Source organism: Sturnira hondurensis, unplaced genomic scaffold (genome assembly GCF_014824575.4).
Source record: "Sturnira hondurensis isolate 20B ecotype Veracruz unplaced genomic scaffold, ASM1482457v3 Scaffold0006413, whole genome shotgun sequence".
Classification (NCBI taxonomy): domain Eukaryota; kingdom Metazoa; phylum Chordata; class Mammalia; order Chiroptera; family Phyllostomidae; genus Sturnira; species Sturnira hondurensis.
This window is the reverse complement of record NW_028079044.1, coordinates 37,889,228-38,033,406: the sequence shown is the minus strand read 5'-3', so window position 1 is coordinate 38,033,406 and position 144,179 is coordinate 37,889,228. Positions and strand designations below refer to the sequence as shown.

The 144,179-nt window shown below is 41.0% G+C and overlaps 1 protein-coding gene across 1 annotated transcript; it reads right to left on the bottom strand.

Moving 5' to 3' along the window:
• Positions 1-68,337: 68,337 nt before the first annotated feature.
• On the bottom strand, positions 68,338-138,169 carry LOC118988778 (U1 small nuclear ribonucleoprotein C-like). Its single transcript, XM_037048738.1, has 2 exons — positions 137,975-138,169; positions 68,338-68,781 (listed from the first exon to the last, which is right to left on the bottom strand). The coding sequence occupies exons 1-2, from the start codon at positions 138,167-138,169 to the stop codon at positions 68,338-68,340; spliced, it is 639 nt and encodes a 212-aa protein (XP_036904633.1).
• Positions 138,170-144,179: the final 6,010 nt, after the last annotated feature.

Genomic DNA, 144,179 nt, shown 5'->3' with positions numbered 1-144,179 from the left:
CGTAACCCAGTCACTTAGTGTTCAAATAGTCACAGAATAACTATTACGGGGCAGGTACTGGGCTAGATACTGAACACAGGCTAGTATGGAAACCGTGTGCTACTTATAAAGTAATGGTTTTCAGACACTAAAAAAGCAACAGCAAACAAAAAGCAAAAAAAAGATTGGGACTTAAAACTAATACATTCTGACATGGGATCCAGTATATGAAATCAGTGAAAATGGAGCCACGGGGATCGCTGGAGAGAGGGTCTGGGGGCCTGCTGTCCGGACCCTGCCCTGGTCCAGTTGTAGCCCCGGGTCATCTTTGTGGAACCCCAGGGTCACCTGGAACAGAGTCTGAAAACCACAGACCCACAGCAATGCTTGGGCCTGCCCGGTTGGTGCCGGCTGACATAGAGCGCTCCCTGGTCTCAGCCCTGTGTGGTGAGTGCTGCCCTGGGGACCCGGCAGATACAGACGATGGGAACGTGTAGTACTCCGCCCCGCCCCCCACTGCTGGATTTGCTATTTCTTTGTTTTTAACACCTCAACAAGGATACCTGTGTTCCATGGAATGTTATTGTTCAAAATCCTGAATGGAGTTCAATTATGCTTCAAGCTGCTTATGGAACTGCCTTTAAAACTCTTTTCTAAGAAACTCTGCCTTTTTATAGTCACACCTTAAATTGGAAACATTTCCTTAGTGCTGGCTATCTGCCCCACCAAATCCAGGCTTGCGTGAGTGTTCTTCAGAAGCAATAAGATTGCATGGGTATCTTCATTTCATTGTTTTAAATGAATATATCATCAAGAGCAATGTCTCTCGTGTTGATTAACAGTTTTACATGTCCATTGCATGTGTAAATTTCATACCAGACCCCTGTGAGCATAAACTTCTCAGGGATTCCTCTCATGTCTTCCTCAGAGCAGACCTAGGTGCTGATTACTGATCAGATCTCTACTGTACTGATTTTTTCTAGGGTACAGAAAAGTCATGTGACCTGCTGCAAGTGACAGGCTGGTGATGGGGTCCCTCAGAATGTGACGGCAGAAGGGGCAATGCCACGGCCTCGCTTTTGTTCACTTTGCATTTGCTGCCATGGTCAAGAACTATACAAACCATGACCACAGCCTTTGGTCCTTCCGTGCACCTAAGTCACCGTCCAAATCAAAACTGAGTCGTATGTAATGGGACAGGTGAGTAGGAGTAAGGATCAAGTTGATGTGTTGTTATTTCCTAGACAAGACGTGCTGATAGGCTTTCCTATAATCATCCCGAAGATCAAGCACCAATGAGATCACCGAATGCATCTGAAATGCCCTGAAGTGTTGAAAAGGTCACCTTCTCAGGGAGGCGTTCCCTGCCTGTGCTATCAGAAATTCCCACCCCTCTCAGCCTGTGGCACTTCAGGTCTCTCTTTCCTAATAGTTTGTTTTCTTCTTAGTACTTAATGCTCACTAACACGCCATATAGTTTACTTTTTGCATCTTCTAGGCTGACTGTGGCCCACAGTAGATGTAAACTCTTCAAGGGCAGGGAGTTTTGTCTGATTGGATCCCCATTATGTCTTTTGCATCTAAAAGTACTCGGCTTCTAGTAGTTTCTCAATAAATGTGTGTTGGAAGGGTCTCCCTGCCCCTGTCGGCACACGCTCACGGGATGGTGAGAGGCAGAGATAAGAATGTGCCGTAGACTGGAGTTAGGGTTCCAGGAGCCAGGTTCCGATTCTGCTTCTGCTCCTGAGGCTGTGTGAGCTCAGTGGGCCACTGGGTCCCCTGGGTCCATTCTCTACAGTGCGAGGTGAACACGATCAATGTCGGATTGCTATGGGAGCAGAGCTATTGAAAACCCTTGCCAACAGTATGTGCTTAATTAATATCAGCTGGATCTGAAGCAAAACTCTTATAAGGGTATTAAAAGCTTCTCTTAGACAACATTGATTTTTAGCTGAAGGATAAAAGCTAAAGGCGGTGTGACATTTTTATTCTCCTGAGGGGGCCCTAAAACATTTTAGCAATTTCCCTCCTGGCAAAAACCAGAATAAAAACCGGCTGCTTGGCACACCCGGCTGCCCCTTTGACTCAAGCCCACGTGGGCCTGGAGGGCTCTGGGGGACCTGAGCTGGTTTCACAGATGCTTGGGCACTGCAGGTGCCCTGTCAGGGCTTCCAGAATCTGCAGAGGCTGGAGAATGCGTAGCCAGATGTCGGGATCCAGGTAAACGCCCGGGACTGAGTAGCTGTGAGAAGCCATTCTTTAGCGAGTGCCAATTAATGCTGCATTTAATAGCAGAATCGTATGCCTCCCGTACGTGCAGCACTAACATTAAAGATGGCAACTGAAGTGCAATCAATCAGAATGCTCACGATGTTCTGGATGGTCCCTAATACCTTGTGCTTTCAAATGAATCTTCTCATTTCACTCCTTTGTACAATGCTGGTGATTAGTTATGACTTCCTGGGAATGATTAAGGAGGATTGTTCTTCGGGGAAGACACTATGAACCAAAAGATGAGAGTGGTGGCAAAAGGAGTCGGAGCTGAAGTGAAGCTGAGAACGTGGTTTCACTGTTCCCCGCGGGAGGTGGGGGTGGGGGGCATCCTCATGAGCCTTCCTCTTGTGATAAGATGAGTAAATCCATTCACCCCATTGGGCTGGATTAATAGAATACATTTGATTTCCTTTGGTCCTAGAGGACTAGATGGCTTTGCACAGATGTCTTTCAGGACTGTTTGTCAATAGCACTTTGAGGAAGGCTGACAGGGAGTAAAGGCAGCAATGGGAGGGCTGACATGATTGAGAACCATGTAAAGAAGTGTCCTCTTTTAAAGAGAGTCCATGAAGCCCTTTCAAACTGAAGTTAACTGTGTGTCCTTCAGATGCCTTTCTATATATAACATGTGATGTAAAATAGAGACGTAAGTTGGGACTGCAGATAAACCAAGATGTTTTTCAGGGATTGTTTGGCCCCGTAGCATTTCTCTTGCAAAGGTTATGCGAAAAAATAGCTGAACACGAAAGACACAGTTCCAGTCCTCCGCAAAAAAGCTGTGGGTGGGGGAGCATCACTCCTTTGTGGGCCTGTGGAGGGTGGAGGAGCTGGTAGAAGGAAAGGACTTTAATAGGAATTGGAAACTAGTTTCCAGCTAGTTTCGACCTAGTCTTGTCACCAGGTAACTTTGGGCACGTTTCTTGAGTGCTTTCAGTTTCAGGTTTGTCTTCTGTAACATAGATCCCTAACCCTTACGTCACAAAGACTTTGCAAAATTCAAATAATGTTCTATCTGTGAAATACACTGAAAAGGTGTAAAATGAGATACACACACAGAGGAGAACACTATTTTTATATGAGCTGGATCCCAATCGTCTCTTGCCTCTTTCTATAACGGTGGTACCATTCGTCTAAGTGAAACCATACACAGGAAGAGAGATAAGACGGGACAGGGACCTGAGCCATGGAAAGTTCTGGGGGGAAAAAAACACTCCACTGGAAAGTGGCCAGGACTGAGCTGACAGCGTCCAAGAAGAGAAGACACAGGGTGAAGAGTGATGTGGTACCACTGACAAGCTCCACAGTGAATTGTTCCTTCATCAAACACCAGTTTATGTCATTTGGAATAGCTCACTTTTGTGGGTAATGAGTTGTCATCTTTTTAAATGGTAAGATTAAACCCCAGCCTCCAAGAACTCACCTTTGTAGAGAAGTAATATAACATGGGGAGGAGATGGTACTGACTGAGTACAATACTATGCACCAGGAACTCGAATGGCAAATATGAGTTTGTTTAGCCTTCAGTAACAGTTCGTCCCCCACCTGAGAGGACCAGCTAATGACGGAAGAGGGAAGTGCACCTTCTGGGAGAGAATGTTGGTTGCCACCGTGGCCCTGGGTACAAGGCCCAAGCTGTGGCATGTGGACAGGGGGCCGGCCACAGGGCAGAGTGGTTTATCCTTACCTGTCCTGCGACCTCCACCCGAAGGTTGCCAGACCATGTCCATGGGCCATGTGTTCACTGGCCAAGCTTGTATGTATCTCTGTAAAACAAAATCTTAGCTATTGTATGACAAGGAACCATTGATAGAAGTAGTTTTTGAATAGATATAAGTGAAGATAAAGTTCACAATACGTAAATATGAGATAAAACTTTTCAAAAGGAAGGGAATAATAAATTCTGGATAGTGATTTCCTCCCATGGGAGAGAAGGGGGAAGAAAATGAGGAGGGGATACTCAGACATAGGTTAATGTCAATATTCCAGTTCTGTAGTTGGGTGTTGAAATTATAGAAATTCATGTATTATCAGAATAAACTGGCAATAAAAGATGAAAGAGAGCCATGCATGAAACAAGGATAACAGCATGCTGTGAACTGAGGATTAGAATTAAAGCAGTTCTGAGCACCTGATTACAAATGAAGAAACAAATAAATAGAACAGCAGTCCATGGAATGAATGAGTGGGTGAATAAATGAATGCACTCTGAACAGCTCTTGTGGCACAGTGGTGTTTTATTCTAGCAGTTGATCTGATGACAAGGATTTTCCCAGTGTAATTTATTAGGGGCAGGTAAAATCTAATTTCTGGAGATACTGGAATAAGGAAAGATGTTGTGATTAAATAATAGAGCAGTTCTAACTATTCTGAAATTCTGTTAGTCAGCATCGAAATGATGGCCAGTCCTTGGCTCACCTTTCAGAGTCCAAGCTGCAGCTGCTGATGGCAATGACTGATGGCAGTGAACCATGCCATCTATAGATGAAGATGTCAGCTGCGTAGTTTGTTTGTTTTTTTTACAATATCCATTTCTTAATGCAATAGGCAGTTCTTTAACTCCTACAAAGACAGACACTGTTCTAAGTCTCATAGAGCTGACATAACCCAGATATTACCTGTAGGATTGTTAGCCTTAGTCTGTAGGAGTTGTCTATAAATAAATAGTTTGTATCTGCTAAGAAGGGAGATGTATAAACCGGGTGAAGGTGTGAGATGAAGTCTGGAGAGGGAAGATGAGCAACAGAGACGAGGGAAGTTTTCAAGGAGAATGTGGGCTGGTGGGCAAGATGAATGAATTTTCTGGGGATTGAATGCAGCTAATCTCATTTTCATGACTTATATGAATGGTTGGGCATTAGTTCCTTCAAATAAGGTTTGTGTTAGGAAGTTGGGAGATATTAGGAAACCAGAAAAATCTGGCCCCTAATTCCCTGATCAAAGAGGCGAATCCTGGCTGTTCAGAAATAATTTCCTTTTACTGTAAATTTGCTCTGATTAGTTTTGACTTCTTTTATCTTTGTGGCTCATTTCCCCACTCCTCTCACCCCTTCTTCCTCCCGTCCCTTTCTTTTCCTTCTGCAGTGTTAAGAACCAAGTCGATTTTGTGTGCGTGTGTGTGTGTGAAACTGAGATTGGTCCATGATTCTTTTGAGATTCTCAAGAAAGTGAATTAACTTTGCATGAATTTTAAAAGGTATTTTCAAGCAAAACTGTGAACTTGGCTGAATTATCTAATTTTAATATTTTGGCACATTATGCAAGAAAATAAAGGTCTCATTTTCATCTACACAGAGTCTCTCTATATAAAATTTTGACTTGTCTGTATATAGACACATATGTGTATAACTATAAATGTGTGTGTAATAACTGAAACGTTTCCTGGCAAGTAGTAGTGTGCATAACATACTATCAGAGCAGCATTGCAATGCCAGCTAATGTTTATTCTTGAACAAATCTGTACAAACGCAGCCAGTTATCTCTTTGCATTAAAACACACACACACACACACACACACACACACACACACACACACACAGATTGAAATGTGTTTCGGATGACCAGAACAATCATGCCTTAGAGAGGCTGGAGCCTGAGGAACAAATATACAAAGAATAGAAATAGTCACTTTAGTTCCATAGTTTACAGTTTGGGACTACCTAGCCAGTTGTAGTTTATTAACTTTGGGAGAAGCTGGGGAGGAGGTTGGCAGGTGTCCCACGGAGCAGCTTTTGTGACTTCTCTGCGAGGGAAGAAACTTCCACTTGCTGTATTGCGCATTTCTATGTTGATTTTACTGAAGCTGTTATTTATCTTATCTTCACAGAATAGTTTCCATTTAAAGAGCAGAGAACTTGAAGGGCTTTATTTCATGATTTAATCTTTCTCCTTTTCTTGTAAATGTCACCTTCTTTAAAAATCACCATAAGTCTACTTCCTTAACCCTTTATGACAAAATTTGTTCTTTAGTCTGGAAGGTTCCCAATGAACTAAGAGTGAGTAGAATCATCAATGATACCAGAAATACCAACTAGAATTCTTCTCCCTCTTCTGAGAAATGGTAATTTTAATTTTGATTTTGAAAATAACATGGATGTTAAAGAATATGTGTAAAAAGAGCAATCAACATGGTACTTCGGTAAGTCTGAAGTAAATTTATCCTCCACGTGGGGAGAAGTCACTGTTTTTCGAGGATTAAGGGGCCATTCACTCAGGGACACCATATGGATATTTGTGATGGTTGGGGATGGGGAGGACTATTCTAGAAACTTGTAAGTTCCTGACTAAGCAAGAGTTAGGAAATTAGCCACCCCCAGAGCCTCCTTGGTTTGGGTCAGTCCTTGCTCAGTCATAGCACCATCTGGTCAGGGGACATGTTGGATGACAGCGGAAGAGAGTTGGAGCAATGGGCACTGGACTGTCCATTGTGGCAAAATGACTAGTTCCACGCCACCTTCCTTGGCCTCGGAACTTATGGGAGGACCTTCTCTTCGTATGGATGAGTTCTTTTTCTGCTTAGACACTGCATGCTGTCCTTTGTTCTAACAACTGACTACATAAAGAAAAACACTTCAGGTGACTGTTTTCCTACACATTATTAGTGCATTAAAAAATTCTCTGAATGATAGGAATCTTGCAGAAGGAAATTACTTTTCTACAGCGTGAAGCCAGTAGATAATGGAGCAGCTTCATTATGGTAAACAAATCCAGGGTCACAGAGAGAACCAGGCAGTTCTTCTATCACTCCGGTATCATAACGCACAAGCCTAGAACTGTGGCGAAGACAGACGCTGATCTGAGCATGAACAAGGCTCACCACAACTTTGAGCTTGCCGGTGCTAGCTTCATTTAGGTTTCAGAGCCAGAGATGAGTTCCAGCCACAGCTGCCTGGCTTTGCTCCTGGAGTCTCGTGGAGTTAAAACAGTTCAGCCACCACTCTCACCAGTGGGCAGATGGCTCAAGACTAAGAAGGAGGTTTGGCAGTGATGAAGTGCGCAGGGAGAGAGTAATGAAAGAGTGGAAGCCCTGGCTGGTGTAGCTCAGTGGATTGAGCACGGGCCTGCGAACCAGAGGATCGCGGTTCGATTCCCAGTCAGGGCACATGCCTGGGTTGTAGTCCAGTTCCCTGCAGGCCAACTCCCAGCAGGGAATGCACAAAAGGCAACCATACATTGATGTTTCTCTCCCTCTCTCCTTCCCCTCTAAAGATAAGTAAATAAATAAAATCTTTAAAAAAAAAAAAGAAAGAGTGGAAAAGCGATCCACGTGGATCAGTGGGAGTGTGGAAAAAAGGTGAGGACAAAGCAGTTGGGAAGGGTCATTCATGCACCCATTCAGCAAGCATTCATGAAGCTCTTTGCAAGGTTTCAGACATGCGTGAGGGCTGGAGTTTAGGGATAAAAGACATGCATCTAGCCCTTTTGGAGATCAGTCTGGTGGCTTTAGTGGTAGGAGCAAGGAAATCACCGACACAGATCGCAGATGACAACATGAGGCTAGGGGTTATGGTGGGCCTTTTTAGGGTGGTATGGGAGATGAAGGTCAGTGGGGGCACAAAAGCTGGTTTCCCAAAGGGGTCATGCCTAAGCTGACTTCGGCTGAAGTCAGATGAAGGATGATAGTGGTTGAGTTGGGAAAAGAAAGAAAACAAAGGAAGGGCGTTTCAGAAGCACCATCATGCAGAAACAGGGAGGGAGAGACAGAGGAGGACACAGAGGGAAGACACTTGGAAGGAGGAATCCGAGGCAAGGGGGGCAGGACAGGTGTGCTGCACTTAGGGAGTTGAATTCCTAATTACAGAGCAAATAAATGCTCATGTGAATTGATTTCTCAAAGAACAAGTAGAGCTTTGGTTGTAAACATTGGCTGCAGGCTGGAATTGCCTAGGAAGGTTTGCAAAGCCCAGATGCCTGGAGCCCTTCACCCTTCCGCCGGCCCAGCGATGCTTATGCAAGTGGCCTTGGCTGCGGGCTGGGAATCAAGGTTTTTAAGCTCTCCCAAGTGATTCTGCCATATTGTCCTGGCTAAGAACAAGAGTGAACTATGTGCCTTATTTTGTCATGAATAAAATGAGGAACATAATATCTAATTCAAGGTTAAGGACAAGAATAATCTGTAGAATACAAAAAGGGTTAGGTGGTATGGAGCAGTTGTTCTCAGCCAGGTATGATTTTGCCCCCAAAGGACAGTCGGCCATGTCTGAAGACATTTTTGACAGTCACAGCTAAAAGGGAGGAGGTGGGCAGAGGCCAGAGATGCTACTGAGCACCCCAGAGTGCGCAGGGCAGCTTGCGTAACACAGAAATAACTGGCCTCTTTGAAACAATTGGCAGAAGAGCCACAGAAGAGAAACCCTCAGGTGGTAGGTAGACGTGAGTCTCTGGAGCTAAATTGCCTGGGTTCAAATCCCAGCTCTACCATGGAACAGCTGTATAACCTTCAGTGAGTTATTACTCAAGTTCTTTGTGCCTCGGTTTTTCTTGTAAGTGAGGTGAAAATATTGCCTCACTCCTGTGGCTTAAAAGGTTCAGTCATGTGAAGAGCGAGTTGTCCCTGGCTGACCCCTTACTCTTTACTTAGGAAAGAAGAAATGACTCACCTGCAAGCCTCAAGCTAAAATTTAAAAATCCCCCTTGCCTGGATCTCTTGTCTGGGTTTGGGGGCTTGAAGTTAGGAACAAGTAGGAATAACAATAGCCGCCATTTGTTGAGAGCTCACTCCATGTCAGGCAATGTATTAAGCATTTTATATACATGGTCTCATTTAGTCTTTACAATAACCCATATGATATAGATACCTACCACAAATGCCACTTTGCAGAAACAAAACTGAGGCGCAAGAAGTTGAAGAACTCGCTCAGGGTCACACAGGAGGTAAAGGAGAGAGGGTCTGTCTGACTGCAAAGACCATGCACTTAACACAATGTTGTACACAAGGCCCAAGAGGTGGTGTGAGGGAAACACTGGACAGGAAGTGATCAGCACAGCAGGTGTTTTGACTCCTTCCTGCCTGGGTTCTGACCTCTGATCTGCTCTAGCTCCACCTGCCTGTACCGGGATCCTGAGTTGGCCAGGTAGCTGCTGCCATGGTATTAATCTTTGCGGGCCGTGGTCTCCAACTGGTTTTTATCACGTACTCCCTCAGTGAAAAAATGTTAATTGAGCAGCCCAACATATAGGTATTTATTTAAATATTATACACTCACTCAACTGGATTGCATTTACATATATTTTTAAACATAAATAAAAGCTAAAACTTTTTAAAGAAGGACAAGATACATTAACATACCAATTTTAATGTTTTTTTTTCATTGCATTTGGAGACCACCCCCAACTCTAGAAGGTTCCAACTGCCTCTGTTCGTCATACCAAGGACTCCTTCCCACTTTATTTTTAACAAAGGCAATGTTACATTTATTTTCAAAGTAATATCAGCTTGGAAACTAAGTGAAAGGGACAAACAATACAAAGCCCAGCCACAGCTAGCTTGGTTGAGGTCACGTTCAAGTCTCCAGTACCCGATTCCTTCTCTCACCTCTGACTCTTTGACAGGTGGGGTGGTGGTGAGAGACAAACACAGGTGGCACACGTCGGGGTCTCATCAGCTGTGCCAGCTGCACCTGCCCGCGACAGCCTTCTTTTTGGATAACACTCGTGTTCTGCCAGTGTTTCGCATTATGTACTTTTCTACTTGTTTTCTTTATTCTTGGTTTGCTGTTAAGATAACCCTTTGAAAGATGACAGTAGAGTTTTGCTAAAACTAGTAGGAAAGGGGATTTTTAACACCATCACTGGCTGGGGTGGAGCAGAAGGTCAAAGACCTCAGCTATGCTAGTAGCTCCAGTCATTTGGGGTCAGGACCCAGGGACCATGGGCAGCACGGGAGCAGACCCACACAGTGGAAACCCGGGTGAGAGAGTGAAGTGAGCTGACGCAGCAATGGGGCTCTGTCTCTCAGGGTTGTGCTACTTTGTCGCAGATCCGGACTCATCCTTATTCATCTATTTGTACTCAGAACTCTCACATACGGGGCCCCAGAGTTCCTGGAAAGCAGCAACAATGCAAGGCTAGAAATTCAGATTTCAAATCTAAGACAGCCGCGTTGTCGTTGTGGGTGTTGTAATTGAAGAAATTCACTTGATAGTGTTTCATTCTTGGGAAGTTAAGAATATATAAACAAAGCTGAGAATCAGAAAACTCTTAAGGCAAATGTTATTAAAATGAGCCGTATGAAGATATTTATGAAATCAGGCAGTGAGAGGAAGCCGAATGATGAGTTCCCTTTGTGTGTAGTCATCTTTTATGTCTGAGGATGAAGAAGCAGATGGTCTTGTTATCAGCTTGCACATTTGTAGAAAAAAAAAGCAAACGGCACAGGTGTAAGAGCTGCGTTCCTTACCACATGGCGCACGTGTAAGAGTCTGGGTCTGGGCTTGCGACTGTAGAGGCTGCTTGTGGGGCCTGACATCTTTCCTCCACTCCAGAGTGCGCCGAACCTTTCTGCAAGAAACCGTCCCATTTCCCTTCACCGTACTCCAAATCTTTTTGTCCAAGAACTTGTTGCTGTTGCTCTTGAAGGGAGCCCTCTAATGGTTCTTTGGATTACTCAGGGCTAATTACAGAAGAATTACTGTCCCCTGGCCCTGTGCAAGGCACCCACTTAGTGAACAACTTTTGATCGTGCACCCATATCAGATACTTTGGGTGCAAGGTGAAGGGGACATGATGTTAGGGATCCCTGCCTCATGGAATTATTGTCACAGCCATGCTGACGGTCTATAAAGGTACCGGGAATCTGCATGGATGCATGGTGCATATCTGTTTTTCTAAAGACTCTAGCTTTCTTTCTTAAGTTTCTAGAATATGGTACCATGTACCTGGGAAAATCTTTGTCTTATCTACAGCTTTGTTGGTGAAGATGAATAAACCTGTACACTTTAACTGGTACCTCTGTACATCTGCAAACTGGTCCGTGATTTTTTATCTATTGTGTGTGAATAATTTCAGAGGAGCCTGTTATAAGAAAGTAGCCCATAATTTGAGTAGTACAACTCAAATTCAGGACTGAGTCGCATGATACCTGAGATTCAGGAATCCCAACTATCTATGAATTCCTCTGGAAGGTGAGCGCCAAGATGGCGGCTCATTAGCCAAATCCAAACTGCTGATGTGTTTTGCTTGACCAATAGTGTGTGCGTCTGGTGGTTTAACTATTTGCAGACAGAATGAATATTCTCTAGTTTCCCACAGCCTTTCTCACTCTTATCTTATTCCTGCTCGATTCACATGTTTACATCACTTGACTGGCCTATGGGTCTTCAACTTTGTCAGCTCTGGCAGATATGGAAAGGGGAAGAAGAGGAACCGGAAAAAGCAGTAGGGATGAACAGAGAGAGTAAAGAGAGGGCTAGAACTGCCCATAGGGGATTACCTGTGCGAAGGACAGAGGCATCGGCGGGGGTGTGGACTAGAGCAGATGTCCACCAGGGACAACATGGGGGCGTGAGCAGGGGAGAGAGGAAGAAGCTAGAAAAGGAAAGTTACTGACATCTGTTGGGGAATACGTCCCAGGCCCTTCAGCCTCATTATCCCATTTAATAAACACAAAAATCCCTTCAAGTAGGTATTCTTACCATTAGGTCAAGGAAAGGCAGACTTGGAGGTTAAGTAATATGCCCAAGATCCTTAGTGTTAACAGAGGAGTGAGGTCTCAAGCCCAGGACTACAGGAGTCCAAAGATGAAACTTTCCCATTTTCCGATTATACTAGTCATCATCACGCTCTTTGTTTGTGTGTTTGCTACAAGTCTGATTCCAGTAAATACTGTAGAGGAAAATGTATGTTATTGCAATTAAATTATTTAGTTTATTGGATCAAGAAGGACCAGGGAGGACTTTGGAAGTACTTGTAGCCACTAAGGATATTTATCCTGCGAGTGTCGAGGAGCTGGCCAAACAGCAGATCCAGGGCATGGTTCTGAGTGGGTGATGCACAAACATACAAAAACACAGGCTTATGCCAGGCTGAAAATTACAGGTAGAATCAACTGCATATTCCTGATTTTTAACCCAAAAGCAAAGTCAAAGATGCAGCATAAAAGGAGAGACGTGGGACTGCCTTTATTGCAGGAATATTTTCTCGGTACAGCTACTGAACAGGTATTGAGGGTGCAAAAATAGTTGTCTGCTGATTCTAACTCAGGTTGCCAGGGAAGGGGAGAGAATGAGAGAGTTAATCATACAGCAAAACATCAATATGAGGGAGAGGGTATCTTTCAAACAAAGCAGGAGAATAATACTTTAAAAAATGAGAACGAATAGGACCCATTAACAAATCAATAGGATGATAAAATTAACGACATCTGAAATCACGAAGATATAGAACTTCCTTTTAATGCATGGTTAACAAGGTGCTGTCATAGAGGGAAAGGTAAATAATTAGGAAATAATAAGAGCCTGTAAAAGTAGCTCTTGATAAAAGGTAGTTAAAAGACCACTTAGGATATTTGGACACATGTACAACAGGGACATGTGTTTCCATTGGGATGTTGGCGACAACAGTAGTTAACAGTTGTTGTTGGTCTCTGAGGACTATTATGAAAATCCATAAGAAGTGCAAAGCGGTAACAAACTCGTTTTACTAGTGGGCTTTAAAGTAGTACAGGAACTGGTGAGATGCCTGTTTTACATCAAGCGTTTCTTCTGATAAGTTAAAGGACTTGAGGAGCCCATTTGTGCTAGGTCATCTGTATGACCCTCCAGATCAACTTTCTACCTTCTTCTCCCAGTCTGTGGCTGGGGAGGGCTGACCTTCTTTATACAAGCTGTATAAAAAAGACCCCTTGCCTTCTGGCTTCTAGTTGAGTTTGGCCAATGGAGGCAGCCCCAGGAGAGAAGAGAGCAGAGTGGAGTGTGGCCAGGGACTCTACACCTACTAAGTTACCACTGTCTTTGTTTCTGTACCGGAGTCCACAGTTCCCATGACAGGGATGAGGAGGGCACTTTCTACAGCTCTGGGTGACTTCACGGCACCACTCCAGGGGTACCAGGAGCTCTTAGCTGTTGATAGCTCCAGTTGGCTTCCCGTTAATTCTCCCTGCCTTTCTGTATCTCCCATTTTTATAAGCAATCTTCAAATTCCCTGTTTGAGGGTTCTCTCTGTTCCTTGACTCAAAATCAGTGACCTTCAACTTTGACCTCTGTACAGTGGGTTTTTGAAGGTCAGGGCTATTCATGGAGCTCTTCTAAGGGCTCACAGAAAGAATGTTAAGTAACTTTTCAAAGTAGGGCAATAAAAGCAGGTAATATTACCCACCAAAAGGAAATATGGAAACTGCCTTGAATGTCAGGAAAAAGAGCCACATTGGTGGTCCTCATAGATAGCCCGCAGAACGGGCGCTCGTAGGAGGAGGCAGCAGGTCTCCAGCGGCAGCAGCTGCCTGTTCCCTCTGCTTCTCCTCCCATGATTAATGGTGCCCCGACAGGTCTGCTGTCTGGCTGTCAAGCCACACCATGGGGCAAGGCTGAAGTTAAGGTTCTAGATGACAAAAAGCAGTAGTTACTGCCAATAGCTCATGCTGCTGCTTGCGAGTTGTGATAAGTCCCTGTGCACACAGAAAATCTTATCTAAAAGTATTTTTTTAATGTAGAGGAATCCCTAGAAAAGATCTTAAAATTACACAATCAGAATCGGGTCCAGACACTGAAGTCAAGTCCTCGTGGAAGCTGCCGTTTGGAGAAGAGTGTTCATTTTCCCCATGGTGTGGGCGACTGTGACTTCCCATTTCCTTCAGCTGCTTTCATTCAGCAAGATTCCAAAATACTCGCCACATACAGTGAGAGGCATCAGCTTTTTGAGGTCCTTTATTTCTGGTAAACAGCGAATGTTGCTTTTAGGGCACATCACAGCATTGCTCAGTGGTCCAGGACTGAGGCCTAGAAATAAAGGTCCCTCCTCCACTATGGTCTGGAGCCATAGCAGGGATCAGAGGCCACATCGTATAAATACTGACCAGCAGCACTGACCCCTCTGTTCAATGATTTTGACCATTAGAGTAAGCCACAGAAATTGGGGCTCCCCCAGCTCCTGTTTCTTCACCCCCGAGAAAGACTTCAATTCTGTCCACTCATGTTACATCACAAGGCAGCCCAGGTTTTGTTTATAAACTGGCCCCATGTTCAATATGCCAAGCTTGGTGCAAAGCGGTGGCCAGGAATCATTAAATACAAAATATCAATTTCCTAAGTTAAAAGACAGCTGTAAAAAGGAAAATCAGTTGTGTTTTGAGTGTGCTGGGTGATGTTGCCTCCCCAGGCAAAGAAATTCAAAGTTTCCAGACTTCCCATCTCTGTGGTTTATTTACTGCAGCGTGTAGGAAGGCTGTTGGAGAACCAAAACATCAGTGTTTTGAGATGGCCCGTCATTCAAGGCCTCCTTAGCTCCCACCATTTTTCACACAACCGGGAGACCAGTGGGCAGACATTGAAACCCTAGGGCTCTTTCCAAAAGAATCACAATAAGCTATATGCTCTGGGGTGCTTGAATCCAATGCCTTCCTCCAAGGAACAGAAGGTAGAGACTACGGAGAGAAAATTTGCAAAGGTTTTTTATGTCTTATAAAGCACAAACTATATGAATGAAAGCATTGGCATTGTGAACCGTACAACTTTTTTTCCCTCCCTCCTGGAGAAACAGGGCATAAAAAGGCAGAGAAATGAGCTGGTTATCAAACAGAAATCATGTTCCATCCAGCATTCCCTCCTCAGAGGGAGTGTTATCTCCATGTTTTTCCAAGTTTTGCAGGCTTGACAAAATACTGCTCAGAATGGACAGTCTGCATGCAGTGACACTCTTGCTATAATCCCCTATTTAGTAGCAAAACAAGAAATCGCTTTTGCATGATTTGGTAGCCTCTGCCATAATATCATGTTACCGAAAAACACAGTCTAGTTTCCTTTTCATAGCCCCAAATTGTCTTGTTTAACAATTTAAGGAGGAATTTAAACTAGGTCTTAACTCAAACTTAAAACAAATATTAACCTAGTTATGATTTAAAGCCAAATAATCTGCCCTCATGCATTTCCCTTGTGGGGAGGTACGGGGCAATTTAAAGAGATTTCACAAAAATAATAAATTCCACCTAAGGGAAACGGAAATCTACAATTCTTTTAAGAGAGATTCACGTTTCCAAGGAACCGAAGGAGGGAGTCTCATGTTGGCGCACTCCGTCAGCTGCATGACCTGACACGCTAGAAGCAACTCAACAGGATGTATTTCGAGTTTTGATGTAATCTGAGAATTTTTTTTTTGTCCTTGAACAATAAGCAAATCAAGTCACGGCTGAATGGATGTATTGCTCTGGTATTTTAATGTATTACAATTTATGGCAGTATTTACTTCAGTCCTCGGCTTGCTGACACTGAAATTATCTTAAACAGGAATTATAACATAAAATTAGATTAGATATACTTCAACAAGTTTATCTCTAACAATAAATACATACAAATTCTGAAATGAAGTACCCTGCAATTTTCAGCCAGTGCTTAAAGTAATTACACATTCTGTGGTGGTAACACATTCCAGTTTTTATTGAGCCGCAAGCTGGTGAGATACCTCTACTGCGCATGTTAATGCTAATTAGCAGATAAAGTGTAAATCTGAGGGAGCCTCAAATTCTGTTGCTTTGCCAGTTTTCTCTTGATTAGAAATTGCAGGCTGAATTTCCTCTCATTCCGACTTGGCCTATTCAAGCATCGCTTGAAATGTCTTTCTTCGGCGTGTTTTAATCCATCAGATCTGTTCATCGTGAAATGCCTCACTGTTTGTTTTCCATTCAGCAGACTCGAACAGTTTCCTCTATAACTGCCTTCCATAATCAATCTTGGGAAACCCTGGACTCCGCAGAACAATAGGTGGGGATGACATGTTTACACTTCGCTCCCTCATCCCTGTCCAAGAGGTGTTTTTGTTTAGCTGCTAATAAAGTGGCATTTTGAAATATGTTCCTGAACCAAGGGGGAGGGGCGTATGCTCTGTAGCAAACTTGTTTCCACGTATGCATCTAGAACCTTGGACTGGAGGGGTGCTCCCAGGGACTCCAGTCACAACGAGCCTTCGGAGGGATGTGAACGTTTGGGAAGCAAGGGACTCCCCACCCTGCCCTCTGGGGTCACCAGGACCCAGAAGGTGTGGTTAGCAACCTCCAGGGTTTCAGACTGTGCAAAGTTTCAGGCACATTCCATGGCCTCTTTGCCCCTCCTTCCTGTGGGCCAACTGTACCTTTGAAGTCAGTGGGAGATCCTGCAAGAGAAGATTTTGCTTGGAGCCTCTGGGCTTAATTTAATTTCAGTTTACCTTCTGGGCCTACAGCAAGTCTCTTTGGGTTTCATAAACTAAGAGGTGCTCAAGTCCCTTTCCCAATCCATTCTTTATTTCCACCAGCCTTTTTTATTTCTACCTTTACATCAATTGCAACTAAAAAGAAGAACAGCAACCACCCGCACCATCTGTGTGTCCTTAGCTCTGTCCTTGATTGTTAAATGCCTCCTAAATTTTTTTTAAAAGCAGACTTAATTCCCTTTCTTTTCCTTGTGTAAAACTACACGGTGGCCACAGCTGGAGCTCCGGGCCTGTGCTCAGAGAATCTGAGGTGGGTCTGTTCAAGACGGTCCGTGCAACTCATGATAGGGAGGCTGGGTGATTTTTTAAAATATAAAATCTATTTTGAATTATTATTATTTTTCAGTTTTTAATTCAATGTATTGGGATCACATGGGTTAATAACATTACATAATTTCAGGTGTACAAGTTTATGGTACATCTGTATACTCTGCTGTGTGCTCACCACCCAAAGTCTAGTCTCCCTGTTACCGTATGTGTGACCCCCTGTACCCCCTCATTCTCCCCAACCGCTCTTGCCGTCTGGTGAGCAAGAGTCTGCCATCTATATCCATGAGTGTGATTTTTGTCTGTTAGCTTGTTCTGTTTATTTGTTGCCTTTTGTTTTACATCCCACATATGAACAAAATCATGCAGTTTTTGTCCTTTTCCACCTGACCTATTTCACTTAGCATGATACTCAAGCTCCGCCTATGTTGTAAATGGCAGTATTTCATTTTTTTAATGGCTGAGTGGTAGGCTATCGTATAATAGGTACCACAATTTTTTTTATCCAGTCGCCAGTTGAAGGACACGTAGGTTGTTTTCGATGTCTTGGCTATTGTGAAGAACACTAATGAATCCATAAGGCAAGAAATAAGCAGTGTTGGTGAGGATGTGGAGAACCCCCACTCACCGCTGGTGGGAGTGTAAACTGGTGTGACCACTGGGGAAAACACTATGGGGCCTCCTCACCAAACCGGGAAAGAGCTGCCATAGGACCCAGCAATCCCCCTTCTGGGCAGCTACCTGAAAATATTTAAAACACTCATTTGCAAAGATACACGAACCCTACTGAGTTCTTGACTAATGTGTCTAAATCACTAGGGCCCCAAAGATGAGCACAAAGCATCATCAGCCAGGAATGAAGAGGAATCAGAAGGCCTTGAAGGAAGTGGTCCAGGAACGTCGAAGTTCATTGGTGCGCGTGGAGGAGCACGGTCACCTCTTCGGCATCTCGACAATAATGGGCATGAGTTACCGAAGTGGCGTGATGGCTCAAGAATTAACTATAAGGTTAAATGTTGACATATTGTAACAATAAAAATTATTTTGTGGCACCATCATCATGTCTGTATCCATCTGTTTGGGTTGCCTTAGCAAGATCCTAGAGACTATGTGGCCGAAACAATAGAAATTTATTTTTCTCACAGTTCTGGAGGTTGGGAAGTTTCGAAATCCAAGTGACTACAGATTCAGTGTCTGGCGAGGTCTCTTTTCTTGGCTTGTAGCTGGCTGCCTTCTTGGTGTGTCCTCATGTCTTAGAAGGAAAGAGAGAAAGAGAGAGAGAAAGAGAGAGAGAGAAAGAGAGAGAGCTTGCTGGCCTTTTATTGTAAGGACACTAATCCTATTGGATTAGGGCCCCAACCTTATGATCTCATTTACCCTTAGTTGCTTCTGTAAAGGCCCTACTCCAAATACAGCCACACTGGGGGCTAGGGTTTCAACAGGAATTCTGGGGGCCTACCAACATTCATTCCAAGACAATCCTATTTCAAAGTGCTGGAGGCACAGAGGAACAGAGATAGAGATGTATATCCCGTGTATAAAAAAATTCATTTTGTGGACATGTGGCACGGTGTATATTTGTTCAGAGTTGTTTTTAGTTTTAGTACATTTTCAAAGAAATAAATAATAGCATTCCTTTGACTTTATGAAAGTTCTAATGTTCATTATAGAAGATTTAGAAAGTGTACCTAGGGAAAAGAAAGAAAAAAAATATCGCCAGAAAAACTCACCACTGAAAGAGAATGCCTGCTGACACTTTGGTGAATATCGTTCTAGAGTTCTCCCGGGCAAGCACACATGTGCAAATACACACACGCTGTATATTCTGTTTTTCCAATATGAATTCATATTGAGTCTGTGTTTTAGAAATCTGCTTTTTCCCTCTACCAATATATCTTGAATATTTTTCCATGTCATTAAATGTTCTTTTATAACATGTGTTTCCATTTCTTTAATGAAAAAGAGAGTGGTTTCTGCTGGAGAATTTCATGGTCAACTTGTTTAAATTTATGGCCAGAACATTTTTAATTGAAAGTGTATCAGAATGACATGCCCAGTCCTGGAGAGGAATGGAACAGCAGGGAGCAACGCAATGTAATCTGAGGACCTGGAAACACACAGAGGACAAATCACCGAACAAATCAATACTAGAAGACGTGGAAAAGTAACAGTGCCCCAGTTTTAAGCAAAATTCATTATGTCTCTCGGAGACATTATTTGCAACAAGCCTGGAACTCCACGAAGTTTGTGTTCACCGATGTGATACGAAGTTAATTTAATAGCCAAGGACCCTGTGATTTACTCAGTTGGCATTTAAAAGAGCTGGTCCTTGGGTGTAACAAACTCGTGAATCTGTTGAATTATGTGAGAAAGTAACAATCAGCCTCTGTTTAAATACTTGTGGGGATTACATGTGTTTTCTTAAAATCAGTTTCATAAAAACACCTGGTAAATTTCCTTTTTGAACAGACTTTGTGCATCTGATGCAAGAATGCTAATTTGGCGAGCAGAGACACATGGAGGCTAAAGATATCATTTGGTTTAGGAAGTATGAGTAAAGAAGTTAAAAATGCAGGAAAATGAAGAAACCAAGGGGAAGGAAGGGCTGCCGGTCTGGTTAGTGCAATCTAGCAGAGATGCCACCAAATGGGATACCCAGTCATGTGTCTGGAATCCTGCACTCATCTGGCGGGGGTCAGATACTTTCAGGACTGTGACAAATAATGCACTCTCACGGGAGAGGAGACTTAGTGGTCAAGAGTCTGAGAACCATGGCATATTAAGAAGAGTTGACGAGCTACGAGCTTTTAGTGGGGAAGAAAAGGAGAACTATTGTTGGTTCTGATTGTTTGGTTTGTGCCTCTAGTGAGGCACACACGTACACTGATCCTGTGTTACAACAGGTGCTCATGGACCATGAAAAGAGAACTTTCCTAATGAGAACTTATGGTGATCCAGCACTGGCTGGATGACTATTCTGGGGTGTTTGAGGTGTGTCTGCATTTGTAGTATGTTACAACAATGGATATTTGATTTGCTTCCAATGTAGGTTTCCAGGGCCTCACCTTCATGCAAATTCGGTACATGTTTTTTGGTAAAAGTGGCTGACAACCAAAGGTTGTGTTCTCCTTGGATAGTGCGGAGTGGGTGCTGGAAGGGAGCCACCCAGACAGGGACTCTGTCTTGAATTTTTCTTCTGGGTATGGCCCCATGACACATCCTACCAATGGAACAAGACTGGAAGGGATGGGGCTCCTTCTTAGGGAAGAACTTCTAAGATCTGGGCTGGGCTTCTTCTATGCCCATCTCGCTGTCTGCCAGCTGGCACAGAACTCTTGGAGGCCTAGGGGATGGTGGGCTATAGATGGAGGGAGCAGGCCCCTTATCACCATATTTTGTAAAACAGCTTTATAATCAGGAAAACCAACTTTGGACTGTTATGTAAAGAATCAGCTTTTAAGGTGTTATGCTGTTAAGATGTGGGGGTTTATTTGTTACAGAAGCTAACCAGGGCTTTCATCTGGGCTGATGCCCGGTGGTCTCCTGTACAAAGACGGGTGAAGGAAACAGATCAGTGCTTCAAATGAAACAACTATTGGGTGAGCCCAGTGAATGTGCATAAACAATCGGGCATGGGAAACTTCCCTTTGTGTGCAACCAGAGGGAGATGAGAAACTTGAAATAATAATAGTTAATATATTAGCTAGCATATGTCAGCGCTACATACAGTAACTTACACTTGATCCTCACAATAACTCTATGAGGTAAGCAATAATTTTCCCATGGTAAAAATGAGGAAATAGAGCTTCAAAAAGGTTAAGTAACATGCCCAAAGTCACACAACAAGTATGTGGCTAGATATGGATTTGAGCGGAGTCTATCTAATGGAACTATTAAATTCTAAGCCTGTGACTTAACCCTTTTCAATCCTGGGGTCACAATAATTCTAAACACAGGACTAGACAGGAAACCTTCCGTTGTGTAATAACATTGGGTGTGTATGCCAGAGTGTATTACCCAGCCTCTTCTGATAACATGAAGTTACTTGCTTCCTTGGTCTTCCTAAAACTTGGCACCTGCTGATCCTCCTGAAGTAGCAAGACATGAAGCTCCAGTCTGAGTTCTGCAGTGCACTTGAGAAGGGACCCATCTGAATTCCCCTCAGTGAGTGCCAAGTGCAGCTCTCAGCCAAAACACTGCCTCTGACAGCTGAGGATCCCACACAGAATCCACAATATTAGGTCCATCTGATGACTCCCTACTATTTATCTTAAATCTGTAAGGGAGACTCTGCTTTTAGAATGGTAGTGAACGACAACTCATTCATGTCCTTAGTGCTGTTCACCTATGATGTGTCTTTGACTTCAGGAACTTAGATGAAAGGAGACATTATCTTTCCTGCATTTAACAGTTTGCAGATTCTCAACTCAGATACAGAGATTGGGTCATTCTGCTGTTTTGTTCCTGGATTGTACCAGCACTGGAAGGAGTCGTGTGAAGTTACTGCTGTACCAAATTGAAATTTTCTGGGTTTGACTTTAGGTGCTGGGGGAGATATAGAAACTGATGTGAGTATATCTATAAGCTTCTCACGCACACTAACATTTGAGAATACATGCTTTAGAGGATTGTAGAAAACCTATGTTTTTTTCTGCTTAAACATACCGACGGTGTGATATTTTCTGAGCCTCTCTCCAATGATTAAGCAAATGCTTCTGTTATATTGACTGTTATGAGAGCTCTCTCCCGAAGCTTCCAGTCTAGTTCTGGAAGCAAAGTCAACATTTACAGTGCAGTGTAGGAAATATTGCTAGGTTTTGCTCTGCTAGATCTAGTGAACTTATTGTACAATGCTGGCTTCCCAGTTAAATTTCCCAGGAAAGAGGTGAGTATTATTTAAGGAACCTTTTGTAGGGTTTCTCAACTCTGGCTGCCTATTGGTGTCACCTGGAGAAAAAAGAAAATCTTGGTGCTCAGGCTGCTTCTTGGACCAATTAAGTCCAAGTCTCTGGACTGGGATATGTGTTTTCCCCCAGATTTTAGTTTCAATTTCAATCTTAGCAAGATGCTTCTCTCCTCCACCTTTCTGAGCATCTGTGCTTTGGGTGTTCACAGGGTGCGTGTTTCCCAGAGACATCCATCATCACTGGGGCAGAGTTTCTATCAGATCTGATAGAAGGCCACGTACTTGGCCTTCCTTCTGTGATTCGAGGTCCAACTCTTTAATTAGGCTTCCCCCACATCCGCTATTGTACCTCATTGTAATTATAACAAGTTGGCACAGCTTGCATTTGAGCCAGCCTTTGAGTGATGTAGGCCTGTTTTCTGACATTTAAATTAGAAAAATAAATTTGCTGAGAGCAGATTGGAGGGGCTACCTCAGAGCCCTTGACCAAATAGTCTATCTTTAGAAACATTATTTGCTATTTGTTTGTATAAAGCATTTCAGGAGGCATTAGGTGCTGGGATGATGAGGGAGGTATAACCCAATTTCACTAGCCACCCACTGGTAAGACGCTCATTTCACTGGGTGAGAGCCCAGCACCGGTTGAAAACTAGATCCGTGAACACTAAGATGGGTGGTTTTCCACTGAAAAGATATTTTTCCATTCTGGGGGTTGTGCTGCAGACCCGAGACACTGATTTACTAATAGGGCCATTTAGCATGTACTAGATTTCTCCTTCGCCCAGGACTTTCTCAAAAACCCAGCTGAGCCTTAGTGACAGCATCTCTGGCTGGGAAACACAGGGCTCTAATGTTCTCCATTGTTTGTGCATTTCTCCAGATGCCCGTGCACTGCGGCCTGGGTGGTCCAAGCGTGCGTTGCAGGCAGCTGCTGAGCTTCCAGCGGCTGCAAGTCTCTGACGCAACCTTCCTGGTGAGGACTGATTGGCCAAGAGCTGGCAACCAGCCATGGGTGTTCTTTTCTTTCTCCCTTTCTCTCTCTCTGTTTCTTTCTTTCTTTCTTCCTCCCTTTCTTTCTTTCCTTTCATTCTTATCTTTCTTTTTTTCTGCAGCATTTGCCCTTTTATGTCTAAGCTGCTACCTTTGCTGAGCCGAATGGAGGCAAAGTGCTTGAGCTATATTTGCAAAATTAAGAAAGGTGTGTGTGAAGAAAGAGGTATCAGGTTTTCCCCTGGGTCTCTAGTGGAAGATGGTGGCAGTTTATTTATTTATTTACTTATTTTGGTCAGCAGTACAGAGTCAGGTATCTCATACTTTTGTGATCTCTTTATTTCTAGTGCGAGAGTCTTAAACATCATTGAATAAAATAATGTAAAGGCTGATAGAGGGAGGCAGGGTGCTACTCACTTTTCCATTCTCCTACAGATGCAAATAGAAATGCAGTAGCTAATATAAGGTGAGCCTCATTTTGATTGCAGAGACCAACCAAAGTTGTTACATCAAGGTTTGCCTTTCCATGTTTCCATTATCTGTTGAGGGTATTTGGGCTTGGCCAAGGGAATGGCTCTTAGTTGAGTGTGATCTACCTTCCAGGCACTTTCCACTGTCTGAATCAGCTATGCCTCATGACAGTCCTATAAGGTGGGCACGCTCTCAGTGTCCTGATTTTACAACAGAGGGAGCTCAATGCCAGGAATGGAACCCTGATTATTGAGACTCCAAGTGAGTGCTTTACCATTGCCATCATCTGTCCCCCTGGCCCAGGCCGATCTTGCAGCGGCTGTTTCAGGAGGCCAAGGCTGTGACCTAGAAGCCATCTTAAACAGAAGGATCGCTTTGAACTAGCAGCACTTAGCAGAAATTGTCTGTCTCATTCACCACAACATTCCCCAAGTGCGGAATGGAGTCTGATGTGTATGTGGAGACAGTAGATGCTCGGGATATATTTTCTAAGTGAGTAAACACTTTCCTTTTCATCTGAACTCTCACAGTAGTGTTCTTGAAACTTGTAAGCTTTGATCTCAATTATGACGTCTTTTTGTTTAGCTTTGTTTTGTTTGGTGTGGAACTCAGAAGCCTTTTCTATACTTTCTGAATTATACTTTGAAGAAAATGAGAGACCCCATTGTCTGGTTCTAACTGGTATAGTGAATGTCAGCAACTTAAGTCCTTTCTGCTAACCTCGAGGAAACCAACCACCAGGTAAAGACTTGTGGAAGGAAAATAAATTTGTGCCTTACCTGTTTCAAAAAGCCTTGTCTTGACATTCACAGCATACTGGTGAAATCCTGGCACCATCATATTCAGTGAGCTCTGCTTAAATGTAAGACTTATTTAAAGAGACAGAGCTTGTAGCAGAGATGCCAGTAGCCTATGTATGGGATGCCAGGTTTGTCAGGATGCAGTACTTTCCTGCTTTGTTTTGTGGAAATGCAGTATATCAAATGTCTCAAGGACTGAGAAACCTGTGACAGCGCTGGGTACCTAAATTGTATCAAATTGCTCTGGCAAAACAGTGCTCACTTGTGCCCAAATAGATTTAGTTAGTGGAAAATGGAAGGTGGAAGAGTAATTCACATTATCAGCCTTTTTAAAAAGAAGTAAAATAATCAATCTCTTTATAGAGTATCTTTTGACTGTTCTCATGAAATATGAAAAGGATGTAATGGTAAAGATACTTTTATAATTCATTAGGACTACTCCATCTAATCTCTTCTTATAAGCTATTCTATTTGGCAAGAATATTTAAGAGATCATATAGAAAGAGTACATTTATAATAATAATAGTAATTACCAAGCCATAGATCTTTTTCTGTACCAGTCATTGACACCAAGAGACTTTACCTGTATTATCTCAGAGATAGGTATCCGCAGTCTACTTCAGTGTGAATTCTGAGGCTCTGGGGTTTAAGATCACACAGCTCTCAAGCAGCGGAAGTGGGTTTGGAGACCAGCTTTGTCTGAGAACCAAGATCATGGCAGGCCCTTATCTGTGGGTGGCGCTACTTCCTGGTGGTATGGTGAGAACTTTTTGGTTACTGTGGTTTCCTTCCTAAAGTATAATTATGCATCTGGTAGATAGGAACTATTCTTATTCTAAGTATTAATTTGTTTGTGTGTTTACTAATTCAATTATTTGGTCTCTGCACACTGAGAGATGCCATCTATTGTGTAATGTCCTCTTCTATTTTGGCAGAGGACAGTCAGATGCAGGAACTCAAATGTCACTTTGTGAATCAGATCTTGGGTGTGACTAGATCCTGGACCAATGAGGCAATGCAGGTGTATATTTAGGGAGGGCAAGCTGTGGCGACCAGAACCCACCATAGAATAAGGATATTCTTATTTTATGGCTTGAGATATGACTTGAGGATGTTCTACAGAAAGGATGCTCTGCTTTCTAAAATTTTTTAAATTATATTTTATTGATTATGTTATTACAGTTGTCCTGATTTTTCACTCCCCCAGGCAATCCCCCCACCATTGCTCATGTCCATGGGTCATGCATATAGGTTCTTTGGCTACTCCATTTCCTATATTGCACTTTAACATCCCCATGACTATTCTGTAACCACCTATTTGTATTCTGTCCTTTTTTTTTTAGGTCTAGTCCAGTTTGGAAACAAATTTCAGTATGAGATGTGGAATAACATGGTGAAGAAGAGTGAGGAGTCTCTTCTGACCTCAAATTGGTAGGTTTCTTTTTTCCCCACACCAAGCAATTCTCTGTGATACTGGATGGGTATCTTACAAATCAATTCAGTTCTGACACTCACTGGAATGAGCACAGACCTGGTGGATGACGACTCTGCCCCATAAAACTGCCCCCACTTGGGATTTATAAATCACAAGTAGTGGTCCCTGGTTGGGCACAACTTCTGTCTGATTTGGCTACAAACTGAAGCTCCCCATTACCCTCCTCTGTGAATTTGATTATTTGCTAGAGTACCCAGGGAAACACTTTTTTACCTTTATCAGTTTATTCTATAATAAAGGATATGATAAAGAATGTCAAAAATTATTAACACACAGTCCTTCCTCTTGAAGTTTACACAAAATGATAAAAGAGACAAATATGTAATCAAACAACTACTGCTTGATATGATGAATGTTATAGGTAACTCAGATGTGGTAACTTTATTTTTATTTTTTAAAAATTTTATTGTTATTTAATTCTTGTTCAAGTACAGTTTTCTGTCTTATATTCCCAGCCCTGCCCCCCAGTGCTCCCCACCTCCCTCCCATTTCCGCCCCCCACCTTAGTTATTGTCCACGTGTCCTTTATACTTGTTCATGTGAGTCCATCCCCTTTTCCCCTGTGATTCTCTCCCCTCTCCCCTCTGGACCCTGTCAGCCTGTTCCATATTTGAGTGTCATTGGTCATATTTTGCTTGCTTGTTTGTTTTGTTGTTTAGATTCCTGTTAACGGTGATATCATATGGTATTTGTCTTTCACCGCCTGGCTTATTTCACTCAGCATAATGCTTTCCAGTTCCCTCCATGATGTTGCAAAGGGTAGGAGCTCCTTCTTCCTTTCTGCAGCATAGAATTCCATTGTGTAAATGTACCAAGGAGGACATACAGAGGATCCAGAGACACATGAAAAGATGCTCGATATTGCTAGCTATCAGAGAGATGCAAATTAAAACCACAATGAGATACCACTTTATACCAGTCAGAATGGCTATCATAAACAAAGAAACAAACAACAAGTGCTGGAGAGTTTGTGGGGAAAAGGGGACCCTAGTTCACTGTTGGTGGGATTGCAGACTGGTACAACCACTATGGAAAACAGTATGGAATTTTCTAAGAAAACTAAAAATGAACATGCCTTTTGACCCAGCAATTCCACTGGTAGGAGTATATCCTAAGAATCCTGAAACACCAATCCAAAAGAACCTATGCACCCCGATGTTCATAGCAGCACAATTTACGATAGCCAAGAGTTGGAAGTAACCTAGATGCCCATTGGTAAATGACTGGATCAAAAAGCTATGGTACATTTACACAATGGAATTCTATGCTGCAGATGTGGTAACTTTAAATAAGCACTAATATTCCAAGCTTCTGAACAAGGCTTGGTCTTCTGGTGAGCAGCCCTCATCTGGGAGCCGTCCAGGAGCCCACCCAGAGTTGCCTCAACAGAACAAAGACACTGCTATCACCCACAAAATTCCAAGGGATTTAGGAGCTCTGCATCAGGACCTGGGGTCAATAATTAAATGTTGGAACAAAAGATTCTCCCAGCATCCCTCTTTACAAGGATTTGAAGAGGTCTCTGACAGGAACTGGGGGATGGCAGAGACCAATATATACATGTACATTTCTTATTGTTTCATACTGGACCAGATTTTTAAAAAATGTCTGTAGCAGACTGAACTTCAACATTCCTTTTCCAGTTCTCTTTCATCCACAACAGCCTCCAGTTCCTACTGTCAGGCTATGTGGCCTCTTATCTGTCTATCCATTCTCAGTGATGTCAGCTATTCGCTCCTTTCTCACACCAGACTTGGCAGCTTATTTTGGGTTGGTAATGACTACCGCTCACGCACAACCAAAAGACTTATGGCACAATTAGAGAAGTTGCTTTAGTGACTTCATTGTCTTTCATAACCTTCTTTACTACTGTAGTGACTTTGCTTTATTCACTTTACTGTTACAAAATGCTTTCTCCCCAAACCCCAATATCCATTCTAGGGTTATTTTATGCATTTTGGGGCTTCTGTTGCATATGACATTAAGTTGACCAGCAGTTAATTTCTCAAAAAGTTATGACTTTGCCCTGACCTGTGTGGCCCAGTTGGTGGGAGTCAGAAAGAAAGGCTGCAGGTTTGATTCCTGGTCAGGGAATGAGCCTGGGTTGCAGGTTCAATGCCTGTTTGGGGAGCATACTGATCAACGTTTTCCTCTCACATTGATATTTCTCCCATCAATTACCAATATTACTCTTCCCCTCTCTTTTTAAAAATAAAATAAATAAAATCTCTTTAACAAATTTTGAAAAAGAGTTATTATGACTTTGCCTCTATAATCTTACATTAAGCACTTATTTTTTCTTCCCCCTTTCTTTTGTCTTGATATAATAGAGATCAGAGAAATTGTAGTCTGTGGTTTTGGGCAATTTTATAATTTTTCTGAACTTATTTATTTCATTCAATATAATGTCACAGTGGGTGGCTATGAGGATTTGACACAACATATAAAAGGCCTCAAAATGTGCCATACAAATGTCATTTGATATTATTATAGCATTTGTACTATATGTTACTTATAGAGTCATTTATAAGAGTTAGGGGATAAACAATTTTATGTTAATCACAAATTCACTGGATCACTCCAAGTTGAAAGATCGGTAGAGCTTTGGGCCACTGGCTTGAAGAGGTCAGAGAGGCTGTTCAGCAAGCTCTTCAGTTAGCTGACTGATCTCTGAAAGGCTGTCCACCAGATTGCAGTTCAAATGAAGAAATCAAGCTCAGAGAAATGGTGAAGAATTTGAACTCACAGAGGAAGCGGAGTAAGAGCCACAAACGTAGGTTCTGTTGGTTCCAAACTGGTGGGCAACATCCTTGGAGAACTGAGCATAGATCTGGCAGTTACGTGGTACTAATTGTGTATCCTGGTTCCAAGATAAATCAACTGATGTTTATTTTCAGTCGTTCCCTACCCATTCATTCCCAGATGGGGATTCACAATGTCCTCCCTGTAAGGCTGTTTCCTTAGACACTAAAACAACGTTCCAGGTATGTTAGCCTTGATGTCCTGGTCCCCCCTTGGGTGCGGTGAACACTTCCTGATTGCGGCCTCATTGGCACAGTCTCTTCCCCAGGAAGAGAACCAGTTCCTGACATAAAATGGGTTACTAAACCCAGACTCCAAGTACCTGAAGAAGATGTAAGCGGGGTAGTGTGCGCTAAAATAGTCAGTCGGAGTGCCAGGGGAGCCTCTGTCCATTGGCCAAGAGGGCAACAGGGGGAGGGTCTTACACTGAGAGCAGGAAAAGCTAGAAAAATAATTGTATCAGGAAAAAAGCTCTCCTCTCCCTCCCCTCTAAAACTGTGGGCTTGAGGAGGAGGATGGCGATGGATGGGAGTCCGCTGTTTCCCCAGGTTCTGCACACCCGAAGAAACCTCTTTCCTTCTGTCTCAGCACCTGCCTCGTGAGTCTGGCTTTTTGGGATGACAGGCAGCTGCACCTTCATTTTTGTTCAACAACAGCAGCACTTTTCTTCTCATATTTGGGGCAGAAAAGTGGTTCCACATAGAATTTGTAAAATTAGCATGCAATAAACATTTGGATCCATCCATCGATATCCGCCCATGCACTGAAAATGTTTCCATAGGTGACTAGGGATTTGAAGCAAGTAGCTTTAGGATTCACAATACAGAAATTCCAATCCCGATTGGCAGTCTCCACTGTTTTAGATAAATACCTAAGAAATAATGCCAATGTGCTTCTCTTCACCGTGAGGCCAACTTGGTAAACTCCGTGAGAGGGAAGGGGGGCTTCATTCAGTAACTTTCTGGGGCTTGGAGCTGTTTCATTAAAGCTGTGTCGTCGTGCTTTTCCCTTGTTGCAGTATTTGTTTGTATCTTGGGGGCAGAGTCTCTTTGCATCAGCCTTAAAAGCTGGTTCTCCGTTACTGGCACGTTTACCTTTTTTAATGATGGCGATGGGTGTTCCTTCACGACAACAGTGCGCCACGGGCTTTAGAATTCTCCTACAAGGTGCACTCGGTACTATGTGTCTTTAACAGGACTGAAGGCAGGAGGCATACGGGGTAAAGGGGGATGGAGTTTTAAAAATCGCGATGGTGATGAATGGCTTCAGGTTTTTAGATGGTTCTATAAGGGTTTGTCTGGGCCAAGTAAAGTTCCAGTCAACTGAACAGGTGGTCCTTTAACGCAGGTACCTCAAACCTATCTTAGAAGGGGCTTTCTTTTTCCTTCACAAATCTTTGTGGAGTATGCGAGTTTGCATAAGGGAGAAACATCTCCATAGAAAACACGTTCGAATGACAAGTTTTCATGGTCTAGACATTCCAGAATTTCATAAGATTTACAAGGCTCCAGTGAAATGCGGTAGAAAAGCTCATAAAACTGCAGTGGCTTGAAATGAAACATTTTCACCAAGTGGAAACCAACCTGCTTTGATTAAAACGCAGTTCGAAGGGGGAGGAAACCAACATGATATCACAGATTTGGTTAAAATGATGCTTTTCCAATATCCTTTGTCACTTTCTTTCATTTCCTTCCATCAGTGAAAAGGGCAGAGATAGAAGCTGCTAATTATTTATTCATTACTGGGATGACCCTGGGACTATTCGTCCTTACTAGCTTTACTGGGAAGGAATATCGCTTCCCTGAAATAGTATCTTTTCAAACACGCACACACATACACAGAAAGGGATTTTCACCAGAAGGAGAAGCATTTGTGTACATCTCCTTCTGGTTTAGGGAAGAGTCAAGTTGCATCCTTTCTCACTGAATTTACTGTGGGCTGTGAATTTGGCAACAGGTGCAGGGAATATGGTTAGTTACAGTTCTTCTCGGTCAAGGCCTTATGAAATCTCTACTGGAGGATGGGTGTGTGTGTGGATGGCGGCCGTAGTGGTGAGGCGTAAAACTTTTACTCTGTATGTCTGCAGCATTCATTGATTTTCTTTATTTTCAATTTTTATTTCAACAGAGGGGGTCATCATGGCTGAGAGGCTGGGCCAAGGAAGGCACCATCAGGAGATGTAGTAGGTTGAGAAGAAAGCCCATTGGACCCTGGGAATTTGTTCCACATGAATAAAAATGTAAAGAAATTATGGTGCACCAGAATGGCAGTTATGGAAGGCACGAGACATAGTTTTTTGGTAAGTTGATTTCTCTCGAATGCTAGCCATGCTACTCCTTCCTGACATTCTGTCCAATCAAGTCAATTCTTCCAAGGTTGCTTCTGAGTTCAGAATCAAAGCACAGAAATATGGGTGGTCTCCCCCATGGTTCTTAAACTTCAGTGTGTCTTAGAATCACACACAGGGCTGTAGAGTGTGGATCAGTGGGCCTCATACCTGGTTTCCGGTGCAGTGGGTTGGACGTGGAACCCAAGAAGCTGCATTTGCACCAAGTTCCCAGGTGGAGCTGATGCTGTAGCCTGGAGGTCCATTTTAGGACTGTTGTTCGTTAGGCATAGTGAGTTGCTTAGATTGTACTACACACTTTTAAAGTATTTGCTACTTTGTCATAGGGTGTAGCTTCCCCACAATCAGGATACTTGCACCCACCAAATGTAATTATTTTTCACCTCAGACAATTCTTGATGATCCCCAACAAACTCTTATGAACACATATTTTTCCTGCATCTGCCATCAAAGATTGCGATATTTGGGATATGCCATGTGCTAGATTGAGATGATTATAGCTTTTTTTTTGGTGATTATTAGATGCCAATGATGCTCTCTTGAGCACATTCCTCGGGGGCTTGGCCTTGGTTGGTAACTGGATTTCCTAGCTAGAGGTTTGGGAATCTGCATTTTCTTATTAGCAAACAGCTTACAGACCATCTCTTCAAAATGCAGTATTTCTCTTGTAGGCAATCTCTTCTGCCCCAGCCTCTCCCAGCGACCTCAGTTCCAAACTGTGGCATTTTTCCTGATCCTGGCCCCCAAATCAAGTAGAGTGTACTCTTGGTAGTTTCTCACCTGCATTTATGACAAGTAATGACCGCTCACATTTATTTAGATCCTATTATATGCCAGAAGTTACTCTTGGCTCCTCGTACAGAGTAACTCGTTCCATCTTCACCAGAACCATATGAGGAATGTATTTTTATTATCCCTACATTACTGATGAGAAAACAAACAGAGGTGACATCGTTTTCCCTGGGTTGCACTGATAACACATCCAGGATTTGAACCCCAGGGTTAGATGTTTGTTTGTCTACTTATTGCTGTTGCTCCCCCAACAGAATTGGTGGGGAGGGGAGCTTTCCCCAAGCATGTTTCTGTTGAGGAGGGTAGGGTCTCTGTGGCCACCACGCAGTGGTTGATTCTGCACAAAGGAACCAGGACAAGAGGCTAAGAAGCCGAGCTGCTCTCCGTTCCCCAGGCTGTGTCCACACTGGCGTGGGCTCTGACATTGGGGGTTTGCCTTCTCCAGCTTCGCACAAAAGCTCTGTACAGGTGAGCGCTGATTAGAAGGAAACTCTGGCTCTGCTCGCCCAGGAGGGAAAAGTGTGGGGAAAGCACTTTGGGTGTCTTTCTGGCCTCCCTTTCTCTGCAGAAGCTGTTTCACAGTGCAGCATTGCTGGTGTCCCCCTGCTCCTGTCGTTGGGGTGGCGATGACAGAGTTAAAGGTGGGCATGCGTATGGGCACTGGAGTTAGAAAGCCAACTGTGGCAAGTATGATAGGTTGGCTTTTCTAGAAGAATAGCCTGAGGCAGAGATTTAAGTGCATGTCGTTTATTGAGAGAGTTCTTCAGGAAAACCCATGGGGAGCAAGGGAAGTGGGATAGAGAAGGCAGGGGGACTTGCTGAGTGAGGAAGGATGTGTCCTCAGGTCAAGTTCACCTGGACAGGAGAAGGCTCCAGAGCATAGAGACCACAGCCGACTTCTGCATGAGACCAGATAGCCATGGGCAACAGCGGTAGGGAGAAGGGATAGAGGGGTGGACTTGTAACTTCCCGGGTGAAGAAGTCACCCAATCACCTAAGAACACCTGTTCAGATAAGGGCATCTATGAAATGTGAAGCAGTCAACACTCCCAGTAGCTTGGGGTCGGGTGGGGGGTGGTGGGGTAGGGGGTATATTGGGAACTTGAGGGCATTGAATGTGGTACTAAGGTCTGTTTTTAATCGTAGCTTTAAAAAAATACAGAAATAAGAAAATACAGAAATAAATATCTGTATTTTCTTCTACTTGAGTCAGTTGGTGACCAAGCTTTACTCTGCATTAATACCAGTTTCAGATACATTATTTATTGAATCACCCTGCATTTATTTAAGCTTTTTATTATAGCACTCTAGGGCTGAGTTTGCCTGGAAGAAGGAAATGAAAATAATAATTTTTTGCTTTGCTTGTTTTTTTCTTTTAATCAGTGAAGGAGGATAGTTGTATATAGTAAGAAAAGAAAACAGGGGGAGTCAAAGGAAACACAGAAATGGTCCTTTGGGCTGTGTGGTTGAGAATGTTCTGGTCACGAAGCTTCCATGAGGCTTTGTAACATATTGGAGAATATCAGGCTTCCGAGGACAGAGACGGGTGTCAGAGGACAGTCTGCCTTCAGTAAGCTGCTTCAGCTTTGGTGAGTTACTTAATCTCTCAGAGATTCATTCTTTTCATTCATAAGATTGTTGAGAAACTCAATAAGATGTGTCTACAGCTTCTCTTACAGTGCCTGGCACACAGCACAGGCAGGAAACATAGAACCGCTCGTTCAACAAAGATGTGTGTCACCTGTGCTCCTGTAGTACATGCTGAACTGTGCACCAGACGCCAGGGCGGTCAGCATGAATACGACACAGTCCTTTGTCCCCAGGAGATTTTTAGTCTAGTGAGGGAAAGAGACCCATGAGTAAATAATTAGGATGAAGTGGGACAAAGGAGGTGTAGCTTTGGAGACCCGATGAGCAAATAATTCCCTTGTCAGGGGACTGGAAAGTATTTGCAGGGGAGAGAAATTTTGAGTTGGATATCACAAGATGGGAACAGGCTTGCTAAAATGTAGAGGAACCTCTGTAAGGCATGGATGGAAAGGTATGCGGTTTTTGAACAGTAAAGGGTCACCAACAAACAAATGTGCAAGGGTTGTCTCAGACTCCGTTTTTGGCCAAGCTGATGTCCATACTTCTTACTATAAACCCATATGCACGTTCCATTTGGTCCTATAAAATTTTGAAGTAAATGATCAAGTATGACACATTATTCCCAGAACCAAACATGATTTCTGTAGGTATCAATGAATCCTCAATGAATAAGGATGAAGATTAGGATGATATTTTATTTATACAGACATTTTGGATGCAGCAGGAGTATGTAAAAAATGGATACAATATATTTTGTTTAATTTGCATTCATCAAAATACAGCAAATGAATTGGAGGCCTAACATTTACACAAATGCAATTTTGAAATTTTTTTGTAAGAGAAGACTTTCTTAAATATATTAAATAGCAATTTCTAATATATCTATGTAAATTGATATTTTTTGTTTGGGGATAATTTAACCTGAGGAGACTATGGCTCTAAGATCTTGTCATTACCAAGGAGGAGCAAATATGTACTGAGCACTTACCATGTACTAGATGCATCATAGTATCATTCAAGCTTCTCAACACCCTTGGTGGCAAAAAGGAGCAATTAGCACTGTTTGCTCACCTGCTACACTCCTCCTTATTAACAAAACTCTGATTTGTGGGGACATGAGGTGAGGTAGACCTCTTTCCTAGCTACAGGGCATGAATGAATCAGCCATACGATGCTCCTTTACCAGTGATTGGTTACCAGGTGGGCAGGTGACTGAGTTCTGAGCAATCTAAAGAGATACCCGCCAGGGGCCTCTGGGCAGGGTTTTCCTCTTGCTGAAAAAGCAAAGCTGCATAAGGAGATGTGCTTTTCACCTTGTTCCAAGCTTTGGACATTTTCATGTGGGGCTGTAATTCTTGGAACTATGGTAAGTATCTTGAGATTATGAGGGAGGAGCCAAGACAGATCAGTCCCTGGACAGTGGAGCTGCAGAATCAGCCATGGAATTGATTAGTCTGGACTGTGTGACATAGTAGAAAAATAAGCCACACTTGTTTACACCATTTGTAGTCAGGCAGTTAGTTACTGCAGCCAAAATCATCTTAGCTAGTTGTGTTTTTGTAGGAACTTCTATTTCTGCATTTTATGCCCATTTTACAGGATAGGTCACTGAAGTACAGGGAGGGCAACTTACACATTTACTCGAGATCTTACAGGTATTGAGCAGAGCTGAAAAAACAGGTCTGTTGAAATATAAAGCCCAGGCTCTGTGAATTGTAATAAACAATTAAATTGAAAAAAGCTATCTTTTCTCTTTCTCATATGTTGGATTCTTTTCATTCATCCCCCCCTCCCACCCCCCGTCCCAACAACAAAGTGTTTAGAAACAGCCTTTGGTCAAGCAACCAGGGTAACATGGTAGCTCAAAACACATGGATAATTGCTTTGTGCTAACTGCTTTCCATGCATTATTTTATTTTGCTCTTGTGAGTGAGGTTGGTTGTTTCAGGCGAGAAAGACAAACTTCAGAAAGGTTAAACAACGTGGCAAAGTCACAGGGTTTACCAATGGCAGAGTCAGGAGACAGACCTATCTGTTTTTGACCACTGTGCTGGACTTAGCATAGCCCTATAACTCCGCTCCACCATAAGCCATTTTGGAAAATCCCGAGAAGAAAAGAAACAGTTCTCTTAGCTTCTTTTCTTCTTTTACAAGGCAACAGCTTTGCCAATAGAAGTTTCTGCAAGGATACATTTTGCTTCTGCCAAGACAAAAAAGAAATTAACTTAATGTGGTACCCAGCTGTTTGCCAATAAATTATAATATTTTAGGATGGAAGAGATTGTGGAAGCCATCTTGTCTGGCGTTTCCTTCCCGGCTTGGCTTCCCACAGCAGAAGTTATTCAACCTTTGGGTAGAAACTGCCAGTGATTGTGCGGCGCTCACTTTGGCACAGATTCCTGTCGATAGAGTTGATAAAAGAACTCTTTATTGATTTTCTTGTAACATCATTTTAGAGATTCTAGTTCTTTCTTCTGCAGAAGTACAAGCTTTGGCAAGAGATCTGGGATGATACCCTTCCGAAATGAAATATTGTAGATCCTTGCTCAGTCCCCGTTTGCTCATTAATAACATACAAAGAGAATCTCTAATACTGTGAAGTCAAAGTAAGTGTTCAAGCTGAGCCCTTATCTCTAGTACAAATTCCCAAGGGGATCTGAGCGCTTTTGTTACCCGCTACCTTCAGAGTAAGGCTTTTGAAGCAGGAGACCTTGTAGGCCATTGGGAAGGAAGTAGTTTGCCTGTCCTGTGTCGGGTACCCTGTGGTGCCAGAGAGAGTGTCCTGTTTGCAGAGTATGCCACAGGCGTGCCCCACAGAGACTGCCTTTAGGAGAGCAGTCACTGGGGAACAGGTATCCACACCTAGTTTGGTATGTAAGTGCTCAGTAGGTGTTAGTTCATTTGACGTTTTTCTAATTACACCGAAAGCCTTTCAAGTTCTTAGAGACAGTGCTCACTCAGTTCAGCTCAGCACACACCCACTGAATGCTCACTGTGTTTGTACGGGTTTCTCAAATCTGCCATAAGCTCCCGCAGGGCAGACACTTTACTGTTTGACTCTTTCGTCCTCTCCGGTAGCCCTCAGCTCACGGTGGATTCCAAAGCGGACAAGCCTTCAAGGTTTGACAGTCATCCCAACCAATTCTGTCATTCCATCACCACACTGAAATTTCTGTTCTACAAAGAGGAAAGCAGAGTTATGTCACCAAGTTACTCTTTGATCCCCAGAATTCTTACTAACCTTTATTGGATGGTGAATGGTTGCAACTTTTACATTTAATAGAAGTTGCACTTGGGGGTGGGGGGTTGAAGGCTTGAATCATGCAAACAGTAATTAAATGGCTCCCTGACAGTCCACATCTCTTGATGAGACCTGTGCCTGCTCAGCCTCTGGTCTAGTTGTTGTTAAAGTTTAGTTTAAAAAAAAAAAAATCTCCCAGGGAACATCTTGCAGATTCCTACACCTCATCCTCCATGGATTCTGGTTCATTTGAAACCTCAGAATTGACATTTTAGAATAGCAGTCCCCAGGTTAAGTCATCATTTTGATAAGCAGGGAGGTAGGGGAAATATAAGAACCTTTAGATTGTCAGCTCAGGTTCAGCAGTGGCCGCCCTCTTGGAGTGAGACACTGGACTCTTATTTTTAACTTGTGAAATACATGGTTTTTACCCTAGTGCTTGTCCTTGTCATAAAATCACACATCTCGGGAACTGGGGACTTGGTGCTAAATCCCAGTTCACTGGGGCTGTATGGCTGGCAGAGTGTATGTTCTCCATAGTCCCTTAAGATTCAGATTTCTGGACCCAAAATAAAGTAGGTACTAACCGATTAGATGAAGATGACAAAGAAAAAATGTCTCATTTGGTGAGGCATCCCCGGTGATAAAGTTGAACTGGAGATGAAGTGGCAGAACCATTGACACCATCCCTAAAGTTGTCATCCTTGGATTTTGCTTCATTACTCGAGTTGCTCCTTGGGCTCCTAGTTCACTTCATCCTTATTTTCGGTTTTCTGACTCTGTTTTTTGAATGTGTAAACCCCCGTTTCTGACTCCCTGGCCTGAGCCTGCCCCACTTTCTAAACTATGACCTAAGTTTAATGTTCCTGTTGAAAACTGGCATAACAATTATGGTAATAATAATAATAATAATAATAATAAAATATCTATTGAGTACATATAATATGCTTTACATTTACTGTGTCATTTAATCGTCACAGAAAACATGTGAAGTAGGTCCCCATCTTTTCTAAGGTTTTGAATAAGGACACTGAGGCACACGTAGGGCAGAGTGACTCAGCTGCTAAGGAGCAGGGCCGTAACTTCAAGGCAGGACCTTAGGTTCCAGGAGCTGCGTCCCATCAAGCACAACGTGTTGTCTATTTCGTCTCTACCACGCCCTTCACCCCTCACCAAGTGACAGGAGGTCTCTGAAAAAACCTCCATTTACTTTAATGTATATGATAACTCATGAAGATAGGGCACTCAATTTCCCAGTAATTCCTCTTTGGAACTCCTTGAAGGACATTTAACTTCAACAGTATTTACCCCACCCCAACGCTTCCCCCCCCCCCCACTCCCAAGAACATTGCTGAAATCATGACATTCTCTGTTATCTCTCCGAGCTAATGAGATCATCCTGATGAATCTGGGGGGCTAGTTGCATTTTATCAGTGGTGCCTTCATTGCACAATTTCCATTTTTGCTCTTGAAGAATAAGAGATTTATGCCTGGTGGACTGTGATGTGGTTTGCATCTAAGAGAAAAACAATTCTTTCCAAAAAAAAATACCATATCCCCAAATGATTTCATAATTACAAACAGTGTTGACGAGCTCTTTGGCTTAAATAAGCTTATAACATATTTGCTGTGTTTTTGTGTAGATATGTTTTGATGAGCTTGCTAAGGAAAAATAATTAAACCCCTCTGCCATTTCTAATTGAGAAGAAAGAAATGCAACCCATTAGTTGATGTCTACCATAATAAGATTTTTTTCCTCCCTCATTTCATTCCAGATTTGTTTCAAGGATTAACTTGCGTTAAATAGTTTCAGGTCTGAACGTCAACTATGTTTCTCATTATTGCAGATCAAAAATGGCTTAATTCCCTTTGTGTGCTGATGCCACTAAAACACAGGGGAATCTTAAAACTACAGACTTTTGATAGAAGCACCACATTTTCCCAGTCAGTGTGCCCCCCAGAGCTCATGCTTTTCCTGTATTTACTGCTGAAACAGTGCTTTGTACTGACAAGTGTTAGGGTTCTGATGTCCAGCCCAGGCCGGGAAAGACAGAGGGAATCTAGTCGCTCTTGCATCTTCAAATACACTGCTGTGAACATTGCCTTCGGTGGCTCCTTGAATGGGCTCTCGTCTTCGATCTATAAGCAGAATGTGGCCATCCATCTGATGGGGTGGTAAAGACCGTCATTCAGGTTAGTTAATCCAGGGGCCTCCGGATTTAAACACACCTGACTTTGAATTTTGGTTCTACCACTGCTATACACCTGGGTCAGTTCTGAAACATTTCTTCAGCTGTAAAATGGGGCTGATGATAGTACCTATTTGTTGCCCACAGAAAGATGTACACAGAATATACGTGTTGAACAATTGGTGGAAAAAGGAGAACATGTTACGTGGCCAGTTAGTTCTATTGTATGCTGCTCTACTGTAATGAAAGGCAAGAGACGAATTCCAGAGCCTTCTGGAGACTGTTTCCAGCTCTAGCATTTCATCGCGACATCGCTAGGCTTGGTTATCTGGTCGATTCAGGTGAAACAGTGAGAAACTAAGGGAGAATCTGGGGGCACAGGCAACTGGGGCCATACATAGCAAACCTCTTCTCTGCCGAGGATCTGAACCAACCTAGGGAGAAGACCAAGGAGTCGGAGAAATGGAGACCAGAATATCACTTTATAACTAATGAACCTGAATGTGAAGAGTGGAGCATGCCTGTGGTTTCCCTGAGGAGAAGCCAGGAAGGAGCCAGGTTTACCCTTTCAACTGGCCCAGGGACCTGGCTTCACTGCAGAAGAGGAAAACCTGTGTCTCCACCTGATGGCTTGTTCCTAAAAGGCGATGACATAGGTCTTCATGCTCCTTCCGAACTCACCCATCAGGAGTCAGAGGGTGGGGGAGGGGGGCGGAGGAGCCAGGAGCATTGTGCCAAGGATCGCCCTCCACCTGGAAGGACACACCAGGAAGGGAATGGGCGTTCCTGCACAGGGCTGACTACCTCCGTGTCTGTAGAGGTCAAGAAATAGGTGACCCAGGCTTCGCCTTGTGAAGACACAGTCTATGGAGGTAGATTCAGAGGGAGACTTAGGTTTCACAGTCGTCCCCCCTTATCCGTGGTTTCTCTTTCCGCGGTTTCCATTACTCAATGGTCAACTGCAGTCTGAAAATATTACATAGAAAATTCCAGAAGTAAACAATTCATAAATTTTAAATTGCGCTGTTCTGAGTCGTGTCATGGAATCTGGCAATCTGGCCCCCTCCAGCCCAGCACGCGAATCCCCCCTCCCCTTACACGAATCCGCCTGCCTCCGGCATCTCCACGCTGCCCGCGCTCCAGGCCCTTGGTGCCTTCGCCCTTTGGATTATCGATGGGCTGTTTTGATGCCGCAGAGCCTGTGGTCACCAAACCCTTCCTTAAGGATGGCCCCGAACTGCAAAACTAGTGACACTGGCAACTCAGATGCGCTAAAGAGAAGCCGCTGAGGGCTTCATTTACGTGAAAAGGTGAAAGTTCTTGACTTAATAAGGGGAGAAGAAACAACACCTGTGCTGAGGCAGCCAAGCCCTACAATAAGAAGGAATCTTTGATGGTGAAATTGTGAAGAAGGAAGAAGAAACGCGCGCTAAGTGTTGCGGCCGCACCACAAACCGCAAAAGTTATGGCCACAGTGCGTGATGGTGTCAGTTTAGACGGAAAAAGCATTGCACGTCGGGGTGGGAGACACGGAAAGGAGACGTGGTCTGATTGACAGCACTGGGCTGCACCAGAAATTTCGCACAGAGCCTGCACGGAGACGTCAGCAGGGCGTCCCCTGAGGTGGGTGACTCCCAGCCACGCACTGCCAGTAAGGGATGTCTGCACAGGTTCAGGAACAGACCTGGCCCCTTACCATCCCGCACCATCACAGGAAGGAGGGCGGATACGTTGAATAAGGTATTTTAAGACAGAGACCACATTCACAGGATATTGTTACAGTATATTACAGTATATTGTTTTGTTACAGTATATTGTTTTCTTTTATTACAGTGTATTGTTTTGTTTTATAATAAGTTATTGCTGTTCGTCTCTTACCATGCCTAATTTATAAATTACACTTTATCTTTGGTCTCTATGTGCATAGCTAAAAACATAGCGTGTATAGGTTTGGTGCTATTCTTGGTTTCAGGCACCCGCTGGGGGTCTTGGAATGCCTTGCCCGTGGATAGGGGTGGGGGGCTACTGTACTTGTAGGTTAAATCGGTTCATATCGATGAACTCAGCCTTCTAAATCTCTAGAATCCTGGTAACAATATTGCCCATACAAAGGTGGGGCTTATGTAAAGGATCTTCTCTAAACCATACTCTCTTCTATCTTTCCTCAACTCCTTTCAATTTATAACCCCAACAGTGAATCATCACTAAACCACTTCAAAATCTTTATACTAAAATAACCAATGGGATGGTATTAGCAACCACACTGTTGATAATATAGTCAAGCATAAAGGTTCGGATTTTAATGCTTTAGCTTCACAGAGAGGTAAATTGTTTCATTCCGAGACTTGGCATCCTTGCCCTCGTCCAGCTGTTTAACAAATGTGTCCCTGGTCACCAATGGAACCAGACTAGAGGGTGTAGAGAGCCGAGTGCGAGCCATAATTACTACTGTTAAAACAACTCGAAGCACATGCCCCACTGACAGGGGTGTGGAGATGGAAGGCAGCACATGCATGATCCAGACGGTCTGAGGTATGTTTTCAAGTTGTGCTTTGCAGGAGGTCTGAGCCACACACACTCACTTTCAGAGACTTTGAATCTCTGTTTTATGCTGAGTCGCGAGGTCCCACACGGACGGATTTCTTCTTTTTCTCTGCCATCACGTGGAGGGCCTCCTCGGTCTCAGGAGCCGTGGCCTCTATGTGCAGACTGTTCTGGTGCCGCTTTTGTCATAGAGCTGATATAAGTGCTTTACAACTATTTGAAACCTGTTCGCCAGCCTGTGGACTCAGCAGGGGCAGGGTTGAGGCCGTGTCGTATTCATAGTTGTATCATAGCACCTGTCACAGAGTCCGACCCATGGGAAGGGCTCCGCGACCGCCTCGCTGAATTGACCTGAATGGCAGTTTGCTTCCCAAGGCAGGGAGTGCAGATACTTTGGGTTGAGGCTCCGCTTTTGTTTGAACGACACCTCCTAAGTCATGTTGTTACCGAACAAGGGTCCGAGGGGGGGCGCAATACTTGGCCCACCGAGGGATGCCAAAAACTGCTACAGAAAACAGGGGCCCCTCCCAAGGACGATACACTAATATCTATAGGGCTCTTCTGTCCGCCGCCAATTGGAAAGACATCTCTCAATGCCAGAGATTTGTGAAAAGGAAACAAAATGTTTATTTAATGCTATTCAGGCCTAATGCCTTCCTTAAAATATTAAAGTCTTTAAGGGTATACACCCACCCACACACACACACACACACACACACACAGCGCTCCCTTCTCCCACTGTCCCAACTCCGGGTTCCGTAAATCAGGAAAAGAGCACACGTCCATTTTTCAGGTCACTGGCACTGTGGCCTGTGTCGCCTGTCCAGGCAGGATCTCCAATTAATCCAAAGTCATGTGGCACCTTTCACTGGCAAGAGTTCTTTGTACCAAGTTCCAGTCAAAGTCTCTCCCACTTTCCAGGCCACTCAGCCAAAGGGAGCACGCCAAAGCTGTGTAGGCCTCTTCTACCAAAGCCGCACTCCACCAAAAGCGCTCCTTTCTTCTTCACCTGGCCACAGGGATCTCCATTCTGGCAAAGCTGCGTGGTCTTCCCTTTCACCTGGCCAAGAGGGGGTCTGCACCCTGCTGAGACCGCATGGCTCTCCCTCCTAATGGCTACAGGGGTCTACATCTTTCCAAAACAGGGTGGCTCTCCCCCTCACCTGGCCAGGAGGGGGTCCTCACTCTGCTAAAGCCACATACCTCTCTCACAGGCACTCTCTCCGAGAAGCAGCCCCAGTTCCAGCCTGGTTAGCCGCAAAACTGTTGCTATGCAAAACAGCTCTCAATGGCCCTGCTCCATTCATCCCTTCCCTCAACTGACACCTGGGGGGGTGGGGTGAGGACATCCTAATATTTCCTCCAGTATTCCTGTACACTTTGAATTCTGGACACCATTCTAAATCTTTTCTGGGCCCCGCCTTGGCTGCACCCTGTATCAATGTGACCTTGCTTTACTTCTAGCCACAACCTATAAACCCAAGTAGACATTTCAAGAACCTCAAGACCTCTGAGAAGTTGATTATGCTAATTTTCTTTTGGGGGCTAAGTCCAGTGCCATCACACAGGAATACCTAGAGTTGGGGTTCTCAATACCCCAGTGTAGATACCCAGTTCTCAATACCAGTTCTCAATACCCCAGTGTAGAACCTCATCACATCCACTCCTTGAACGCTGCTGTGTCAATCTGTGTGACCGGTGTCTGCTCCTTCAAGAAAGATGAAAACTGAGACTCAGACATGAAATTTAAGGGAGTGTCAAAACTCTTTATACTCAAGATAAATAATACTTTAATGCCATATCTTAGAAAATCAAAATCAATGAAAGCATTTCATGATGAACAAAACCTCAAAATTTAAATAAAGACAGTTTAAGTATTCCTGACTTTCCTTTTGCCTTTGGGTGGTACTTCTCTAATGCCTTACTGTCCTTGCCCAACCTTGGCCCTAAGGAAGACAGAACTGATGGGAAATCTTGGCTGTGACTTTCATAATTTCCACCCCTTGACTTTTTTTCATTCTTTATACCAGGGAGAGATGGTACAGGCTTCAGGTAGTACTAAAGAGTAAGTTCATCAACATAATTGTAAAATAATGGGAGACCTCGTCAAATCTGAAGTGTCTATGTGAGAAAAGATTTAGCTGGGAAAATGTCATGTTGCCATTAACCGAATGGCAAAAGGCTGAAACGAACAAAATTTAATGATATTCAGCAATATGGCTACAATATTTGTTTCTTAGATGAATTTGTATGGCTCCATTTTTATTTGCTTTGTTCTTTCCTGGAATCGATTTTTAAAAGGGCTACTTCTTAAATTGTTGTGGATTTTTGTTAAGCAACACAGAATGCGGTTACATGCAAAGTTACTTCACATGGGAGCAAATGTATATGAAATTAGCAAACGCTCCAAGTGTGCCTTTCTTTATTGGAAGAGCTCCCTTCATTTACATAGGAGTGCATGAAGCCAGAAAAGGGGAAAATACAAACATGAAATCTCCAAGAACTTTTTGGGCAGGCAGCAGAAAAACACAACACTTACAGGGAGAAGCCAAGCGGTTTTCGAGTGTCCTGCAAAATGGCAGCTTTAGGGGGAAAGTGATCTTCTGGGGAAGTCCGGTGGCTCTGGCTGGAAGACCAGGGCTGCCTTTTTGCAGGCTGTGGATAGGTCTGAAGGAGGAAAGATTGTGTAATTGTAGCAAAGCATCTTGAAACTTTTCAGCTCCATTTGTTTCCAAACAGGAACACAAAGTGCCAAGAAGCCTTAAAAGAGGAGCGGAAGCCTCAGGCAGTTTTTTTTTTTTTCCTAGGGAGGCACAGCTGTGGCTGTATCATAATATTTCTCAAGTGTTTTCTTTGGATCTCTTTACCTGGTGCCAACCATACACAGTGAACGTGGAAGAGAGCTGCTAGATACGAACCAAATCCTAGTCAAAGTGCTGACTTCCCTCTTTGCCTTTTTGTGTAGCACTGTGTGTGCCTGACTCGCTTATAAATGCAAATGATACCTGCAGACCCCCTGCTTTCCCCATCATGCAGGTTCTGGAGGTTAGGACTGCAGGCGAACTCTCCTGCTGTGCTGATTGTGGAAAGGTGTAAGCTCCTGGCTCAGAGAGTCTGAAATGGATGCATGCAGACTCAGAACCAGAGACCAAATTTCCATTTTTGGCGCCCAGACACTGAAATGCACAGCTATGCCAGAATAACCTTTTCTCTGGAGAAAGCATCTCATGGCTGGTTGCACATTAAAAACATCGAGGGAGCTTTAAAAAATACGGATGCCAAGGCCCCACTTCAATCCTGTTAAATTAGATGCCCTAAGGGTGGGAACCATGCATCTAAGTTTTCTGAGAGCTCCCCGGTTGACTGTAACATGCAGTCGGGGGTGCGGAGTCCTGACCCAGAGCTCTTGGTCCCACAGACAGCCCTTTGCTCTCCCCCGGGGCTTGACTCTGCACCCAAATAGCTCTATGAGCTCCATCCGTGGAAGCCCAGCCTGCTTTTCTGTGTAATTCTGTTCAATTACATGCACAGTAATCCAAGAAATATTTCCTCAACTGCTTCTCTCCCCTTCATTTTTCATTATATTGTCCATAAGAGTGGTGAGATCCATGCTTCTCAAACACAAGGGCAAAGATACTTGAATTCATCTTAGTTTTTGGAGGCATATTAAAAAAATTCCTGCTAAACACAGATTACCAGTCTCTAAAACTTAGGTACTGCTTTTAGATATCAAGCTTTTTTCTCACACGCAAAGCTCTGAACAGATATATGTTTGCAGGTATGTAAAATATCCACCTTTTAATGTGTTTGTTTATTCAGCACATGTTATTAAGCATCAATGAGTGGAGATAAATAAGGCAGAGTCCTTAACTTTTGAATAGCTCCCAGGCTAGTGGGAGACATGAAATGTGATCAAGAAATGATACTATCGCAAACTGCTTAAGCTAAAAGTCCTACATGTAAAAGGATGCTTCCAGTAAATTCAGAAGAAAGGATGGTGCCTGGCTGGGTGGAAAGCCTTACAGGGAAAGTATGAAAGAGTGGCCCTTCTCCACAAAGGAGTTCAGCAACAGGGTGTGGGTGCAGCTTCCAAAGGCCAGAACGAAGTGTTTGGCTGGAGGCTGCACTGGGAACATAGGAAGAGACCAGGAAGGAACTTGAGGGCTGCCAATGGTCACAGCCTCATCTGCTAGACTGGTGTTTCTTTCTTTCTTTTTTTCCATTTTATTTTAATTGTTGTTCTAGTACAGTTTTCTGTCTTTTACTCCCTTCCCAGCCCACCCTCCCAGTGCTCCCTACCTCCCTCCCATTTCCACCCCCCTTAGTTTTTGTCCGTGTGTCCTTTATACTTGTTTCTGTAAACCCTTCTTCCCCTTCTCCCCTGAAATTCCCTCCCCTCTGGTCACTGTCAGCCTGTTCTCTATTTCAGTGTCTTTGGTTGTATTTTGCTTGCTTGTTGGTTTTGTTGTTTAGGCAAACCTTTCTTGCCTCAGGGCTGGCCTCCAGATTCATGTGTTTGCCCTGCACTGGGGGATGCGATGACTGAGAAAGCATTCAGTGGGATGAGGCAATAGCTGGGCTGCTTTTGGAAAGCGATAGAGAAACCTTTGAGGAGCAGCTGTGAATTTAGGCTCTGAGCTGGGCTGACCTGGGGTGTCATCCACTCACTGCGAAACCTCAGGGACTTTTTCAAACTCCCTTCCTCAACTGTAAAATGAAAATGCTCATGCTCACTCCATAGGATTTTTAAAAAAATGAAAGCTCGATCTATTTGGTATTATGTAAAGTCCTTAACTACCTGAACACAGGAAGTGCCAGTAAAATTTAGTTCTTCCGGTTGAGATACTGACTCTTCTCCTTGTAGTTTTCCTTACTTTTTATTTGCATTTGTTTGTGCTTCCCACCATACCTAGCCTACTGATTATGAGAGGTGCATGGTTTTGGACATACAATATAACGTGCTTTAGGAAGTAGCCAACGGAATCACTGTCCAGGAACAACACAGTTCTGGCTAGTCCTCTGATACAGGGGTCCCCAGCCTCCAGGCCATGGACTGGGTACCAATCAGGGCCCATTAGGGACGGGACCTCACAGCAGGAGGTGAGCTTGAATATAACATGCTTGAATCTTCCTGAACTCCCCCCACCCCCCCATCCCCATCCGTGAAAAAATTGTATTCCGCGAAACTGGTCCCTGGTGCTGCTGGAAAGGTTGGGGACCGCTGAATCTGACAGGCTCGCAGAGTCTCGTGTACTGGCGAGTCTGTCCTGCAGAGCTCTGTGTTTCCGCCCCCTAAGGGAAAGCTAGCGCAGAGATGCCCTGGCTCTGGCCATCTGCAGCGTCTACTCTGGGGCTTCCAAGGCGTCCTTAGCATTCTCCTTTTACACTGTAGGCCATGGTGAAGGAGTTGATACCTGAGAAAGACCTCAAAGGAATGCCTGGTATTTCCTTATGGCTAAGAATAGGCTTTCCAGGTGGTAAGATTAACAAAGGTAACGGTACAGACATCTATTTAGGAGCAAAGAGTAGTGAAATAGTTGTTTCGTTGGAACACAAGTTGTGTGTACACAACCCAGAGGAAGAAACTGTAATTTAGGCTGAGACTATAAGAATCGCTTCAATCAATTATATTTTGACAGTGGAAAATTCAGAAAACTTATGTACTTCTTACAAGATAGCTGACACCTCAGAAAACTTTGTTCCGAATATCCTTTAAAACAATTCTACCTGACTTCTCATTCTGTTATTTTTACTTTCCTTTCTTTGTGTTTATTGATTTCTGCCCTCGTGTCTTCTTAAGGGTGTTTGTGATGAGGTCCCGGTCTAGGCTGGCTGAGAGTTCATCTGCTTTTAAATTTTATTTTATTTTTTAATTATAGTTTACATTAATGGTATTGTGTAATGGTTTCAGGTGCACAGCATGACACTTAGGCAATCGTATACTTTACGATGTGCTCCCTGGTATTTCCAGCGCCCACCTGGCACCATACATAGCTATTACAATGCTATTCCCGACGTTCCCTGTGCTGTACTTCACATCCCCACAACTGCTTTGTAACCACCCATCCGTACTTCTTAATCCCTTCACCTTTTCCACCCAGTCCCCCCACCTACTTTCCCTCTGGCAATCACCAGCCTGCTCTCTGTACGTATAAGCTGTTTCTGGTTTATTTGTTCATTTACATTGTTCTTTAGATTCCACATATAAGTGGAACCACATGGTGTTTGTCTTTCTCTGTCTGACTTCCTTTAGCATAATAAACTCTAGGTCCATCAGTGCTGTCACAAATGGTAAGATTTAGGATTTTTAATGGCTGAGTAATATTCCATTGCACATATGTACCTCTGCTTTTTCATCCACTTCTCGGTTGATGGACACTTGGGTTGCTTCCATAGTTTGGCTAAATAATGCTGCAATGAACATAGGGGTGCATGCATTGTTTTGAATCAGTGTTTTGGGTTTCTTCAGATATGCTTGTATACCCAGAAGTAGAATTACCAGGTCATAAGGCAGTTTCATTTTTAAGTTTTTTGAGGACCTTCCATACTGTTTTCCACAGTGGATGCACCAGTCTGCATTCCCAGCAACAGTGCATGTGGGTCCCCTTTTCTCCACATCCTCTCTAGCACTCGTTGCTTGTCGATTTATGGATGAAAGCCACAGTGAGATGCCACCTCACAGCTGTCAGGATTCATCTGCTCCTGGTGCCTGTTCTTGATTCACCATGTCACAATCTGTTCTTGGGAGAAAATGCTCATTTACACAAACACCCATTGTGACGTGAGAAAGGGAGGGCTATAATGTAACTCAGGATGGGAGTGTCTGGCACAGAAGAAGTCTGACAAGGCCCAGATCCTATTTCCATACCTAGGAGGTCTGTCCAAAATGTATCCAGCCATGCAATATGAAAAATAGAGACATTTATTAGAAAAGACACAAGATACAAGAAACATTGTACACAGGACAATGATGCCTCAGTCCGCTTCAAAGTAGACACCTTAGGACCTCACACAGTTCAGCAATAGTCATCAACTGCCCCATCATATTTTCCTGAATCTCATCACCACCAGTCTGAAATCTCTTCCCTTTCAAAAGGGATTTTAGTTTTTGGAAAAGCTAGAGGTTGCAGGACACAAAGTTTGCAGAAGGCTGTAGAGGGGCTGAGTTACCTGGGTGATTTGATGTTTCACCAAAAAACTCTGCACAAGACGTGATACCTGAGCAGGTGTGTCGTTGTGATGAAGCTGCCAATCACCAGTTGCCCACAGCTGTGACCTTCTGAATAGTTTCATGAAACTAATCATCTGAATAGTTTCTATGGAGGAATGTTCAAGATTAATACAAAATCTGATGCACATTCATTGCTCTACTCACTCAGTCATTTTGAATTCGATAGCCACATGGTACACATGCTCACTCATTGGTGTCTACTGTCCCAACTGACTAGTACAGTGACATCGTCATTGTTCACACATGCACATTCCAGTCCACTCTCCTTCCCTGCCAGGTTACATCACTGTCATGCAAACCATTCTTGTTATATTAACAATGGTTGGACTTCTTTGGACAGACTGTGTATGTCCTTAATAATAATGAAGGGGTTGGGGTAAATTACAATAGAAGGGGACAGAGTCATTCCTGAATAGCTAGTTTTCTAAGGGAGCACATGTGGTCTCAAAAATCAGTTAAGGCCCTAGATTCTGTTTTCCCATAAAAATGCCATTTTGGTTGAAGCAGCTGCTGCCATACGCAGGACATATGCCACAAATAAAAATTCAAAACTACCTTTTTAATAGAACTCGAAAACTGAAATTCTGAAATTGCAAGACACCCACAGGATTCGGAAGCTCCTGTCTGAGACGGAGGGTGGTGGAGTCCACGCTGCGTCCCGTTGGCCCCTGAGGGCAGGGCTCACATGGGAGGGAGCACTCGCTGGACAGGAACGAGATCCAGAATTTGTGACTCAGCAGTTTCACACCCACGCTGGACGATGCTTCAGTGGCAAGGACATTTCTGGGAGCAATGCTAAATGAGGCCAAAAGTGAATAATTTACCCACTTCCCAATACTGACAGTACAAACTTTAAACTTTCAAGATCCTCATAACAGAGCACGGAAAGGTGCTCACAGGACCAGGCTTCACAAAGGCCCTTTTTGCCCCTTTCCCTAAAATGAGGGCCGATATGCAGGAACTGGAACCCGGGTAGCCACTTAAAACAAGAAACAAAAACTAAGGCTCATCTAGGATGACAGATTATTTGAGCTGAGAAGGACTTGATTGCACATGAAGGCCAACCTCCTATTTTATGAGGAAATTGATGTCCAGTGATCACTCTGTCCTAGCCCGGGGCAGAATTATGGTTTGGTAAGAGCTTTGTCTGTGTTATTTTAATGCCCGGAACTCTCTTTGTACGTAATCCCAAGAGCGTCCTAAAGTTCAGCGGGGCGGGTCCCAAGGTAGGAGTGAGGAGGAGTGGGTACAGCAGTTACAAGACCACTGTGGAAAATCTGACATGTCACTGTAAACTACTGGGAAAATAAGGGCCAAAAATCACAAAGAGCGTCCAGAAAGTGCCGTGGCCAATTCAGTCCAGTTTTTCTGGTCAGCTTCAAGATTTGGGGGAAACAGAAAGAGAGATTTTTTTTTGTTTGCAAATATAGAATGCAGTTGAGAATTTCCTCAAAAGCAGAAAAGAGATCCTTGTAGGCAGTGGGAACAGAGGGAAGGGGCCCAGATGCCCAGGAAGTGAGGCCACCAGGAAAAGACAGGAAATCAAGCCTCGCCGGGCCAGCCTGCTGCTGTCTGCTGTGGGGGACGGGTGGGTGGTGGCTGTGCTGACGGTGGTGGTGCTGAGAGTGTTTGAGACACTCTGGGTGTTTCCGAGTCTCTGGAAGAAGGGGGAAAACAGCCATCTGGGGTGTGGTGGGTTGCAGAAGCAAGAGGCTACCTTTGATGACGGTGGCAGAGCATCCCCAACTTCGGCCTCTGAGGACACAGTGAATCCTGGCAGATACGTTACATGACTCCAGCAGGCGCACATGACAGAGGCCGCCCCTCTTGATGTACAGCACGCTGGGCTTGTGCACCAAGATGACAGGATCTGGACTTGCTGACAGGCTATGAGCGTAATGACTGCTTACTGATTCCAGGGGAGGGAAGAAGATCAGATGGTCACAGGTCCATGTTTTTAAACCAAGTACCCACCAAATGTCCGTAAGTAATTTGTCTAGTGAGGGAGACACACCAAGGAAATACAGAACAGGAAGATTTTTTTTCCCTCGCTACATTAAAAAAAAATTGTCTCCTGATCTCCTTACTTCATTATAATAACAGGTAGTTAAAACTCATCTTCAGGCATCTCCGTATCAAATACCTTTTCCTAGAGGATGTGCTGATGGACGGGATCTCTGTAGAAAACATTACAGGCAAAGAACCCAAGTTGTAGAATGGTGGTTTTTATGGAGATGCTACTGAAATTCTTACCTCTGCACAGTTGCAGAAGGGGAGTCTGGGAATTCTCAACACTCGGTGTTATTGGCAATGCTGTGAGGCCGCAGCGCATGCAGAGGGTGCTGGTATGGCATGCAAGTAAGTATGAGGCTTAGAAGATGATCAGTAGACAGCAAGAACCAGAAATAGGAAGGGAAGACTGTGGCCTGCCCTCCAAGAGTTGCCTCTGCCTCATGCTAAGGGCTCATTGCATAATTTAGTGAAGGCTCATTTTAAAATAAAAGCATACATGTAGTCTTTTGTTTATCTGAAGTATTTGTTAGTGTTATTACACACACACACACAAGTCATTACAGTTAATTGATTCATAAATGATCATTTAGTTTGAGAATTGGTTCTTTTTCTTTCCCCTCAGTGAACTCTTGGTGGTCTACACAAGACCCTGAATGATGAGAATCCTTATCAAAGCCTGTTAGAAAGTTGCTTGAAACCAGATGCATCAAACTGGTCCTTGTAGTCCAGTTTGCAGCTGCCCACTGTGGCCAGTCTGGAGAAGCTGCTGTCTTACCGAAGATGTGCTTGAACAAGGTCAGGGACATTAAAAAAAAAAATCTTGCAATTACACTTTTTAACCACTAGATGACATGCATGCATAAGCAGGATAAAACTCTTCCTACCTTCTGCTTTAGTGGCCCTGCAGTGATAATAGGTAAGTTAAGGTATTCAGAATTCAGTTACAGATGTTACTAGGAAAGACAGACAAAATGTGAAACTGAAGAATTGTCCTTACTGATTAGGATAATAAAGGTGGTGACACATTTATTGAACACTTATCCCTTAAGCCAGGGGCCATAAACCACTGCCTGTTGGCCAAATCCAGCTTATCTTTGTAAATAAAGTTTTATTGAAACACAAGCAAGGTCATTCATCTGCGGCCGATTTTGATAACGACAGAAGTGAGTTGTTGAGACAGAGACTGCATGACCTATAAGGCTTAACATATTTCTATCAGGTCCCTTACAGAACAGCTCTCTGATGCCTGGTCTAGACATAAGATCATATGCTAACTCATTTAACCCCTACGAGCCTATGGTTGTGAGAATGTATTATCATTATTGTCATTTTTACAGATAAAGGAGGTGGTTAAGGACACAATGAGCCCTGGCACATGTATTAAAAGACTCTAGCAGGCATAGATGACAAAGGCTCTTACTGTTGGTGTACGACATGCTCAATACTGTTGGACAATTGGCAGTTGGTTTCAAGCTGTGGGGAGAAAGAGCCCCACAATTTTCTTCTTCTAGCAAGAAGAAATCAAATTGTTGCAAAAACGGGTTGGTCTTCTGTGTGGCCCAGAGGGAGAAATGTAGTTGGGTTGGAAGAGCTGTGCATGGATATGTTCTCCCAAAGTGACATTTATCCAGAGCATATTTCAAGAAATGGTGTTGACCCAATTGTTTATAAGACGAAGATGATTCCGACTGTTTAAGTTGTGATGCAAAGATCAGGGGTCAGGTGGAGAAGCACAAGTCAAAGGAAGGCTTCTTTTTAATTTCCTAACTTCCCCCCAGTCACAGGGGTCCTTGGTCCTCCTGTGTCAGAACCTGGGTACCCCTGGGCCCCAGGATATCTGGTGGGGGTGGTGGAAGCTGGGTGTGGGGCTGGGGAGCAGCGTGGCATTCAGCTCCTGGACTAGGGAGTCATCATTCAGGATGTCTTTTCTGGTAGTTTGTAATGAGCAGTGCTGTACGGGGGGTGATCCCGGGGGAGGTGCATTCCACACTGTCTTTGCTGCTCTGTGTTCTGTTTTGTGCTCTTTTGCACTGAAGTGTTTGAGTAATTGCCTCAGAGTCTTAAGTCATGAGGAGGAGAGGGGAGAATCAGGAACTCGGTCACCAGTCAGCCAACTTAATCCTTTGTCCCACATGACAAGAGCTGGGGCCGCATCTCCCGGGTCTTCCAAGGGCTTTCCACACGAAGAGTCCCCAAGATCCCTGTCTGCCCTGCCTTCCCTCTGGGAGGCTCTCCTCTTAGCTTCTTCCTCCTTCCTCAGGATTCTCCATTGTTCCTCAAGGAAAGTAAGCTCTGGTGCATGGTGCCTTCCATTCAGTCTTTGTTGACTCTAAGGAAGGGGGAGGTGCCAATGGTGGTATCTCCATGGGGTGCGGTGGGGACGTGTGTGGTGAAGGGTCAGGGCCGGCAGCCTTGCAGAAGGATGTGGGGAAAGAGCAGGACCATTTCTGGGAGCTACTGTTTTCTCCTGAAGACTCTGAAGGAAACAACACTTCCTGGGATAAGAATTGATCTTCTCCTGAAGATCATCCTACCTGGGCTGCATGAGGAATTTATATTCTTCCTAATAACGTGGCTTGGACCCCGCCTCCTTTTTTGTGAAACAAGAATCCCAGCCTTATTATACTAATGAAGCATTTGCCCAGGTTTTATTATAGAATGAATGTTCCAAGTCCAGCTCTCTTTTCTTTAATACACAGGCCTGTGTGTGTGTGAGTGTGTATGTGTACACATACACATATATATGTCTATTCATGTATGCATATGTGAATATGAATGCTTGGATGTGTGTATATATTTATAGTTGAATTTTGGTTGGGACGGGGTATATGGGGTAGTATATGGGGTATATGGAGAAGCTGCAAAATTGATGAAGATAATCTGGACCATAGGAATTTAGGGATGGGAAAGACTGGGTGATAAGAGCTGGCTCTGTTGAAGGTAAGTGAGGTAGGTGCTGAGGGGATCTGGATATGCAAAGGAAGAGGCATTTTAGGCTCTGAGATGGAGAGGCACAGGTATGAGCTTGATAGTGGGCCCTTCGGGAGATGATAATTTTGGTGAGGCTAAATTTAGGAGTTCAGAAATATCAGGTTAAAATCTGAACTGGATCTCATAGTCTCTGAGAGAATCAGAAGACTTTTGACCAGAGAAGTATCACTACCTATAAACTCTTAAGGGCAGGGCAAATAATGTTTATCTTTTCTTCTCTGTGCTTAGCTAAGTGACCATTGACATGTGATCAGTATCCAACCAATTTCAAGTGAATCAATGCACAGCAGTGTTATTTTAAGTAATCTGGGGACTAGGTATAGGATGCAGTACAGAATAAAGATAGACTACACACACACACACACACACACATACATATATTAATTTCCTTTGCCAAATACCTCGTGCTAAATGATCAAATTTAAATCTCATTACTAGTACCACAACTGTGGTTGGAAATAGCTGGACATGAATCAATCATTACAATAATAATTGTAACCAGAAATAGGAAATGTTTCAGCAAAGTCTATTTGTCTCACTTTTGATTACATGGACTTATCTTACTGTGCTGAGTTTAGGATATCGCCCAAATGTAGCTCGATGAAATAAAAAAAAAATCAGTAGATTTCATGTTTGCCTTGATCATAATCTTTTTCTGATTGGTTTGAGTGGTAGTTGACTTAATAAATATTATTTCTTCTCATTCTTTTTATCTTTGCATCTATATCTGAGGCTGTAAAATAATTTTTTGTTTACTCTTTTGTTTAAATAAGAGCCAGGTAAGAAGAAAAGGTTACATCTGAGCTATCAAAACTAGTTTTCTTCAGTTCTTCTTCTTTTTTTTATTTGGCCAGGGGTACGTGATACGTTTAACTAGGTGGACTCCCTTTCAAAGTCTCTGAATTACTGGGTGGAGAAGTAAGGGCTAAAGTAACCATCACTGGTTACGTCAAGTGGTGTTAAATTTGGCTTGCCATCCTCACTTCCTGTTGACTCCAAGAGAAAGGCTACAGTTGGCGTTCAATAGTGAAAAACACGAAGCTCTGAGACCAGTCTGAATTACTAATCACTACATGTCCTGCTCAGTCTAACCACTTTCCAAGTGATTAAATAAACTGGCCGGGTCAGTGACTCAGCCTCGGAGGGATAGCCAGCAGTATGAGCTGCTCTGCACATCCCTGGTTTCCATTCCCAAGGTTTGATCTGGAGCTGTCTCCGAACGATCATTTCCCCTCGAAACTCATCTCTCTGGGGACAGAAGGATGGATACAGATGACGAAGTGTGTAGTCTACTGGAGAAGGGCCATCTCACCATGAGTCTTGGGAGGGAAAAGGTTGCAAGAATGTCGTCTTTCATCAGCTGGTGTCACTCTTTGGAACCAGCGACAAGTAGCTGGGTGTGGTAGGGTTGAGTCGTCTGAAGTTTAAAAGAAGAAAATATATTCAGTAGGAAATAGTAACTTTTTTTTTCTTTTCCGGCTTAACGGTCAATAGATACAGTATTCCCTTGTTTGTTTCAGGAACTACCAAAGGTTCTTGAAGATGTCATCGTTTTAGAGAAGTATACTTGTCCTGTTGTTTTAGTGATCAGCTGCACTTTGCTGCATTTACTAAGCTGAAAGTCCAGTTACCATAAAAAGCCGCCTGTAGTCAGTAGTGGAAATAGGGGTGGGAGTGGAGAGACCACATGGGAATTCAGTTCCAGGAACTCTCAGTCTCATATGCAAATTAGATTAGACTGCTCTGTGGCAAAGGCTCCCAGAGCAAATAATTCCCATTCCCACCTCTTTTCTTGCATTGTCTCTTGTGGGAATGAAAAATAATAATTTTCAATAAATTTCAGCTACTGTCTTATTTTAAAAAGTGTATCAGTTTGTTCACCTTGCTTCAGAAAACTCCTTTCCAGGTAACCTTTTAAATATTTTTAAAAACAAGATTTTGAGATCCTTAGTAGAAAAGGCTGTAGACACAGCAGCATTTAATCTTTCAGGAAAGTTGAGTCTTTTGAGTGGCTGGTGCCACCAGCTCCTTCAGGCATTTTTTGTGCTTGGCATAAGACTTGTAGCCATTTCTCATCTTCCCTTTGTTTTGATGAGTTACTGCATGAAGGCTTGACAACACCCCAATGTGAAAGCTTGACAAAGGGGGGGTGGCAGGGAGTGAAGAAGCCCTCCAGCCAGCAAAGCTTTCTTTTAAAAAATTTTGAATGAGAATATTTCCCAAGCCCAGGGACTGAAGGTGGACTTGGAGAATTCATCCAAAACCACAGCCCTGTTTCTCTGTACATGGCCGTTTCAGTGCTATCTGGAAAGGATGTGTGCGAATGTGCGCAGCAGAGAGCTAACATGCAAATCACTTCCTTCCCAGGACACTTTGTGTGTTGCTGCTTTATCCTTGCAGATGTCCTGTGGGCCTTGTAGATAGCATCTGTTTGTTCTATTTATGGGGGAGAAGCATGTAGTTGAGCTCAGCATGAGAACAGCTTTCGGTTTGGATCTTTTATCTTGATTGTATTTTTAAAAACTTTTGCGTTCTGGAATCAGAGAATTGGAGTCACTGGTGATTGTAAAGGACGTGTCATTCCTTCTCTTGTTCATGCCTTATGTGCTCCCCCTGCCTCCAGATTTCACAGAGTTAAAATCAGAATGGAGAGATGAGGTCATTGTCCAAGACGATATAACATTCCTTGTTCATTTCATTCATTATTATGAACCAGATATTTATTAACCAGGTCCTGCTATGTTCTAGGCACTGTGCAAATTCTAGGACCTAGGGGTGAGCAAAAGTGCTACTCTTTCTGCCCCTGGGAATTTTGTAGTTTAATGGGGGAGATACACAGCAATGAAATTAACCCCAGACAAATACAACTTCATCTGTGACGAGTGCTACATATTGCCTTAAGAGTCTGAAACAGGCAAATTTGAGCTGGTCAAAGACGTAACAGCAGGTTTCCTTCAGGAAACAATGCTTTAGCAATGGTCTCAAAGATGAGTAAAACCTAATGAGCCTCAGTCTTCCTGGCAGTGGGAATGGCATGGGAGAAGAACCTGTGATGAATGGACATGAGTGTAGGACAAACAAAAAAAAGGTCAATGTGGCTGGAATGAAGAGGGATGAGAGGCAGAAAAGAGACAAATTGTACGGTGATTCAGAGTCAGGCACCGAAGCTCCTTGTTACTCCTTTGAAGTTTTGTTTTAGAGGCAATGGGAGGTCCCTGCAACACACCATGGAGGGAGGGCAAGAGTGGGTGAGGAAGGATGATCACTGGGGCTACTAGAATAGTCCAGGCAACAGGTAAGAAAGTGTGGTCTTAAGTAACGAGTGGGGGAAGAGAGGAAAAAGGGTATGTATACTCAACAAGTGCTTAGAATGTACAGGTGGAAAGATCTAGGTTGACTATATGGGTCAGACCCTCAAAGGAGAGGTCTGGGCTGGAGATAACATATCTGTGAATGAATTGCTTACAGATTTAATGCCGATGTGATTTATTCCTCTTCATTATCTTTCCAGACTACATCTTTGTAAGCAGGGGATAAGTCAAGTGGCCTTGGACCCTAGGCTAAGTGAATTGTTGAACCAGTTATTCTAGGTGGCAGGGATTTGAGGGGCTTTCAGGAGGGAGGCAGGTGCGGATCCAGTGCGGATGAATTAGGGAGCTGTATGATTTGAAGGATATCAGAAAATAGCTGTCTTTTTTCCCTTGACCTTTCAGAGGCCCTAAAATTGTTGGCAATCATGCTACTCTTTAACTGATTCCTAGCTTATTTGGCTTAGAATGAGCACATTTTAGCATTTGAAGGTAATGTAAAAGCCAGCTCCAAACGTCTCACTCAAAATGAGTCTGCTTTATAAAATCTCTGGACATACAGGCTCAGCTTGAATGTGCCTGTGATGGGGAATCCAATATTTGACAAGGCAGAGACAATTTTTAATTCTGTTCCAAAAATTCTTCCTTACACTGGGTTTTCCGTCTAGGATGACACACAGCAGTCCTCCTCCCCTTTCTACGTAGCAGACAATCACGTGTTCCAAAAATTCTTCCTTACACTGGGTTTTCCGTCTAGGATGACACACAGCAGTCCTCCTCCCCTTTCTACGTAGCAGACAATCACGAGGGTCCACCCATCAGTCATCCCTGTGCTCAGCTCAGCTGCCACAGGGACAGATGACGTGCATTCAGCCATCACTGAAGTCATGAAAGCCCTTGGCCATACATCATCTCGATTAGAGTTCACAACCACCCCTTGAGGTATGTATTATTCCTCAGGAGATGAGCAAAGGGACTCTCAGAGGTAAAGGATTTACCCATACCATCACACGAGTAGAGAGCAGAGCCAGAACTTGAATCCGGATATTGTGACCCTCAGTCCCAGGTCCTACCCAAGCTGCCTCCCTTAACTTGGGTTAGGGCTCTGTGCTGACTTCTTTGTCAACAGCGTGTTAGTAGGGACCGTGGGCCATGCGCTGATAGCACTGACGTGGGGCTTACCCACCTGGTCCTTCTGGGCCAGATGATGCCTGACCCCTTGACTTGCCCAGAACATGTTATAAAAAGTTAGAGGTGGTTTGAATTATTTTTGATTTTGACTACATGAACTCTGGACATGTTCTAGTTCTCTACTTTTTCCACCCCTCCCATCAGCCCCTGCATTGATCTACCTGTGCAGCCTTGTAAGGCACTTGTGCTTATCAATTTTTATCTCTTTAAGAACTGGATATTACTTGAATCTTAAATTCTTCTTTCAGATTTCACTTTCCATTAATTAAAAAAAATAGAGTGTGTAGCATATATGTATTTTTAGAATCAACATAAATATTAACATAGACTCTCTCTATATTTTTTAAGATTTTACTTATTTATTTTTAGGCAGAGGAGAAGGGAGGGAGAAAGAGAAGGAGAGAATATCAATGTGTGGTTGCCTCTCACATGCCCCCCACTGGGGACCTGGCCCCACAACCCAGGCATGTGCCCTGACTGGTTCACAGGCTAACACTCAATCCACTGAGCCACACCAGCCAAGGCAAGGTTATATGTTTAAATATGTCAAATATAACTTTAAAGTAGGGATAAGTAAGTAATATAAGATTATAAAGATGTAAATAGAGGTCCTAACATTTTCTTTTCTCACCTCACTGAGTCATCTTCATGGGTCACCTCTGTACAGTCCCACTGGGGGTGGGAGGACACTGAAATGCATCAGAGAAACTGGGGCAGGAGAGGAGCCTCGTGTGACAGGCCATGGCTAATGGCAGTGTCACACCTGCAGAATGGATGGAAACATTTTAGATGTGCTGACGATGGGCTTTCCTCCCCGTGTTGCTCAGCTTCTGCTCTATTCCGAGGTGCAGACATTGCTAAGTTCTCTCTGGAGGTTCATAGTGAGTGAAGGGCTCATTGCTTTGGTCTGCATCATGTGTCCTTGGTTTTAATTGCCACTCATGTCCTGAGTGATGTGGTAATAGCAATAGTAGCTCACATTTGTTGACTGCTTACGATTACCATTGTGCTGAGAGATTTACGCACATTATCTCATTGTCGTCGCTACAGCCCTGTGAAGTTATGCTGTCCTCTTCTTGCAAGTGGGAAAACTGAGGTGTGGAAAGCTGGGACTTACCCACAGTTGTATGGCTAATTAGTGGCACAGCTGGCATTTGAACCCAACTCTATCCTCCACCAAACCACTCATTCTTTGCTGCTGTGCTATGTATACTGCTGGTAGAATGAGTGCTTAGATTACCAATAGTGATCTGGGTGGAGTTCCATCACCAGAAGTCACTTAAATGGGAGGAATCACCAGCTGCAGAGCCTTGAAGGCTGGGCTTGCAGCGGTGTGAATAAATGAGAGGGAACTTCCACGTTGATAGAAACACAATTGTGCTATTAAAAATGAACCTCTTCAACCAAACCTGGGTCCTTCTTTGCTTCTTAGATAAGTTGGCCCTTGTAACCTATAGCTCCAAGTAGCAAATGTATCCCAAATACTTTTCTGGATGAGATTGTTGGAGGCGGCAGTTGTTGTCTAGGACATCTGAATTCCATTTGTCTGTATGTACATGGTTCAACCTTACATGTAAGTGTTTGAATAGAGGAGAGAGACATGTCAAAGGATCCAGGAATTCTATTCCTTATCTGTTTTGGCCTAGTGGAGTTAAATCACGACTTTGGTACATATTAGCTGTGAGGACTTTGGCGAATTATTTAAACTCTTCAAGTCTTAATTCCTTCATCTTTAAAGTGGAGATGATAATACCTCCTTCAAAGTGGGGTTATTAGGATTAAATACTATACCATGAGTAGAGGGTATCTCACAGAGCTTGACATATAGTAAGAGCTCAAAAATGGGCAACAGTTAGTGCTTGCTGTGACCCTGCTTTCTCTAAGAAGAGGCGCTGATGGATTTTCTTGGTGGTATCAGCCCATGTCTTCCACTGCAGTGGCTACATCCTGTACATCCTTTATGAAAATGAGGAGGTACTTTTTTCCCCCGAATGTCCCCAATGTCTGGCTTCTACAGAAGAAGAAATCTGTTTTCACAAAAGAGGAGCACAGACTAGAGACATTAGAAATTTATGGGCTAGAGAAGGCTGCTCCAAGAAGAAGAAAAGAATTCTGATAATCAGCAACACCCTCTTGAGGGGGCCCAGATGCGGGCCAGATGGTGAAAAGCTGTAGAGACACGTTAGGCTCCATGACTGTCATGCCTTGACTTTCATCCATGTGGACATGAAGAGCAGCAACTGATCTCACTGAGATTATTAAGAGTGACTTCAGGGCTCTGGAAACATGGGTGTAGGGGGCTGGGGCTCAAGGGGTGGTCTTGACAATCCTCCCAGTTGAGCAAAAGCATTTCTGTAGATGACAGCTTCTCTGTGGTGATGGATGCCTGCTTCACATGCCTTGCCCATGCCCGCCCCCCCNCTCGCCCCCCCCCCCCCCCCCCCCCCCCCCCCCCGAGGAGTGCTCAGCAAAACACACAGAAGACCCTTCCATGGGAAGTGAGGTTTCCAGCCCAGGTGGAAATCATCTCTACTGTTATTTGGTGTTAATAACATTGATTTCAATGTGATCCTAACTATAGCGACTATTTCTATAATTGCTTTCTCCTCCAGCAGCCTACATGGCCTTTTTTTCTAGCTGGGATTTCACCACAGTGCTCAGCCTCAGCCATTCCACATTTTAACAAGCATGTGCCATCCTTCTAAATATGTAAGGGTGGTGAAAATTTCTCTTTCCATGATTAGCGTAAGTGGAGGGACATTCGTATAACTCCTTTTCCACAAGGGCTAAGGGCAAGAGCTGAACCCTGGTCACCAAACCCAAAGCTAGCTGTCGGGGCACCCCTGCCTTCCTTGCACCTGTTTCCTTCCAGAGCTACTTCTCTCCGCTGCAGCCAGAGTGGCATTGCTGCCTTCACCCCTGCTAGTTAATTGTCTATGGCTACCATAAGCAGTTACCTGGCTCAGCGGCTTAAACCCACGCAGAAATGTTCTTTCACAGTTCTGTAGGCCGGAACTCTGATAATAGGAGTTTCAGGCTAAAATCTCACTGTCTGTTGGCAGGGCTTCATTTCTTTCTGAACGTTTGGGGGGAATGTCTCCCTTGCCCTCTCTAGCTGCTGGAGGCTCTGCTCACTCTTTAGCCCATCACCCATTGTTCCACCTCCAAGCCAGCAATGTTGTATTTTTCTGACCGTGTTTCCACGGCCCCATCTCCTGCAGACCACGGCTGGGAGCAGCTCTCTGTTTTTAAGGGCCCCTGTGATTACATCCGCCCCACGCAGATCATCTGGGATCATCTTGCCCCCTCAAGATCTTTAACGTCATCATATCTGCAGAGTTACTGTTGCTGTGGGTGATGACACGTTCCCAGGTTCCAGGATTAGAATGTGGTAACTTTGAGGGACAATTATTCTACCTGTTATGCCTGCCAGTGTGCTCCAAGCCTGTCCTCTCTCTCCTGGACAACTGCAACCGCTCCCTAGATGGTGTCTCTTTATTCACCCCTGTCCTGCCGCCTTCGTCTTTTGTGATTTCTCCTCTCATTCACCCTGATAGACTCACATTGCCTCCTTGCTCTTCATTGAACACACCAAGCACATCTATGCCCCAGGATCCTGGTGTTTTCTGTCTTTTTTTGCCTGGGTTGCTTTTTACCTAGATATCTTCATGACTGCCTGTCTCAGGACTTTGTCCAAGTGTTATCTATTCAGAGGAGGGCTTTTTCTGAACACTTTACATATTGCCATCATTCTTCTCGTTTTCATGAATCTATTGTCTTATGTTCTTAGCTATTGGTTCATGACAGAGGTTACAGGGTCCAGCACAATTAACACCTCTTTCTTTATTACAAAATCATAAGCATGTAATTCTGTAACATAACAATGTCACACTCAAGCACAACATATGACATTTTAGGTGAAATGCTCAAGTTGAAACTATAAATTACTACATCCGTATTATTATCCTGCCATTCACACTCAAGCAGGTGTTACTTCTGCCAGACCCTGTATTTATTTTATTGTTTTTTTCCTCAAGTCTTTATTTCACTTTCATTTTAAAAGATAGTTTCACTGATTATAAAATTCTAGGTTGACAGTCCCTGCCATGTGCCAATATTTTAAAGCTATAGCTACATTGTCTTCTGGATTGCATTGTTTCTGATTCTTAGTTTGCTTCTTCTTTATGTAATTTTATTCTCTTATGATTTTCTCTTTGATATTTGTTTTCAAAAATGTAATTATCATTTATTTTGATGTGGTTTTCTTTCTGTTTCTTTTGTTTGATAGTCATTAAGCTTCTTTCATCTATGGGTTTACAGCAGTTTAAAAAAATTAAATCCAGACATTATTTTTTCAAATATTTTTATTGTCTTCCTTTACTTCAGAAACTCAACTTATACATATGTTAGTTCACTTGATATCGTCTCACAGTTCCCCAATTCTCAGCTTATTCCTTTCCCCCATCGTATCTTTTCTCCCCGTGTTTCATGCTCTGTAGCTCCATGCTCAGTCTTCTATTCACTACTGCCACTGCGTCTAATCTGCTGTTCATCCTATGCAAGGGTCTTTTTTATCTCAGATACTGTGCTTTCAATTCTATAAGTTTGATTTGTATCTTTTCCTACTTTCCACATCATCCTGATTATGCTTGGGCTTTTATCTACTTTCTTTTAAAAATTAAAAAAATTTCTCACCCAAGATTATATTTTCAATTGATTTTAGAGAGATAGGAAGGGGAAGATAGAAAGAAAGAGAAAGAGAGAGAGAGAGAGAGAGAGAGACAGAGAGAGAGAGACAGAGAGAGAGAGAGAGACAGAGAGAGAGAGACAGAGAGAGAGACAGAGAGAGAGAGAGAGACAGAGAGAGAGGAAGGAAGGAAGGAAGGAAGGAAGGAAGGAAGGAAGGAAGGGAGGGAGGGAGGGAGGGAGGAAGAAAGAGAGGTCAACTGGTTGTCTCTCATACATGCTCTGACCAGGGATCAAACCCACAGCCTAGGTATATGCCCTGACAGAGATTGGAACCACAGCCTTTTGGTACATAGGACAATGCTCCAACCAACTGAGCTACCTGGCCAGGGCCCTCTACTTTCTTAGACATATGAAGTATATTTATGGTAGTTGGTTAGCATCTTTGCTTACTAATTCTGCCATTTGTGTCATTTCTGTGTTTGTTTCTATTGATTGACATTTTTCCTTGGTGGGTTTTATTTTTCTATTTCCTTGCATGCATGGTAATATTTGATTCAATGCCGATACAGTGAATTTTATATTTTGTTGCTGGATTGGTTAGTTGCTGAACTTTTTATTTTATTACATAATTTTGGACTTTTGCTTTTAAAGGACACAGTTATTTGTTGACAGTTTTCTTAAGAGAAATCTAGAGCAGCTTTCAGTCCAGGTTTAATTTGGTTCTTCTCCTGAAGCCACATTCTTCTGAAGAATCTGTTCAATGATCTCTGTGTTAGGAGTTCTTTCCACTCTTACTAGTGAGGGGAGTAACAATTCACTATATATTTTTCTGAAGATTATTTTGCCTGATTCTTTCTTCTTTTTAATAACAAATTTATTTAAAAATTTTTATTTTTAGAGAGAGGAAAAGGGAGGGAGGAAGAGAGGAAGAGAAACACGAGTGTGTGGTTGCCTTTCGTGTGCTCCCTACTGGGCACCTGGCCTGCAACCCAGGCATGTGTCCTGAGTGGGAATCGAACCAGGGACCCTTTGGTTCCCAATCTGGCACTCAGTCCACTAAGCAACATTGGCCAGGCCTGCCTGCTCCTTTTCTAATGGTTCTTTCTTTGTAATTTTCTCACATGTGTTTGCTAATCAATAGTTGGCAAAAGACTCTGCTAATAGCCCGAGATTTTTTAGTGACATTCTCTCCTTTCCTGTACACTGGCCCCAGAATTATATCCACCTTATTTTCTCTGGAGCCAGAAATCTATCTTCTCAACTCATAGAGTCTGCTAAGCTTCGTTTGGGTCTCTACTTCCTGTGTTGGTATCTAGCAATGCTCCCCAGGTGTTGACTGGGGTCACTTGTAAGGCTCGTCTGGTTTGTTTCCCTCTCTCAGACCTTACTCTTCGACAATGACAGTTTTCCAGTTTCTGAACTGTTGTTTCATATATTTTATCCATCTTTACATTGTTTGAGGGAGAGGTTAAATCTAGTTCCTGTTAGTCCTTTTTACCTGAAAGCAGAATTTTATTCACTGAGTTTTGAGGCCTATTTTTTACTATTTTTACTTTATTTTTACTAGAACTGCTTTTTCACAAACTCAGGCCCTGTGCTCCACTTCTGAGGTCTACCTCTGGCCCTGTCAGGATCTGGCACTTCTCCCTGTCTCTCTCTCTCTGGGCATCAGAATTTGGAGTTTTTACTTAGATTGTAACTATTTTTTTTAAGACAAAAAGACATTTTCTTATTATTTTACTACATAGCATAGTAGTCAATATACTTGATTGCATTTTCTCAAATGGCAAAAGAGACACAGGAAAACATTTTTCTTTGATTACTACAAACCTCCATATCATCTGTCTTTTGAAGGATTCAGTTTCTTAGAACTTCTGTGATACTGTCCCTGAGGACACCAATGATACTTAGGAGTAAAGAACATTTTGCTAAGTTGTTCTATCATAGGTTCTTGCTCAAAGTGTTCATCTTTTTCTTCTAATCTGGTTTTCATCACATGACCCAGTGTTTCTTCATAATTACGCAGAGGATCTGGCCAAGGGCTAGGTTCTGTGTGTTCATAGGGAATGTCTACCGAAGGATGGTAACAAACTGTTGTCCTGCCATCAGATGTCAAAGCAAGCTCTACCCTGCAATTATAGTCATCTGGAAGAGAGAAATATGTGGGCTTATGACAAATACCATATAAAGCTCCATCTATTTTTATTCCTTGGCAACTGCTCACCACGACCCCGCCATCTTGCCTCAATCCCAGTCCCTAGACTGTAACTTAGTTCGACTTTCTGACACTTTGCCTCCGATCAGGTGAGCGGAGAGCACCCTGCACCTGTTCTGCATGCTGAGTCTTCCCTCTGACTTCTTCGGCATGTCCTGGATCCTGTGCTGTGGATGGACTTAGGAATCATACATTTAAAAAGTCTGTAATGATTTTATATGTGAAAATAAAAATTTGTTTCGATTCTTTTTCTTTGACTACTAGTGAGGCTGATTTTTTTTCTCCTGGGGATATTGTTTATATTTCTTGTTTCGTGAGTAGACTCTATCTATTTTTAGTTTTTGTGTTGCTTTTGCTGTGTCCCAGATCCACACTGAGACCTTCAGTTCCTACTGTAGTTTGAATAGATTTATGGGACAATTAGTCATGCCAAAAACCTAATACCCTCTCTCTGTCTAGCAAATAGGGATCTTTATTCTGGTGAAGGACGTTTCTGTCTTGAAGACTACTTAGGTTTTTGTTTCAGTTTGAAATACTCAGTGCTAGAAAACAAATACATCAATTATTGATTTTTTTTCTTCCCAGATCTTACCACTCATGAGCAATGCCAGGAAAAATGCCTAATCACTGAACTCAATTTCTTTTCATTAATTTTGATTTTGAGAGTATATTGGCAACTCTGTGTAAATAAAAGGGGGATGAGAATATATTATGTGATGTATTGAACATATTAAGAAGCTATTAATGAAGGGTCTGTCATTGAAGTCTTTGGGGAAGAACTAATGGATGAACTGAGAACAACTGGGAACTTTACTAACTACTGTTTCATAATTCAAGCACTGGCCTGCATCTTATCTGAAGGATATTAGTGGGTTTATTGATATAGAACAAGTTATTGGATTAGGATTGCTCAAAGTAGCCCTTGATTATGCTATTTATGAACATTGTCATCATTACAGCTGCTTTAAATTTACAATTACATTAGTCTTAGTCACTTCTTTTTTTCTTATGCAATGGTTTGAACTCCTGATAGATTTTGATCATGTATATAACACACAATTTAGCAATATCTTCAGTAGGTCCAGAAATCCTGTTTTCCCTTTTTAGTGTTTCTACAAAATGAAATTATCTTCTGAGATAATAATTGGAGTAATGCAATCTTCCCAGCTTGTATGCTGGCTTCATATTAATGTGAAGATTGGATAACTTGCTATTTTCTTCATCTACATAAATGAGTACAATTCCCTGGTGAAGACTTACTTTCATTGATATTTTAAGTATTGGTGTTTTTTGGGGGGGTAGAGGGGAATGGGGAGAGCAAGGTGTCAATATGTAATACACCTTTCTTGCTCTTCCAGTTGGAGAGTTGGATCCAGGAGTAAGATAGAGGGAGATTAATAGATTGTGTCAGTTCTATTACTGATAAAGGAAATTGGAGCATGTGACATTCATACTCTGACTGAGGGAATTTGCTAATACTTCAGCCCTGAATAGATGGACAGTAAAGTGATCCACTGTCTGTGATGTAATCCACTGTTCCTGATATAATCCATTGCCTCATCGGTCTCTGACACAGCACAAAAAATGCAAGCCCTTTCCCAGACAGGAACCCCTTACATTTGGTCAGGAAGGAACTTACAAAGAGAGAAGACAGAAGAAGACTGAGAGAGGTGTGGTAAGAAGACAGAAGAGGACTGAGAGGTGTGGTAGTTCTAGACCAACGGCTACTAATTACCATCAGTTACTTCACCTCCATAGCCTCTGTTTCCTTATCTGCAAAACCACCTGCTCATCCTATCCAATTATTATAAAAGTCCAGTAAGATAATACAGATGAAAGTGCTTTATGAAAATATGTTATTATTAAAAGTGTTTCCAGCAGTCAATTATTGCTACATGACAACAGTCTGCTTGGAGAACATAATAACAATGTAAATAATAACAGCTGCCCTTTATGTATGCATGTTCATATTAGGTCACTGTGCTAGTGGCTTTGTGTGGATTTTTGCCATAGCCTCTTAATAAATATTCTCTTTAATGACTTTTCCTATTTTCTGTACCAATTCTCCATAAGAATTATAAAAGAGAGTTATCCTTATCCAGTTCACAACTTGACAGAACAGCTTATTTTCCTCTTAAATAAATGTTTTCACTTTAACTCTTCGCAAGACTTTGCAAGACATTATTAGTTTTGCTTTTTAGAAAAGGAAATATAATAACCTGAGATGTGGCAAACAAAAGAAAAGGGGAACAGAGTCTTGCTTTATGTCATTGTAAGGCTCCCACTGAAAACAAAAGTGGCAGTAATGGGTGGAAGAAGTGGGCTCAGGGAGTGAGCAGGCTGGAGGAGAGCTATGCCCCAGGTGCCAATGTATACTCAGTAAAAGCAAAGAAACCCTTCTGCTCCCATCTGCCTCCTTTGCTGTTTCTTTTGCTCTCTGCTCCTCTTCTCCATTGGAATTGCATGTGCAATGGTTTGTTTTGGTGCAACCAAGGTAAGAGGAAGTGCTGAGCCTGGCATCATACCCAGATCTGCTGTGTTCACTATCCATCTTCTCTGCTTGCCTTTGCACCCCCTCACCCCCTACTTCCTGCTCTCTTCCTAGACCTGGGTCCAAGGTTACACTGCACGGAAGGGAAGGGCAGCCTTGTCCTCCTTCTTTACTGTGCTCGGGGGACTTAACAACAGTGGATGCAATCCACTCTGTCTTCGCCCCATTAAGAGGTCTCTATGGATTAGTTCCCGAGAGATCGAATCTCGTTATTTTACTGTGGCAAAGTGAAATTAGTGTAAAGTAACAAGGAGCCAGATTAATGTGACCTCAGGAAATAATCCATAAAAAACATATGAAGCCTTTAGCAGGCTGTAAATTGAATTTCAGACAGGGTGAGGGGAGGGAGAAGAATCATGTTAACAACAATCAGTTTGTAATGAATAGAGCTAATATGTTAGCACTTGGAAATAGAAGAAAACACCAGAGTAAATAACTCTGAGAACCCAATGGCAGTATTTTCTAACTTGTAAATAATTGAAATTGTGATTATAATCCTAACCAAATTTTTCTTGCTTTATGGCTGCTGGGAGGGTATTGTTCATTAAGCACCACAGAAATCTAAATCAAAAGAACAAAGAAGAAGGAAGGAGAAGGCAAAAGAAAGGGTTGAAAAAGAAAAATCAGATGTTCAGCTTAGTCTGTAGGTAGGAGAGTCAGTGGTCTTGGTCTCTTTGTAACAAAGCAGTCAGGTTGCTGCAAAGCCTGAAGAGCAAATAAACATCTCATTAGGTCCACCTAGTATTTTGCTGGGATAAGGAAACTAACCCTGAAAGGAAAAATGGTTTGGGGGCTGATAGCTTACCATTTCCTTCCTTCCTTCCTTCCTTCTCCCCTCTCTCTTTCTTTCTAGCAAACAGATTTACAATTTGATCTTCACATTTCACAGTACAAATAAAATTTTTTTGTCTCACTACTCCCCTCCAAAACTCTTTCTTTTTAATAGGAAGAGAGAGAGTGTCTTCCTTGCTGTGCTGTTAGAAAACACTCAGAGTCACAGCACCACGGTCTCCTGGTGAAGTAGAACAAGTAATATAAAACTGATAGAAAGAGGCTCCCATCTCTCCTTATCTGTCTGGTCCAGTTGGCCAAGTGGACACCATCATGGGACAGGCAGGAGGTCTCCACAGTGGGGGCCCAGGCATCACTGGCATGTGGCCTCCCATAGGTGGCTTCATTCCAGGAACAGGTCCCACTGGCATCATCCTAAAAGGAGGAGGACCCCCCCCCATGTGGGGTGCTAGCGTCATACCAGGGCAAAGAGGAACCAGAAGACTGGGGGGAGGTGGAGTCATTGCCCCTGCAGGAGAAGGAGCAGAGAGGGGAGTGGACGGTAACTTTCCTTGCTGATGTACTGTGCTTGTTCTTTCAGTCAGGCTCCGAACCTGCTTTCCCATCCACTTCTGACAGCAGTCTTTCCTATTCTCTTTGTGTTTCCTACCACTGCAATGTGTCTTTCCCACAGATGGAGAGTCGTGAGTGAGGGGTGTATCACAGTAGTCACAGTAAAACTTGGGCGTGTTGTTCTGCAGGCTGTTGACTATTTGGTTCCTCCTCTTCCTCCCTCCCTCCCTCCTTTTTTTCTTCCCCCTCCTTCCCTCCTCTTCCTCCTTCCCTCCTCCTCCTCCTTCTTCAGCAGTGGCAGGAAGGAAAAAGCCATACACACTTTGTAGTCATACCCAGTAATCCTGTGTCATCAAGTTGATAACTAATTTCAGTTTTGTGGATATATTACAGAAATACAAAAAACAATTTTAGAACTCATGTAGAACCACAGAAGACCTTGAATAGCCAAAATAATGTTTAGCAACAACAAAACTGAAGACATCACACTTCATGATTTTAAACTATAATATAAAACTATAGTATTCAACACAGAATAGTACCAGCATAAAAACATACAGACCAATGGAACAAAACAGCAAGCCCAGAAATAGGCCCACCCATAGACTATTAACTAATCTCCCACATGGGTTGCAAGAATGAGGGAAGGACAGTCTCTTCAAAAAATGATGTTGGAAAAACTGAATATCCACATACAAAAAATAAAATTAGACCTTTACCACACACCATAAACCAAAATCAACTGAAAATGTATTGGAGACTTGAACATAAGGCCCGAAAATATAAAACTCTGTGGGGTAGAAGCTCCTTGACCTTGGTCTTGGTGGTAAAATTTCAGATATGACATCAACATAGGTAACAAAAGCAAAAATTAGCAAGTAAGATTACATTAAACTGAAAAGCTCTTTGAAGCAAAGGAAATAAGATGGCAACCTTTGGAATGAGAAAAAATATTTACAAACCATATATCAGATAAGGAGTTAATATCTAAAATGCAGGGTGGGGCAAAAGTAGGTTTACAGTTGCTCGTATAGAAAATAATACAATAATTAATAAATGATAATATAAGAAAAAATTCTGTGTTTCACATGCTCACAACTATAAACCTACTTTTTACACCCTACATATAAGGAACTGCTACCACTTAGTAGCAAAAAGAAACAAATAACCCAACTTAAAAAATGAGCAAAGAACCTGAATAAACATTTTTCCAAAAAAGAAATACAAATGACTAACCGATATAAGAAAATGTGCTCAACATCTAGTCAGAAGGGAAATGTAAATCAAAACTCACAATGAACTATCACCTCAGGCCTACTTAGGATGTCCATTATTTAAAAAACAACAAAGGGCTGTGAAGGAAGAGAACCTGCTACAGTGTTGGTGGGAATCCTTCCACAAAGGCCAAGGGTGAAGGGTGTGCTTCTGGGCTCCCTGGAGCCTGGGTAACCTGCCCTAGGGGCTCTCAGGGCCACCTGATAATCCAGCAAGAGTCTGGAGCCCAGGATAGGAGTCAGGGTTTCCAGAGTCTGAAGGGCAAAGCTCAGGCCCCTCTACCCAGCCCTAACGGCCTGGGCACTGTTTCCAGATTAAATGAGAATTGGTACCTTCCTTAGATTATTACTTTAATGCAATTGTAATATCACCTTCCTTGAGGTGGCACTTCAGAAAAATGTCTGAAATTTCCTGGAACAGTAAACAGGTGAGAGTAACTAGACAATATTGAAAAATAAGAATATGAGGCATATTTATTCTGAAAGTTAATAAAACATTATGAGATTTTAATAAATAAAGCAATATAGTATTCAGAAAGGTCAACAGAAAAAGAGATTATAATGGAAGATTCAAATCTGAACCATAGAATACAGGAAAACGATATGTGGTAAAAGCAGATAACCCTAATGATAGGGTGATGAATAATTTAATGAATATATTATTTAGGAAGAGTTGCTTTGCCATTTGAAAAAGAGTAAATTGAGATTCTCAGCACTTATGGTATCATGTAACAAAGTTCCTAGAAAGGATATGTGTGTGTGTAGATATATATGGATTGACTCTCCCCCTAAAAAAAACTTTGTTACAGTGGTCTTAGAAAACTAACTAACTAGACATGTGTGTGTGCATGTGTGTATGTATGTATGTACATGCATGTATTTATATATGTATATATAAATTATTTTTAATGGTTGCTTTGGATATTAGTATTAAAGCTACTTAACATAATTTGATGAAGACACTTCCATGGCACCTTGCCTTAACAGGTTTTAAAACATTTTTATAAAGCAGAGATGATTAAAGCTAAAAGACCAATAGCTCATTAGAACAGAATGGGGAATTTAATATATAAAATTAATGGAGGATGTGGGCAAGCAACTTGGATATTCTCCAAGAAGATGCAAGGAGCTGCTTAGGCTTCCTCAGGACGTGGAGTCTGGGTTCTAAGAGTGAGCATCCTAAGAGCAAAGCTGGGCGTGTGACACTTGCATGACAGCCTCATAAGCCACACAGGGTCATTTCTCACGTCCCTTATGGGTTGAGGCGGTCACAAAGACTTGCCTAGGTTCAAGGGGTTAAAAGAAGGCTCCACTTCTTGATGGGAGAATGGCAAAGTTCCAGGAAAGCATGTGCAATGGGAAATGTTGCTACTGTCACTGGAAAATGGTCTGCCACAACTTGGGACTTGGGAAATCCTCACCCTCCCCATACGTAAACTGTACTGGCTATAATTGGTTTTGCTCCCCAGTTTCTTAGATTGGTTCTCACATTTGCACCTCTTTGAACTCTCACCCCGCCCTCATCTCTATATCCCTATGATTATCTTGGGGCAAAATTCCTGGCATTGGTGACAATTTTATTTTGTGAGGTCTTTGGGAAAAAAATGGACTTTGATTTCTATCAGGGATAGAGTAATCGTAGTATTAGTCCCTGACATAACACAAAGACTCAAATGTAAGACACCAAGAGTACTGGGTACTTGATAGTTTTATATGATGTAAAATGGAGAAATTGTCAAAGCATTGGGAGTGTGCCTGATAGCCATGCATGCAGCCTTCTTGTTGTTCTAGCTGTGGAATGGCCACAAGAACCTTGAGCCCTGTCCACATAGTTTGGGGGGGTTCACCTACCCCACAGAACCTAATTCATTGCCATGTTAAATCTGTGGACTAGAAATACTGTATTGAGAGTTGTGCAACTCTAGCTTTGAGAAATTTCTTTTGTTCTTTGCACCAGGAGTCCCTTTTTCTTCCCCCTTTCACTCCGATCTCTACCAACTCTTGCCTCACTGGTGTCCTCAGATAAAGTAGAAGAGCACAAGATAAATCTGTCCTACAGAATCTGAAGAAACTGTACTGACTTCAGAAAAACCCTGTGATGTGGACACCGGTCCGCAGTGTCCATATCATTATGGATGAAATGAGACATTCACACGGACTACCGAGTCCAGTGGAGGAAAAGGGGCGGCATGGCTTTTTCTCTCAAGGGGATCAAAAAGCCACAGCCCCTGCCATGACCGGCCTTTATTAGGTTTCTCTGCACATTACGTGATGGTCCTCATTTACTGTGCACAGGTTGCTTTAGGTGGTTACTTTTTACAGAAAACAAAGGAGCCAATGTTGCTAATCACATCACAGAAGAGGGATATTTGCAAATGAAAAGGCAAAAGTGGTGGAACCTTTATGCTCCTCCTAGGAAGGTTTAGCATGGATTTTAAGAAGTTACTTTGCAGTAAATGTTTGCCACAAATCTGGGTGAGGAAGTTTTTAGCAAAAAGCAAGACTCAAAGCGGCCTATGCACATTGCAGGCCTGAATCTCCATGGGAGAACTTATCCGTGGGTGTGGATTCTGTGCATCTCCAAGTAGGAACTGGGCCCACGCCACACAGAACGGTCTCCTACACCCTTTGTCATGGGAATCAGCTAGACCGTGTAGTATCTCAAGTTAAATTCAAAGGAGCAAACTTTGACGAAAGTTTGTGTACAGTAAGAATTTTCATGCCTCCTACATCACCATAGCAACCATGTCTATAACAAGTAGCTGATGATATCAGAAGTGAATTTGTAAACGTAAACCTTTACCCCTGAATGGGTTTTGGTGGTCTCACACAAATGACTTCATGGCTTTTGGTGCCCATGGGCTAATTGACACTTGAGAGCAGTCATTTGGAGAAAAGTCAGCAAATTCTTGCCACCAGAGATCATTCTTAGTAATCTTGATCCATCTTAATACTGATAAATAACATCAACCCAGCCGATGTGGAGATGGTGTAGATTTGTGCTCCAATGACACAGGAATGAAAATAAAGGTACTATAGTGTCTTAGATAATGTAAGAACCCGTGTTTGAAGGGGCAAGGCGTGTGTGGCCTAACTTAGTGCCTACTACTACAGATCAGTGTGTATGCATTGAATAACACAAGGAAGGAAGGAAGGAGTTGGATTTAATGTTTAAAAAATGAAGCTAGAGAACATTATGTGGAATCATGGATTCCTCAGCATTGGGACGTTGCTATATTAGGGATTAAGCTATCCAGTATTATTGCGTTATATTTTTCACTAGGAGCTATAATTTTTCTGCCAAGTCATTGGCATTTTGAGGGAAGGGCCAGTATGAAATCTTTAACCTGAGGTCATTATATTAGATGGATCATTGAGTTCTAAAAAGACCATGAATTTTGTATGTGGTTTAACTTTGAATAATTCTCCTTTTTGGTTTAATAGCACCTGGACAACATTCTAGATTTTTGTTCCTTTTGCCTCTGATGCATCAATGGCTGATTTCAGGCAGGCTTAGCAAACAAATTTTGGAATCAAGTGAAGGAAGTTAAGATTGTATTTCAACTCATTCTAAACTGAAGGTGGGCTAATGCCGTCACAAGAATAATAAAAGTGATGTTAAAAGGTCCTTACACAGTGCTTTCCCAGGGCACTTGGGACACCGAAGATATTAATTAATGCTTGTTAAAGTCCTATGGGGTACCAAAGGGGCCAGGATTATTAATGTGTTTTATAGGGGAAATGAAGCAAGAAAGCTTCAATAAACTCCCTTTTATCAAGCAGTAATTATGTAAAAGAATAAAGTGTCAGGCCTTGCTCACCAAAGCAGAAGTAAAACTGCTCCTCAATTGCAGACTTGGGTGCACTTCAGCCAGCCTCATACTTCTCTCTCACCCTCACACCCTGTTTCTCAGATCGGGTGTTCTAAGCCCTTTTCACACTGTGTAAAACCCGTCCCTCTACTTTCCTCCCTCTCAGCAGATGAAATTACCTTCTATTTCACAGAGATCCTTGAAGCCTTATACGGTGAACTCTCAACCTCCCTTCTTGCTGACTCAAGATTTATTTTTATCTTCACCCATGTTCTGCTCATTCCTCTTCCTTGTTTCAGACTCTGATTGCCTTGAAAAGTCAGGTCCATCTATCCATCTTCCGGATTTCACGCATTACAGACTTTCTGGTGGCGAGCAAGGGTCTTTCTGCCACCTGCCACCTGCCACCTCCTACCTTCATATCTTTAATCTCTTCCCCTCCTCTAGCTCTTTCCTGTCAAGTTAAAATCAGGCTCAAATGCTCATTCCCTAAAAAAATACTTTTCCTTGGCCCAGCTTTTCCTTCTCGAGACCTCCCTATCTCCCTCTCTTCCTGTAATTGCCTAATTTCGGAGAAGGCAGCCTGTGTTCTCTTCTGCCAGACTCTTTGCAAAGATCATCTGGACTGCCCTTGTTTTCCTGAGAGGCAGCAGGAGCTTTGGAAGCAGACTGCTTGGGTTCGGCCCAACGAGAGAAAGCCTGGCCTTATCGCTACTCTGCTGTGCACTGGAAAAAATGATCACTGCCTTGGTTGTTGCCTTGTCCAGCTCCAACTTTCACCGTTCTGCAGTTTATCCCAGCTCTCCTTGGGGGAGACGTCTCATTTGCTTTTGTTTTCACATTCGAGCTTGTGTCTGAAATAAAGACTTGTCTTTCCTAGGAAAGTCAGCTGAGTTTACAGATCGCTAAGGAGAATGACTTATGATTTTGAAATTTAGGTTTTTATTCTATTTGGGAATGAGGAAAAGAAGAATGACAACTACCACTACAAAGTGAAAAATGTGTCTGTGAACAATGGCTGGCTACCATTCACAGCCCTTCAGCCTCTTCTAGTAAAAATCTCCGTATGCACAGAATGGAATAATTACTTAGGTCTGTGAGGAAGCAATTTCTGTTAAACGTCAAGGTAACAATAAAGCAATATTATTTCACCAGTTACCTGAAGGCCTTACAAGCATATCTTTCCTACACTGTTTTAAAATCACTGATTTTTTAGATGAAAGGGGTCTAAATATATCATTGAGTTATAGAATGATAACTCTATAGAGTTATCATTGAGGGAAAGAGAAGAAAGGGCAAAGGGCCAATAAAAGTTGTAGGTAGTAGTTCTTTGGGTAACAACTAAAGCATCAATATGTTAAAAATATGAGATTTGATGATACTTGTAACAAGAGACTGTCAACCTAAACCCCCCCCNCCCCACCCCCCCCCCCCCCCCCCCCCCCCCCCCCCGTCAAAAGCAAAACCATGAAAAGCCGAGAGGGTTTCAATTGATGCCTCTAGCTAGTGGCCGCCAGATAAACATCCATTCATTCAGCAAAGATTTGAGGAACACATTCTAACTGAAGCCTGGGAAGGCAGGAGTGAGTAATAACTCTTCTTCTTCTGAAGTGACAACCTAGGGCATCAGACAGACAGGTACACTAAGTGTGGTAAAAGCCGTGGTGCGGGTTTCTCGGGAGGTACGGTGACAGGAGTCAGACTCAGAGCAGGGCAATCGTCCTGGTGGAGCAGTGGGGCTGGGGCGGCATCTGGGGAGAGATGGAGTGGAAACATTGGGGGAACAAAGAGTCGGAGAGTGCAAGAAAGGACTCGAAAAGTAGGTCAAGTCTGGATCAAAATTAAACGATGTTGAAATAATACCCGTGGCAATAAAAATGGGGGTGAGAAAACACAAATAAAGATGTAAGTGTTGCAAATAAAAGGCTCTGGCTGGGAATGGGAAATGTAAACCATCAGTTAAAAACCCTGGGAAGAAGATTATAAACCAGACTGTGTGTGGGTCTGAGTGACCTTGACCAAGTGCAGTTATTCCCAAAACCCAAACCTCTTGGGCTCTACGGCTCCAGATCGCAGTCCGGATCTCAAATCTGCCGTGTTCCCATATTTCAAGAGAAACCTCCTTTCTCCTGATGTTTGTTTTCATCTATGTTTCTTCTGCCCTGTGGCAGGGCAGTGGCAATGGCAATGAAAACTAGAAGTGTCTCCTGAAGTGTAAGTTTGGTTTGGTGTCTAGATATTCCTTCTAGTAACAAGGATAGGTGTGTAATGTTCGAGATGGTGTTTGCTCTGTACGTAGAAGTCTGGAATGACTATCTTTCCTCTCAACCTCTCGAATTTTTCTTGCAAATGTCACAGCTAGTAGAAGTAATACCTGATCTATCAGGTGCTCACCTTTGTAAGTGAATTTTCACATTGCAAATGGCAGTTTTATAAGGAGAGTTTTAAAGAAGTAGGCAGGATTTATAAAGAAACAAAGAACTACTTCTTTACCAATTTTACAGGGTGTGGTGCAACTTCTCATACAATTCTTGGCAAGTATTTTTAAACATGGCACTGAAAATGCAAAAAAATAAAAAACAAAACCAGCTTCTGAGACTTTTTCCTTTCTGTTGTGTGTTTTCCCTGTTGCAAGCTAGACAGAAGGCCAAAACCGAGAGCAGAAGTGGTATTTGCTCAGCCCCTGTTGGGTTCTGTTTGTTCTCACACATGCTGCCTCACCGATGTAACACGTCCAGTGAGGTGGGAATGCTGTTCTCCCCATTTTCTAGGGACGGAAACCAAGGACAAAAAAGATAAAATAATTTGCACAAAAGCACAGATTGGGTAAAAGAACTGCGATTCCAGGTCTCACTTACCTGACTCTAAGGCTTCAGTGTTTCCCAGTCCACTGAGTCACAGCACTTCAGGGGGCTCTTGAGCACACAGGACTTGAATCTTCTCCTTTGTCAATGAAAATGTTGTACTTTTCATTAAAGTACATAAAATGTGCACACAAAAAATGCATATGCACCTTCAGAGTATAGTCTGATAGATTTTTCACAGACGGAACACATTTCTGAATCAGCTCCCAGAAGGAGACACAAAGGATCACCAACATCCCCCTAAGTCCCCTCTTGTTCCCGCCCGGCCATGAGCCCCGCACCCAGGGTAGCTACTCTCTGGGCTTCCACTGTGGATTCATTTTGCTTTCCAGTACTTTATGCCCATAGACTCAAACTATCTTTTAACCTGCTTTCCCTCGCCATTATGTTGTGAGATTCATTTATAACATTTATAGATGTTCAAAACTATTCCCAAGGAATTGTTTTTGTACCTTTGTTACAATAGGCCATATTTCTGTGAGCCTACTTCCATTTGTTTCCATCAATATAGGCACCCATTCTTTCACCAGTATCATACTCTTTGAATTATTGTGGCTTTATAGTAAATCTTAAAATTGTATAACATATTACTCTCTATTCTTTTTGTCAAAATTATTTGAGCTATTCTAATTCCTCCACCTTCCCATAGAAATTTTAGAGTCAGCTTCTTGACATGTGAAAAAATAATTTCCTGAGGATTTGGATGAGAATCGAATTAAATCTATAACTTAATCTGGGGAGAATTGACATCTCTATTATATTGAGCATTCCAGTCCATGAACATGGTCTGTCTCTCTATTTGTTTTGATCTCTGACAATTATTCCATCTGTACTTTGTAGTTGCTAGTACAACAATCCTGTGTGTGTTTTGTTAGATTTATTCCAAAGTATTTTATTTTCTTGGAGTTATTATAAGTGAAATCTTAAAAAATATTTTCTAATTTTACATTGCTAAAGTATAGAAAAAGAATTTTTGAGTGTTGATCTTGAATGTTGATCTTCATAAACTTATTAGTTTCAGGGGGTTTTGTAGATTCTTTCAGATTTTCTATTTATATATTATGTACTTTGTCTGTGACTAGGCACAATTTTATTTCTTACTTTCCAATTGGTGTGCCTTTTCTTTTCTTGCATCATTGACTGTTTGGGACTTCTAAGACAGGATTGAATAAGAGTGATGGGTGAATATCCTTGTTTTGTTTCTGTTTTAAGCAGAAAAGCATGAAGTCCTTCCCCATTAAGAATGATGCTAGTGGTCAGTGACTTATAGATCTTGTTATCAGGGTGAGAAAGCTCCCCTCTCTTCTCTTTCTCTAGTTTGTTGAGAGATTTTATTAATGGCTGTTAACTTGGCAAATAATTTTTCAGCATCAACTTATGTGATTTTTCTCACTCTTTCCCACTAAGACAGTTACTATTGTAGACTGCATTGATTTTCAAATATTGAACCAGTCTTACATTGCCAGGATAAACTACATTGGTCATGGTGTGTGTGTGTTTTATACATATCTCACTGGATTTAATTTGTCAACAATTTGTTAAAGACTTTGGCATTTTTGTCTATGAGGGATATGGTATATAGTCTTCTTTTGTACCGTTTTTATTTGGTTTTAGTATTAGAATAATGATGACCTCATAAAAAACACTCAGTAGTGTTTCCTCTGTTTTCTGAAGCAGTTTGTGTAGTATTGAAATTTGGTAGATTTTTATCAGGGAAACCAGGTAGGCCTATACACATTTCATCTTATTCATCGTTTTAGAAATATTTCTATTTATTTCATTTTGGATGTGCTTTGATGGAATATGAATTTTGATGATTTGATCCCCTTTATATAAGTTGACAAATTAATGTACACAGAATTGTCTATAATGTGTCCTCTTTTTATTTCTAATGGCTGGGGGTTCTATACTGATACCTCCTCTTCTACTCCTGATATTGGTGAGGTGTGACTTCTCTCTCTTTTTCTTAATCAGACTTGGTACAGGTTTATTAATCTTATTAAGCATTTCAGATGATCAGCTCTTGGTATTTATTTTCTGTTTTCAATTCCATTGATGTGTTATTGTTTTTATTAATTTTCTCATTCATCTTTGCTTTTTATTGTTTTAAGGTATTAGTTTAGATTATTTGTGACCTTCAATCCTTTCAAACAGAATACTGTTTCTCTCTAAGAACTACTTTAGGCGCATCACACAGATTTTAATATGCTATATTTTAATTTTTATTCAGTTTAAAATATTTTCTAATTTTCCTTTAGACTCTCTTTTGTCTCTGGATTATTTAGAAATTTAATTTCCAAGTGTATAGAAACTTTCTCATTATACTTTTATCATTAATTTTTATTTTAAGTCACTTATAATCTAAGGGAATACTTTGTGTTAATACAACTCATTTAAGTTTGTTAAGGTTTGTTTCTGACCCAAGGTATTTTCTGTCTTGGTGAGTGTTCCATATGAACTTGAAAAAAAAAAAGTCTATTGTGGAAGACATGTTTGGATAGATTACCTGCTGGTATTGGGTGTAGTTCTACATACAATTTGAAGGTGTAGTTCAGCTCTTTATCCTTGATGATCGTCTGTCGCCTAGCTCTGTTAAGTACAGAGAGGAGTGTTAACATCTCAGGTATAATGACGATTTGTCTAAATTCTGCCAGTATTTGTTTTATGTATTCTGAAGTTCTGTTGTTAGATGCATACATATTTAGAGTTATGTCTTGGTGAATTAACACTTCTGTCATTCTATAATGTCTCTCTATGTGCATGGTTAACTTAATTTTTGTGTCTGTGAATGGCATCTCTGAAAAATAAGTCTAAGGCATCATGGATTCAGGAAGGTAGCATTAGTCCCAATTACATTATGTTCTCTCTATAAAGCTAATTTGTCAGTATCTTGACTCTTAATGTTAGTTCAATCAACATTACCTGCTTGGCTAAATCTCAAACGGAAAAGACAGACAAATTTGTCATTGAGAATATTCTAGTCCAGCAAAGTCATAGGCATTTGCTAGAGCAAACAGTTGCATCTTTTTCTGTAAAGCTGTATGGTAGGAATTGTCTTTTTATGCAAAGCTTAGCTTCAGTTTGTGGATTCTGAGTAGACGAAGACTGCTTCCAGGATCCCTTGTCTAAGGGTGTTCTCTGCTTTGGTTTCCCTTCATCTCCACCTCTGAGGAAAAAGGTACAGTTTCTAGAAGAGAGAATATGTCTCTGTGACATAGAACACCCAAACAGAAGAGCAGAAGCAAAAAAGAAACTTGGAAAAATGGGGGAAATCAAACCCTAGAAAGATGTTTATCTTTCCCCAGCAGATTTAAGGTTTGGTTACTCACCTCAGATAGTCTAGTGATCTGATGTTGTGTGGCAAATACAACAGTCTCCAGCCTGGTCTCCTAAACGCATGGCTCAGCAACGGAAGTGACACATACCAGTTGTCTCTGAAAGAATCTTTCCTGTTCCCAGTCTTCCTCTGGAGTAGAAAGGGGTCAACCTGGATAGCAACATGGAGATACAGCAAGAGTTTAGAGGGGTAAAGAAAGGACCAAAGCCCCTGAAAGCATTTCTCTTACTTCTTATATTTGTCAAGTTAATTATACCCTAACTAAAATAATCAGTGGTCACCAAATTGAATACCATTTTGAAACTCATTCTCAGCATTAAACTATCATGGGTTAGAATATATTTTCTGATACATCTGATAAGGGGTTAATATCCCAAATTTATAAAGAACTTACAAAGTTTGACAGCAAAAAGACAATCCAATTAAAAAATGGACAAAGGACCTGAATAGATACTTCTCCATAGATGATATACAGATGGTCAATAGACATATGAAATGATGCTCAATACCATTAATCATCAGAGAAATGCAAACTAAAACCACAATAAGATATCACCTCCTGCCTGTCAGAATGGTTCTCATCAACAAATCAACAAACAACAAGTGTTGGTGAGGATGTGGAGAAAGGGGAACCCTTCTACACTATTGGGGGCAAGGCGGACTGGTGCAGCCACTGTGGAAAGCAGCATGGAGATACCTCAAAAAATGAAAAATGAATCTGCATTTTGACACTTCTGGTAATACATCCCAAGAAATCCAAGACACTAATTCAAAAGAACATAAGCACCCCTATGTTCACTGCCGCATTATTTACAATTGCCAAGCTATGAAAGCAGCCTAAGTGTCCATCTGTAGATGAATGGATAAAACAATTATGGGACATTTACACAATGGAATGCTACTTGGCCATAAAAAGAAGAAAATTTTACTCTTTGTGACAGTGTGGATGGACCTGGAGAACATTATGCTAAGTGACAAAAGCCAGTCAGAGAAAGACAAATACCATATGATTTCACTCATATGTGGAATCTAATGAACAAACTGAACTAACAAGCAAAATAGAGACAGACTCATAGATGGACAGCAGGATGACAGCTAAGAATGTAGGGCTAGAGGATGGAGGGATTGAGCAAAAAAAACAAAAAGGGCTCGTGGACGTGGACACCAGTGTGGTGACTGCAGTGGAGGGGTATAAGGGGGATAAATGGTAATGGAAACCACAATAAAAAAACTCCCATGGATTAACTTCTGAAGTTGTAAGCTTTGGTTTATAGTATCAGCATAGCCCTCGAATGAATCATGGACTTTTCTCACTCCAGAACAATCTATTATCCTCCACATAATAGAAAATGCCATTTGTTGCAATTTGTGCAAATGATAAGTTAATACATTTTTACTCAGAGGCACATAAGCCCTGGTGATACTGCACGCTCCTGCATTTGGTAATGGTTCGAGTGTTGGGGGTGGAGGGAGAAAGAGCTATAGATTTTTTCATCTCTGTTTGAGTACTCAAAAATTTTCAGGAGAATTAGTGGCGGCTATTGTCTTCTTATATTGCAAAGTGGCATCTCTGGTCAAGTGCTCCTGCAGGTCTCCACAGGTACTGACCAGTCTTGAATAATCCACCTCTGAAAGTGGTTTTAAATGAGAGGAATTGATGTGCACACTCTACCAGGTTCTGCAGAGTTTCCAACCCTGGCTGTGCCTTGACGCCACCTCCAAGGTGAGATTTTGGGACAAGGGAGACTTAGGCTTTGGTTTTGGCTCTGACATTTGTCATCTACATGGCCATAGACAGGTCATGGATTAAAAACAGCATAATTATATTATTACCTTGCAAAATAATCGTGAAAATAGAGTTATCTGTGGAATAATAGTCCTTATCCTGCAGAATAAAGTAGCCCAGGACCTGAAATTTACCCTTAGGAAATGGTTTCATATATACTGGTCTTCTAAATTATTATTATTGATATGTATCAAAGTTGGTGGCCATTGGAACTTTTTATAATATAACTTTTGTAAGGATGAGGTCAGGATGCTTTGTACTGGAGTGAATGATCTTTGTACACTTGTGATCTATGTCATGGCCAGGGGGAGTGTTGGTGACTGACGTGGGCACATGGCAAAGCTGGGGAGTGAGAAGCATCAGGTCGAGACTGCAGAGAGCCCTACTAGGTAAGGTCCACTTAGTCACAAGAACCCATCCTGGACAGTCAGTTGGATGGAAAGTAGTAACAAGAGCATTGGACAGGGAATCAAGGCAGCTAGATTCACTGCCTGGATCTGCTGCAAACCAGTTGTGTGACTGAGAAACAACAGCCAACTCTAAGTATCAAATTGGGCTCAGACAGTGCAGGAACCTCCTTCCTCTGAAATCTACTTAAAGATGCTTTCCTCCTTCGTCTCCAAAACAGCCAAAAAGCCTCATTGCAGATGACTGAATTATTTCCTCCTGTGGAGCAAGTTATTCAAGGTTTATTATGGAATGAACCTAAGCCAAATCTTCTCTACTCACATTCTTCACTCTTGTCACCTGTAACTGAAGTTCTTGTTTAACTTATCATCCAAATCATCCCATTAACCCAAAGGAAACACTTTGAGAGTGAAGTGGGATGCTGCTGACAATTGAGCTGGGTCAACAGGTGCAAAATAGGATTTTCCTGGACCAACCAGGATGTATCACCATGAGGACTCTAACACTTTATTGCATTTCCTTATTCACTTGTCTAATTTTTCCATGAGATGGTGCTCTCTCTGGGGAAGGACCAAGCCTTACTGATCTCCAGATGCCCAATCCCCTGTTCAGGTTGAGGGTACAGTGGGTGCTCACTAGAAATTTGGTGAGTAGAGGAACTCATGAACCAAGTACTTGGGGACATATTAAGAAACTTGAGCAAACCACATGAACTTCTGGTGACTCTGAAAAATGAACAGGGGACTGATAATCTTCCAGGTCCTACCGAATTTCCAGCCTATGACTTCCCATCTCATGGAGTTTTGACTTCCAAACTTGTTCTCTTGGATGACACAGATGTGCTCTGTGAACATCAGAGGAAAGCCCAGGCCCTGAGCTGCAGCCAATGGTGAGACAGCTGTTGTTGCCTGTCCTCCGAACCCAGGGAAAGAAAGATCTCTTCACATCTTCAGGAGTCTGAATAGCAGAAAAGAGAATGAAATTAAGAAAACCATGCCTGTGCCTTTCTAATTTATGGCTAGTAAAAAGAAGAAGGAGAAGGAAGAAGGAAGGAAGAAGAAAAGAAGGAAGGAAGAAGAGGACATGGAGAAGAGGCTTTTCCGTGCCAAGGTCGTAGAATAAATTGGCGACCAGGTTAGGAAGAGCCTCAGACAGCTATTTACTCAGGGAGCTCTTTCAGCCTGAGCGGTGGGAGCTGAGCCCAAGGAGGTTCTGGCATAAGCACAGGGCAGAATTTTTGTCAGTGGCAGCCCTTTCAGGGAGCCGTAACTGCAGTCACACTGAATCATGAACTAGAGTAGCTGCATTAGTGGTCTAGCTACAATATATTTCAAAGTTAAAGCCCCAGCTGTGGCCATGGTATCAAAACCTGTAATTTCTGATGCAAATGAACAGCATGAAAAATAGCCCCTGGCTACTGGGATAGACAGAGGAATATGTGAGTGAAATAACATGGCAGTTATGTCAAAATTGGAAAAATAAGTATACTCTAGAATAGTAAATTATTATCACGACCTGACTGGTAGGGTAAACCCATAAGGTAAGTGTATGTGTGGGTTTTTTTTTTTTGTACCTGGGTAAAATTACATTGTCAATTTTGGTTAGTCCCTCTTTAAAGCCTGAACATTTATTTTTGAAAATGTGTGTGGAACATAAGGTGACATTTGGAAAAAAAGCATAATTTTCAAAGAATACTGATTCTATTAGTTCTTATATTACAGATGCCGATGAATTTAACTTTTATAGAGTTGCTAACACATGGAAGATATAAAATGGACTTTCAGTTACATAGGGTTTTCAACGATGTCTCAGGGAAGTCTCTGAGCTTTATAAAAATAACTTTTTTGGTGGGGGTGCATACTCTGGCATTGAGTTGCATGGACACAAGCCTATGGGATGAGAAATCTCTAACTTTAACTCTGAAGGCCTTTTCTTATTGGCTGAATGCTGTTATGAAACCGACCTAACTGTATGAAGTCTAACTTTTCTCATGTGTAGAATGAAGTCAATAACACCTTCTTTACAGGGCTTCACAGAGATTAGAAGTGATAATATGGGTAAAGTGTTCATGCTAGTCCCCTTTATGTAGTTAGACACTCTACAGAAGACATTGATTTATTGTTATTCAATCTCATGTTTGATTGCTGTGTTTTAAAATTCATAGTTTTAGGGCTGACTCAGAGGTGAAAGGCAATTTAGTGGGTTTAGTATTTTGTTTCCATATTTAGCTTTTGTACATGTTTGAATTGATTCTGATAGTGGATTATTTGTGTGCTTAGAGAGTTAGCCAACCCTTCTAAAGGTAGAACTTTTGAAAATTTTTAACAAACTAAGCCGTAAAATTCTCCCAATCTTATGGAAAATACAGGTATATTTCATCTTTAAAATATCATTTATTAAACATCAGATACAAAAATATAACATACAGGAATACATGATCATCTATTAAAGTTGTATACCCAAGTTAGCTGTAGTTAGCCACACACAGACACACAAAATAGATACATTTATTTATTTTGAGAATTGTGCCTCTGTCTCACAGAGCAACAAATCAAGGTGGGCAATAACACATTTAAGAGTAAGGCTTTGCAGTTAGGCAAACTTGGACTTGATTCTTGGCTTTTCTTCTGTGTAAGTCTCTGTGACCTCAGACTAAGCCTCTGTGTGCTTTGGTTTTCTTATCTAGAAAATGAAAGTAATAGCTACTACAGAATCATATGTATTCTACAAGATAATGTGTGCAAATGCTTGGCATGATACCTATCACTTGGTACAGTTTACATAAATAAATGTTATTAAATGTCATATGGGGCTTATAACTATAATTTGATCAGAAGGTTAAATGTCATATGGGGCTTATAACTATAATTTGATCAGAGGGAAGAAATATTTATAAGGTTATTTCATACCTGAAAATCATGTCAATATCCAAATAGCTCTTATGAGATGGTCAGAAAAGTAGATCTAATCTTTGTGTAGATGGCGGAATCTTTTTGGTCATGTTTAGGACTAAACGGGATTATTCACTTGGTGTTTCAAAATATTTCTTAGCTCCTCAAAACCAAGGCACACAGAAAAGCAAAAACTGAACATTTTACGTGGTTAACCGAATCCTGTATTTAGAAGAAATGAGACTAGCTTGTGGTTTTTTTAAGCTTCCTATTTTAGCTATCAACAAATAGGTGTGGTCTTGCATTAATGTGGTAGGTAAACTTGGTCTGATACAGGGTATGGTAGTGTCCTAAGAATTGTTCACAACTCTTATTCTGGTAGGAAAGTCTGGATATGATGAAGAAGAGGGATCAGTACTTGTAAATGTGAGGAAAAGGAATAAAAACCGATGTGGTCTGAGTGGTCATTTTCGCAGACCAATATACGTCTATAGATATGGTTTGCTATGTGAGGGCTTATAAACAGTGATCTAATAATTTGGGTTTGGGTCTCATATTTCTCTTGCGAAAAAACCCCAAATTCAACAATTTACACTGGTTTTCTCCCAGAGTGAGTATAAGGCATTAGCATAATTCGAGTCATATTCATTCAACTCTGTGGTTTCAGGAAGCCATACATTTCAAATTTATTTTCAAGGTCATAAAGCCATCCCCTATGGCAAGGGCAAAACACCTTTGATGTGGTGGGTACGACATCTGTGCAGACAGACACACTTAACTCAAGCAGTGCTTTGAATTCATGTTTTGGTTGAGAGGTAAGCTCTAACCCAAGTACATTTAATGCTAAGCCACATTAAACGATTAGGCAAATGGGCCTTGCTGGTGAGGAACATGGCGCCCTGGTTACAAAGTCTGTCCTGGAACACCTGACAACAAAAAGGAGAGATGAGCTATTGTTAACAACCATCGTCCCAGGTTACTTGCCAGCAGTAACTCAGAATCAGCTCCTGAAACTCTACTTGCTCAACATGGAATTTCAGAGCTGCTCAGTCTGCCTGTCCTCTTGGTTCCCCCAGCTGAGTTAATGTCCACTCAGGGGATGGTGCCGGAGTTGTTGCTCTTAATTCCTTTCCTTTCTTCATCTTCCTCTCCACATCCAATTCGTAACCAAAGCTGCCTAATCCTAAAGTTGCTCACATCTGTCTAGTACAGCTCTGTCCTCACTTTTTAATTGGGTAATCACTACAGTCTCCTGATTTCCTTCCTGGCTTACAGGTTTACCCAATGCCAATCCTCCATTCTGTAGCCATGAGGAAATCTCTAAGCTACTCCCCTTCTTGGAGTGTTTTTAATAGTTTCCTGCTGCCCCCTGGATAAAAAAAGATCCAAAATCTTTTATATGGCCTTTAAGACTCTTCCCAGATCATGGAGAGTCTCCTATTTCATCTCTCTCCACCATGCATTCCAGGTCTTGGGTGTTCATTTTGGATGGAATGCAATCATCAGCTCTTTGTCTTGGCCAGATCCCATTCCTCTTTGTGGGCTTGGCTGAGATTGATTCCCTCTGGAAAGCCTGCCTGACTGGCACCCTGAACTCCAAGTTAGGATGGAGTTAGTAGGTTGTTCCCTGCTCCCTGCACCAATTTCTGTACAGGAATTCTCATGTGTATTCCAAGTATTGTTTCACTGTCCACATTGCCTGCTGACTGTGAACTCCTCAGAGCTGGGAGTAATTCCAGTACATGGCAGAATAGCACACATTCAGGGTTCAAAAAAGTAAATGTTAAATCAATATTTAATTTTTAAATCTTCCACTCCCTCTCTCTGCAACTAAACCATCATAGAGGTTTATCTATGTATCTGAGCCTGTGTTGGGTATAGGAAAAGCTCTTTATAGAAATGCCACTGGAAAACTAGGTTATTTTGATTTACTGAAATATTATTAAAAGATATCAGAGCATGAAGTTTTATCCTAGTCTGCTGGTAGTAGAAGTGGAGCAGAACTGATGCCTGGCTTCTGGCAGAGAATAAGCAAGTAGAAGAAGGGTTGGGAAAGCAGTCACAGTGGAAAGGATGTTTTATGTGCATGTCCCGTCCTTCCTCCCAGTTTGTAGATCTTTTCTGAGTTGTGGCATTTCATTGGGTGGTAACGGGTAGAATTCGTATGTGGTGCATACCAGTCATTTTCAAGTGCTCTCATTTATGCAAAGCCGAGTAAGTACCAATGGGACCTCAAGTAAACATGGTTCCTGCCCTAGGAGATCTTAGAAGGTTGAGAAGATTTGAATAAAAGCGTTTCTTAGAAAAGAAGTCAGAATGGCAGTTTATTTAGATGACTGTGAGAACTGAGGTGGGAGGGACCGGATAGAGGTGATGCCTCTCAGTCACAGGGCGGGGGATGGTAGACTTTGCAGCCCCCATCCCTCTGCTGTCCTCCACAAGTTCAAAGCGTTTGGGCACTGAAAGGAGCGTGAACTTGGAGCCACATGAATTCGTGACTCTCACTTCCTTGAACAAAGCTGTAGGGCGTTGGGAAATCTTGATCATTCTGATCCTAAATTTTCTTATTTAAAAAAGTGGGGATAAAGCATGGTTTATTAAGCTATCATTGTATAAGAAAGACCACGTGTGCATTAACATGTTCAAGTAAAATTACCTAACATTATGAGTATTTGTTTAAATGTCAGGCTTTACACTACATAGAAATTTTTACATGCCTAAGGGGTAGAAAGAAGAAAAACTTAGAGGAAAACCAAGCATTAAAGAACCGAGTATGGAAGATTCAAGACCAGGTTTTAGGGGGTAACATTATATGCAAATATAATGACTGGGAGGCACTTGTGGGGGCAATCAAGCATATGATGGCCAGGCCAGATGCTGAGTCAGGCACTACCTGGGTTGCCCAGAGAGAAAACAACTGTATGTATTATTTATTGTATGCAGAATTCTAAGATAACCCCCAATTGACTGATGCCCTTGTATAATCCCCTGCTTTTGAGTGTGGGTATGACTTGCAAGTATGATGGAATTCACTGTCCCCCCCCCATAGTTATGTTATGCTATAGAAAAAAAAGGATTTTTGCAGCTGTAATTAAGATCAACTAACTACTTGGCTCGAGTTGATCCAAAAGGAGAATATCCTGGATTGGTCTGATATAACTACGAGTCCCTAAGGAGACAAACACAGGAGTAGAATCTCTCTTGCTGGCCTTAAAGGTGTAGGCCACCATCTTTTGTGATGAGGTGGCCACATGCCAAGGACCCGAGGGCAGCCTCAGTCCACTCAGAGTGGTCTCTGGCTGACAGCCAGGAAGAAAATGGAGACCCTGGTTACCCAACCACAAGGAAATGAGTTATGCCAACAGATGGTGAACTTGGAAGAGGATCATGAGTATCAGAAGACATGTAGCTCTTGAGAACACCCGGATTTCAACCTGGTGAGACCCTCAGGACCTGGCTAACCCGTGCCCAGACTCCTGACCCGAGGAGTTTGTAAATAAAAGCTTGTGTTGTTTGTCCTACAGCAATAGATTATCAATGCACTTACTGTTCCTTGTCTGCTCCAGCAAAACTGCTCGTTTTGCCCTCTGGCTTCCGTCCTGTAGCCTTCTGGTCACTCCTTGAGCCCCCATCCCTTTATCACCTTAATTGTAATGTTGCCTTAAGGCTCTGTCTTTCTGCGAACTCTTCATAAGGATATGAACTCCTTATAGAACCCAGGTATAGTGAGTAAAGCTTTGATTCATTTGGAATCAGGAGATCGGTTATATTGCTGGCTCCACCAATTAATCATTGTATAATTTTGGCAGTCTATTGAACTTCTCCAAATATCAGTTCTCATTAACAAGATGGCAGAACATTCCTAGATCAGTGGTTCTAAAAGAGGATTGGTTTTGTAAACCCCTGGAAGGATTTGGTAATGCCTGGAAACGTTTTTGACTGTCTTCACTTTGGGTGGAGGATCCCTCTGGCATCTGGTAGGTAGAGGCCAGGATGCTGCTGAATATAATGCACAATAAAGCACCCCCATCCCATTAGAAAGAATGATCTGGCCCAAAGTATTAATAAGGCTGAGGTTAATAAACCCTTTACCAGACTAATTAAATTACTATGAAGAACGTAAAATGGTTTGCACAATGCTTCATATTCTGTGGGAGAGGTTACAATTTCCTTTTGAGAGGGCTCTAAGTTATTGGGAGTACTTTCATAAACTACAAGTATCCTTCCTCTCTCCCTACAGGATCCTGAACTTGCCTTTTGCCTCTCTCTCACTCCCTCGAAATCACTGCCCACATTAAGAGATGTTACAAGTGAGTTTCTTGTGCAAGAAATAGCATGCAGCAAGGTGACTGGGAAAGGCTGGCTCTAAAACATCGTTGATATTGAATGACTGCCTTTTCACTTTCTGAGGACTGATTTTTTCTCATCTTTAACACGTACCTGAGCGTCCAACCTATATCAGGAATATCATCCGTGCTTATTAAATGCCTGAATGTACTTTTTAAAAATTATCTTTTGGAGCTTATATTACTTCTTTAGCATTTTGCCTCTTTATGTTGTATTTTGAAAATTAAAACCTTATGGTCAAAAAGAGAAAGAGAAAAAAATTGCCCTTGGAAACTGTGTTGCATTGAATCATTGATTTAATATTTCTGAACCATCTCTAAAGGAGATAGAACATCTGTATCATGGATTGCAAGGATTAAAGGGAAGCTGTTAATTGCTCTCTTTCAAGATTCAGCTGAGATCTCAGCAACTTTGGGAGGCCATGCCCATGGCGACAGTTTTGTTCTGCTAAAGGAATTTCATCTCCCCGTCAATGACTGCACATATTTGTAGCAGATTTCTTTGTTTGTACTTCTGTTAGCTCCCCTTGAGGGATGTGTGGACCATTTTTTAATCAACGTTTTCAATTTAGAGATCATTATAAATTCAAATATTGGAAGACGTAACAGAGGATCCAATGTGTCTTTTGCCCAGGGTCTTCAAAGGTAATAGTTTACAAAGCGATAGCACAGAATGCCACCTCCGCCGGTGACAGCGGAGGCACAGAACATGGCCACCATCACAAGGATTCCTCGAGGTGACTGTTTACAACCGCACCCACATTCGTCCTTCCTTCCTGGTGACCTCAAATCTGTCCTCCATTTCTGCAATGCTGTTATTTCACGAATAATATTTACATGAAATCACAAAGTATATAACCTTTTGGCACTGGCTTTATTTCACTTAGTTTATAATTCTCTCGAGATTCGCCCAGTTTGCTGTGTGTGTACTTTATCATTTTTTTTTATTGCTGAGTGTTATTTCACAATATGAATATACTGGAGTTTCACTGTTCAGCTATTAAAAGGCATCTGGGTTGTTTCCAGTTTGGGGCTAATGTGAACAGAATTATTATAAACACTCATTTTCGGGATTTTGAGTGAACATTAAGTCTTCATTTCCTCTGGGATAAATGATCAAGAGTGTTATTGCTGACTCATATGGTAGTTGCATGTTCAGAATTTTAAGAAACTGTCAAATTATTTTCCAAAGTGGGTGTATCATCTTACATTTTTGCCAGCAATGTGTAAATGATCCAGTTTTTCCCCATCCTGGCCAGCATTTGGTGTTCACACTATTTTTTCTAGTTCAATCATTCTGATAAGTGCATAGTGATATTTCATTGTTGTTTTAATTTTCATCTCCCTAATGTATCATGATGTTGAACATTATTTCATGTGCTATTTATTATCTGTGTATTTTCTTTAGCAAAATGTCTTTCCATGTCTTTTGCTCATTTTCTAACTGGATTGTTTTATTTACTGTTGAGTTTTGAGAGTTCGTTACACAGTGTAGATACTAGTTGTTTCTGAGTCCGTAGCTTGTCTTTTCATCTTCTTCATAGGGTTTTTCAAAGAGCAAAAGTTTTAGATTTTGACGAAGTCTGATTTTTAATTTTTCCTTTTATAGTTTGCACCTTGGTTGTCAAGTTCAAAAACATTAACCCTCGCCTTAGATCCTGAAGATTTTCAAAAGGTTTATGGTTTTACATTTTACATTTAAGTCTGTTATCCATTCTGAATTAATTTATAAAGTATGAGACTTATTTTGAGGGTTTTTTCTTTTCTTTTGTTTTTTACCTATGGATATTCAATTGCTCCAACACCGTGTGCTGAAAGGACTTTCCCTCGCTGAATTGCTTTTGCACGTTTGTCAAAAATCACTCAAACATATTCAGTGGGTCTGTTTCTGGGCTCTCTGTTCTGTTCCACTGATCTGTGTCTATCCCTCTGACAATACCACAGTCTTTTTTATTATACTGTGTCTACGTAATAGGTCTTAATATTGGACAGACAGTTTCTTTTTATCTTAAAATTTTTTTAGCAATTTTAATTTCTCTCCTTTCCCTATAAAGTTTGGGATAACCTTCTACCTATCTACAAAATGTCTTGCCAAGATATTAATAGTCATTGTGTAAAGTTGTACACCTTTTAGAAAGAATTGTATCTTTACTAGGTTGAATCTTCTAATATATGAATATAGTTGTCTCTCCATTTGATTAGATCTTCCTTGGTTTATTTTATTAGCATTTTAGAGTTTTCTGCACACAAGACCTACACATGTTTTGTTCAATTTACACCTAAGAATTTCATTTTTTGAGTGACTATAGTATTACTATATTTTTAGTTTCCATGCTTATGTTGCTAGTGTATATAGAAAAAAATAATATTTTTATGTTTATCTCTTATGTCTTGCTGAAATTACCTATTAGTTTACATGAGAGCTTTTTTGTAGCTTTCTTGGGGTTTTCTATGTAGACAATCATGTCATCTGTAAATAGGATCAGATTATTCTCTTTTCCTATTTCTGTGCATTTTATTTCCATTTCTTGTCTTATGGCATTGGTTAGAATTTACCCGAGTATACTGAACAAAAGCAGTGAGAATAGGCATCTTTGCCTGCTTCTTTATTTTAGGGGAAAATGTTCAAAATATTTTATTTAAGGGGAAAATATTCAGATGATCTTTATCAAGTTGAACAATTTTCCTCACTATTCCTCTTTTTTTATTAGCATTTTTGTCATGATCCAATGTTGAATTTTATGAAATGCTTTTTCTGTATCAATTGATATGATCATGTAATTTTTTCTTCTTAGTTACTGTGGAGGAAGTCACTGATTGATTTGAATTAGTCTTGTGTCTTGGAATAAACTCCACTTGATCATGAAGGATAATTCTTTTTATCTAATGCCAAGTTCTAGTTGCTGATATTTTGTTAAGAATTTTTGCCTCTATAGTCATTAGGATTATTTTTACTATCTTTGACTAGTTTTGATATCAGGATAATGCAGTAATAGCTTTATAAAATTAATTGGGAAATGTTCTCTTCTCTTCTGATTTTTGGAAGAGATTTAGTTTAATTTTGTTAATTCTTTTTGAATGTTTGGAGCATTTTCCAGAGAAAACTTCTGGGCCAGGGGATTTCTTTTGGGGAATCTTTAAATTGTGAATTTAAAAAATAAATCCTGAGTTTAATTTCCTTAATACTTAGGGAGCTATTCAAATTATTTTATATGAATGAGTCATGGTAGTTTGTATTTTTCAAAAAATTGGTCCATTTAGTCAAAATTGCCAAATTCATCTGCATAGAGTTTATAGTATTCCTGTGTTATCCTTTTGATGTCTACAGATTCTGCAATTAGGACCTTTTTTTCATTCCTGGGATTGCTAACTTTTCTCTTTTTTTGTCATTACTCCCCCAGGTAGTTGGAAGTCCAAACTTCTCACTCAGATTCCACTGACACTTTGGCAGAGATCTGATGAGGATAAAATTCCCGGTCCCTATTCTGCCCTCTTTCATTGACCTGGTGAGAGGGTGGAATTTAAAGGGTGGGGGGCCTTGTTACAGCCAGGTGAGGGCAGAAGTTTCCTGCTTGACATTTGTTGCCATGCATGGAGGTGAGACTAGTTTTTGCTTTTATTTTTATTTATGATGGTGGAAGGGAGGGCATCCTTTGGCTCCTATCAAATGGTTATTGTCTATTTTTTTCCCTCCCTTCTTGCTAGAACACCCCTGGACTAGAGGAAGCAGGATTTTGATATTTTTATTTTTGTCTGAGCCTGTTAGTCTTTCTAGCTTGACAACATCTTTATCTGGAAGCCTGAGATATGTCAGGGAAAATGGAAACCGGAGGAACTCATCCTCGTGTACTTCCTTGTCTTCCGTGGTCTCTTAGCTTTATTCTTTTTGCCTTTCAGAGTCTTCTATATTTGCTTTCTATACTGTCCAGAGCTTTTAACTCTACTTAGTGGGAGGAACAGAGAAATGATATCTGCTCCATCTTCCTAGGAACGAAAGTTAAGTAGTAATTTTATTATTATTATTTTTTTAACCACCAGCACCTACTGGAGGTATTTAATAAAGATTGTAAGAGACAATACTGGAGAAATGTTTTTTTAAATTGTAAAACAGAAACTAAATGTAACAGATCATTTCTTCATCATTTTGTTTTTTTCATATTATAGAAACTTGGAAAACTTCTACTGGTCACTAATGATTGTGGGTTTTAAGATTGTTTTGCTATGTGTCCTCATCTGATTTTATTGGCATTAACTCTAGCAAATGGCATAGTCATGATGGGGCAGCATAGAAGGAACACATTCCATTAACATAGATGAGCTAATGCCAGAAAGACCAATATCCATTTCAAATTGCCTGGTAAACAGGAAGTTCAGGGAAAAATATGCCTGAGTGAGCAATGATCCTTTTGAATGAAAGCAAGGGTTTATTGTTTTTGTATTAATATAGATCCATTCTGCATTTCATCAGTGAATCTGTCAGAGACTGGGTTACTGCGAAGAAGGGACGTTACTGAGGGTTGGACAGTCACGTGACCTAGGAAATGCTTCAACAGGTCAGTAAGGCCCATGGCCGAGACAACTACTCAGAATTGCTACACCTGTGAGAAAAGAAATAGAATGAGATTAACTTTGTAGAGTAATTCATACTTTCCTGAGTGGTTGCCTTTGAAACAAATTTTGTTGAGTTGCATTTTTCCATTTGGTTTCATTATACATTCACATATACTATAAATCCTCAGGGATAAATCCTCAGCCAATATAGCGTCACACCAGAGTCTAAAACTCGGCTTGCAGGGAAGACTTCGCAGCCCATACATTGGCACATCCCTGTCTTATAACACTCATGCAGCAGAAACCAGGGAAACACCTGGTTCTCCAGCCTTGTTTCTATGTCCAATTATACATATTCTCTTTGAAAATCTACGCATTAATTTTCATGAAACTGATTTTCTTTCTATAGTGTTTCTTGATGGGAACATATCCTTGAACTGAGATATTTGAAGTTCTATAAGATGGTTTTATGCTGTTAAATAATTCCGTTCAATGTTGGTGTGTCTGTTTCTTCAGGTTTTCTATAATGTTCATAGAACCACTCAAGACAAGCATCTTCCCTCAGTTCTTTCTTGCCTTTCATTGTCCATGTCCTCCACTTTCTTCTTCATCGGGGAGTTAGTCGGCCTTTTTTCTAGAAAATCCATAATCCTGTTCCTTTGGATGAACCCTGCATTTCACCATCAACAAGTGGGCCTCCTCTGTAGGACAACGTCACCTCTTGGATCCTCTTCTTGACTTTAGTGAAACATGGTGTGAGTCAGATCATTGGGCAGCCATCGCAACCGGCAGCATGGAGTCAGTGCAGCTATATTCTGAAGTTAATACTTCAGCTCATATGAACTGTTACATCACCTAACTGGCCAATTACTATCATTCTCCCTGCCTGGAATTTTCTCCACAGCTTCTTCATGTAGCTTAAATGTCACCTTCATGGGGAAGTTGTTGCCTACGTTAGGTCATTTTCTCCTATGTGTTCCTAGTATTTATTATTTCCTTTTTCAATCAACAAATATTTACCATGGGCCTATTACGTGCTAGGAATGATTCTGAGCTCTGTATATACTAACACTTTGTTATTCACCTTATTCACTCAGCACCTATTGAGCACCTACTGTTTGAAAGGCTTTGTGCTATGTGTATATTTGTGCCCTGTAGGCATTTTTGCTTTTAGTTGCTTCTTTGTATAAATTGTGAAGTTTATACAGTCTAAAAGTCTGACCAGACTTTTAGCCCCAAGAGTGACAACTTTCAACTGGTGTGCCATAAGAATTTTTAGAATATGCAATACTTGACTATTTAGTCAGGGGTACTGATCTCTTTTTCCTTAGATTGTCAAATAAAAACATGACATCAGCCAATATAACAATAGCTATCCAGTGTAAATGAATCAAAATTTACACTTATTTTTTGTCCAATTAGAAAAAATATGTAAGATATTTTTTGGTGTGCCACAGAATTTTAGTAGTTGGTTTATATGTACCATGAGATGAAAAAAATTGAAAGTTGCTGCCCCAGAGGACAGGCATGGTGTTTTATGTACATGTTGTACCTACTCTAGTGCCTGGGACATAGTAGGTGCTCAGGCTATATTTGCTGGATGGATGAATGAAATCAAAGAAAAATAACAGGCTGGACTGAGTTTGGTAGTAGAGAAAGGTCTACGTGTCACTGCATGTGAAATGGTAAGGTCGTCTCTGCTTGTGGTGACCGTGACACGTCAGTTCCATCACAAACAGATCCAGCCAGTCTGACTGTCCTCAGGCAAAGAGTTGTTTTCCCTCAATCAGATTACGTGCCCTTCACCATATATTACTTGATGCCAAAGTATGCTCCCCTGATGAGCGTGGCATTTTATTTGCATGCCCATAAGCAAGTTCGCAGCGTTTAATTTGAAAGTACAACCCCACTAAGAATGCATTTGTTTGTATTTATTTAGATTTATTTAGAAGCTTTGATTGGATGGGCTCGTGGAGGGGTTGGCGGGGAGCGTGATCTGGAACAAGGAAGCCTGGAAAAACTGATGAAAGCTGGTTCTCCCTTGAAGAATGCATTTCGGATGAAAAAAATATGACCTTTAATCACCCTCAGACCTTTTTTTGTTCTTGTTCCAGAACATTCTATGAGTATAAATTCCCAGTTCAATTCTTTTGTCTTGAATTTATAGACTGGTTATGTTTACCTTTGGTGTTAGAGGTGAGTTTTCTTGTGTTTGAGGACAGTAAGTTTGGAGGAAGTTTGCTGGTGATCGGTAGGGTGTATCTGAGGGGAATTTGCAATGACTGACATGTCCAGATTACTAACTGCTGAAGAATAGATGTCACACTCCTTCAGGTGAAATTTAACTATTCTTAACCCATCAAGTTAATTTTATATTGTCTCAAAAACATCATAAATGTGGTGGGTGGAGTGAAAGGTTCAGTTTTACTCGAATGAAAAGTTGCTTCCGTTCAGAGAGTGAGGCAGCCTACTCTTAGTTTGTTGTGTAACAAGTATTCCCTTTGTTGGCAGAAGAGCTAAAAAAGAAAAGACAACAAGGAGTCAATTTCTGTGTCTCAAGCCCAACCGTGTTGTATGGTGTCTCTGTTTTATGGATGAGAGCACACCTCACAGGTTTCCTCCCGAGAGAGACTTGACCTGGGTAGTATAATGGGAAACCCAAAACAAACACGGAGGGAAGGAAATGGTTGGTTTAGCTCAGTCCCTGCCCCACCCATCAAAGAAGTAGGAAACCTTCTCCTCCTTCAGTCTGTCTGTTTATTTTGCAATTAACCAGGAAGAAGGGACTTTGGGGAAGTTTTCTGATTGAAGGTTTACAATTTAAATGGAAACTCTGGCTTTCAGGATTAAGAGCATTGCACAGAGATGCCTCATTGGTTTGAGTTCTACATGGTGTGTGATGGCTTCTACTTACCTCAGGGATCATTAACCTATACCTCCATAGGTTTGTGCCTTTTCGCTTTTTTTTCTGCTAACTTTATCATCACACAGAAACACCTGAATTCAACCACAATGTTGGGGGTGAAAACAGACATGTATTCACATATGCCCACAGACCCTTGAGAATATTTTTCTTCATTTATTCCTATGAAAAGTGATTTATAACCAAACCAAGGAAAATCTCAAGTTACTAGTGTGGTGAGGTTTATTATTACTACCCAAAGTCAAGGAGGTTGGAAGGATTATATTTGGGACCAAATCACAGTGATTTGGAAAATCACGTTAAACTCTTTTTTCCCCTTTTTTCCTACTTAAGGGAGCACCTTCTTTTTACTCTCATCTGTAGGAGTTAAGGTAATTTCAGTGGATATTTGGGTTTACAATTCTGTAACTTGCTTTGACGTTATAAGATTGGTTTACTTAACTCAATGTGCAATTAATCCTTCCACAGTCTTCCATCTTGCATCCCTGCCCCCCGTCCCCACCACCCCTTGTTATTGAGTTGTGTATATTTTATACCCAGGGCTTGTTCCTCCGGAAATATGAATAAAGTTGGTCCATCACATTTGTTATTCAGAAGACAGTAATTATTATATCTTCTGCACAGTGCATTCGTTTGCAAGGCACTTTCACATAATTACATCATTTTATTCTTACAACAGTCCTTTGAAGTCAACAAGGAGGATATTATTATCTCCCTATTAGAGAGGCAGCAGGTTCAGAGGGGTTAACTGGCTTGTCTGAGGTGTCATGAGCAAGCAGAGGAAGAACCGCGGTTAGAGTGTGAGGTCCCCTACATAGCTGCCTACTCACGGCAGGGCCCTCGACTCTGCTCGGATTCAATGGAATTCAGTGAATATGGTGTTTTTCTCTCGGTGAATGAAAAAAAGGTTCTTTTTGCATCATGCCAAAGATGAAGTACATACTCTTAAAACTACCTAAAAAATACATATAAAGTAGCCCTGGCTGGTATAGCTCAGTGGATTGAGCATGGGCCTGTGAAGCAAAGGGTCACTGGTTCGATTCCCAGTCAGGGTACATGCCTGGGTTACGGGCCAGTTCCCAATAGGGGAACACATGAGAGGCAAACACACAGTGATGTTTCTCTCCCACTCTTTCTCCTTTCCTTCTCCTCTCTCTAAAAATAAATAAATAAAATATTTTAAAAAGCATATAAAGTGATAAACAGCAAGTTGCTATGTATAGGGCACTGGAAGTTTTAAGGTAGGTTTAAAGGGGGAACAGTTACTCTAGAAAGCACGTTTGAAAATCACTGCTTGTGCATGTTGCATCTGAGTCTTCCGAGAAGCAGCTATGTGAGAGATTGACTGCGGAAACGCCTGTGAGGGGGAGGGGCCAGCAGGGAGCTGGAGTGTGTGGGGAGAACCAGCGGGGCATGATGTAGGTCTGAGCCCTGGGGCGGAGAGAGGGAAGGCAGGTAGATGGCAGGGCAGGGGAGCCCCAGACTGCAGCCCAAGTATGAGAAAGTCTGTAGTCAGGCTGGTGGGGAGCCCTCAAGCCATGAAGGAGTCCTCTTTCTCACAGGATGGGGTCTGTGGTGGTAAACCCACAGGGCTCAGGCACTGACTGGGAGTGGCCTGTGGGAAGCGTGGCCTCAGCATAAACACCGTGGTCTATTCAGAGCACGCTAGCTGGCACCACTCAGTCCATTATACTCCTCATAGCAGTAGAGGAGTATAAGGAGTATAAGTAGATGAGTATTTACTGATTATTTTACTGATCTGAGTGGTGCTCACGGCCTCCACGCATATATCATGGTCCAGCATTCAGTTTCCATCTCTTGAAGAGCAAGGAATGAACAAAAACAACAGCAAATATTCTTAGCAAAGTGCAGAAACACTACAGATAAAATTAGATGCTCATTTAACACCATTGACAAGTGGGGCTCTACTATAAGGAAGTGCTAGAATTCTAGAAGACTGAGATTTCTTTCAGTTTTTCAAAGGTTTTATTTGTAATTTTTTTTGATGAGCAAACTGTGTGCCCCGTGGATGCAAGAATAATAAATTATTTTTGTATTCTGAACACAAATATGGTGCCTGGTCCATAATAAGTGATCGAAAATTATTGTTGAACACATGGGTGACTGAAAGTCAGTGATAAAGAAAGGGGCAAATTGTCACTCCTCAATGTTTTCATTCCTCAAGAATGACTTTCTAGTATAGTTTGACTAGAATAGTATAGTATAGTCTAGTATAGTATGAATGACTTTCTAGTATAGTTTTTTCATTAAGCTTATTACCAATGGACTATTAACAAAGTTCCTGGAGTTGAGGTAGAGGAGGAGGGGACACTTGAGACTTTTGAAGGAAACCTTAAAAAGCATTCTTCTCTGGCCTAATGGCCTTGGCTCTGAGGACTTGGGTGGCTGGCTGAGCCTTGTACAGAGTCACTTTTTCTGCACACTAGCCTGCCAACGGGCAGGTGTATTCATCTCAAATGGCTTGCTTTTGCTTAGCATTTTTGGTCAAGCAAAGAGGTACTCAGAGTGGCAAGGAGAAGGAGATGGAAACCCTGGATATATCGGTGAGGCCACCCTACATTTGTAAAACCTATGGCAACTCAGTACTTAAATAATTTGTTTGTGAGTTTCAAGTAGTGTCAAGGTTAATTTGTGTGGCATGCCAGGGCATCCTTTTGTCAGCAGGACCCCGTCAGACCCCTTTCATTCTCCCTTCTCTCATCTTCAACTAGTCAAAAAGTACTGCCAGTACTTTTGTTGTATAATTAATCTGTGAGGACCTTTCCTTTAGTTTTAGGCAATATTAGGCGCCCTCACTACTGCGAATACCCTGAATGGGTTCCCCCTCCTCCAAGAGTTTTTAGTCTTGTGTATATAAGAAACATCATGTGTACTTGGGCTTTGGTCTCAGATCTGTCTCTAACCAGTAGTTGATTTTAACACAGATCACTTATACCCTCCTTCAGCCTCAGACATTTCATCCATAAAATGGGGATCCTAGTGCCCGTCGGAGGGAGTGGAAGTGGACTTGAAGTGCAATGAGACTTGCACGCAGCCACTACAGCACTACATTGTGATGGCTTCTCCCTACAGCCAGGAAGCCCAGGGAGCGCTCCTGACACAACCCTCTGGTTAATCCTTACAAAGGGTTATTTCAGTGGTATCTTCAAGTCAAATCTGCCCAGACTGGTTGCCCCTTTTTTCAAATATCTCCAAAGATGTGAGATCAAGGAACCACAGAACAAATTTTTCTAGTGTGCCACTTAGTGTCCTCTGAAAGCCGCTTTTTTCATAACTTGCTAATGTTGTCCTCTAGTATTTTCTTAAAGAAACCCTTCACTCCAGTTGAGCTGGCTTAGTCATTTTCCTTTTTATGCCACAGTGGGCACACCTTCTAAACCTTGCTCACACCTTTGGAGGGACCTTTGAAAAGCCAAAGTTCCCTTTTCTTCAAACAGCCCAACCCACAACACTAGTGATCCTAGTTTCATTGTTTGGCTCATGATCCAGGGGACTTACCTTTCCAGTCTGGGCCTTTGTGTCCTTACCTGCAAAATGATGGTGAATAACACTCACATCACAGCATTGCAGAGAGGATTACATGAGATATTTGGAGAAGTTCCTGGCAAATAACAGAGGCTTACTAAATGTAAATCACTGTTATTTTGCCTGGTTTGTTTCTGAACTCCTCTGCCCTTACTATCTATACACACTTGGCCTCAAACCAAACCCTGGTGGGCCACCCATTTGTATGTCCATATGGTGGACATATATATTTTCTCTATTTTTGTTCTGAAAGTACAACGTCTAACTTGAGCCTTTTAACATGATGTTAAAATTAGGTCTGCTATCTATTTGGGAATTAGTATAGCTTGCAATTGCAAGCTACACTAATTTTTAAGAAGACTTCCCAGCCTCTCCAAGTAAATTTTTTAATATTTGAGGCACGAGATAGTGTTTTTTGTTAGTGTCAAAGATAGAACTTTTTGTTTTTTAAGGTATAGTTGTGTTGATGTAAAAATGTTCAAACCTGTAGAGAATGTTTATAAGAGTTTATTTGAAATAGTTGCTGGAAAACAAGATCGCAAATCTCATTTGAGACCGATAATTTTGCAATTTCTTTTTTGCATTTGAAAATAAGGAGGGAACATAAGGAAGACTACAGGAAGGTGGGGATTGGATTACGGACAGCTAACAAGATTATGTGCTCTCTTGGGGGTGGTTACACTTATTTCAAAGGTGTGTTAACCTAGATACAAAAAACAATGGGCAGAGCTCGCTTAAGGCAGAGATAAACCTTTTACTGAACAAGTTTATATGCCTGGGACATGACTACTGATCATGACCTGATCAGTCTGTGAGGTGGCTTTACCCAGAACCCACTTTCCAGCCACAGTATCAAAAAAATAGACTCCTTCTATCACCTCCCTTTCCCAAAATCCCTCTTTCACTTGGCATAATACACTTGAGATTCACCTATGGCTTTGTAAGTGTCCCCCATTTGTTTCTTTTGATCAGCAGGCAGTATTCCATTGTATGGATGTAGCAAAATTTGTTTCTCCATTTACCTATTGAAGAGCATTTAGGTTTCTAGATTTTGGAAATTACGAGTGAAGATGCTATAAACATTTGTGTGGCTTTACCATTTTTTCCTCCCACCAACAGGATATAAGAGTTCATTACTCCATGCCCTTGCCAGTACCTATTGTGAAGAAAGTCCTTTCCACATTAATAAGCCCTGACTGTTTTAAAAGTAATTTCAACCTATGTTGCTCATGTCAATTCCATTGCTTTTGCTATGACTACTATCTCAACAACCTCTCTTATTGAGTTAAGTAACTTTGGGATGTGACTCAATTTCACTCTGGAAGCCAGAATACCTGGTCATTAGAAGCAAAATATTGGGTTTGGCAGTTGAAGAGGCCATATAGGTTTTATGCTTCATTAAAACAAAACTCAAAACCCAGACACAATAGGCAGGGAATGGGGATTAATAATTTAGTATCTTCACTTTCTAGAGAGTAAAGAAATCTGTATTAGTTCAATTGAAAGGGGACCCTGGTTTTGTTTGCTCTCCACCCCCCACCATGTGTTTCTCTGGTTGCCTGCTGGAAATATTCAGTGTTTTCTGTGAGCTGGTTCTTTCAGAAGCCAACTAACTACAGTGAGGGGGGAGGGTGGCAGAGGTAGTAATGAGGCCCTAACTAGGTGCTAACAAAGGGCGCCAGCTAAGAGGAAGCAAGGTAGAAATGTGATAATGAAGAACTTCTAATTAGGTTTCATGGGAAACAGAATGCTGAGGATGCGCTATGCTGAAAAGAACTGCAACAGTAACAGAGGTACAGGGGTGGCGGAGTTGATGTTGGAGTGGGCTGGAAAGGCTAGCAAGGCAACGCTCTTGTGAGTTACCTGTCTTCATAGTTGTGACCCAAACACAAATTCATGGAGACCAGCAACCACTTCATTTAGAATTGTTGATAGCTTGGATCAAGATGCAGACAGAAAATGAAACACAAAACCTATCTTTTCTGTCTTTACTTGTAAACTCCTTGAGTGATCTTAATTTTTCCTTAATTTTCACTGCCAATGTTTCAGTCACAAAAAGACATGAGTATTTACTGATTGCTTTATTGCAAAAGCAAAAGATACTTTAAAAAAGATTTTGTTTAATACTATAATTGTGGTAAACATGATTGGAAAGGAAGAGGTCAAATGGTGTAGCAGACAGAACTTCCGGATGGGGATCAGAGAACCTGGGTACCAGACGTGTGTTTGCTGCCAACTAACACTGTGATTTTGGGAAACGCTCATTAATCTTCCTGCATCCTAATTTCCCTAAGAATAAAATCAAGATATTTGAGTGTATGCCTTTAAAGACCCTTTCTAGCTTTAGAGCCCATTATTCTAAAGAGCAAACAGAATATAAATGATTGGTTTTCTTTTGGAAATATTTTTCTATTTTTTTTGGCTAGTGAGGTAGAAGGTAGTCCTAGTTTCCATGGCTCACACTGATGATAGGAACCCACTTATAAAGTCTGTCCCTTAATTTGTTTTAAAATTCTGTTGCTTGTTTCATGAATATTCGGAGTGGTGAGCCTTTGTAATTATTTCTTAAAGAAATTTTAGGTCTCTATTGTTTGTGGGCAAAATCAGCCAAAGCAAACCACAGCACAACTATCTTGAGACTTAACTGGAGTGCTATGCTACAAGTATTTTCCATTTTCATTACAACTGTCATAAGAATAGATGTACACAATAGCAGTTTCAGTTTCTTCTGTTACTCATTGCCTCATATGTTCTGTGAATTACAGGGGTATGTGGTATTTCCAATATGCTCTGATTTGATTTATTGCTCCATTCAGTTGGGTTTTTACTAACCTGTGAAGCAGGAAGGTGTAAAAAGAAACGGAAACATCATGATGTGGGAAAGGTCAAAACAGTCCTGAATATAGGGATAAATAAGGGGTGTCAGAGGACCCTGATGACAAAGTTGTATGACTTCTATTGCTCTGTGAGCTGCCCTTTCCACTACATTTGGATTAAAGCTGCAGAGGCAAGAGTTACGGGGGCAGGAACCCTAGAGCAGAGACAACTCTCCTGCATTGTGCCTTCACAGATGGGACTGTGATAATCAGGTAGGGAACCTTCCTTTTATTAAGCAAAGCACCTTACTGCTGGGCATCAGGGTCTGTTACACCGACCTCACAGCCAGAGGTGTACCAAGATGAAAGGGGAGATGGAGCAATTCATTCCCATTTAGGCAGTGCTTAAGGCTTAACGGCCCTCTCATGATATAACCACTGGGTTGCAGAGATCAAGTACATTTTTACTTACAACACATTAGGTGCCATTTTGTAATAGGTAGATGGATCAAATCAATAGCTCATTAAGTAATATGTCCTTTTACTGAACAACATTGGTATCACCACATGAGCAAACTACAAATGAACATTCCAAATTTTCTTTTTCTCTTTGAAGTATTGTTTTTAAGGTATAGTAATAGACACATTATTTTAATACAAGTATTGGTTTGGTTTGCCAGGATGCAGTATTAGAACAGGTAGCCATGAAATATACTCATTGAATAAAATCTTTACTGATATTATTCACCACCTCTCAAAAAGTATTTTGTACATTTTTGTTTTTCCTGATGTATTAGCCATGTAGTAGCAAGAATCTTGTCTCATAGCTGTCACTAACTACCTGGTAATTAGTCATTTTAATTTATTGAAAACTTATTTTTATTGTCTACAACAAGAGTCAACAAACTGGCCAATAGGCCAGATCCCGCCTACCACCTGTTTTAATAAATAAAGTTTTATTGGAACACAGCTATGCTCAGTCATTTACTTGGCTGCTTTCACCCCCCACAGTCCAGTTGAATAGTCGTGGCAGACACCATATGACAGGCAAAGTTTAAAATATCTACGATTTGGATTTTTACCAAAAATCTTGTGCTAGTCATGATCTGAAAGGAAAGAGAGATGGGTCACCAGCTTTCAACCTTTCTAAAAAAGTTTTGTGAGACACATTTTTTAAACTAAATACTGTGCAGAACTCCAATATACAAACCAAATGAACACAAAGTTTCTGTGGCTGAAATAGTTAGGGTTGAAGGGAACTATCTAATTTGGCTCCCTCTGTCTCCGAAGTTTTTCCCAAAGACACCCCCCACGCCCCGCACCCGCCCTGGATCCAGTGTGAAAGCCCTTTGAAGAAATCATCTCTAAGGTATTTTACAGCTTTGGAACTATATATATAGTTTCTTGCATTTTTTAGTGTATGTGGAAGAGTAGAATTCACTGATAGATTGACTTCTTGTTTTCAATCTTCTATTCTTAGGTTGCTACAAGACCTCATTTGTCTTCCAGCCAATTTCAATTGGTTGGACTGTGGCGATGCTACAACATGATGTATACTGTGTGGCAAGCCTTTAATGTCTTCATGTTGCTTGAAAAATCTTTGTATACTGATAAAAGAGAAACCAAAACTATACTTCTAAAACACACCACAAGGGTAGAATCTATCAAAGCGTAATGTCTGAATTGCTACATGCAAGTTCGCTTTTCAAAGCTGGGGCCAATGGGTAAACTGTTTATTTCCATATGCTTTAAGCCAGCTTTTCCGATGATGGAGGCAGCAAAGGAATTGGATGTGGTCTAACAGCATAATAAAATCCAATTCAGTTAGTGTTTATGGAATGCCACAGGGTATGGGCTGTTGTATTAAACAAGATAAAAATCCTCTGTGGTGCTTATTTTCTCAATACTGCATTTCTAAGGCTTGTTTTGCCTTCTCAAATTACCTGGAAATTTTCAGTTCATTGGAGGGAATCCTCACTGAAAGTTATGTCTTTGACCCTTGACTTTTTACTACCTGAAGGAGAAAAAAATGGTAGTGAAGTGAAATAGAGCTTGTGGAAAGGAGTAATAGCTGTAGACTCTTAATAAGTGCCTTGTGCCATACTCATACGATTTTCTTTCTTATTTCTCATGACTATTTAGGGAGCAGGTTTTAAATGACATAAATGTGAAAACAGTAACTTCCCAAAGTCACACAACAAATAAGTAGTAGAAGAGAGATTCTAAGTATGGATGCTTAAATCTATGAACTTGTATTGGTCATTAGCTCTGGTTCAAATACTTAAAACATATAATATGTACTCATGTAAAATATGCACATGAGTAATATGTCCACAACCACATAAAAGTTGGAATTGTTGTTCCAAATAGATAGGACAGCATTAGTTGGCATAGTACACAGGTTATATAATTTGGGAAATAATCTTGGTCTCCAATCCAAAGAAATAATAGGGATTTGCCTCAGCAAGAAATCAGGAGATTAATGAGGATATATCCTTCTCTTCAAACTGGGAATAAAGTGGGAAGGATTAAGAAGTACAATCTTCCAGTTATAAGTCATGGGAACGTAATGTACAATGTACAGAATAACATCATAATAACTTTGTACAGTGACAGATGGTTATTGGACTCACATGCTGATAGGTATGTAAAAGTTGAATCACCATGTTGTACACACATGAAACTAATATAATATTTTATGTCAACTATAATTAAAAATAAATGTAAAAGAAAAAAACCAAAAAGACCAGGAATTGGCAAAGATTTTCTATAAAGGTCCAGATCGTTAAGTATTTCAGGCTTCGTGGGCCAGATTCAACCTCCATTGTAGCACCGCAGGGCCCTAGCCAGCTGTAAACAAACAAGCGTGGCTGGGCTCCCATAAAACTTTATTTATGGTCAGAATTTCACATAATTTTTACTTCATTGGAGTCATTAGATGATTTTTTTTTTTAACCATGTGAAAATGTAAAAACCGTGATTAGCTCACAGGCTAGACCAAAATGGAGGGCATGTGGGATTTGGCCTGTGGACCCTGTTTCCAACCCTCGCGTTAGACCAGGGTCCACAAATACCTTAAAAACCATCTAAAAAGCTTGTTGAAAATGCTTCCTTGGGCTTCACCTCTAAAGGTTCTGATTTGGTTGGTCTGGGTTGAGGTCTAGAGTGTGAAAGTTTTTCAAAAACTTTCTAGGTGATTTTTTGGTAAGTCAGTCAGGCTTCCAGGGAGAAACAGGAGGCACACTGGGATTAGGACAACACACCATGTTTGACTGATTTGTTTGTTTACTTGTTTATTTAGGTGGACTGACATGGCTGGGGTGTAGGAGAGACCTGAGGGGCGATGCAGGAACACAGGGCTAGCAGCAGAACATCTGTCACCATTAGGCCTGAAAGGGGAGGGAGGAGCCCCGGAACCCTTCTGCGTAGGCTTCCATGGTGTTGACTGAAGCGTCTATTCAAAGCAACTTTGTAGGGAAGGAGCCAGGGGTGTGATATGCTGATTTTACCCTTTCTCTCCTTCAGTCCCCTGGCAATGGCTTCATTGATCAAACTCAACCAGAAAACAGGGCACGCTGGAGCCCTGTTGGCGTGCTCTTGGCCGGTCAGCCTCCTGGCGTAGGGCAGGCTGGAGAAAGCTGGAGAGTACATCTGAAGAGGCAAACAAAAGACACCTTGGTGACCGGTGGCACAGGCATTTGGGGGAACATTGGGTCCCCCCATTCTGTAGATGGGACTTTTTCTCCTAACTCCCTGTTGTTCTTGCCCATGGCCCCAAGCAGTAATAGCAGACAAGTGTTGACACTGCGACCTCCTCCACTATCTGCCAGGCTTTCAGAGGTACCTTTTTTTCTCCTGCTCCAATGAACACACGAGGATTTAGGGCCATTTGGGATGTGTCTTAGTTCCGCAAAATCCATAAAATTGACCACACAAGAAGTTGGTTGAATGGTTAGGGTCAGGGACCACAGATCCAAATGTCAACAGTGGGTCTTGGTCTCTGATTTCTCTCCTAGTGATAGACTCAGGGGAAGAGAGAGGAAATCTAAGTTTTGGGCAGAGGGAAGGGAAGGGGGAGAAAAATGAGCCCAAGTTATACCTCACCTTCATCTTAGGTATAGAAGGTTATAATATGTACCCATTGGTTAAAAGAATAAATCATTTCCTGTTTAGTTGAGATTGGGAAAGGTCGATCTAATGGTCAAGAAAGGAAAATGTCAAATATAAATATATTCTGTAATATATGTTCATGCAGTGAAACTTTAGGTATTTTCAGAGGGACTGGAAGGTAGGGGAGAGCAGTGGTGTGGAGCGGAAGTACCTTCTATAGGATCATGATAACCAAAAAAGGCCTTTTGGTGTTGATTATGAAAAGGTCAACAGTGGCATAATAATATACAGGTGTATACTTGATGTCACCCCAATCATTCAACAAAAAGGTCAGTAGTGGCCATCCGTAGTTCAATTCCAATGGACTCAAAGGAAAGAAGCCCCATTTATGTGAATTAAGGAGAAAGGGGAGGACCTGCAGTTTCCCAGGCTCACAGGCCAGGAAGAGCTTTCATGGGAACACAGGCCCCAACAGCTTAAGTAGCTCCCATCAGACAAGTGGCCGGGAAAGGAGAAAGCAGCTTGGTTTCCGATTTAAAAAGGGCAGTGGAAGTTTAAGAGCACTTTGCATTTGTAGAATCTGAACCTAGTGGTTACCATCCCTGAAAAATGTAATCCTTACAAAACATGTCCTTTGGAACGTAGGACTCCAACTTATGTTTTAAGATCTCCCCATTTTCAGAGAAAATGATTTTATAGCTAAAAGTACCATATTTTGCTGTGTCTAATGAGCACTTTTTTGCCCAGTTTTTTAAGGGAAAAATGAGGGTGCGCATTATACATGGATATAATGATTACATACCATGGGTATAATTAGCTTGTGTATCACACGCACAAAAGGGTGCACATTATACATGGCAAAATATGATAGTTTTCATGTTAGAAGGGCCTGGGCATAAATGTTATTAGAAGGTTGAAGGTACTTTTCTCCTGTTGGCTTCCCATCTGTTTGGTAGACTTGAAGAAAGATCTACTCAGACTTGGTTGGTTTTCTTTCTTCATTTTATAGCAAAACCTTCTTTCCTTATTCCTTTATCTTCCCTATAGATGCCTGTAGATAGTAGGACTGTCCAGTCTTCTTTAGAACACAGGTCCCCAACCTCCAGGCAGCAGGCTGATATCGATCCAGCTTGTTAGAAACTGGGCTGCATAGCAGGAGGTGAGTTTCAGACTAATGAGCTTGAATCATCCGGAAACCATCCTCCCCACCCCCGGTCCCTGGGAAAATTGTCTTCCATGCAACTGGTCCCTGGTTGCAGAAAGGTTCAGGGCCACTCTTTTAGACAGTGAAGAAAAGGAAGTAAATATAAGCTGAAGGCCAGACGCTAGACTAGATCTGTTCAGGGGATTTTGGCTCTTAAAGGCAGGGAGGCTCAAAGGCAGAAGCAAAGAGAACATTTCCCTGAGAAGGGGCCTCTGTGGTCTAAAAAGTTCTACATGTCCATTTGGCTTTTGCTTCTCATATAGTAACTCTCCATTTATTGTCCCATTTGCCTAAATTTCCACATTCTTATGGTTTACTTTACATATAAATAGACATTAATACTGTTTAACCACCATCAGTATGAAGCAAAGAAGAAAATCTGCTCACCAAATGAAAAATTTCAAGAGATTTCAAAAAGGGCATTAATGAATTGGTGGTACATCTGGGAAAAAAAGGAATGGCAATAATCTAATAATTTTCAAATGACTAAGTTTTCTTTTTGTTCTTCTCCTGATGATTTTGAACAGATTGTCCTAACCTCAAGCCAGAAAGTCCGTTTTGTTCTTTAGTATCCTGACTATTGATAGGTTCTTGCTTCATCACTTGTCCCACCGTCTTGTCCTTACATTTTCTCAGACAGAGCCATTTATTTCCATTGGACTTCACAATCGAATTTCAATGGTTCCAAAGGAATTCACTTACGAAGTTTGGCGAGCCAGCTCCTCACATTGCTTTTCTCCTATTATCCTCTTCACTGGCCCTTAAGCTGGGCTTGAGAAATTATTAGGCATTTCCCATTTGGAGATTCTTTGATAATAAGATAAAATATATAAACGGAATTGGCACTGAACAGAAAAAAATCAAGGAGTGACTAACTGATCAATAACCAGAGTAGCTAATTACCCCCAAATAAGTTTCCATTTTCTCTGATGAATTCTCTCTGGCTCTGTCTAACTGATTAAGTAGAGAGTATAAATCAAAACTAGCTCCTCAGAGGTGAAAAGTCACCAGAAACGCTCTTATAAAATGTTCAATGAATTCTATCTGTTCCTTAAATCGTGGATTGCCACTTAATCACAGGTTACTTTTGTTCAGCAGCAGAGAATGGAGTGACATACTAACCCTTGGAAATTGCTGAGACTGCTTAATTTAAGATATACGTTTAAAATAACCTTTCTAAAGACATCTTTAAAACCAAAGCTGTTGCTGACTTTGTTCCTTCACCTACGTAACCCTTGCCTCAGTCCCCAGTGTTCTGTGTGGTTCCCTTTGCTGTTGCTGTTCTTTACCTGTAATGCCTATAACCTGATTTCCCCTTAAACTATAGTGTCATTTTCTTCTACTTTGTTCTGTAAGTTACTTTTAAAATATCAAACATTTCTACATGTGACTATATTATAAATATAATTGCCTTCCAAACTGAGGGTTGCGGGGTGGGCAGCAGAGGCGGGAGTTCTGGGAAGAAGGAATTTAAATAATTTTATCTCTTTGTTTTCTTTCTAACTATGTATAGCATATATATATTTTTAATCCTCACTTATTGGTATGTTTATTGATGTGTGAGAGAGAGAGGGAGAGAAAGAGGGGGAGAAACATCGATCAGCCATTGATGGACTCTTGGCTGCCTCTGACTGGGGACAGATTTCACAGCCATTTGGTGTACAGGATTATCCTTCAATCAACTGAGTACTGGCCAGTGTCATGTATATATATATATAATATATATGACAATATATAATATATTTATATATGTCAATATATTTATATATGTCAATATATATAAATTTTTAGAAGTAATAGATAGATGGAAAAGCGAGCAAAAGTGTGGAAGGAATTTTGGTGCATTTCTCACTTTCATAGAAAAGGATTTCGATGAATAATTTAAACACACGCACACAAAGCAAAAAACCAGGAGTAATGTTCTGATTTCCTGTGTCTGTTCTTCCTACACTCTTCACTGTGCTCTCCCCTCCCTCTCAAGACTTTGATCGCCTTTAAAACCTGAGGCTGTGGAGTGAAATGTCTTCGAGACAAGACAGGAGCCGTGAGTGGAACTGCCGTGCAGAACAGAGCCAACTCCCACCTAGAGGAAGTGGCCACTGCTTTGGGAGGAATGTGTGCCCAGTGTTCCCAGATTTCTATATTTTCCAAGAAAATCTGGACTTTTATGTGAATTTTTTTGAATGTGGAATGGTGGAGACTTGTTCATTTAATGGAAAAGCCCTGTGTGGGCCACTGGCACACACCTGCAGGCCAGATCGAGTCTTTGGGGCACGGCTTTGCAACTTCTGACAGACAGTGTTCTAGGCTTTGGGTGGATGCCTGCTCTGGGGACTTCGGCACTAGCAAAAGAGGAACATTTCTGTTCCTATGCTTGGGTTTTAGTATAAGGACAGAATGAAGGTGACACGAACTCACAAGCCTATGTATTTGCGTGAAAGAAAGACCAAACTCTAGCTTACTGTCTTAATGAGAAGGGAAATGCAGAATTATGGATCCGGTCAGGGTTTTATTTCAGAAGGTCTTTTTAAAAAAGCCTTCATTAGCGCATGGAAATATTTTGTGATTTCATAGAGATCTTTGATTCATACATTTTTAGTTTCATATCAAGGAAATAGGAGCAGTCAAATACACTTTCACCTATGGTAGCAACTATATTCAAGAAAGGCATTGATCTTTAAATATACGCTTCTCCTGAAACTTGCATATGTTTAAGTCTTGATCAATAGGGTTATTAACCAGGTCTAAACTTTTGTTTTTTTGTAACTTATACTTGTTTTGATTATTCAGAGAGAGGGGAAAGAATGATTAAGAGTACCAGCTTTCAGGTGAAAACGACTTGAGTAGCAGTGGTAAGGGAGCACCTTTGGAGAGAGAAAGACTTGAATTTGAGCCCTATTTTTTTTACCAACTTACCCTTGATTAGGGTACCTAACATCGTTAAGCTTTCATAACACTGTTCACAATGTTAGGCACTGGATGGATAGAGATTTGGTGAGCTGATTGGGATGAAGGTTTTATTTCACGAACAACTAACAATGTGAAGTTAGTAGGTAGAGTTAGATAATGGAAGATCTTGAGTGTCTGTGAGAAGTTTGGAGTCTAGGGCTCAAGTTTAGAGTCCAAGTTTAAAGTCTAAGTTTGTAGAGTAGGATGAAGAATAAAAATACCTGAGTAGGGGCAACCTACTAAATTATTTCAAGAACAGAAGTTTCGCAGTAGTGTTTGCGATGATGTAGATTTGGGTAACTATTGCAACAATCCGTAGGAAAGGTGTCAGTTTGGGTTAGATGATGATTGCGAAAATGATAGGGGAGAAATGGACTTAAAAGATACCACTAGATGTGACTTTCATGTAAATAGACTCAACCTGAAATTCTTGTGTTTGTAGAAAAGCTCCACAGCAGCAAATCTAAGAATTATAGAATTATTTTAAAGGGAATTTAAAGGGAATTAATTATTTTAAAGGGAATTAATTTAAAGGTTGGTGAAAGAGAAAAGAGAGCCAGTGATTGAGAACTGAGGAATGTCTAACAATTGAGAATGGGGAGGGGAAAATACTAGAGAAAATGGAGAAGAAATTGAAGAAGAAATAGAGTATTCCAGTAGTAATAGTTCTTTTGTTTAAACATTTCAAGGTACTCTTATATCTCTTATATCTTTAATGCTATTGATAAGATACCTCATATCTCATTCATCTCCTAGAAATGCAACAGATTTCCTTCCCTTCTGGGTCTGTCTTCCCTAAGAGGTTTTTATCACTTGATTTCACTATTATATGCTTGTCTCTGAATTGATATAGCATTATGTAAATCACAGGTGGCACACACAAAGCCTTCAGGCCAAATCCAGCCCTGTACCTTGTTTTATCCAGCCTGGCACCTTGTTTCTACCTGGTGGCAGCACCAAGCTCTTGCTTAACTGTTAAGGAATAGTTATATTTACACGGTCCTAAAATTACATTTGGCCCTTTGAAGGCAATCACAAGGTTGATGTGGCCCTCAGTGAAAATGAGTTTGACACCCCTAATGTAGACGAACAGGATCAAGAATGTCACAATCTGGTATAAAATATGATACTTCATTTTCTTGTCCATTTGTGTGTGTCTAGTATCAGCAAGGAGTCAGAGCCTATTCCATTTTCTTCTTAAGGAGTTGAATGATGTACCTTTTGTTAATAATAATAAGACTGTGAACTCTTGCAGGGATGAACCCTCCTTGTTTTGTTGCATTTTTCCAGTGAAATCTTATATTATGCCTTCTGATATAATTGTCTCATAAAATATTAAATTGAACTATGAGTAGGTTTTTGCTAAATTTTATATAACACTTTTTATGTATTTTCCAAACTGAAGCATGTTCTTATCATTTATCACTTAAGAGCTGATCTTAGGTAGTGGGTGAAGAGATGAGGGGATGAGGAGAGAAAAAATATTAGCAAGAGAGACTTTGTGAGACTTATGAGTGAATGAACGTGGGTGATGGAGAAGGAAACAGAGGGTTGAGGATGCCTCCTAAATGTCCACCTTGGACTACTGGGTAGACGGTGGTACCTGTTCAGCAGTGAAAAGATTAATAGAAAAGGAAAATGTTTAGAAGGCAGAGGGATAATGATGATGCCACCAGGAATGGCCATTGTACCTCTAGCTACACTCTTTTATACTCAGTCTTCTTCTTGTTGGCAGAGTATTTAACTAGAAGGGACATGGCCTTAGACCCTGATGAAAACACATGGCTGCCCATTCGTACGTTTCTCTCCTCTTGCATCTTGTACCTTGGGAGAAGGAGGGCAGGGCTGAGAGGAGAAACGTGGAGATGAGGTGCCCAGACTTCCTTTAGGGAAGGACTTGGTGTCCCAGTGCCCAGTCTGTGGAATTCCTGAGCAAGATGGGGTGATAAAAATCAAGGAATTTTTGCATCATCAGAGATAACTCTGACAGATAATACTCATTCTAGAGCTCTTTGAGAATTTTTGGGATCTTTGAAATTTGATTTCCTCCTCTACTCCATCCTGTTTTTTCTCTTTCCCTTCACATATATGATTGCTAATACAATTTTTTGCACTGAAAAATTCCTTAGTATTTGCTTTTGCAAATGCCATCTTGTCACACACACAAACAGTGCTGCGGAGATTTTTCAGATCTCTCAGCATCCCTGAGATTGCCCTTGGACTTCTAGAAAGAAGGGGTAAGGGCATGTACCCTAGAATATAGTGGAATAAGGGGCTGTGATATGTCCTAATTGTTACTGGCCTGTTAGAATGAGGTGAGGCTGCCTTAGCTTGGGAAGAAATGACTCTGGGAAAACAAGCGAGCAGTCAATTTTATGACTGGATTACAGGTACTTATGATCTCTAAGGCAGCCTTAGTATAAAACCAGCATATTGCAGCAATTGTCCTAAATGGGAGCTTCCTTCAAATAAAGAATATCAAAGAGACCGTGGGAAAGTTTGAAGCAAGTTTAGTTGCTGTAAATCGGAACACTTCAATCTCTTATTAAATGAATGCAGTGTGATAATAATATAATGACACCTGGCATTTAGATTGCACATTTATTTTCCCCAAGACATCCCTAATGCACTTTAATGCATGTCTTTCCCCCCTTACTGCTGACTTTCCTCAAGTGGGGGAAGGAAGAATAGAGATAATTGAATCTTTAATAGCTAATATTCCATTTTTTGATTCAACTGCTTTCCTCAATGCACCTGTTTTAGAACTATGAAAAGTACTAAAAATGATTTTACTTCCTGTCCCTTTGACAGTCGAGGGGAGGTTGTCAGAATAAGAAAACAGAATAAGAAATAAGGTGGTTTATATAAATAGGGAAGCGAGGGGTTGTGGGGCTAAGGAATCTGGCTACTGAGCACTCTGAAGACAGGATAATCTACCCCTTAATCACCAAAATTGATACCAATTCCTAGGCTTTTATTATAGTCATTAAAAAGCTAACATTACTGACATTTGTGTATCTTAGCCATGTGCTTAGAATGCATACTGCTAAGCATTTTATATATGCTATTTTATTTGTTTTCCCAATATTCCTGGGTGGTATTTTTCCCCGTATTTCATAGTGTCGGAACTTGGACTCAGGGATTGAGTAAGATGTCTAAGGTTGCACAGCTGATAAGGGACAGTGCTTGGGTTGGAACCCAGGAGATCTTTCACCCTAGAGATGGACCTTCTACCCACATTGCTTATTGCCTTCCTCATGTCGAACTCCCTTATATGAAGCTGCTCTTCTGACGTTACCGTTAAAACGATAGAGTATGTGTGTATGTGTGTGCACTGGGGGGCAGGGGTTGGTGGGGGGAGTCTACTGAAATAGACCCTAGGAGAACAGCTTGCTGAATACGCTGAAGACAAGACAGATTTACAAATAAAGGCCCAGGTTTCCATCAGCTGTTGCACCTTCCCAAACTCCCCCTGCATGGAAATTTTTGGCTTTTCCAGCACAACTCAGGGAAGAAGATTTGACATCTTTAAAGATGACATCAAAAATATAAACAAAACAAACAATACACATTGCACAACTAGGCTAAGTCATGCCCCAAAAAGAAGACAACAGGAAAAAGATAGAGTTTGCCAAATGGAAAAACAACTAAACTGGTAGAGACAGAAATGTTAATTCAGACTTCAAGATGGTAAAAGACTTGTTATAAACAAAGAAGACTGGGGGAGAAAAAAAAGTTGCACTCGGCCAAATCCTTCGCATATATGTAAGCAACTAACTCTCACTGAGACTGATGGATGTACCGGTTTCTTCATTTTAATAAAGACTATTAGACTTTGCATGGTCGCAGGGCCCTCTGTATTCAGGCCCTTTCCTGGTTGGTACTCGTGAAGCAACTCATAAAAAAGTCAAATGCCTTCACTGAAATCAGGGCGAGAAGTTTGCTCAAAATGGAAAGCACGTGGCTCAGTTTGGCTGGGGTTAAATGCATGGCTCCTGTTGGTCCATCTTGGGAAAGAAAGAGGCTTACATAGAATAACTGACCCTATTTTGGGACTCATGTCAGGCCATTATTATTATATGTTTGTTCAATATTGTCATCCTCAGAGCAATCTTCCCTAAATTGCTACCTTCTACATCTGATATTATTTAGAACAATGCACAATTAGCCACATTTCTGCATGAAGAACTTTCCTCCAAAGCAAATACGATAAACTTTGGTAGCATGGTACCCCTACAAATAAGGCTTGATTGAGGCTGCTTAATATAGTAATTTATTTATCAGTGTAAATGATCCCAGTCGTCTTTGCATGTGTCAACATCCATTTGTTTAGTGAGTGTATTGGGGTCAAAATCAGCCTCTCATTCATAGGAATATTTATCTACACCCACAGATGTATCTGAGTCTGCATTTGATATTGCTTCATGCTAGTCCATAAGGAAAAATTGCCTTTCTAATTAAACTGCTTTTATATTCTTCCTGGGAGATATGTTAATTTGTATTGTTCTGGTGTAATTACTTTTGTTTATTTTTTTCCTCTCAGAGCAGATTTTGAAGTCTTAAGGGTAGAGAAAAAGTTTTGTATCTCTTTGATAACCTCATTTCTTTTCACTATTCCAATCACCAATAAATACTTTTTAAGTTTGACACCCTGCAGAAATAGGTGTGCAATGAATATTTGTCAGACGGTTTTGTAGATTTGTGTATTTAGTCAAACAGGAAAATAGCCTGAGGGAGAGCCTACTGCCAAGTAGGTTGAGTTTTAGGAGCCAATAAAAATGAAAAAGCAGTTTTAAATCTTTGAAGAATTGATTGACACCATCTCAGAAGCAGCCAGTTTAGCAGCACAGGTGGAAGAGGTGGGGCCATTCTATTTGTGAGTCCATAGAATAGGTATTATCTTGTGACTCTGCCCTCCAAGCATCTCGTGGTTTCACTTCTAATGTTTTAGTTATGTGTATTTCCCAGGGCTTCCTTCACTGACTTTTCATTGCCGTCTTTCCACTGTCATGTTATCATATTACTTGAGATCTGCTGCAAGGCTACCATTTTTGTTGAATGTGCCTTGGGGAGAAAGTGCTTTTCTTCAGTCCCATCTTGGATATCTCAGTAATGTTTTGCCTTTCCTCTGGAATTAAGAAAAGTACACTTAAAATTGGAGAACTCTTTACTTCTGGAAATTTCTCATCTGCTATCTTTTTAAATGTTGCTTCTTAACCATTTTATCTTTTGTCTTCTGGAATTAACGTTTAATGATATGTTAGACATATGAGGTCTGTCCAGAAGGTATCCAACCATGTAATGTGAAATATAGAGACATTTACTGAAAAAGATACAAAATACAAGAAACATTGTATGTAGGACAATGATGCCTCAGCCCTCTTCAAAGTAGCCATCTTAGGACCTTACACAGTTCTCCCAATCGCCATCGGCTGCCCCATTGTATTTTCCTGAATCTCGTTTATGGCCTGAAATCTTTTCCCTTTCAAAGGTGATTTTAGTCTTGGGAAAAGCTAGGAGTCAGGCTGATTGAATCTTTGCTGCATCTGTGGGAAAAGCAAGGCGTCAAATCTGGGCTGTAGTAGGGCTGAGTCACCTGGGTGATTTGATGTTTCACCAAAAAACTCTAGACAAGACATGATGCATTCGTGGGCATGTTGTCATGATGAAGCTGCCAATCACCAGTTACCCATAGCTGCGGCCTTCCGAATCATCTGAATATTTTCCACAGAGGAATGTTCAAGCTTAATGCAAAATTTGATGTAGATTTGTTGCTCTACTCACTAAGTCATTTTGAATGTGATGACCACACAGTATACACGCTTACTCAGTGGTGTCTACCACCCCCGCCGACTAGTACAGTGAAGTCATCATTGTTTACACATTCCAGTTCCTCTCCTTGGCTGCCAGGTTACATCAATGTGCAAACCATTCTCATGATATTAACAATGGCTGGACTTTTTCCGGACAGACTTTATATAATCTAACCTCTGTTTTGCATACCTTCTCTCTCATTTTTGTCTTTGTCCTTCTGATGTCTGTGGGAAAATTCCTCAGTGTTATTTTCTAAACCATTATTACTCTCAAACCATGTCTACAACCTGGAGTATGATTCATTGTTATTGTTGATAATATTTCAATTACTGTTTATTGCCAAGACTTCAATCTAGTTTTTAAAAATAGTACCTGATTCTGCCTGTTTTCATTTAATAATTTATTTATTTCATATGAACAAAATCAACCTTCTAATAATTGATTCCAATCATCGAATGTCTCTCTTAATTTTGGATTTCCTTGTTTACTATACAATTCTGGTTTGAATAGATTTTCTTTTTGTTTCTCCTGACAGTTTACCTTATTTTTGACTCCAGCTTTATCTTAGATTTTATTTCTCACTGCCACGAATTTAAGAGGCATTACAAGTATCAGTCAGATAAAGAAAATATATCCAACTCTGTCAGTGTGAAGAACTGCAGAACATTAAGCATTAAAAATAAGTCATAAAAACTACCAAAAAGAAAAAACAGAATATCTAGAAAAATATTTTTCCACCTCAGCAAAAATACATCTTAGAAGACAATAAAGTAACACCTTTAGAAAACAGTGGGAAAATGATTGCCATCTTAGAACTTTATATCCAGCTAAACTGTCAATAAGAGGGCAAAATAAATGTATTTTCAAGTATAAAGAGTAAGTCATCACCCAGACTCTAGGGAAAACAACATGAAAACTTAATTCAAAGGGAATGCATAGCACACAAGCATACAGGAGGCACAGAAAATTATTTTTAAGATTTTAAGTAGTTAAAGTTAATTAATCATTGGTTATTTTTTTAAAAAATATGATATCTAACTTTTAAATTATTTTATATTTATTTTATACCTGTAAAACTAACAATCTAGGCAACAATAAAAATATTTCCACAGAAAAATACACTTTAAAGATGACAGTATTAAGTTTAGAATGCATAGGTCATGCATCTTCCACTTCTTGTTAGAGTAACCCACATGTTCCCCCACCTCCTTCCTGTTCTTATGTGACATCTGGGTAGGTCCAATGGAAATTAGTGGAGAAAAAATCATGGGTACAGCCAGCCTTTGCTGATTGATTGTTTCTTACTTGTGAAACAATTTTCTGTACCAATTATTTCTTTGCAGATGACAGAAGCCATTTAATCTAATGACCATGATAATTAATTTTCATTATGAAGCAGATTGCTTAATGATGCTGAAGCCTAGATTTCATTATGGAACTAAAACGCAAAATTTGCCTGCACTCCTAGAACATAACTTTCAAGTTTGCTAAATCAGGGAGTAAATGTGATCATTACTTTTCTTATAGAGTCACCTGAGGCGAAGTTCCGGTGAGAGTGTAAAAGGTTGTAGAAGATTTTTGTTTGTTCGTTTTTGCTTTCTGAAGTGTGAAATCAGCTAAGATTCTTATAAAGAAGTGTCTGACCAGCAACATCAGCATCACTTGGGAACGTGTTAGAAATGCAAATTCTAGGGCCTCCCCGTAGACCTACTGAACCCGGAGCTCTGAGGATGAAGCCCAACTACCTGCATTGTTCATAGGCCTTCCAGATGGTGCTGATGCTGGCTAAAGCTTGAGAACTACTGGTTTAGAGAACAAAGGAGAGAGGCAAAACAGGCTTTCTTTTTCAGTATTATTAAAATATAGGTAATATACATTATTGTATTAGTTTAGGATGTGCAACATAGCTGTTTAACATTTATATACTTAACAAAATGATCATCATGATAAGTCTAGTAACCATCTGACACCCTACCAAGTTATTATAATATTATTAAGTATATTTCCTATTCTATATATTACATGCATAAGACTTATCTTGTAACTGGGAATGTGTACCTCTATTCCTGTTCACATTTTTCATCCTTCCCCTTCCCCTCACCAGACCATGAGTCTGTTTCTGTTTTGTTTTATTTGTTTATTTGACTTATTAGATTCTACATATAAATGAAATCATACAATATTTGTCCTTTTCTGTCTGACTTATTAGACTTAGCATAATACCCTCTAGGTCCATCTGTGTTGTCACAAATGGTAAGATATCATTCTTTTTTATGTCTGAGTAATATTCCATTATTCTTTACTGATTTTCTTATTGGTGGACACTTAAGTTGTTTCCATATCTTGGCTATTATAAATAATGCTGCAATAAACAGAAGCATATATACATCTTTCCAAATTGCTGTTTTATTTTTCCTTGAATGATAACTAGAAGTGTAATTCCTTGGTCATATATTAATTCCATGTTTTGTTTTTTGAGGAACCTCTGTACAGTTTTCCGTAGTGGCTGGACGAATTTGCAGTCTCACCAATAGTGCATGAGAGCTCCCTTTCGTCCATGTCCTCAACACTGGTCCTTTATTGACTTTTTGTTAATATTCCCTCTCACAGTTTTGCAGTGATACTCATTGTGGTTTTGATTTGCATTTCCATGATGATTAGTGATGTTGAGCATAGTTTCATGTGTCTGTTGGCCATTTGTATGTCTTCTTTAGAGGAATGTTTATTCAGGTCCTCTGCCCATTTTTTAGTCAGATTGGTATTTTTTTAAGTTTATCAGTTCTTTATATTTTTTGGATATTAACCTGTTATCAGATATATGAGTTGCAAATATTTTCTTTCAATGATGCCTTTTCATTTTGTTGCTAGTTTCTTTCACTATGCAAAAGCTTTTTAGTTTTAGTTTGAAAGAATTCATATCATTAAAATTTCCATATTACCCAAAGCAATATACAGATTCAGTGTAATCCCTATTAAAATGCCAGTGACATTTTCACAGAAGTAGAACAGATAATCCTAAAATTTATATAGAACCACAAAGAATAGCCAAAGCAATCTTGAAAAAGTAGAGGATGTTGGAAGTATCACACTCCCTGATTTCAAGCTAAACCACAAATCTATAATAGTCAAAATTACATGGTACTGGCACAAAAAGAAATACATAGATCAATGGAACAGAAGATAAAGCCCAGAAATATACCCAGTCTGATATGGGCAATTAATGTATGGTAAAGGAGGTTAAATACATACAATGGGGAAAAATCAGTCTCTTCTATAAATGGTTTGTTAATACTAAGCAGTTACATGCAAAAAAGAAAGAAAGAAAGAAAGAAAGAAAGAAAGAAAGAAAGAAAGAAAGAAAGAAAGAAAGAAAGAAAGAAAGAAACTGGACTACTTTCTTACATCACATACAAAATTAAACTCAAAATGAATTAAAGATTTAAATGTAACAGCAGAAATCTGAAAAATCCTAGAAGAAAATGTAGACAGTAAACTCTTTGACATTGATCTCAGAAATATTTTTTGGCTAGGTCTCCCCAGGCAAATTCAACAAGAGCAAAAATTAACAAATGGGATTACGTAAAACTAAATAGGTTTGTAGTGCTCCTTCCTTAAGATATGGTGGGCTATAGGTCTTTCTGTATTTTGAAGGACTTCAACTAAAAAACCTGAGAGCGATATTTGGTATACCAGAGTTCGTTGTCTGTTATTTAGAATGTTCCATACACAAGCTAGAATCCAGGTAGAGATTTGTAATTTGGGGTCAAGAGACACCTTTAACCTTCTGATAACAGATGTTGTTATCACAACATCTGATAAGTGGGTTTCAATAGGTCTATGATCTCAGTAAAATTGCAGGCAGTTTTAATGTACTTGTATTCATTCAGTTTTGGAGCAAATGTTTATAGAACAGCACTTCGGGTCAAGACCTGTTCTAGGTGCTGGGGTTCCAGTAGTGACTAGAAAGACAAAATATGTGGTAACGTTCTCTAGTGGAGAGGCTAGCAACAAACCAACAAACGAGACCATAGTGCCATGTGGGATTATATGCTATGAAGGTAAACGAAAGGCCTTACGGGAATAGAGGCTGTCTGGAATGTGAGAGGCTACTATTTTATACACTTGACCAGGGAAGTTCTCTAAGACAAGCAGAAGAGCAAATATCTGGGGGAAGAGCATTTCAAACAGAGTAAACAGAAGATGGCAGGCAATTGGTATGTCTATAATTGGGTTTCAAGGAAAAGTAAGAAAGGCGGCTAATAATGAAGCCTAAATATACTTGGTTGTTTTCACTGTGCTATATACCCTTTCTTACTATTTCTCTCCAGAGGATAGTTATCTGAAAAGACCTGTGTCTATACGTGCTTGATAGCAAGACGTGTAGCTTCTACATGATGGCAAAGCTACTATACTATACCCCAGGCTGGCACCTTGACCAGCTGTGCTTGTTCTTTTGGACACGTGACTGGATCAATCATTTCACATGAAAGCCATGGTCATATAGCTCTTGATGCTACTGATACTTTTCAGAGAGGGAAGAGGGGAGAGACAGAGCTTCCTTGTTTCAACTGTCATCCTTAGTGACATAAATTTTAAATTGACATTGATTGAGCACTTTCTATGTTCCAAGCACTGAGGCATGTGAATCACCCAGGTTTCGTTCTTTTAAAACTCATTTTTGGTTTTGGTGGTGATTTAAAGCACACTAGTATGTGAGCTCACATTTTTACCTCTCTTTTCATTCTTGAACTTTCCCGGAGCAATGCTTTCCCACAGTAGGCACACAATAAATGTTTGTTCAAGGAAGGAGTAAAAGAATGAAGTATTTTCTATAAGTCATAGAGCTGGCAAGAGATGAAACTGGGATTTTAATCCCATGTATATAATTCCAAAGCTCTAACTACTGTGCTTCACTGTGAGTTAACTTGGAATGGAATGAGGGGGAAAAGAGGAAAATATGAAGGTTGAACATAAAAAGGCAGCATAGAAGAAGCAACTCATCTGAAGCCATTAATACAGCAGTAGTTGCAGGTATCTTCTCCATGGCTGAGCTTGATTTAGGCTTTCTTGGGACTAAGCAGGAGACTTTAACGATTCCAGTTCTCTACTATAATAGAGCAGACTGGCAAGACTGACTTTCATGGAATAATTAGTCAGCAGTATAATAAATTATGTGGGATGGCATCTCATTTCGTACTGTCTACTCTAGGGCTTGCCATCTTTGGAATCACAAACATGAAACTTGCAAATGACAGCATTATGTTAGAAACTGAAAATATACTGATATAAGAATGGCCCTCATGCTAGGTTTAATTGGTTTCAGTTAATCCAAATTGCCAACATTTCTAATTTGCTGAGGCATACTACTCAAATACAATGCAATGTGTTGAATGTGTGGAGAGGTCTCCCCTCCCCTCCCCTCCCCTCCCCTCCCCTCCCCNGGGAAGGAGAGAGGGAGAGAAACATCAATGTATGGTTGCCTTTCATGTGTCCCCTGCTGGGAGTTGGCCTGCAGGGAACCGGCCTGCAACCCAGGCATGTGCCCTGGCTGGGAATTGAACCGTGATCCTCTGGTTCGCAGGCCCGCGCTCAATCCACTGAGCTACACTAGCCCGGGCTTCCTCTCTTATGTTTAAAATTTACTTTTCCATTTCCAATTTTGTGTTTGTAACCTTACATTTATAATCTACATAGTGTTATTTTGTAGATGTAATTATATCCACTTTACATGTGAGAAAACATTACGTAATTTGTGAATTTGGGGGGGAAGATGGAAAGAACTTCCATTTCATAACTTCAAGTACCTTGTGTTTTTTGATGTGTCCACAGGTCCCAAGCAAAATCTCAGGTTAAACCATAGTTTCTGGTTTATGGAGTATAATGAATAATTATGTATTAATTAAAGTAAAGGTGGAAGAAAATGTAAGTCCCTATTGATGTACTATTTTAACTTAGGTAGTTCACTTTACTTTTCTATACTATGGGAATAATAATGCAACTTAATATATTAGGGTCTTGGAAGCATTTTATAAAGATAGGATTATGTTAAAAATATAGTTTTGTGAGATTAGATGGGCTTGGGTTCCACCAAGCATCAGGAATGTTTATCTTTAGGTAGCATTTCCTGCCTACTCTTGAGTAAGTAGTATTATTGTGGTTCTGTTGGTTTTTGCCTATAGGTCATACTAACAATTTGCACAATATTTGTCCAGATGTTGCTGGTAGAATACTACTCAAATACTCAAATAATATTCTTTCATGAAGTCATGAGGAAAGCATAGGAGGATGAGGTGTAGTGGTAATATTTATTGGAACAAAACCCAGCTCATTTCATGAGGCCAGATAAAATTAAAACTAAAATTATCCTAATTTAAAAACCAGGTAAGGACACTACAAAGAAAGAAAATTATAGGCCAGTATCCCCAGAAAAACATAGATGCTAACATTGTCAACAAAATATTAGCAAACTGGATCCAACAATACTTTAAAAAAATCATATACCATGACCAAGTAGGGTTTATTCTAGAATGCAAGGTTGGTACAATATTTGCAAATCAGTAAACATGAGACACTACATAAAAATTTGATAAAAACCACATGATCATATCAATAGATGCAGAAAATGCATACGATGAAATCCAGCACCTATTTATAATAAAAACTCTCAGCAAAGTGGGAATAGAAGGAACATATCTCAATATAATAAAGGCCACATATGACAAATCCACAGTCAATGTTATACTTAATGGGTAAAAGCCAAAAGCTATTCCATTAAGACCAGGAACAAAATAAGAATGTCCACTTTCACCACTTTTATTTAACATAGTACTGGAAGTCTTAACCACAGCAATCAGACAAGAAAAAGAAGTAAAAGGCATTCAAATTGGAAAGCAAGAAATAAAATTGTCATTATTTGCAGATGACATGGTACTATGTATAGTACCTAAAAATTCCACCAAAAACTGCTAAAACTAATAAACAAATTTAGTAACAGCAGGATAAATATCCAGGAATCAGCTGAATTTATGTACACCAATGATGAATTTTCAGAAAAGGAAACTAAGAAAACAATCCCATTTACAATTGCATCAACAAAAACAAGACCTAGGAATGAATTTAACCAGAGATGTAAAAACCTGTAACCAGAAAATTATGACACTGAAGAAATAAACTGAAGATACAAATAAGTGGAAGCATATACCATGTTCATACATAGGAAGAATTAACATCATTAAAATGTCCATTCTACCCAAAGCAATCTATAGATTCAATACAATTTCTATCAAGATACCAATGGTGTATTTCATAGAAGTAGAACAAATACTCCACAAATGTATATGGAACCACAAAAGACCCTGAATAGGAACATCAATTTTGAGAAAGAAGAATATAGTTGGAGGAATTACCTATCTGATATCAAACAATAGTACAAGGCCATAATAATCAAAACAGCATGGTACTGGCATAAAAACCAATATATACATAAGTGGGATAGAACAGAAAGCCCAGAAATAAACCCACACCTTTGCAGTCAATTAATATTTGACAAAGGAGGCAAGGGTGTACAATGTGGTAAAGAAAGTCTATTCAATAAATGGTGCTGAGAAAGTTGGACAGATATGTGAAAAAAATGAAACTAGGCCACTGTCTTATACTATACACAAGAATAAACTCAAAATTGATTAAAGAGCTAAGTATTAGACTTGAAACCATAAGAACCCTAGAAGAAAACATAGGTGGTAAAATCTTAGACATTTCTCATAGTAATATTTATTTCTGATGTGTCTCCTTAGGCAAGGGAAACAAACAAATAAAATAAACAAATGGGACAGCATCAAGGTAAAAAACAATTGCACAGCAAAGGAAGCCATCAACAAAATGAAAAAAAAACAACCCACTGAATGGGAGAACATATTCACCGGTGATACATCTGTTAAGGAGTTAATATCCAAATTTCATAAAGCACTTATACAACTGAACACTAAAGAAAACAAACTATCCAATGTAAAAATTGGATAATTTTTCAGGATATCCAATTGGATAAAACTGGATAAAAATTCAGGCAAAGGACCTGAATAGATACTTCACAAAGAGGACATTCGAATGGCCAATAGACGTAAAAAGATGCTCCACATCACTAACCCTTAGAGAAATGCAAATGAAAACCACAATGACATATCATCTCACACCTGTCAGAACGGCTGTCATCAATCAACAAGCAACAAGTGCTGGAGAGGTTATGGAGAAAAGGGAACACTCAGGCACTATTGGTGGGAATGCAGACTGGTGCAGCCACTGTGGAAAACAGTATGGGGATACCTGAAAAATTAAAAATAGAACTGCCGTATGACCCAGTAATTCTACTTCTGGGAATATATCCAAAGAAACCCAAAACACCGATTTGAAAGAATGTATATACCTGTATGTTTATTATTTACAGTAGCCAAGATTTGGAAGCAGCCCAAGTGCCATCAGTGGATGAGTAGATAAAAATGCTATGATGCATTTATATAATGGAATCCTACTTGGCTGTAAACAAAGAAGAAAAAAAAAGAAGGAAATCTTACCTTTTGTGACAACCTGGATGGACCTGGAGAGTATCGTGCTAAGTAAAAGAAACCACACAGAGAAAGACAAATAGCATATGATTTCACTTATATGTGGAATCCAATGAACAAAGTTAACTAACAAAATAGAAACTAACTCATATATACAGAGAACAGGCCAGCAGCTGTGAGATGAACAGAGGTTGGGAGGCTAGGTGAAACAGATGAAGGGATTAAGCAAAAAAGAAAGGAAAAACAAAACTCATAGACACAGACAACAGTATGGTCATTACCAGAGGGACAGAGGTTGGAGGGAAGTAGAAGAGGGTAAAGGGGGGATAAATGGTGATGGAAGGAGACTTGCCTTGGGGTGGTGAAGACTCAAGACAGTGTACAGATGATGTGCTATAGAATCGTACACCCAAAACCTATATAATTTTATTAACTAATGTCACCCAAAAATTCAATAAAAATAACAAAAATTAAAAGAAAATGAAATATGACCACAGAAGGTCTAACTGTTACCTAGTGGAGGCAGGGTTAGGCAAAGCGCTAGAATTCTGAGCTGAAGGCCTCATGGCCGTTCCCAGCTCTTGCAGTCCAAGGGGCTGAGTTGGAAGGGAGTCGTTGGCTGTGAAGCTGGTACGGTGTCACTCAAATCTAGCTCAATGACTGGTTATAAAATCCCAGGTGACACAGGAATGCAGAGCTGCTGGAGTTTTCATTAGTTCTCTTTAAACCCAACCATATTATGTCTTTTTCTTTATGCATTAGTAGAGTTAAGGATTATTTACTCAGTGCTTGTAAAATTTTCAGTTTTCATCCAGCCTGGGATAATACTTCTGATTTTCTCCTGCTGGTGGGTGGGCAGGCAGGGGGCATCCTTATTTGCCTATCTGGCAGCACCGTTGGGAGTTATATTTATGGACTGGAAACTTGGCAAGGCTGATATTTTCTCTTGGTAACAAGACGCTGCTCTTAATTTTTACTTATAAGACTCCACGGCAACCAGGTGGAACATACATCATTAGCTTACTGAATAATGGATATATTTTAAACATGACTTAAAGTTGTTCATTTATAGTGTATTCAACCAAAGAAAAGGTTTCATGCAAACCCAGCTTTCTGCAGAATTAACTAAGTCAAAACGAAGCTTTTTTTTTTTTTGGTCAACTTTATTGACGCTCATTCAACTTTCCAAGAACTAAAAATTAGCTTCCTGTCTTGACTGTTTGGAATTACTTACTGTCATCTGTTTCAGACATTAAAAGATGTGATTCAATATTAGCAATAAGGCCCCTCTTCCTCATTTGGCAGGTGTTAATTATTTAAACACTGCTTATTTTAATTTGTTTCCAATCACCCCTTGGAGGGATGTGCTTTACAGGTTTCATTATATGCATTTCTTGAAAAAAAAAAAAAGGCGAAAGGAAGGCAACCCAGAGCCTTCAAACTGAACCTCACCATCTACCTATTGATGGGAGGGCCCGGCAAAGCTGTTTTTCATGTATTATGGTCTTCCTGATCTCTGATGATGGAATACAATATACAATACATCATTTTGTATCTTCCTTATAATAAGGAGTTGCTCTCGTCGCAAAGCCTCAGGTTCCTGCATGCTAATGATCCTGGCTGACTGGAGAAAGTCTTTGCATTTCTTAATCTGTCAGTTAGGAATGGGCCACAGACAGACCATCCAGAGCAATGAAAAATACAGGGAAGACATGTCAATGAAACCCCTCCTTTCTTGCATTTTGGTATCATCTTCTTTGTCAATTCGTGTTGCTTTGTTCCCTCCGGCCAAACTGGCTTCTGCTGCATGATGACTTGTTATAAACAGCCCTGGGCTTGTGTTTCCCCCAGTAAGATGCTTGTCAGAGCTTCCTCTGCTCAGATGGTACCGCCCTGTGTGTGCTCAGATGGAAAATCAGCTTTGCACTGGGCAGAAATGCTGGGGTCCCTTAAGTCAGGCCTTAGTCTAAGTCCTTGATAGAAACTTTTTCGGAAGACTAACATCTAAATTTGAAAAGCAGAGGGAGAAGGAGAAAGAGAAAAAAGCTTTCAAACCCCCCCTGGGAAAGGAGAAACTGACAACCCCAGGTTTTTTTCACTTGTACACAGCAAAGTAATTTCATCTCAGTGCAAAATGGAAAAGGTGGGTGTTTGTTTAGATTGAGGCCATTTGGTAATGGTTTTAACACTCGTTGAAATCTCCAAGCCCAAGTATTCCAGGGAGGAAAGTCTCTAATGAACACTTATCCTCCCAATTAAAACTTCAGTCCCAAAGAAAACGTTACCTGATAGCCTCCTCCTATTTTCAGTTTTTCCTGTGTTTTTATCTTTATGAGTGGTGGCTCCACGTCATGTTTTTTTTTTTCCCCCAGTGAGATTATTCTTCCTTTGGCATCCAACACAAAGCCAAAAAGGCTGATCTCCGAAGTTGAAGAACGGGGTTCATCCAACTCATGGGCACTTCAGAGTTGAAGGCTGGAAGAACCAATTGAATTTCTGGATGAAATAACTTCATTTCCTTGACTGAGTGGAATAGGGATTTATTAAGTCTTTGTAAATAAAATTTTAATAAACAAAAGCCTTAAACATTTCAAACATGACTCAGCTCTCTAAGTTCCCTGTTATTCACTTAGGTTTTTTTTTTCCCCCCGAATCTTTGAGATCATTTTCATTTTGGTGATAAAAGGATCCTGTGGCTAAAGCGGTAGTAAAAGTATAATGTGAAATGCGCTTCGTAATGAAATCATGATCAATAGCCTTGCTTGTCATTCTTTTCCATGTGGTCTGTGGAGCCTGGGAAGATAATGTGTGTCTTCATTGGAAGTCATCACAAGGTTTGCGGGTGGAGGGACTCATGTAAATGAGGAAAGGGTGAGAACTAAAGCCTTTGAAAACATTTCAGTGGTTTTTCTTTTTCTCATTCATTTACTCAACAAATGTTCACTGAATGCATATTCTGCATAGCGGGAAAAAATACACCTTTAAATAAGATGGCTCAAAATCGAGTGCATCAGACAAAACTTGTGAACAAAGAATCTGAATCAGTGTGTCATATAAGCCATACATACAGTGTTCCAGATGAACAAACCCACAAAGAGAGAGGCTAACTTTCTGGGGGGGCTAGGAAGTCTTCCCAAAGGAGGTATTTGAGTTGGGTATTGAAATAATCAGTAGGCATTCATCGTGTGGGAATAGTGATGGGTTGGGGGAACTTGGGGTAGATGGGTTCCAGGTGGAGAGGAGTAAGGGCGTTTGGGATAGCATTGGTGACAATGTCAGAGGGTACTCAAGTTTAGAGGGCATGTCAAGATGTGCTTAGATTGTGAAAGGCTGTGCTGAGAAGTTTGCTTTTTTTCCTTCAAAGTGAGTGGTTCTCCATCAGGCTTTAAGCAGGGACAGGTAAGCGTTAGAGCTGAGTTTTAGAAGATCATTCTGATGGCCGAAAGGAGGACATATTAAATAGTGGAGAGAGAATGAAGGCTGGTAATCATTGAGAAGGAAAAGAGACCTTAGCTAAGGCTTTCGCAGTGGGCGTTGTTAAGTCAAACACTGTGAAGAGTCTGAATTTTATCCTACTTCTTTTTTAAGTGTATTTTATTAATTGTGCTATTATGGTTGTCTCAATGTTTTCCCCCTTGCCTCCCTCCTCCTGGTACCCCCTTTCTCTCTAGCAATCCCCCCACCCCTTAGTTCATGTCCATAGTTCATGCATATAAGTTCTTTGGCTTCTCCATTTCTTATAGCATTCTTAACACTCCCCCCACCCTGTCTAGTTTATAATCCTACTTCTAAGCTAACAAATGAGTCTGCCATAACTTTATATGCAAATGCTGATAGAAGACAGACATCCCAAGGTTAGAGACAGACACTTTATTACAGCAAAAACAGCAGTCAGAGCAGAGGACTGCATCAGACTCTCAGTCCCCAATCCCCATAGAGTGACTCAAGGAAGGCTGGTTGTAACCTATGTATATAATGGGGTGTGTCACAAAAGAGGTCCTCAAATTTTAGTAGGCTGATCTTTTACAGGGTTGTTAGTACATCTTCCATCTCTAAGAGAGAGGGAGATAGAGAGAGAGAAAAAGAGAGAGAAGAATTAGTCATTATCTGCAAGGTAAGCCAATCTCTTCCATGAGAGAGGGAAGGCATCTCTAGGTTTATTCCCCGGGGAGGTGAGTAACTAACTGTCTGTGGACAGGTGCATCTGTAAATCTCTGCAGAAGTATATACTATCTCTAGCTCCCTAGCTTGTCTGCTACTTAAACTTATGTCCTTTGCTCAGAAGGCCCACTGTGTACTAACATGAGAAATCTATGGAGGGTTGTTTCCCAGCATGGAGATGGAAAGGAGGGGATAAAAATGAAATTTGTGAAGGAGAATTGTAAAAAAAACAAGCTGATTAGGTGGGTCAGAAGTTGGGGCGGGAGGCTGACGGAGGCCTCAGGTGTGGCTGAGGTTTCTGGTTGTTCCGTAGATCATGAGTTGGGGAGGGTTGTTTTTGTTTATTGGCTGGTTGGTAGTGGTGGTTGTGGTGGAGAGGGAATGCAGATGCAGGCACGAGTTAAATGTTTAGCAGTTGCTTTTTATATCTCAACTATGTCTGAACATACTATGGGGTTCTTTGAGAAGTGGTTTTTTTCTTTGTATCATCTGTGATTGCACAAGTAATAAGAAAGGAAAATACAAATAGTAGGCAAAGGGAACCAAAGTTCTCCATCTCATATGGACTCGGGCTATTTTTGGAGGATGTCTGTGATATCCTAGTAGACACGGAGAACTAAAAGCTCTACATGACTCAACTCCTACTTTGGAAAAAGGACTTGAACTTGCCTGCGGTAGAGCCCCTTACATACTTCCCATCTTGCAAATTGCTGCAGCAGCTTAAGCTCTTACTCCTACCAAGCAGATCCTTGGTGTGCTCTGGACATGTGAGAAGTAAAATGGTACACATTGGAAATTGCCTGGTCCTTTAAAGGCTTATTTTGTGCCACTATAGTGGCAGAGACTGGGAGTCTGGGAGTCCCTTTTTCATTTTTATGGAGTAGTTACAGTAAGGTAGGGCTGAAAGAGGCGGACCAAGAGTCAGAAGGTCAGGGTAACAGTCTTAGTCGTATCATAGACTAGTCATGGAGACCTGAGAAACTGCTAGGGGACTGGAGTCCTTGATTCATCTTTAAACTGGGGAATAGACCTGCCTGCTCTGCAGTGCTTTGACAATCAAGTGAAGAATACTACTTCCTGAACTGTGACAGTCTTGGCAGTTGTAAATTATTACCACTATTACCATTGCATTTGAACCTGAATTCTGCAAGCTCTCAATAAAGGTGCTTAATAGTTATCAGGTATTTGAAGTAAAAAGTATTGGCCCAGATTTTTCCCCCTTCTCTCTTTATATGAGATATCACTTTCTTTTCCTTTTCAAAGCCCATGGGACAAGTAATCATGGCTTTTTACAAGTGTACGTGCCTTCCTCTTGTATGTATAGAATATTCTAGACAGTTTGTACTTAAATCAAGATAAGGCAAATAGGATATTGCATTGCAAATAGATAAGAAAGTGTCTTATCCTCCCCTCACTGGGTTTAAAACATGAGAACTTCTTGGGGAAAACTTAGTAATTAGTGTTTTTCTTTTTTTTCTTTTTGTAGAGGTTTAGTTTTAAGTGAAAGCTTTCTTTTTCATTGGAATCTCGGGTATTTAAAATACAGCTTGATTAACCGTGGTATCAAATAGCTGTATATTGTCCAACGTGCAGAAGGTGCTCTGTCTGGATTATTATTAAAATATCAGTTGTGATTGTATCACTTAGGGCTGGATATTTAATCTGAGAAAATAAACTGAGTATGTACCTTTCTCCTGCGTTATATAGGATTTTAGACTCTAACATCCTTTCTGGTGTGTAACTGCGTACTGGCTGCTAAATACACGAGACTCTACTTGATTCTAATGTAATACATCCAACCTTTGTTACAACTTGTTCTCAAAAGTCCACATGCTTTCCCTCTTTAGTCAGTTTAGAACATTACAAGCTATCTTTATCTTTAATTATTGCTCTTTTCTTCTACTCAGTGCACAGGCCAGTGCTGGGTTGAGTTTACACTTTCAGTACTGCTTGACCGTGTGAATCTGTGCATTTTATTTGAGGCTTGAGCTGGTGATGGAAGCTGAGGAAAGTCCAGTTTGGTTTCCCAAGTGCAAGAGATGATACCTGAGGTAGCTCCATTCTGACACGGGTAGATCCCCAGACGAATGGGGGGAATGTTGATGAGAGGAGAAATAATGCTTTTCAGAGAAGTAGGGAGACCTGTGTTAGCATAGCAAGGGGTCTAAGTGACACTTTAATCCAGAGTGACAAAGAAATCAACTAACTGGACTCTTGAAAGCACCGTATGTATCAGGGGCAAAGTAGGGCAAGAAGCCTGTCCCAAGTTGAATCTTGTAGCATCTTTGCCCTGAGGTTGTGCTCCTCCCACCTGAGGTTAGAGAACAAGTTCTGAGAAGGGGAGAGCCCCGGGGCAGGAGAAATGTCAGCTCAGGGAAGAGGCGTTAATGGAGTTTAGCTCAGATTTCATTTCATGGAAAAGAGATCAGTCAGTATTATGAACTACTAAATGTGACTAGATTGCTTAAGAACTAGGGAAGACTTACAAACTCCTTGGGTTATTTCCTCTGAATTGCATGCGATTTTTATACGGCCTTTCCAGTTGAAGGCATGCTGTGTTGAATAACAGATTGGCGATTTTAAATGGTTCTGTTTCACACCTGTTAAGAGTTAATAAATTGTAGCCCTTCTCTTTGCAAAACTTTTCCCAAATAATCTAGATATTGCCCTGCCTTGGACATTACAAACAAGTCCTTTACACTTGGGACTTAAAACAGCTACTTGACTAGTTGTCTGAGTTGTGAGAATAATCACCCAAGTTCAAAACACCTGGAATCCTCATCAGTTCTAGGGAAACACTGCTGCCATTGTCCTTCGGGTGGTGTGAGCTAATTGCAGGGTTACTGCGCAGTAACCCTTTATTTGGGACTAATAAAATCATACCTCATCGGAAAGTGTGGTGCTTACACGTTGGACTCTCGCGCCTGCTCAATAATGTTTGCATTAACAAAGAAGAGAAACAGAAACTCTCTTCCATTGCTCAAAAAGAAAACTTAACCTATTTATACTCACAGCCATAGCTACAATATTTCTTGAGCAAGACTGTACAGTGTGCATGTGGGTACACACAAATGAGGGTAAGTGAGCATGTAGTTCCATAGCGAATAAACTATCGGGGCATCTGGAGCCTGGAGCGTGGTGGTGCCCATGTGTATGGGGGAGTGTATTTGGTGGCAGTGAGGACAGCTTGTCTCCATGTCATTTCAACATAATAGGCAGGAGAAGCACAGCCGAATCTCCCCAAATGGCTAGTGCTGTAGTTTATCTTTTTCAGTGTCACTGGATTGATCGATTGTTAAGACGTCTCATGTTTTTAAAAAGAGACAGCCTACTGACAAGCAAAGTGGGTATTTAAATAAAAATCTTCACTGAGGAAAAAGCCAGGCAGACTGGAAAGAAAGCTACTTAAAATATTGTTCTGGAAAACATGACCACCTTTTGCTAATCTTTTAATTCTGAGAAGTAGCAATGAGTTCATTGGAGGGCAAATCTCATGTTCCTGATAAAGCCCCATGACCCCTGGAGGGGATCACTTCTGTCTTGATATCCAGGGGCATCTATTACTGTCTGTTATCACTCACTTGCCAGTGTATCTCATCTTGTTTTGATCTGATATTTGCTCCTCGGTCAAATCTTTTGTTGCACTTTGTTTTGCTGGCAAGAAGCTCAAAATATAGTGGGGAATGAGACATTCATTTTTCATTAGCACACTGACTTCTATAGGGTAGGTGCTAAAAAACCTGTCTGCTGACTTGATTTGCTGTAGAATAACTTAAGAAGAGTTAAAGAAGCAATTTTCCTTCTTTTCCGAGCAGTAAACAGCCATTAGGTTGTTATTGTAATGTTGCCTAAGGCCAGGTTTTCAGGCTAAAAGTGATTGTGAGCCATCTATCAAGGAAATAGAATTATTTAGCACAATAAACATTTTGGGGTATATTTGGCCTAGAGGAAACTTTTTTTTCCATCAGCCTGATCCAAAGTCTTCAAATAATGACTTATTTCTTCCCCCTCGTGTTTATGTCCCTGGCTATCAGGGAAATCCAAGTCTAATCAAAAAAGGCAGAAAATGTAGTCTAAATATAGATTAATGGTGAGTAAAATGCAGGGACAATTTTGAGGGTGTCTCTTAGAAAATTATCAATGAACATTCCAATATAAGTCCAGGACTTCAGGACTTAAGGACTTAGATGTTAGGTGAAGGCTCACACTCAGCTCTGTACATGAGTAAGATCACAGGTTACTCCAAGTATCGACATTCTGTGAGCAGAAATGTTTCGGCCCGCAAGGTTTGCTACACACAGAGAGAAGAGCTCAGCCATCCGAGTGCCTCAGGAGCCTGGGGAGTTCTAGAGTTCTTAATCAATTGATTTCACATTTTTAGGCTTATTCCATTTCCTATTCTAAAGACTGAAAGAAAAACATCAGTGCTTAAAAAAAAAAAAACAGCTTAGGATTCTTGCTTTTATCTTAGAGAATGTGATTATTAATGGCTCTTTTAGAAGTGTGTTTAAATTTGGAGGCATTTTCCCCCTGCCTTTCTTCTTCATGAATCTTGAAGCTGTAACCAGTAAGCTTTCTCCCCTTTTTTCCAGACTTTTCCCTCTTGCTGTTTCAAACCCTTAGGCAAGCCTTTCATCCTCTTTCTGTATGCCACAAAATAGAGAAGCTAGTTTGAGGCCTGTAGGTTTTTGTCTGTGTCGAAGGCAGGGATCACGCCTTGTTTAATGCAGCCACACCCACTGGTCAATCCATCTCTCTCCTTTCTGTAACCGTCAGCTATCCCCCACCAAAGTACTTTGGCACCTCTTTTCTTGCAACCAAGGCCCAAGGAGGTCAGACAGCCTCTCTTGCTTTGCCAAGCATCACTCAGCCTCAGCTGAAGTAATGTTTACATATATGATCATTCCATGCCATTTAAAATATGTAATGGATACTGTGAAAACAATAGGCATATTCAGGCTCCAGTGCTGTGCACAAACGGGAGAAATATTCCAATACTCATATCAGAGCTTAATAGGTATAATTTTGCTCATGATAGAGTAATATGCAGCAGCTCTCCCCAGACTCCTGGGTAAAACAAAGAAGTGGTTGTCAACCTTTTCAGAATCAGATGTTAATGATATTTCGTGTCTTTGTTGAGTCTGTGGAAAGCAGCTACTGCACCTAGAAGGGAAATGACTTCCATACCAACCGCCCTCAGCCAAAGTCATTGGGCTGGGAGAGCTGGCCCGGGTCCATATTTACATTTCAGAGCGAGGTGTGAAAGAAGATTTCAAGACAGAACTGACTGAGCTGCCTCCCACTTGCCTTACCCCGTGTTCCATCTTATCAATGCTATGAGGGGGCTTATTATTTCCAACGTATAGAAAGGGAAAATGTAATGTAAACAAAGGGCCGACGTGTTCTGGCAAAGGAGGGGAGTGTTTCTGCATTTCGCGTATTTTTGGAAAGCTCTGAAATCCCAAAGTCATACATCTTCCAAGGTTTGGAGGGGAGTTTATTCAAGCATGGCAAGGACTCAGCAGCTCCAAGAGCTGTAACTTTGCTGCATCTGTTGTTGCAAGCCGTGAACTATTGGGGAGTCTTTCTCGGCTAGCTGGGTGTCAGGAGAGTTGGCTTTTCACGTCCTCCTAAGCCCTCCTTTTTATCATTACTGTATGCCTTCCCTTCAACAAAATTCTATTTTAATTTCTTTTCAGAAAGGCTTTAATTCTAATTTCAAGTCCACCCAAAAAGTAGGCCTTGCCATACTGCAGGGTCCAGCACAAATAATGCCTCTGTTTTATTATAAACTCTTTTATTACAAAATCATAAGCATGTTATTCTGTAACATAACAATATCACATTCAAGCACACCGTAATGACATTTTAGGTGAAACGTTCAGATTAAAACTATAAATTGTCACACCCATATTGTTACCCTACCAACTAAATTCAAGCAGGCCTTACTTACTACTGCTGAACACTGTATGCTCTGGCTGCTGAGAATTAGGCCAGTTTTTTTTTTCTTTTGACCAGATACCTATAATTTTAACTTTAAATCTTAAGACGTTGTTCAACTAACTATTAAGACTCTTTTGTAGGAAAACACGAGCTCTACTGAAAGTTTAAAAAGCAGAGACTATCCCACAATCACTTTCTAATACTATGCTTACATAGAAATACCACTTTCACAAAGATTGTAGTATGTCTTTAAATAAAGGCCTTCCCACGGTTGTCCAAATTAAAGTCAGAGATGTCTCCCCCATCATGCGCACCCATGTGTGAAGACTATGTCAGCTCAACTCTAACTGTGAAATTTTTATTATGTAAATTAAATCCTAAGCGGCATGTTTGCCCATGTGGAACCTCTCATGTTTATATATGTACTTATGTCACAGTTCCATCTAAGTTCTGAAATACTTTATGGACCTGACTGTGATTGAACAATGTGGTAAGTAAGACGTTTTCCAGATTTGGCCAATTAACAGAACTCTGGCACAACTAAGTCAATCGTTGGAGTTGTGCAGTCTGTTTCTGATTGTCTTAGCTTCGTGTCTTGCTACTCAAGGTATTGTTCGTGGACCAGCAGCACTGGCGGCACCTGGAACTCGTACAAATGTGGAATCTCAGGCCCCACCCAAGGCTGACTGAATTGAGTGCCTGTGCTGCTGGAATGACACCCACATTGGACCAGAGAGGATCTGGTGGGCCCTAAGTTAGGTGTTCAGGTCATCTGGAGTGTTCAGCAGCTTTTGGAGTATATATTTATTTATTTAATTATAGTCAGGAGGGAATTATTTTATATATTAATATTAGATATTATAGCAACGTCCTCTAGGTTATAGCATTGCCCAAAGAACCTGCCTGATTTCTGAGCAGTATGCTTTTAGCAGAATGTGACTCCTTAATTTATTAGTTTATGAGTTTCTGATGGTGACTCAGTGAGGCTTGGGGAGAATATGGAAACAGTCTGTACATTTACAGTGAAGTTTCTCAATGCTTTAAGTGAAATGCTTAAATATCATTGGAAATCTAAAATAATAAAAACAATAATAGTATAGGCAGTATTTATACAGCACTTAGTATGCGCTAGGGACTCTTCTAAGCACTTCACAGACATGAACTCATTGAATCTTCCTGACAATTCTATGAGATGTTATATTATTTGCCCACTTTATAGAGGAGGAAACCAAGGCATGGAGAGATAGTGACTTGCCTAAGTTCACCTCCCTAAAAAGTGGAGGAGCTGAGATTGTTCGAATTGCCTTATAGAAATACTAGGCGGTAATTAAGCAGTAACTTCGAGCTGGGATGGTCTTTTAGAGTGCAGGGGTCCCCAACCCTTGGGCCATGCCCCAGTACTGGTCATCGTTCACATTCTGTTAGGAACCAGGCTGCAAGCAAAAGCTCGCCTGAGCTCCGCCTCCTGTCTCCCCTCCCTTCCCCCATCCCCAATCCACAATGGGGTGAGCGAAGCTCACCTGCCCCCCACCTTCCACAAAACCAGTCTGTGGTGCCGACGTTGCGGATTGCTGTTTTAGAGCCAGTCCACTCTCTTGTTTCACATATGAGAGAAGTGAGGTTCGCAAAAGCCTTTGGGCTCGTATAACATGACAGCTAAATTTGTGGCAATTAGGCATACATCAGTCCCTTACAGTTTGTACACTTGGACTCCATCGTCTTCTGGGAAACAGGCAAGTATCTTTCTGGGCAGGTACCCTGATGTCATACCAGTGACGGCTTCAATTTGCCTCATTACTTCAAGGGAAGAGAATGGCATAAATACAGGTGATAATGTCCATACATTGGGTGCTCTTCGCTCCCTCTTTTTTACACCTCTACTCAACCCTGCCCAGACACGTGCAGTCGCGCTGATCACTGTGATGTGTGTTACTTGTTGACGTGTGTGCTCCCCAGCAAGCCTTGAGAGGCAAGGCCCTGTGTCATTCTTTTTTATGACCCCAATAATTACCGCGGAATATGACCCAGTGTAAATCATCGCCAGGTGGACAAGTGACTCCTCCTCACCACCGCTTCAGGTATGCAGTCCAGGTGGGTGTGAAGCGCAGGTGGCTCATGCAGGAATGGAAGGAACTCAGCCCGAGACTGACGTGGAGAGGTGAAGAGTATAGTTTCCCGGATCATCGGTGGTGGTGGGGGCAGTGACTTGCGCATGTAAGAAGACAGTTCAGTTTTTCGGCATTGGCTGTTTCTTTCCTGCATCTCTTTGTGTGTATGTTTTCTGGTTTGGTTATACATTCTCAGAGGCAGCAACTCCCTTTTTTAACTTCTTTTGTACAGTACCTGGCTTTCTAGTACATCTAGAGAATTGGTGAATGCTTATAAGGCTAATAATTGTTTGTCTTCACCTTGGAGAAATTATAATATTGCCCTGTTCTAGAAAATGGTCAGTTTGAAGAATTTTTAATTACTTAACTAGGTTAATGGAATAGCACTAAAGAATCTGTTGGTTAAAGTCATAGAAATAATTAGAACATAGATGTTTCCATTCTTACTGGCCCATGGTCTTGAAGTAATGTCATAATTACTTTTAATGAACAAGTGAGCCCTTACTAGTACAAAGAGTTCATGGTCAGAGTGTTTCCCAGTTATTCTGGGGAGTCCCACAAGGTTGGCTCCTCTATTCCATAAACCAGTCTGTCAGCTGTAGTTATCACTTGGCTCCTGCTTACTTTTTTCTCCTGCTCTAACTTGCACTTTGCCACAGCTGCTGCCAAGGCCCTGGCTGCAGTGTCATGGAGCTGCTGAATACGGCATGCAGGAGAAAAAGCCAAGAGAAGTCATTTGAGAAAGAACGAGAGGGCCTTGTTCCATCAGAGTTATTTTTAAAAATTGAACTGTTTTCAGGTGATTCGCATGTAGTGAGAAGAAATAATTCCGTGGCACTGAGTATCCTTTGTGTCGTTTTTCCCAGGGGAAACATCTTGCAAAGTCATAGGACTTGATCACAATCAAGATGCTGATGTGGACACAGTGATGCTACAGAACCTATCATACCTATCGCCATGAAACCCGATAGGGTTTCATGCTGGCCCGTCGTAACCACATCTACTCCCTCCAGCCCCCACCACCTTCTGAACTCCTGGCAACCAGTAATTCCTTGTCCATATCTGTAATTATTTTATATCATAAATGCCATCAATGGAATCATAGGATCCATAGCCTTTTGAGATTGGTCTTTTCGACTCAGCACCCGGCGCAGGAGATAGAACCGGGTTGTTGCGCGCATCAGTCATCTGTTCCTTCCCATTGCTGTGTCGAGCTGCATGACATGAATGTGCTGCGGTTGTTTAATTGTTCCCCAATTGAGGCACATCTGGGATGTTTCTATTCGTTGGCTATTACACATAAAGCCGCTGTGGAATTTGTGTATAGGTTTTTATGAGCATTTTCATTTCTTTGAGGTAAGTGCTAGGAAGTATAATTGCTAGGTTTTAATAAAGTTACATGTTTAATTTTTTTAAAAAACTATTATCAAGCGTAGATATTTCACTGGGTATAGAATTCTGGGATGACATTTCTTTTAATACAGCAGTTGAAAAACTTTGGGTCTCTATGGTTTCTAATGTGAAATTTGCTGTTATTAGAACCCCAACCCCATTATTGGTAAGGTATTTTTATCACTTTTAGGATTTATCCTTTGTTTTTAGTTGTCATAAACTTGACTCTGATATACCATGTTGATATGGATTTCTTTGGATTTGTCCTTTTAAAGATTTGCTTAACTTCTTCAATCTATGAATCTACATATTTTGTAAAATTTGGAGAGATTTCAGACACTATTTTTTGAGTACTTTTTAAACCCCACCCTTTTCTTTCTTTTCTTTAGGAACTCTGATAACACAAACGTTAAATTTTTGTTCTACAGTTCCTTGAGACTCTTGTTAATTTTTTCAGTCTATTTGTCTCTATTTTTCAGATGGGATCGTTTCTGATGTTCTATCATCCAATTAAATGATTATTTCCTCAATCTTTTTCATTGTGATCCTGAGTTCATGTATTCAGTTTGTGATTCTGGTTCTTATATTTTTCAATTTTTGAGCTTCCATTTGGTCTCAATTGGTATTAACTATCTGTTTGCTGGGATTTTCTATTTCTTATTTGTTTCAAGTATATTCATAATTGTACATTGAACCATGTTCTTGATGGCTTCTTTAAAAATATTTTTTCAGATAATTCTAACATTGCTGACATCTCAGTGTTGGCATCTATGGATTGTCTTTTTTCATTCCATTTGAGATCTTCTCGTTATAGATATGATGTGTGGTATTGGTTGAAACCTGGACATTTTGGGCATTATGTTATAAGACCTGTCAATGTTATTTAAGTCTTCTGTTTTAACTAGCTTATTTTGACACTGCTCCAGTAGGGGAAGGGGGAAGAAATACAACCTCTTTCCTGCTATGTGAAGATAGAAGTCCAGGTTCCCTGTAGGCCTTGAGCAGGGAGGGAATATATCCCAGATGCCAGTGAAAGGAATTGGGGGTTTCAGCTCTACACTAGACCTCCATGATAGCTCCTTAGCAGGGAAAGGTAAGAATACTTCATTTGCTTACTACATGGTTTCCATGGACACCACTGGGGAAAACAATGGCCTCACTTTCAATATGAGTGGTATTGAAAGCCTTGATTCTATTAGTCTTTTTCTGACACCAGCCACGTAGAAAAGGGACAGTGTTTGTTCTTGCTCTCAGCTTGGGTGGAAGTCTAGACTTTCTGCTAGGCCTTTGCTGGCTCGGGGAAGGATGTGGTCACAGTTCCCGCCCCGCCCCGCTGTGGTGTTTGGAAAAAGTAGAGAAATCACTGTTGAAATTTTTCGTGTTCTTTCTAGGCTGCCCCTTCCCGATTCTTTGGTTGGGGAGAGTAGTGTTTGATTTTTTTTTTTCTTTTTTTGCATTTGTTGGCATTTCTGAGATGTCAGTTTCTTCAGTTCCAAATATGGAATGTGTGGGGGGAAAAGAAAGTCTAGGAAGCTCACCACCATATCATTCCACAGCCCTTCAACACTTGGCCTGTTTCTATTTTTCACTGTTTTCTTGTGTCATTGTTACATACAGTGTTGTATGGTTACTGTCTGTGTCAGTGGGAGGATCAGGAAACTAGGCCTCCTGTCTCTGTTTGAAAGCAGAAGTCTTGCTCTATCAGATGTTAACAATTGCTATAAAGATGTAGAAATGTAGCACATTGTTCATTCAGTCCATTGATTTTCGGTGAATAAGCTTTTGGCCAGTTGAAGTCTGGTGAGTCCCCCTAGAACGGTGACATCAGTAGGCAGGAGCAACCGCTGGGGGAGCTGTGTGGGCAGGTTTGTCAGCAGCTGGAGCTGCATCCTGATATCATTTGGACAAGTCTTCTCGAAAGGTCATAGAAGACTGCGAAGGAATAGCAAGACTATTTAATATTTTATTTTTTAAAGATTATTTATTTATTTATTTGTCTTTAGAGAGGAAGGGAAGGAGAGGAGAGAAACATCAATGTTTGGTTGCCTCTCGTGAGTCCCCTGCTGGGAACTGGCCTGCAACCCAGGCATGTGCCCTGACTGGGAATCGAACCGCGAATGTGTGGTTCGCAGGCCTGCGCTCAATCCACTGAGCTACTAATATCAATCCACTAATATTAAATAGTCAGCCAAGGCAGACTATTTAATATTTTATAAAAATGTCCTGTTACAAAATACTGTCTTAAATATTTGATATGGATAAATGATTCACATTAATATGCCAGATATCTCTTTGTGAGCAGTAACTACAGTTTGTTAGTTTAACAGTTTTAAGAGTAATTAAGACAAACCGTAGGTTCTTCAATGGATCCTTGGGGACAAGAAGTGTTCCTGTAAGTAACTACTGCTGAGTTACTAAGCAGGCTGAATTACCAAGATTTCCTTTGTGGTGACCAAACTCTTTGTGGTGTTGACCTTTCATTCTCAAGCACAGCTGCTACTTCATATCCTGCGTATAGAAATGATTGAAAAATCTCACAGAGTTTCNACTGTGAAGGAATAGCAAGACTATTTAATATTTTATTTTTTAAAGATTATTTATTTATTTATTTATTTGTCTTTAGAGAGGAAGGGAAGGAGAAAAGGAGAGAAACATCCATGTATGGTTGCCTCTTGGGAGTCCCCTGCTGGGAACTGGCCTGCAACCCAGGCATGTGCCCTGACTGGGAATCGAACCACGAATGTGTGGTTCGCAGGCCCATGCTCAATCCACTGAGCTACACCAGCCAGGGCAGACTATTTAATATTTTATAAAAATGTCCTGTTATAAAATACTGTCTTAAATATTTGATATGGATAAATGATTCACATTAATATGCCAGATATCTCTTTGTGAGCAGTAACTACAGTTTGTTAGTTTAACAGTTTTAAGAGTAATTAAGACAAACCATAGGTTCTTCGATGGATCCTTGGGGACAAGAAGTGTTCCTGTAAGTAACTACTGCTGAGTTACTAAGCAGGCTGAATTACCAAGATTTCCTTTGTGGTGACCAAACTCTTTGTGGTGTTGACCTTTCATTCTCAAGCACAGCTGCTACTTCATATCCTGCGTATAGAAATGATTGAAAAATCTCAGAGTTTCACTGCAACGCCAGACAGCTCATTCTTCTTTGAATAATGTCACACTGTAGGTTGTAAGACAGGGACCCACCAGCTGTATTCACTGCACTACTATGGGTATTTCATATCACAAAATATTAAATTTGTTTGAGAAAACATTTAGCTCAATAGATTTTACATGATAATGATTTTTGTGTGTGTTATTCTGAAAAAATATTGAGTAATCTAGTAATAATTGACTCAAAGTCCCCTGGCCAAATATTTCTGAGCTAAGGTCTGGTTAATTCCAACTGGTCTCATTTATGTTATCCCTGAGTTCGTAAATGAACAAATTAAATACTTTGAACAGAATCCATTTGAGGTAGGTGCATTCATGTAGCTACAGTACTATAAGAAAAGAGTATGTGAGTAAGATATCCAGAATTGTATCCAAAGATGTTTGCTCATTTAAAACAAACATATATCCCATGTTTCAAGGCATGTTTCAAGAACTAGAAACTGGAATTAGTGTAGTAAATCTCCAAGTTATTTTAATACTGTCTTATCTTTCTTTGTGCATTGTTAGCTACATGCTTTAATGGACAATGTGTATAAAAGAAATGATGTTTTACTAAATGATATTATAGATGAGATTCATGCCAGAGGACTGAACATTTGCAGCCACAATATGATAAGCACTGGGCTAAACGATTAACTCACTTTGTATCCTCAAATAACCTGATTTTCACACTGGGCAAAAAGGAGACTAATGAAAATGAAGAGATTTGTCCAAAATCCACAAACAGAAAACTGAGAGAGCTACTGCCACCTGGTCTTCTTAGACACTCCTAGACTTTCTCCAAACCTTGTTTTCTTTATACGTCTAAAATTTCCCCTTCATTTTAGTTTATTTTGTTTATAGTTTTCCTTTATTATTGCTACATGCCAGTTACTCTTTTCCAACCAAAGACCGTTTTTCTTAGAAGGCAAATTTTATGGGAGACGTTGAGGAATTTTTCTGACAGATCTTGCATTCCTTTCCTTTTTCCTTTTACTGTTGTCCGCCCCCACCCGAGCTCCCCATGCATTTCATTCCTTAAAATCACGTGAGTTTGAACACTTCTGCTCTCTCTGTCATCACTGCAGTGTCTCAGAAAGGAATCTCATTCCACGTGATTTCAGGCACTCAAGGAACCAAAGCCTAAAAACCTGGAATTTGTCATTACCCACTTGGCCGCTGGTCCATCAAACCCAGTAGCTTGCCTCCAGGAGAGATCAGTCCTTGACTTCTCAAAAGAATCTCTTCTCTCTTATGTATTTGGCTAATTGGAAAATGCTGTGTTTTAGGTAAAAGATCCTGCTTCATTTGGATAGCAACCAAGTCAGCCATATGGGAAGGAAAATAATGTAGTGAGTTGCAAAATAAAAAACCATGATCCATGTGTTCCTTTGGATGGCTTTCTTTGGGATAATGAGGTACTATCTCTTTGAGTTTCCGTTTACAGCTCTTTAATTGGGGATATCCATGACTCTATTGCTAAGATTTGAGAATATAATGAATGTATATATGATAACTAGATCCTTTTACCAGGAAAAGGAGCTTTTTGGGAGTATTCCCCTTTTCCTGACCACCAAGGAATGTTATCGACTGACCCAACAGTCCACAAAGTTAGT

Coding starts and splice junctions, on each gene's coding strand:
- LOC118988778 (XM_037048738.1), bottom strand. CDS start 138,169: ATGCAGGAAAGAAACAGCCAATGCCGAAAAACTGAACTGTCTTCTTAC. Junction 68,782..137,974: donor ACTGCATACCTGAAGCGGTG/GTGAGGAGGAGT, acceptor AACACGCCCAAG/TTTTACTGTGACTACTGTGA.